This window comes from Rhipicephalus microplus, chromosome 1 (genome assembly GCF_043290135.1).
Source record: "Rhipicephalus microplus isolate Deutch F79 chromosome 1, USDA_Rmic, whole genome shotgun sequence".
In the NCBI taxonomy this organism is placed as follows: Eukaryota; Metazoa; Arthropoda; class Arachnida; order Ixodida; family Ixodidae; genus Rhipicephalus; species Rhipicephalus microplus.
This window is the reverse complement of record NC_134700.1, coordinates 19,392,174-19,536,352: the sequence shown is the minus strand read 5'-3', so window position 1 is coordinate 19,536,352 and position 144,179 is coordinate 19,392,174. Positions and strand designations below refer to the sequence as shown.

The window sequence follows — 144,179 nt, the reverse complement described above, 5'->3', positions numbered from 1 at the left end:
TCGCCCTTTTCTTAAGAAGAAGAGCAGCTCGTGCAGAGAGTCGATCCCCGCATTGACTGTCGCTGTCGTGAATCATCGCTGAGTGTCCGTCAATAAACCGCTTAACACACGTCATAGGGTGCAGAGGGCTACGCGCATGAGCTGTGCGGTGCGACACCTTTCAAGGAGCCTATAAACGGACACCCGCTCGACTACTCAGTCACAGGGTATGGTGGTGCCGGAACAATGTCGATTGCTCACAACAATTTTTTTCTTGCCGTGCAGTTTCTTGACATCCGAGGTGCTACGGGCTGCTCGAACCTCGTCACGCTCAATGCTACTACGCCTGCGATGCCGGTATTTCTCAGTGACTTCTGTAATCGTGCCACCGGGAGGCAGGTCTCACCACCGTTCAGCAGACGGCCGGGTTATTCGACGTCATAGGGTGCAGAGGGCTACGCGCATGAGCTCTGTGGGGCGACACCTTTCAAGGAGCCTACCAAGCGACACACGTTCGACTTCTCAGTCACAGGGTATGGTGGCGCCGGAACAATGTCGATCGCTCACAACAATTTTGTTTTTGCCGTGCAGTTTCTTGACATCCTAGGTACTGCGGGCTGCTCGAACCTCGTCACGCTCAATGCTACTACGCCTGCGACGCCGGTATTTCTCCGTGACTTCTGTAATCATGCCACCGAGAGGCAGGTCTCACCACCGTTCAGCAAACGGCTGGGTTATTCGACGTCATAGGGTGCAGAGGGCTACGCGCATGAGCTCTGTGGGGCGACACCTTTCAAGGAGCCTACCAAGCGACACACGTTCGACTTCTCAGTCACAGGGTATGGTGGCGCCGGAACAATGTCGATCGCTCACAACAATTTTGTTTTTGCCGTGCAGTTTCTTGACATCCTAGGTACTGCGGGCTGCTCGAACCTCGTCACGCTCAATGCTACTACGCCTGCGATGCCGGTATTTCTCAGTGACTTCTGTAATCGTGCCACCGGGAGGCAGGTCTCACCACCGTTCAGCAGACGGCCGGGTTATTCGACGTCATAGGGCGCAGAGGGCTACGCGCATGAGCTGTGTGGGGCGACACCTTTCAAGGAGCCTATAAAGGGACACCCGCTCGACTACTCAGTCAGAGGGTATGGTGGCGCCGGAACAATGTCGATCGCTCACAACAATTTTGTTCTTGCCGTGCAGTTTCTTGACATCCTAGGTACTGCGGGCTGCTCGAACCTCGTCACGCTCAATGCTACTACGCCTGCGACGCCGGTATTTCTCCGTGACTTCTTTAATCGTGCCACTGAGAGCCAGGTCTCACAACCGTTCAGCAGACTGCCAGGTTATTCGACGTCACAGGGCGCAGAGGGCTACGCGCATGAGCTGTGCGGGGCGACACCTTTCAAGGAGCCTACAAAGCGACACCCGTTCTACTTGTCAGTCACAGGGTATGGTGGCGCCGTAACAATGTCGATCGCTCACAACAATTTTGTTCTTGCCGTGCAGTTTCTTGACATCGTAGGTACTGCCGGCTGCTCGAATCTCGTCATGCTCAATGCTACTACGCCTGCGACGCTGGTATTTCTCCGTGACTTCAGTAATCGTGCCACCGAGAGCCAGGTCTCACCACCGTTCCACAGACTGCCAGGTTATTCGACGTCATAGGGCGCAGAGGGCTACGCGCATGAGCTGTGCGGGGCGACACCTTTTAAGGAGCCTACAAAGCGACACCCGTTCGACTTCTCAGTCACAGTGTATGGTGGCGCCGGAACAATGTCGATCGCTCTCAACTATTTTGTTTTTGCCGTTCAGTTTCTTTACATCCTAAGTACTGCGGGCTGCTCGAACCTCGTCACGCTCAATGCTACTACGCCTGCGACGCCGGTATTTCTCCGTGACTTCTGTAATCGTGCCACCGAGAGCCAGGTCTCACCACCGTTCAGCAGACTGCCAGGTTATTCGACGTCATAGGGCGCAGAGGGCTACGCGCATGAGCTGTGCGGGGCGACACCTTTCAAGGAGCCTACAAAGCGACACCCGTTCGACTTCTCAGTCACAGGGTATGGTGGCGCCGGAACAATGTCGATCGCTCACAACCATTTTGTTCTTGCCGTGCAGTTTCTTGACATCCTAGGTACAGCGGGCTGCTCGAACCTCGTCACGCTCAATGCTACTACGCCTGCGACGCCGGTATTTCTCCGTGACTTCTGTAATCGTGCCACCGAGAGCCAGGTCTCACCACCGTTCAGCAGACTGCCATGTTATTCGACGTCATAGGGCGCAGAGGACTACGCGCATGAGCTGTGTGGGGCGACACCTTTCAAGGAGCCTACAAAGCGACACCCGTTCGACTTCTCAGTCACAGGGTATGGTGGCGCCGGAACAATGTCGATCGCTCACAACAATTTTGTTCTTGCCGTGCAGTTTCTTGACATCCTAGGTACTGCGGGCTGCTCAAACCTCGTCACGCTCAATGCTACTACGCCTGCGATGCCGGTATTTCTCCGTGACTTCAGTAGTCGTGCCACAGAGAGGCAGGTCTCACCCCCGTTCAGCAGACGGCCGGGTTATTCGACGTCATAGGGCGCAGAGGGCTACGCGCATGAGCTGTGTGGGGCGACACCTTTCAAGGAGCCTACAAAGCGACACCCGTTCGACTTCTCAGTCACAGGGTAAGGTGGCGCCGGAACAATGTCGATCGCTCACAACAATTTTGTTCTTGCCGTGCAGTTTCTTGACATCCTAGGTACTGCGGGCTGCTCGAACCTCGTCACGCTCAGTGCTACTACGCCTGCGACGCCGCTATTTCTCCGTGACTTCTTTAATCGTGCTACCGAGAGCCAGGTCTCACCACCGTTCAGCAGACTGCCAGGTTATTCGACGTCATAGGGAGCAGAGGGCTACGCGAATGAGCTGTGTGGGGCGACACGTTTCAAGGAGCCTATAAAGGGACACCCGCTCGACTACTCAGTCACAGGGTATGGTGGCGCCGGAACAATGTCAATCGCTCACAACAATTTTGTTCTTGCAGTGCAGTTTCTTGACATCCTAGGTACTGCGGGCTGCTCGAACCTCGTCACGCTCAATGCTACTACGCCTGCGACGCCGGTATTTCTCCGTGACTTCTGTAGTCGTGCCACAGAGAGGCAGGTCTCACCCCCGTTCAGCAGACGGCCGGGTTATTCGACGTCATAGGGCGCAGAGGGCTACGCGCATGAGCTGTGTGGGGCGACACCTTTCAAGGAGCCTACAAAGCGACACCCGTTCGACTTCTCAGTCACAGGGTAAGGTGGCGCCGGAACAATGTCGATCGCTCACAACAATTTTGTTCTTGCCGTGCAGTTTCTTGACATCCTAGGTACTGCGGGCTGCTCGAACCTCGTCACGCTCAGTGCTACTACGCCTGCGACGCCGCTATTTCTCCGTGACTTCTTTAATCGTGCTACCGAGAGCCAGGTCTCACCACCGTTCAGCAGACTGCCAGGTTATTCGACGTCATAGGGAGCAGAGGGCTACGCGAATGAGCTGTGTGGGGCGACACGTTTCAAGGAGCCTATAAAGGGACACCCGCTCGACTACTCAGTCACAGGGTATGGTGGCGCCGGAACAATGTCAATCGCTCACAACAATTTTGTTCTTGCAGTGCAGTTTCTTGACATCCTAGGTACAGCGGGCTGCTCGAACCTCGTCACGCTCAATGCTACTATGCCTGCGACGCCGGTATTTCTCCGTGACTTCTGTAATCGTGCCACCGAGAGCCAGGTCTCACACCGTTCAACAGACTGCCAGGTTATTCCACGTCATAGGGTGCAGAGGGCTACGCGCATGAGCTGTGCGGTGCGACACCTTTCAAGGAGCCTATAAACGGACACCCGCTCGACTACTCAGTCACAGGGTATGGTGGTGCCGGAACAATGTCGATCGCTCACAACAATTTTTTTCTTGCCGTGCAGTTTCTTGACATCCGAGGTGCTACGGGCTGCTCGAACCTCGTCACGCTCAATGCTACTACGCCTGCGATGCCGGTATTTCTCAGTGACTTCTGTAATCGTGCCACCGGGAGGCAGGTCTCACCACCGTTCAGCAGACGGCCGGGTTATTCGACGTCATAGGGCGCAGAGGGCTACGCGAATGAGCTGGGCGGGGCGACACCTTTCAAGGAGCCTACAAAGCGACACCCGTTCGACTTCTCAGTCACAGGGTATGGTGGCACCGGAACAATGTCGATCGCTCACAACAATTTTGTTCTTGCCGTGCAGTTTCTTGACATTCTAGGTACTGCGGGCTGCTCGAACCTCGTCACGCTCAATGCTACTACGCCTGCGACGCCGGTATTTCTCCGTGACTTCTGTAATCATGCCACCGAGAGGCAGGTCTCACCACCGTTCAGCAGACGGCTGGGTTATTCGACGTCATAGGGTGCAGAGGGCTACGCGCATGAGCTCTGTGGGCGACACCTTTCAAGGAGCCTACCAAGCGACACACGTTCGACTTCTCAGTCACAGGGTATGGTGGCTCCGGAACAATGTCGATCGCTCACAACAATTTTGTTTTTGCCGTGCAGTTTCTTGACATCCTAGGTACTGCGGGCTGCTCGAACTTTGTCACGCTCAATGCTACTACGCCTACGATGCCGGTATTTCTCAGTGACTTCTGTAATCGTGCCACCGGGAGGCAGGTCTCACCACCGTTCAGCAGACGGCCGGGTTATTCGACGTCATAGGGCGCAGAGGGCTACGCGCATGAGCTGTGTGGGGCGACACCTTTCAAGGAGCCTATAAAGGGACACCCGCTCGACTACTCAGTCACAGGGTATGGTGGCGCCGGAACAATGTCGATCGCTCACAACAATTTTGTTCTTGCCGTGCAGTTTCTTGTCATCCTAGGTACTGCGGGCTGCTCGAACCTCGTCACGCTCAATGCTACTACGCCTGCGACGCCGGTATTTTTCCGTGACTTCTGTAATCGTGCCACCGAGAGCCAGGTCTCACCACCGTTCAGCAGACTGCCAGGTTATTCGACGTCATAGGGCGCAGAGGGCTACGCGAATGAGCTGGGCGGGGCGACACCTTTCAAGGAGCCTACAAAGCGACACCCGTTCGACTTCTCAGTCACAGGGTATGGTGGCGCCGGAACAATGTCGATCGCTCACAACAATTTTGTTCTTGCCGTGCAGTTTCTTGACATCCTAGGTACTGCGGGCTGCTCGAACCTCGTCACGCTCAATGCTACTACGCCTGCGACGCCGGTATTTCTCCGTGACTTCTGTAATCGTGCCACCGAGAGGCAGGTCTCACCACCGTTCAGCAGACGGCTGGGTTATTCGACGTCATATGGCGCAGAGGGCTACGCGCATGAGCTCTGTGGGGCGAAACCTTTCAAGGAGCCTACCAAGCGACATCCGTTCGACTTCTCAGTCACAGGGTATGGTGGCGCCGGAACAATGTCGATCGCTCACAACAATTTTGTTTTTGCCGTGCAGTTTCTTGACATCCTAGGTACAGCGGGCTTCTCGAACCTCGTCACGCTCAATGCTACTACGCCTGCGACGCCGGTATTTCTCCGTGACTTCTGTAATCGTGCCACCGAGAGCCAGGTCTCACCACCGTTCAGCAGACTGCCATGTTATTCGACGTCATAGGGCGCAGAGGACTACGCGCATGAGCTGTGTGGGGCGACACCTTTCAAGGAGCCTACAAAGCGACACCCGTTCGACTTCTCAGTCACAGGGTATGGTGGCGCCGGAACAATGTCGATCGCTCACAACAATTTTGTTCTTGCCGTGCAGTTTCTTGACATCCTAGGTACTGCGGGCTGCTCGAACTTCGTCACGCTCAATGCTACTATGTCTGCGATGCCGGTATTTCTCCGTGACTTCTGTAGTCGTGCCACAGAGAGGCAGGTGTCACCCCCGTTCAGCAGACGGCCGGGTTATTCGACGTCATAGGGCGCAGAGGGCTACGCGCATGAGCTGTGTGGGGCGACACCTTTCAAGGAGCCTACAAAGCGACACCCGTTCGACTTCTCAGTCACAGGGTATGGTGGCGCCGGAACAATGTCGATCGCTCTCAACAATTTTGTTTTTGCCGTTCAGTTTCTTTACATCCTAAGTACTGCGGGCTGCTCGAACCTCGTCACGCTCAAGGCTACTACGCCTGCGACGCCGGTATTTCTCCGTGACTTCTGTAATCGTGCCACCGAGAGCCAGGTCTCACCACCGTTCAGCAGACTGCCAGGTTATTCGACGTCATAGGGCGCAGAGGGCTACGCGCATGAGCTGTGCGGGGCGACACCTTTCAAGGAGCCTACAAAGCGACACCCGTTCGACTTCTCAGTCACAGGGTATGGTGGCGCCGGAACAATGTCGATCGCTCACAACCATTTTGTTCTTGCCGTGCAGTTTCTTGACATCCTAGGTACTGCGGGCTGCTCGAACCTCGTCACGCTCAATGCTACTACGCCTGCGATGCCGGTATTTCTCCGTGACTTCTGTAGTCGTGCCACAGAGAGGCAGGTCTCACCCCCGTTCAGCAGACGGCCGGGTTATTCGACGTCATAGGGCGCAGAGGGCTACGCGCATGAGCTGTGTGGGGCGACACCTTTCAAGGAGCCTACAAAGCGACACCCGTTCGACTTCTCAGTCACAGGGTATGGTGGCGCCGGAACAATGTCGATCGCTCACAACAATTTTGTTCTTGCCGTGCAGTCTCTTGACATCCTAGGTACTGCGGGCTGCTCGAACCTCGTCACGCTCAGTTCTACTACGCCTGCGACGCCGCTATTTCTCCGTGACTTCTTTAATCGTGCTACCGAGAGCCAGGTCTCACCACCGTTCAGCAGACTGCCAGGTTATTCGACGTCATAGGGAGCAGAGGGCTACGCGAATGAGCTGTGTGGGGCGACACGTTTCAAGGAGCCTATAAAGGGACACCCGCTCGACTACTCAGTCACAGGGTATGGTGGCGCCGGAACAATGTCAATCGCTCACAACAATTTTGTTCTTGCAGTGCAGTTTCTTGACATCCTAGGTACAGCGGGCTGCTCGAACCTCGTCACGCTCAATGCTACTAGGCCTGCGACGCCGGTATTTCTCCGTGACTTCTGTAATCGTGCCACCGAGAGCCAGGTCTCACACCGTTCAACAGACTGCCAGGTTATTCCACGTCATAGGGTGCAGAGGGCTACGCGCATGAGCTGTGCGGTGCGACACCTTTCAAGGAGCCTATAAACGGACACCCGCTCGACTACTCAGTCACTGGGTATGGTGGTGCCGGAACAATGTCGATCGCTCACAACAATTTTGTTCTTGCCGTGCAGTTTCTTGACATCCGAGGTGCTACGGGCTGCTCGAACCTCGTCACGCTCAATGCTACTACGCCTGCGATGCCGGTATTTCTCAGTGACTTCTGTAATCGTGCCACCGGGAGGCAGGTCTCACCACCGTTCAGCAGACGGCCGGGTTATTCGACGTCATAGGGCGCAGAGGGCTACGCGAATGAGCTGGGCGGGGCGACACCTTTCAAGGAGCCTACAAAGCGAAACCCATTCGACTTCTCAGTCACAGGGTATGGTGGCACCGGAACAATGTCGATCGCTCACAACAATTTTGTTCTTGCCGTGCAGTTTCTTGACATCCTAGGTACTGCGGGCTGCTCGAACCTCGTCACGCTCAATGCTACTACGCCTGCGACGCCGGTATTTCTCCGTGACTTCTGTAATCGTGCCACCGAGAGGCCGGTCTCACCACCATTCAGCAGACGGCTGGGTTATTCGACGTCATAGGGCGCAGAGGGCTACGCGCATGAGCTGTGTGGGGCGACACCTTTCAAGGAGCCTATAAAGGGACACCCGCTCAACTACTCAGTCACAGGGTATGGTGGCGCCGGAACAATGTCGATCGCTCACAACAATTTTGTTCTTGCCGTGCAGTTTCTTGACATCCTAGGTACTGCGGGCTGCTCGAACCTCGTCACGCTCAATGCTACTACGCCTGCGACGCCGGTATTTTTCCGTGACTTCTGTAATCGTGCCACCGAGAGCCAGGTCTCACCACCGTTCAGCAGACTGCCAGGTTATTCGACGTCATAGGGCGCAGAGGGCTACGCGAATGAGCTGGGCGGGGCGACACCTTTAAAGGAGCCTACAAAGCGACACCCGTTCGACTTCTCAGTCACAGGGTATGGTGGCGCCGGAACAATGTCGATCGCTCACAACAATTTTGTTCTTGCCGTGCAGTTTCTTGACATCCTAGGTACTGCGGGCTGCTCGAACCTCGTCACGCTCAATGCTACTATGCCTGCGACGCCGGTATTTCTCCGTGACTTCTGTAATCGTGCCACCGAGAGCCAGGTCTCACACCGTTCAACAGACTGCCAGGTTATTCCACGTCATAGGGTGCAGAGGGCTACGCGCATGAGCTGTGCGGTGCGACACCTTTCAAGGAGCCTATAAACGGACACCCGCTCACCTCGTCACGCTCAATGCTACTACGCCTGCGACGCCGGTATTTTTCCGTGGCTTCTGTAATCGTGCCACCGAGAGCCAGGTCTCACCACCGTTCAGCAGACTGCCAGGTTATTCGACGTCATAGGGCGCAGAGGGCTACGCGAATGAGCTGGGCGGGGCGACACCTTTCAAGGAGCCTACAAAGCGACACCCGTTCGACTTCTCAGTCACAGGGTATGGTGGCGCCGGAACAATGTCGATCGCTCACAATTTTGTTCTTGCCGTGCAGTTTCTTGACATCCTAGGTACTGCGGGCTGCTCGAACCTCGTCACGTTCAATGCTACTACGCCTGCGACGCCGGTATTTCTCCGTGACATCTGTTATCGTGCCACCGAGAGGCAGGTGTCACCACCGTTCAGCAGACTGCCAGGTTATTCGACGTCATAGGGAGCAGAGGGCTACGCGAATAAGCTGTGTGTGGCGACACCTTTCAAGGAGCCTATAGAGGGACACCCGCTCGACTACTCAGTCACAGGGTATGGTGGCGCCGGAACAATGTCAATCGCTCACAACAATTTTGTTTTTGCCGTGCAGTTTCTTGACATCCTAGGTACTGCGGGCTGCTCGAACCTCGTCACGCTCAATGCTACTATGCCTGCGACGCCGGTATTTCTCCGTGACTTCTGTAATCGTGCCACCGAGAGCCAGGTCTCACACCGTTCAACAGACTGCCAGGTTATTCGACGTCATAGGGTGCAGAGGGCTACGCGCATGAGCTGTGCGGTGCGACACCTTCAAGGAGCCTACAAAGCGACACTTGTTTGACTTCTCAGTCACAGGGTATGGTGGCGCCGGAACAATGTCGATCGCTCACAACGATTTTGTTCTTGCCGTGCAGTTTCTTGACATCCTAGGTACTGCGGGCTGCTCGAACCTCGTCACGCTCAATGCTACTACGCCTGCGACGCCGGTATTTCTCCGTGACTTCTGTAATCGTGCCACCGAGAGGCAGGTCTCACCACCGTTCAGCAGACGGCTGGGTTATTCGACGTCATAGGGCGCAGAGGGCTACGTGCATGAGCTCTGTGGGGCGACACCTTTCAAGGAGCCTACCAAGCGACACCCGTTCGACTTCTCCGTCACAGGGTATGGTGGCGCCGGAACAATGTCGATCGCTCACAACAATTTCGTTTTTGCCGTGCAGTTTCTTGACATCCTAGGTACAGCGGGCTGCTCGAACCTCGTCACGCTCAATGCTACTACGCCTGCGACGCCGGTATTTCTCCGTGACTTCTGTAATCGTGCCACCGAGAGCCAGGTCTCACCACCGTTCAGCAGACTGTCATGTTATTCGACGTCATAGGGCGCAGAGGACTACGCGCATGAGCTGTGTGGGGCGACACCTTTCAAGGAGCCTACAAAGCGACACCCGTTCGACTTCTCAGTCACAGGGTATAGTGGCGCCGGAACAATGTCGATCGCTCACAACAATTTTGTTCTTGCCGTGCAGTTTCTTGACATCCTAGGTACTGCGGGCTGCTCGAACCTCGTCACGCTCAATGCTACTACGCCTGCGATGCCGGTATTTCTCCGTGACTTCTGTAGTCGTGCCACAGAGAGGCAGGTCTCACCCCCGTTCAGCAGACGGCCGGGTTATTCGACGTCATAGGGAGCAGAGGGCTACGCGAATGAGCTGTGTGGGGCGACACGTTTCAAGGAGCCTATAAAGGGACACACGCTCGACTACTCAGTCACAGGGTATGGTGGCGCCGGAACAATGTCAATCGCTCACAACAATTTTGTTCTTGCAGTGCAGTTTCTTGACATCCTAGGTACAGCGGGCTGCTCGAACCTCGTCACGCTCAATGCTACTATGCCTGCGACGCCGGTATTTCTCCGTGACTTCTGTAATCGTGCCACCGAGAGCCAGGTCTCACACCGTTCAACAGACTGCCAGGTTATTCCACGTCATAGGGTGCAGAGGGCTACGCGCATGAGCTGTGCGGTGCGACACCTTTCAAGGAGCCTATAAACGGACACCCGCTCACCTCGTCACGCTCAATGCTACTACGCCTGCGACGCCGGTATTTTTCCGTGGCTTCTGTAATCGTGCCACCGAGAGCCAGGTCTCACCACCGTTCAGCAGACTGCCAGGTTATTCGACGTCATAGGGCGCAGAGGGCTACGCGAATGAGCTGGGCGGGGCGACACCTTTCAAGGAGCCTACAAAGCGACACCCGTTCGACTTCTCAGTCACAGGGTATGGTGGCGCCGGAACAATGTCGATCGCTCACAACAATTTTGTTCTTGCCGTGCAGTTTCTTGACATCCTAGGTACTGCGGGCTGCTCGAACCTCGTCACGTTCAATGCTACTACGCCTGCGACGCCGGTATTTCTCCGTGACTTCTGTTATCGTGCCACCGAGAGGCAGGTCTCACCACCGTTCAGCAGACTGCCAGGTTATTCGACGTCATAGGGTGCAGAGGGCTACGCGCATGAGCTGTGCGGTGCGACACCTTCAAGGAGCCTACAAAGCGACACTTGTTCGACTTCTCAGTCACAGGGTATGGTGGCGCCGGAACAATGTCGATCGCTCACAACGATTTTGTTCTTGCCGTGCAGTTTCTTGACATCCTAGGTACTGTGGGCTGCTCGAACATCGTCACGCTCAATGCTACTACGCCTACGACGCCGGTATTTCTCCGTGGCTTCTGTAATCGTGCCACCAAGAGCCAGGTCTCACCACCGTTCAGTAGACTGCCAGGTTATTCGACGTCACAGGGCGCAGAGGGCTTCGCGCATGAGCTGTGCGGGGCGACAGCTTTCAAGGAGCCTACAAAGCGACACCCGTTCGACTTCTCAGTCACAGGGTATGGTGGCGCCGGAACAATGTCGATCGCTCACAACAATTTTGTTCTTGCCGTGCAGTTTCTTGACATCCTAGGTACTGCGGGCTGCTCGAACCTCGTCACGCTCAGTGCTACTACGCCTGCGACGCCGCTATTTCTCCGTGACTTCTTTAATCGTGCTACCGAGAGCCAGGTCTCACCACCGTTCAGCAGACTGCCAGGTTATTCGACGTCATAGGGAGCAGAGGGCTACGCGAATGAGCTGTGTGGGGCGACACCTTTCAAGGAGCCTATAAAGGGACACCCGCTCGACTACTCGCTCACAGGGTATGGTGGCGCCAGAACAATGTCAATCGCTCACAACAATTTTGTTCTTGCAGTGCAGTTTCTCGACATCCTAGGTAATGCGGGCTGCTCGAACCTCGTCACGCTCAATGCTACTATGCCTGCGACGCCGGTATTTCTCCGTGACTTCTGTAATCGTGCCACCGAGAGCCAGGTCTCACACCTTTCAACAGACTGCCAGGTTATTCCACGTCATAGGGTGCAGAGGGCTACGCGCATGAGCTGTGCGGTGCGACACCTTTCAAGGAGCCTACAAAGCGACACCCGTTCGACTTCTCAGTCACAGGGTATAGTGGCGCCGGAACAATGTCGATCGCTCACAACAATTTTGTTCTTGCCGTGCAGTTTCTTGACATCCTAGGTACTGCGGGCTGCTCGAACCTCGTCACGCTCAATGCTACTATGCCTGCGACGCCGGTATTTCTCCGTGACTTCTGTAATCGTGCCACCGAGAGCCAGGTCTCACACCGTTCAACAGACTGCCAGGTTATTCGACGTCATAGGGTGCAGAGGGCTACGCGCATGAGCTGTGCGGTGCGACACCTTCAAGGAGCCTACAAAGCGACACTTGTTTGACTTCTCAGTCACAGGGTATGGTGGCGCCAGAACAATGTCAATCGCTCACAACAATTTTGTTCTTGCAGTGCAGTTTCTCGACATCCTAGGTAATGCGGGCTGCTCGAACCTCGTCACGCTCAATGCTACTACGCCTGCGACGCCGGTATTTCTCCGTGACTTCTGTAATCGTGCCACCGAGAGCCAGGTCTCACCACCGTTCAGCAGACTGTCATGTTATTCGACGTCATAGGGCGCAGAGGACTACGCGCATGAGCTGTGTGGGGCGACACCTTTCAAGGAGCCTACAAAGCGACACCCGTTCGACTTCTCAGTCACAGGGTATAGTGGCGCCGGAACAATGTCGATCGCTCACAACAATTTTGTTCTTGCCGTGCAGTTTCTTGACATCCTAGGTACTGCGGGCTGCTCGAACCTCGTCACGTTCAATGCTACTACGCCTGCGACGCCGGTATTTCTCCGTGACTTCTGTTATCGTGCCACCGAGAGGCAGGTCTCACCACCGTTCAGCAGACTGCCAGGTTATTCGACGTCATAGGGTGCAGAGGGCTACGCGCATGAGCTGTGCGGTGCGACACCTTCAAGGAGCCTACAAAGCGACACTTGTTCGACTTCTCAGTCACAGGGTATGGTGGCGCCGGAACAATGTCGATCGCTCACAACGATTTTGTTCTTGCCGTGCAGTTTCTTGACATCCTAGGTACTGTGGGCTGCTCGAACATCGTCACGCTCAATGCTACTACGCCTACGACGCCGGTATTTCTCCGTGGCTTCTGTAATCGTGCCACCAAGAGCCAGGTCTCACCACCGTTCAGTAGACTGCCAGGTTATTCGACGTCACAGGGCGCAGAGGGCTTCGCGCATGAGCTGTGCGGGGCGACAGCTTTCAAGGAGCCTACAAAGCGACACCCGTTCGACTTCTCAGTCACAGGGTATGGTGGCGCCGGAACAATGTCGATCGCTCACAACAATTTTGTTCTTGCCGTGCAGTTTCTTGACATCCTAGGTACTGCGGGCTGCTCGAACCTCGTCACGCTCAGTGCTACTACGCCTGCGACGCCGCTATTTCTCCGTGACTTCTTTAATCGTGCTACCGAGAGCCAGGTCTCACCACCGTTCAGCAGACTGCCAGGTTATTCGACGTCATAGGGAGCAGAGGGCTACGCGAATGAGCTGTGTGGGGCGACACCTTTCAAGGAGCCTATAAAGGGACACCCGCTCGACTACTCGCTCACAGGGTATGGTGGCGCCAGAACAATGTCAATCGCTCACAACAATTTTGTTCTTGCAGTGCAGTTTCTCGACATCCTAGGTAATGCGGGCTGCTCGAACCTCGTCACGCTCAATGCTACTATGCCTGCGACGCCGGTATTTCTCCGTGACTTCTGTAATCGTGCCACCGAGAGCCAGGTCTCACACCTTTCAACAGACTGCCAGGTTATTCCACGTCATAGGGTGCAGAGGGCTACGCGCATGAGCTGTGCGGTGCGACACCTTTCAAGGAGCCTACAAAGCGACACCCGTTCGACTTCTCAGTCACAGAGTATGGTTGGCGCCGGAACAATGTCAATCGCTCACAACGATTTTGTTCTTGCCGTGCAGTTTCTTGACATCCTAGGTACTGTGGGCTGCTCGAACATCGTCACGCTCAATGCTACTACGCCTACGACGCCGGTATTTCTCCGTGACTTCTGTAATCGTGCCACCAAGAGCCAGGTCTCACCACCGTTCAGCAGACTGCCAGGTTATTCGACGTCACAGGGCGCAGAGGGCTACGCGAATGAGCTGGGCGGGGCGACACCTTTCAAGGAGCCTACAAAGCGACATCCGTTCTACTTCTCAGTCACAGGGTATGGTGGCGCCGGAACAATGTCGATCGCTCACAACAATTTTGTTCTTGCCGTGCAGTTTCTTGACATCCTAGGTACTGCGGGCTGCTCGAAGCTCGAACGCTCAATGCTACTACGCCTGCGATGCCGGTATTTCTCCGTCACTTCTGTAATCGTGCCACCGAGAGGCAGGTCTCACCCCCGTTCAGACACCGGCCGGGTTATTCGACGTCATAGGGCGCAGAGGGCTACGCGCATGAGCTGTGTGGGGGGACACCTTTCAAGGAGCCTACAAAGCGACACCCGTTCGACTTCTCAGTCACAGGGTATGGTGGCGCCGGAACAATGTTGATCGCTCACAACAATTTTGTTCTTGCCGTGCAGTTTCTTGACATCCTAGGTACTGCGGGCTGCTCGAACCTCGTCACGCTCAATGCTACTACGCCTGCGATGCCGGTATTTCTCCGTCACTTCTGTAATCGTGCCACCGAGAGCCAGGTCTCACCACCGTTCAGCAGACTGCCAGGTTATTCGACGTCATAGGGCGCAGAGGGCTACGCGAATGAGCTGGGCGGGGCGACACCTTTCAAGGAGCCTACAAAGCGACACCCGTTCGACTTCTCAGTCACAGGGTATGGTGGCGCCGGAACAATGTCGATCGCTCACAACAGTTTTGTTCTTGCCGTGCAGTTTCTTGACATCCTAGGTACTGCGGGCTGCTCGAACCTCGTCACGCTCAATGCTACTACGCCTGCGACGCCGGTATTTCTCCGTGACTTCTGTAATCGTGCCACCGAGAGGCAGGTCTCACCACCGTTCAGCAGACGGCCGGGTTATTCGACGTCATAGGGCGCAGAGGGCTACGCGCATGAGCTGTGTGGGGCGACACCTTTCAAGGAGCCTACAAAGCGACACCCGTTCGACTTCTCAGTCACAGGGTATGGTGGCGCCGGAACAATGTTGATCGCTCACAACAATTTTGTTCTTGCCGTGCAGTTTCTTGACATCCTAGGTACTGCGGGCTGCTCGAACCTCGTCACGCTCAGTGCTACTATGCCTGCGACGCCGCTATTTCTCCGTGACTTCTTTAATCGTGCTACCGAGAGCCAGGTCTCACCACCGTTCAGCAGACTGCCAGGTTATTCGACGTCATAGGGAGCAGAGGGCTACGCGAATGAGTTGTGTGGGGCGACACGTTTCAAGGAGCCTATAAAGGGACACCCGCTCGACTACTCAGTCACAGGGTATGGTAGCGCCGGAACAATGTCAATCGCTCACAACAATTTTGTTCTTGCAGTGCAGTTTCTTGACATCCTAGGTACAGCGGGCTGCTCGAACCTCGTCACGCTCAATGCTACTATGCCTGCGACGCCGGTATTTCTCCGTGACTTCTGTAATCGTGCCACCGAGAGCCAGGTCTCACACCGTTCAACAGACTGCCAGGTTATTCCACGTCATAGGGTGCAGAGGGCTACGCGCATGAGCTGTGCGGTGCGACACCTTTCAAGGAGCCTATAAACGGACACCCGCTCACCTCGTCACGCTCAATGCTACTACGCCTGCGACGCCGGTATTTTTCCGTGGCTTCTGTAATCGTGCCACCGAGAGCCAGGTCTCACCACCGTTCAGCAGACTGCCAGGTTATTCGACGTCATAGGGCGCAGAGGGCTACGCGAATGAGCTGGGCGGGGCGACACCTTTCAAGGAGCCTACAAAGCGACACCCGTTCGACTTCTCAGTCACAGGGTATGGTGGCGCCGGAACAATGTCGATCGCTCACAATTTGTTCTTGCCGTGCAGTTTCTTGACATCCTAGGTACTGCGGGCTGCTCGAACCTCGTCACGTTCAATGCTACTACGCCTGCGACGCCGGTATTTCTCCGTGACTTCTGTTATCGTGCCACCGAGAGGCAGGTGTCACCACCGTTCAGCAGACTGCCAGGTTATTCGACGTCATAGGGAGCAGAGGGCTACGCGAATAAGCTGTGTGTGGCGACACCTTTCAAGGAGCCTATAGAGGGACACCCGCTCGACTACTCAGTCACAGGGTATGGTGGCGCCGGAACAATGTCAATCGCTCACAACAATTTTGTTTTTGCCGTGCAGTTTCTTGACATCCTAGGTACTGCGGGCTGCTCGAACCTCGTCACGCTCAATGCTACTATGCCTGCGACGCCGGTATTTCTCCGTGACTTCTGTAATCGTGCCACCGAGAGCCAGGTCTCACACCGTTCAACAGACTGCCAGGTTATTCGACGTCATAGGGTGCAGAGGGCTACGCGCATGAGCTGTGCGGTGCGACACCTTCAAGGAGCCTACAAAGCGACACTTGTTCGACTTCTCAGTCACAGGGTATGGTGGCGCCGGAACAATGTCGATCGCTCACAACGATTTTGTTCTTGCCGTGCAGTTTCTTGACATCCTAGGTACTGCGGGCTGCTCGAACCTCGTCACGCTCAATGCTACTACGCCTGCGACGCCGGTATTTCTCCGTGACTTCTGTAATCGTGCCACCGAGAGGCAGGTCTCACCACCGTTCAGCAGACGGCTGGGTTATTCGACGTCATAGGGCGCAGAGGGCTACGTGCATGAGCTCTGTGGGGCGACACCTTTCAAGGAGCCTACCAAGCGACACCCGTTCGACTTCTCCGTCACAGGGTATGGTGGCGCCGGAACAATGTCGATCGCTCACAACAATTTCGTTTTTGCCGTGCAGTTTCTTGACATCCTAGGTACAGCGGGCTGCTCGAACCTCGTCACGCTCAATGCTACTACGCCTGCGACGCCGGTATTTCTCCGTGACTTCTGTAATCGTGCCACCGAGAGCCAGGTCTCACCACCGTTCAGCAGACTGTCATGTTATTCGATGTCATAGGGCGCAGAGGACTACGCGCATGAGCTGTGTGGGGCGACACCTTTCAAGGAGCCTACAAAGCGACACCCGTTCGACTTCTCAGTCACAGGGTATAGTGGCGCCGGAACAATGTCGATCGCTCACAACAATTTTGTTCTTGCCGTGCAGTTTCTTGACATCCTAGGTACTGCGGGCTGCTCGAACCTCGTCACGCTCAATGCTACTACGCCTGCGATGCCGGTATTTCTCCGTGACTTCTGTAGTCGTGCCACAGAGAGGCAGGTCTCACCCCCGTTCAGCAGACGGCCGGGTTATTCGACGTCATAGGGAGCAGAGGGCTACGCGAATGAGCTGTGTGGGGCGACACGTTTCAAGGAGCCTATAAAGGGACACACGCTCGACTACTCAGTCACAGGGTATGGTGGCGCCGGAACAATGTCAATCGCTCACAACAATTTTGTTCTTGCAGTGCACTTTCTTGACATCCTAGGTACAGCGGGCTGCTCGAACCTCGTCACGCTCAATGCTACTATGCCTGCGACGCCGGTATTTCTCCGTGACTTCTGTAATCGTGCCACCGAGAGCCAGGTCTCACACCGTTCAACAGACTGCCAGGTTATTCCACGTCATAGGGTGCAGAGGGCTACGCGCATGAGCTGTGCGGTGCGACACCTTTCAAGGAGCCTATAAACGGACACCCGCTCACCTCGTCACGCTCAATGCTACTACGCCTGCGACGCCGGTATTTTTCCGTGGCTTCTGTAATCGTGCCACCGAGAGCCAGGTCTCACCACCGTTCAGCAGACTGCCAGGTTATTCGACGTCATAGGGCGCAGAGGGCTACGCGAATGAGCTGGGCGGGGCGACACCTTTCAAGGAGCCTACAAAGCGACACCCGTTCGACTTCTCAGTCACAGGGTATGGTGGCGCCGGAACAATGTCGATCGCTCACAACAATTTTGTTCTTGCCGTGCAGTTTCTTGACATCCTAGGTACTGCGGGCTGCTCGAACCTCGTCACGTTCAATGCTACTACGCCTGCGACGCCGGTATTTCTCCGTGACTTCTGTTATCGTGCCACCGAGAGGCAGGTCTCACCACCGTTCAGCAGACTGCCAGGTTATTCGACGTCATAGGGTGCAGAGGGCTACGCGCATGAGCTGTGCGGTGCGACACCTTCAAGGAGCCTACAAAGCGACACTTGTTCGACTTCTCAGTCACAGGGTATGGTGGCGCCGGAACAATGTCGATCGCTCACAACGATTTTGTTCTTGCCGTGCAGTTTCTTGACATCCTAGGTACTGTGGGCTGCTCGAACATCGTCACGCTCAATGCTACTACGCCTACGACGCCGGTATTTCTCCGTGGCTTCTGTAATCGTGCCACCAAGAGCCAGGTCTCACCACCGTTCAGTAGACTGCCAGGTTATTCGACGTCACAGGGCGCAGAGGGCTTCGCGCATGAGCTGTGCGGGGCGACAGCTTTCAAGGAGCCTACAAAGCGACACCCGTTCGACTTCTCAGTCACAGGGTATGGTGGCGCCGGAACAATGTCGATCGCTCACAACAATTTTGTTCTTGCCGTGCAGTTTCTTGACATCCTAGGTACTGCGGGCTGCTCGAACCTCGTCACGCTCAGTGCTACTACGCCTGCGACGCCGCTATTTCTCCGTGACTTCTTTAATCGTGCTACCGAGAGCCAGGTCTCACCACCGTTCAGCAGACTGCCAGGTTATTCGACGTCATAGGGAGCAGAGGGCTACGCGAATGAGCTGTGTGGGGCGACACCTTTTAAGGAGCCTATAAAGGGACACCCGCTCGACTACTCAGTCACAGGGTATGGTGGCGCCAGAACAATGTCAATCGCTCGCAACAATTTTGTTCTTGCAGTGCAGTTTCTCGACATCCTAGGTACTGCGGGCTGCTCGAACCTCGTCACGCTCAATGCTACTATGCCTGCGACGCCGGTATTTCTCCGTGACTTCTGTAATCGTGCCACCGAGAGCCAGGTCTCACACCTTTCAACAGACTGCCAGGTTATTCCACGTCATAGGGTGCAGAGGGCTACGCGCATGAGCTGTGCGGTGCGACACCTTTCAAGGAGCCTACAAAGCGACACCCGTTCGACTTCTCAGTCACAGAGTATGGTTGGCGCCGGAACAATGTCAATCGCTCACAACGATTTTGTTCTTGCCGTGCAGTTTCTTGACATCCTAGGTACTGTGGGCTGCTCGAACATCGTCACGCTCAATGCTACTACGCCTACGACGCCGGTATTTCTCCGTGACTTCTGTAATCGTGCCACCAAGAGCCAGGTCTCACCACCGTTCAGCAGACTGCCAGGTTATTCGACGTCACAGGGCGCAGAGGGCTACGCGAATGAGCTGGGCGGGGCGACACCTTTCAAGGAGCCTACAAAGCGACATCCGTTCGACTTCTCAGTCACAGGGTATGGTGGCGCCGGAACAATGTCGATCGCTCACAACAATTTTGTTCTTGCCGTGCAGTTTCTTGACATCCTAGGTACTGCGGGCTGCTCGAACCTCGAACGCTCAATGCTACTACGCCTGCGATGCCGGTATTTCTCCGTCACTTCTGTAATCGTGCCACCGAGAGGCAGGTCTCACCCCCGTTCAGACACCGGCCGGGTTATTCGACGTCATAGGGCGCAGAGGGCTACGCGCATGAGCTGTGTGGGGGGACACCTTTCAAGGAGCCTACAAAGCGACACCCGTTCGACTTCTCAGTCACAGGGTATGGTGGCGCCGGAACAATGTTGATCGCTCACAACAATTTTGTTCTTGCCGTGCAGTTTCTTGACATCCTAGGTACTGCGGGCTGCTCGAACCTCGTCACGCTCAATGCTACTACGCCTGCGATGCCGGTATTTCTCCGTCACTTCTGTAATCGTGCCACCGAGAGGCAGGTCTCACCCCGGTCAGACACCGGCCGGGTTATTCGACGTCATAGGGCGCAGAGGGCTACGCGCATGGGCTGTGTGGGGGGCACCTTTCAAGGAGCCTACAAAGCGACACCCGTTTGACTTCTCAGTCACAGGGTATGGTTGCGCCGGAACAATGTCGATCGCTCACAACAATTTTGTTCTTGCCGTGCAGTTTCTTGACATCCTAGGTACTTCAGGCTGCTCGAACCTCGTCAGGCTCAATGCTACTACGCCTGCGACGCCGGTATTTCTCCGTGACTTCTGTAATCGTGCCACCGAGAGGCAGGTCTCACCACCGTTCAGCAGACGGCCGGGTTATTCGACGTCATAGGGCGCAGAGGGCTACGCGCATGAGCTGTGTGGGGCGACACCTTTCAAGGAGCCTACAAAGCGACACCCGTTCGACTTCTCAGTCACAGGGTATGGTGGCCCCGGAACAATGTCGATCGCTCACAACAATTTTGTTTTCGCCATGCAGTTTCTTTACATCCTAGGTACTGCGGGCTGCTCGAACCTCGTCACGCTCAATGGTACTACGCCTGCGACGCCGGTATTTCTCCGTGACTTCTGTAATCGTGCCACCGAGAGCCAGGTCTCACCACCATTCAGCAGACTGCCAGGTTATTCGACGTCATAGGGCGCAGAGATTACGCGAATGAGCTGGGCGGGGCGACACCTTTCAAGGAGCCTACAAAGCGACATCCGTTCGACTTCTCGGTCACAGGGTATGGTGGCGCCGGAACAATGTCGATCGCTGACAACAATTTTGTTCTTGCCGTGCAGTTTCTTCACATCCTAGGTACTGCGGGCTGCTCAAACCTCGTCACGCTCAAAGCTACTACGCCTGCGATGCCGGTATTTCTCCGTGACTTCTGTAATCGTGCCACCAAGATCCAGGTCTCACCACCGTTCAGCAGACTGCCAGGTTATTCGACGCATAGGGCGCAGAAGACTACGCGCATGAGCTGTGCGGGGCGACACCTTTCGAGGAGCCTATAAACGGACACCCGCTCGACTACTCAGTCACAAGGTATGGTGGCGCCGGAACAATGTCGATCGCTCACAACAATTTTGTTCTTGCCGTGCAGTTTCTTGACATCCTAGGTACTGCGGGCTGTTCGAACCTCGCCACGCTCAATGCTACTACGCCTGCGACGCCGGTATTTCTCCGTGACTTCTGTAATCGTGCCACCGAGAGCCAGGTCTCACCACCGTTCAGCAGACTTCCAGGTAATTCGACGCCATAGGGCGCAGAGGGCTACGCGAATGAGCTGGGCGGGGCGACACCTTTCAAGGAGCCTACAAAGCGACATCCGTTCAACTTCTCAGTCACAGGGTATGGTGGCGCCGGAACAATGTCGATCGCTCACAACAATTTTGTTCTTGCCGTGCAGTTTCTTGACATCCTTGGTACTGCGGGCTGCTCGAACCTCGTCACGCTCAATGCTACTACGCCTGCGATGACGGTATTTCTCCGTGACTTCTGTAATCGTGCCACCGAGAGCCAGGTCTCACCACCGTTCAGCAGACTTCCAGGTAATTCGACGTCATAGGGCGCAGAGGGCTACGCGAAGGAGCTGGGCGGGGCGACACCTTTCAAGGAGCCTACAAAGCGACATCCGTTCGACTTCTCAGTCACAGGGTATGGCGGCGCCGGAACAATGTCGATCGCTCACAACAATTTTGTTCTTGCCGTGCAGTTTCTTGACATCCTAGGTACTGCGGGCTGCTCGAACCTCGTCACGCTCAATGCTACTACGCCTGCGATGCCGGTATTTCTCCGTGACATCTGTAATCGTGCCACCGGGAGGCAGGTCTCACCACCGTTCAGCAGACTGCCAGGTTATTCGACGTCATAGGGCGCAGAGGGCTACGCGCATGGGCTGTGTGGGGCGACACCTTTCAAGGAGCCTACAAAGCGACATCCGTTCGACTTCTCAGTCACAGGGTATGGTGGCGCCGGAACAATGTCGATCGCTCACAACAATTTTGTTCTTGCCGTGCAGTTTCTTGACATCCTAGGTACTGCGGGCTGCTCGAACCTCGAACGCTCAATGCTACTACGCCTGCGATGCCGGTATTTCTCCGTCACTTCTGTAATCGTGCCACCGAGAGGCAGGTCTCACCCCCGTTCAGACACCGGCCGGGTTATTCGACGTCTTAGGGCGCAGAGGGCTACGTGCATGAGCTGTGTGGGGGGGACACCTTTCAAGGAGCCTACAAAGCGACACCCGTTTGACTTCTCAGTCACAGGGTATGGTTGCGCCGGAACAATGTCGATCGCTCACAACAATTTTGTTCTTGCCGTGCAGTTTCTTGACATCCTAGGTACTTCGGGCTGCTCGAACCTCGTCAGGCTCAATGCTACTACGCCTGCGACGCCGGTATTTCTCCGTGACTTCTGTAATCGTGCCACCGAGAGGCAGGTCTCACCACCGTTCAGCAGACGGCCGGGTTATTCGACGTCATAGGGCGCAGAGGGCTACGCGCATGAGCTGTGTGGGGCGACACCTTTCAAGGAGCCTACAAAGCGACACCCATTCGACTTCTCAGTCACAGGGTATGGTGGCGCCGGAACAATGTCGATCGCTCACAACAATTTTGTTTTCGCCATGCAGTTTCTTTACATCCTAGGTACTGCGGGCTGCTCGAACCTCGTCACGCTCAATGCTACTACGCCTGCGACGCCGGTATTTCTCCGTGACTTCTGTAATCGTGCCACCGAGAGCCAGGTCTCACCACCATTCAGCAGACTGCCAGGTTATTCGACGTCATAGGGCGCAGAGGGCTACGCGAATGAGCTGGGCGGGGCGACACCTTTCAAGGAGCCTACAAAGCGACATCCGTTCGACTTCTCGGTCACAGGGTATGGTGGCGCCGGAACAATGTCGATCGCTGACAACAATTTTGTTCTTGCCGTGCAGTTTCTTGACATCCTAGGTACTGCGGGCTGCTCGAACCTCGTCACGCTCAATGCTACTACGCCTGCGATGCCGGTATTTCTCCGTGACTTCTGTAATCGTGCCACCGAGAGGCAGGTCTCACCACCGTTCAGCAGACGGCCGGGTTATTCGACGTCATAGGGCGCAGAGGGCTACGCGCATGAGCTGTGTGGGGCGGCACCTTTCAAGGAGCCTACAAAGCGACACCCGTTCGACTTCTCAGTCACAGGGTATGGTGGCGCCGGAACAATGTCGATCGCTCACAACAATTTTGTTTTTGCCATGCAGTTTCTTTACATCCTAGGTACTGCGGGCTGCTCGAACCTCGTCACGCTCAATGCTACTACGCCTGCGACGCCGGTATTTCTCCGTGACTTCTGTAATCGTGCCACCGAGAGCCAGGTCTCACCACCATTCAGCAGACTGCCAGGTTATTCGACGTCATAGGGCGCAGAGGGCTACGCGAATGAGCTGGGCGGGGCGACACCTTTCAAGGAGCCTACAAAGCGACATCCGTTCGACTTCTCGGTCACAGGGTATGGTGGCGCCGGAACAATGTCGATCGCTCACAACAATTTTGTTCTTGCCGTGCAGTTTCTTGACATCCTAGGTACTGCGGGCTGCTCGAACCTCGTCACGCTCAATGCTACTACGCCTGCGACGCCGGTATTTCTCCGTGACTTCTGTAATCGTGCCACCAAGAGCCAGGTCTCACCACCGTTCAGCAGACTGCCAGGTTATTCGACGTCATAGGGCGCAGAGGGCTACGCGAATGAGCTGGGCGGGGCGACACCTTTCAAGGAGCCTACAAAGCGACACCCGTTCGACTTCTCAGTAACAGGGTATGGTGGCGCCGGAACAATGTCGATCGCTGACAACAATTTTGTTCTTGCCGTGCAGTTTCTTCACATCCTAGGTACTGCGGGCTGCTCAAACCTCGTCACGCTCAAAGCTACTACGCCTGCGATGCCGGTATTTCTCCGTGACTTCTGTAATCGTGCCACCAAGAGCCAGGTCTCACCACCGTTCAGCAGACTGCCAGGTTATTCGACGTCATAGGGCGCAGAGGGCTACGCGAATGAGCTGGGCGGGGCGACACCTTTCAAGGAGCCTAAAAAGCGACATCCGTTCGACTTCTCAGTCACGGGGTATGGTGGTGCCGGAACAATGTCAATTGCTCACAACAATTTTGTTCTTGCCGTGCAGTTTCTTGACATCCTAGGTACTGCGGGCTGCTCGAACCTCGTCACGCTCAATGCTACTACGCCTGCGACGCCGGTATTTCTCCGTGACTTCTGTAATCGTGCCACCCAGAGCCAGGTCTCACCACCGTTCAGCAGACTGCCAGGTTATTCGATGTCATAGGGCGCAGAGGGCTACGCGAATGAGTTGGGCGGGGTGACACCTTTCAAGGAGCCTACAAAGCGACACCCGTTCGACTTCTCAGTCACAGGGTATGGTGGCGTAGGAACAATGTCGATCGCTCACAACAATTTTGTTCTTGCCGTGCAGTTTCTTGACATCCTAGGTACTGCGGGCTGCTCGAACCTCGTCACGCTCAATGCTACTACGCCTGCGTTGCCGGTATTTCTCCGTGACTTCTGTAATCGTGCCACCGAGAGGCAGGTCTCACCCCCGTTCAGCAGACGGCCGGGTTATTCGACGTCATAGGGCGCAGAGGGCTACGCGCATGAGCTGTGTGGGGCGACACCTTTCAAGGAGCCTACAAAGCGACACCCGTTCGACTTCTCAGTCACAGAGATGGTGGCGCCGGAACAATGTTGATCGCTCACAACAATTTTGTTCTTGCAGTGCAGTTTCATGACATCTTAGGTACTGCGGGCTGCTCGAACCTCGTCACGCTCAATGCTACTACGCCTGCGGCGTCGGTATTTCTCCGTGACTCCTGTAATCGTGCCACCGAGAGCCAGGTCCCACCACTGTTCAGCAGACTGCCAGCTTATTCGACGTCATAGGGCGCAGAAGGCTACGCGCATGAGCTGTGCGGGGCGACACCTTTCAAGGAGCCTACAAAGCGACACCCGTTCGACTTCTCAGTCACAGGGTATGGTGGCGCCGGAACAATGTCGATCGCTCACAACAATTTTGTTCTTGCCGTGCAGTTTCTTGACATCCTAGGTACTGCGGGCTGCTCGAACCTCGTCACGCTCAATGCTACTACGCCTGCGTTGCCGGTATTTCTCCGTGACTTCTGTAATCGTGCCACCGAGAGGCAGGTCTCACCCCCGTTCAGCAGACGGCCGGGTTATTCGACGTCATAGGGCGCAGAGGGCTACGCGCATGAGCTGTGTGGGGCGACACCTTTCAAGGAGCCTACAAAGCGACACCCGTTCGACTTCTCAGTCACAGAGATGATGGCGCCGGAACAATGTTGATCGCTCACAAAAATTTTGTTCTTGCAGTGCAGTTTCATGACATCTTAAGTACTGCGGGCTGCTCGAACCTCGTCACGCTCAATGCTACTACGCCTGCGGCGTCGGTATTTCTCCGTGACTCCTGTAATCGTGCCACCGAGAGCCAGGTCCCACCACTGTTCAGCAGACTGCCAGCTTATTCGACGTCATAGGGCGCAGAAGGCTACGCGCATGAGCTGTGCGGGGCGACAACTTTCAAGGAGCCTACAAAGCGACACCCGTTCGACTTCTCAGTCACAGGGTATGGTGGCGCCGGAACAATGTCGATCGCTCACAACAATTTTGTTTTTGCCGTGAAGTTTCTTGACATCCTAGGTACTGTGGGCTGCTCGAACCTCGTCACGCTCAATGCTACTACGCCTGCGACGCCGGTATTTCTCCGTGACTCCTGTAATCGTGCCACCGAGAGCCAGGTCTCACCACCGTTCAGCAGACTGCCAGGTTATTCGACGTCATTGGGCGCAGAGGGCTACGCGAATGAGCTGGGCGGGGCGATACCTTTCTAGGAGCCTACAAAGCGACATCCGTTCGACTTCTCGGTCACAGGGTATGGTGGCGCCGGAACAATGTCGATCGCTCACAACAATTTTGTTCTTGCCGTGCAGTTTCTTGACATCCTAGGTACTGCGGGCTGCTAGAAACTCGTCACGCTATATGCTACTACGCCTGCGACGCCGGTATTTCTCCGTGACTTCTGTAATCGTGCCACCGAGAGCCAGGTCGCACCACCGTTCAGCAGACTGCCAGGTTATTCGACGTCATAGAAGCAGAGGACTACGCGCATGAGCTGTGTGGGGCGACACCTTTCGAGGAGCCTATAAACGGACACCCGCTAGACTACTCAGTCACAGGGTATGGTGGAGCCGGAACAATGTCGATCGCTCACAACAATTTTGTTTTTGCCGTGCAGTTTCTTGACATCCTAGGTACTGCGGGCTGCTCGAACCTCATCACGCTCAATGCTACTACGCCTGCGACGCCGGTATTTCTCCGTGACTTCTGTAATCGTGCCACCAAGAGCCAGGTCTCACCACCGTTCAGCAGACTGCCAGGTTATTCGACGTCATAGGGCGCAGAGGGCTACGCGAATGAGCTGGGCGGGTCGACACCTTTCAAGGAGCCTACAAAGCGAAACCCGTTCGACTTCTCAGTCACAGAGATGGTGGCGCCGGAACAATGTTGATCGCTCACAACAATTTTGTTCTTGCAGTGCAGTTTCATGACATCTTAGGTACTGCGGGCTGCTCGAACCTCGCCACGCTCAATGCTACTACGCCTGCGACGTCGGTATTTCTCCGTGACTCCTGTAATCGTGCCACCGAGAGCCAGGTCGCACCACTGTTCAGCAGACTGCCAGGTTATTCGACGTCATAGGGCGCAGAAGGCTACGCGCATGAGGTGTGCGGGGCGACACCTTTCAAGGAGCCTACAAAGCGACACCCGTTCGACTTCTCAGTCACAGGGCATGGTGGCGCCGGAACAATGTCGATCGCTCACACTCATTTTGTTCTTGCCGTGCAGTTTCTTGACATCCTAGGTGCAGCGGGCTGCTCGAACCTCGTCACGCTCAATGCTACTACGCCTGCGACGCCGGTATTTCTCCGTGACTTCTGTAATCGTGCCACCGAGAGCCAGGTCTCACCACCGTTCAGCAGACTGCCAGTTTATTCGACGTCATAGTGCGCAGAGGGCTACGCGCATGAGCTGTGCGGGGCGACACCTTTCAAGGAGCCTACAAAGCGACACCCGTTCGACTTCTCAGTCACAGGGTATGGTGGCGCCAGAACAATGTCGATCGCTCACAACAATTTTGTTCTTGCCGTGCAGTTTCTTGACATCCTAGGTACTGCGGGCTGCTCGAACCTCGTCACGCTCAATGCTACTACGCCTGCTACACCGGTATTTCTCCGTGACTTCTGTAATCGTGCCACCAAGAGCCAGGTCTCACCACCGTTCAGCAGACTGCCAGTTTATTCGACGTCATAGGGCGCAGAGGGCTACGCGAATGAGCTGGGCGGGGCGACACCTTTCAAGGAGCCTACAAAGCGAGACCCGTTCGACTTCTCAGTCACAGGGTATGGTGGCGCCGGAACAATGTCGATCGCTCACAACAATTTTGTTCTTGCCGTGCAGTTTCTTGACATCCTAGGTACTGCGGACTGCTCGAACCTCGTCACGCTCAATGCTACTACGCCTGCGATGCCGGTATTTCTCCGTGACTTCTGTAATCGTGCCACCGAGAGGCAGGTCTCACACCCGTTCAGAAGACGGCCGGGTTATTCAACGTCATAGGGCGCAGAGGGCTACGCGCATGAGCTGTGTGGGGCGACACCTTTCAAGGAGCCTACAAAGCGACACCCGTTCTACTTGTCAGTCACAGGGTATGGTGGCGCCGGAACAATGTTGATCGCTCACAACAATTTAGTTTTGCAGTGCAGTTTCATGACATCTTAGGTACTGCGGGCTGCTCGAACCTCGTCACGCTCAATGCTACTACGCCTGCGACACCGGTATTTCTCCGTGACTTCTGTAATCGTGCCACCAAGAGCCAGGTCTCACCACCGTTCAGCAGACTGCCAGTTTATTCGACGTCATAGGGCGCAGAGGGCTACGCGAATGAGCTGGGCGGGGCGACACCTTTCAAGGAGCCTACAAAGCGAGACCCGTTCGACTTCTCAGTCACAGAGATGGTGGCGCCGGAACAATGTTGATCGCTCACAACAATTTAGTTTTGCAGTGCAGATTCATGACATCTTAGGTACTGCGGGCTGCTCGAACCTCGTCACGCTCAATGCTACTACGCCTGCGACGTCGGTATTTCTCCGTGACTTCTGTAATCGTGCCACCGAGAGCCAGGTCGCACCACCGTTCAGCAGACTGCCAGGTTATTCGACGTCACAGGGCGCAGAGGGCTACGCACATGAGCTGTGCGGGGCGACACCTTCCAAGGAGCCTACAAAGCGACACCCGTTCTACTTGTCAGTCACAGGGTATGGTGGCGCCGGAACAATGTCGATCGCTCACAACAATTTTGTTCTTGCCGTGCAGTTTCATGACATCCTAGGTACTGCGGGCTGCTCGAACCTCGTCATGCTCAATGCTACTACACCTGCGACGCTGGTATTACTCCGTGACTTCAGTAATCGTGCCACCGAGAGCCAGGTCTCACCACCGTTCTGCAGACTGCCAGGTTATTCCACGTCATAGGGTCAGAGGGCTACGCGCATGAGCTGTGCGGTGCGACACCTTTCAAGGAGCCTACAAAGCGACACCCGTTCGACTTCTCAGTCACAGGGTATGGTTGCGCCGGAACAATGTCGATCGCTCACAACAATTTTGTTCTTGCCGTGCAGTTTCTTGACATCCTAGGTACTGTGGGCTGCTCGAACATCGTCACGCTCAATGCTACTACGCCTACGACGCCGGTATTTCTCCGTGACTTCTGTAATCGTGCCACCAAGAGCCAGGTCTCACCACCATTCAGCAGACTGCCAGGTTATTCGACGTCACAGGGCGCAGAGGGCTACGCGAACTAGCTGGGCGGGGCGACACCTTTCAAGGAGCCTACAAAGCGACATCCGTTCGACTTCTCAGTCACAGGTTATGGTGGCGCCGGAACAATGTCGATCGCTCACATCAATTTTCTTCTTGCAGGGCAGTTTCTTGACATCCTAGGTACTGCGGGCTGTTCGAACCTCGTCACGCTCAATGCTACTACGCCTGCGACGCCGGTATTTCTCCGTGACTTCTGTAATCGTGCCACCGAAAACCAGGTCTCACCACCGTTCAGCAGACTGCCAGGTTATTCGACGTCGTAGGGCGCAGAGGGCTACGCGCATCAGCTGTGCGGGGCGACACCTTTCAAGGAGCCTACAAAGCGACACCTGTTCGACTTCTCAGTCACGGGGTATGGTGGCGCCGGGACAATGTCGATCGCTCACAACAATTTTGTTTTTGCCGTGCAGTTTCTTGACATCCTAGGTACTGCGGGCTGCTCGAACCTCGTCACGCTCAATGCTACTACGCCTGCGACGCCGGTATTTCTCCGTGACTTCTGTAATCGTGCCACCGAGAGCCAGGTCTCACCACCGTTCAGCAGACTGCCATGTTATTCGACGTCATAGGGCGCAGAGGGCTACGCGCATGAGCTGTGCGGGGCGACACCTTTCAAGGAGCCTACAAAGCGACACCCGTTCGACTTCTCAGTCACAGGGCATGGTGGCGCCGGAACAATGTCGATCGCTCACACTAATTTTGTCTTTGCCGTGCAGTTTCTTGACATCCTAGGTACAGCGGGCTGCTCGAACCTCGTCACGCTCAATGCTACTACGCCTGCGACGCCGGTATTTAATAATAATAATAATAATAATTTTTATTTCCATCAGCGATGGAGGAGACTGCGGGTAAAAGTTGCTTGAAGGCACAAGCAACTTGACAGAGGCCCGCAGCCACCCCTACAGTGCAGGCAGCGATGGCAAAACATTCACATAGCAAAAATCACAAGAAACACATATTCGGAATACAGATATGTCTAAAAAAAACACATCAGTAAGGAAGAATGAAAAAAAGCAATATTTTACACTATTTACTATGTTAGCATGAATTGATGAAATGCTCGCGCAGTGTTCGTGCAGAGGTTATTTTCAATTCAATGTGTAATTTATGAAATGAATTTAAAAGGGTTGGCAGCGTGTATGATAGCTTCTGCATAGAATAGCTTGTCCGCGCAGTGACCATCTTCCACTGTTCTATGTAACGAGTGCCGTATGAATGGGTGTTTTTGGCAAGATGAGATAACTCGTGGAAAAACTTTAGGTTTTCTTTTATCTCTCGTTTGAACGCTATACTTAACTTGTAATTGTATAGGGTAAACACGCGGATGACATTTCCCTTCAAGAATAAATCTGAAGTATGGGAATTGTAGGGTACATTGAAAAGCGCCCGTAGAAATTTTTTCTGCAGTACATGAAGTCTTTCAAGATTTGTATATGTCGTCGTACCCCATACCAAAAAACAATAATACAAGGAAGAAAAAAAGAGCGCATTGTAAACAAGAAGCTTTATTTTAAAAGGTAATATCAATCTGTGACGCGCCATTATACCAACCACACGAGATAGCTTGCCTAAAACTGATTCGATGTGTAAATCCCAAAGCATATTTTGTGTGAAGGTAACTCCCAGTATTTTCACACTACTCACTATTTCTATTGCTTCATTTGTGTAAAGAAGGGTGATGTGTTCGCAGGTTATCTGCTTAGATTTTGGTCTGAAAATCACGGCTTTTGTCTTTTTAGTATTAATTTGCAAAACGTTTGCTGCTGACCATTCTTGGAGCGCCCTTAGAGCAGTGTTGGTGTTATTCTGAAGGCTACCAAGTTCAGGTGACGAAAAAAATAGGCTAGCGTCGTCAGCGTACATAACGTATTTCGCATCACTGTAGATATTTACTAGGTCATTGATGTAAACTATAAAAAGAAATGGGCCGAGAATACTACCTTGAGGAACGCCTCTGCTGATGTGTTTTAAGTCTGAACGGTAATGCTCAATCTGGACGTACTGATGGCGATGATCTAGATACGACTTCACGAGGTTTAAGCAGTGCCCGCGAATACCATAGGTTTCAAGTTTTTTAAGTAGTATGGAATGATGGATACAATCAAATGCTTTACTGAAATCAATGTAAAGGCCGAGCACAAGATTCTTGCTTTCAAATTGTGTTAAAATGAATTCTTTTTGTTGTAGCAAGGCTAACTCAGTAGAAAGGTGTTTTCTAAATCCAAATTGGGCTGTAGATATAAGATTGTGCTTATCGAAAAAATTAGACATTTGCACGTGTATAAGTTTCTCCAGCCCTTTGGATAATACTGGTAATATCGAAATAGGTCTATAATTTTTGATATCGTTTATGTCACCTTTCTTAAAAAGCACAGAAACTCTTGCGATCTGCATCCTCCTGGGAAAGATAGCGCTCGCCAAAGACAGATTAAAGATGTAGGTAAGATATGGACAAATTAAATCAAGCACATACTTGATTGGACGAACCTGCATGCCCTCAACGTCACAACTTGAGCTATTTTTAAGCGAAAGAAAAACTGACAGTACTTCAGACTCTGTAAATGGGCGAAGGAAAAAGGAAGATGGATTGCTATCAGGCATAAATTTTGTAATATCAGCAGATGCACAAGAATTAGAATTGCTCACAAAATAATCATTAAATGTATTCGCCAAATCATCGCCCCATATTTCGTGGCCACCAAGAAATAGCTTTTCTACACGTGGAGACGATTTACGGCGATTTAAGACAGTATTAAGCTTTTTCCATAACATATCGGGTTTTTTCGAGCAGCTATCAAACTCAGCTTGAAAATAGCATTTCCTGTGTGACCTTAGTTCTTTGTTTAGTTTGTTTCTAAGCGACTTGTATTCTTTCAATATGCTTGGTTCCTTACTTTTAATGAACTTGTGATAAAGCGCATTTTTACACTTAATTTTTTGTAACAATTCAGGGGTTATCCATGGTTTTCTTATTTTTTTACCCAATTTAAACTTTTTTTGTGGGAAGTGACGCTTATACACACGAGAAATTTCATCAATAAGTTTACTGTATGCAATGTCAACGTCGTCTATTTTCAGAATTTGCGGAATATCGCTAAGTAGCAATTCAGCTCTAAAATTATCCAAACCTGTTTGTGTAATATTTTGAAAAGAAATGTACTGATGCTTTTCATTTATCGTGAAATTTTGCTTTCTTAGTAGAGCAAATATCGGGAGGTGGTCACTAAGGTCCCACGTTATTACACCACTGTTGGCTTTTGTAGAATCGATATTAGTAATAAATAAATCTAACAGTGTTTCGCTTTCAGTAGTTACCCTTGTCGGTACATAGATTAAATTTTCGCATCCGTTTGAAGTCAGCATGGTTAACATGGCCTTTTGTGGTGCAGAAATGGTCAACAGGTCGATATTAAAATCACCAGCAGACACCAAATAATCGCCAGTTTCTGAAACAAATGATAACAGCTGTTCATAGAAACAAAAGAAACTAGGAAGATTTCCACTTGGTGGTCTATAGCAAACGGAAAACATACAGTCATTCACACGAGCTGTTATTATTTCAAAATCATCACAACAGATACAAAAGTTGGAAAGCAGCTCGCAGTTTACGTGCTCTCTTAGCAACAGCATAACGCCACCGCCTCGGCGATTAGTTCTGTTTACACAATACGATTGATAAGACGGAAATTTGAACAAATCACGATCATCCCTGCACCAAGTTTCACTAAGCATTACTGCATCAAACAGAAAATGAAAACCATTGATGAAGTCATTTATATCTTCTTCCTTGTTATAGAGTGAACGAACGTTTAGATGAAGGCACTTCAAGGAATGTGCGTGATGACTTGTCACAAAAGCGTCTAGCTCGTGTGGAAGAAAGGGACTTTGACTAGCCATTTTGAGGAATGAAATAATCTAGATACAGTCAGCAACTAGCAGGCTTAGACGGGAAAGTCGGTCCTGTGACGCACTACTAACACGGAATCGCCGTCAGATTTGCGCAGTAGGATTTTCCCGTTCTTGTGCCAGGCGTATTTGTACCGATTTTCCCTCGCCCATTCCTTAGCCTCTCGAAGCAGTTGCCGACTTTGGCTGGTCAAGTTCTCTTGGATGAACAGGCTTGATTTCTTTTCTCTCAGTTTTGACCGGTTATGCAGCCATTCGTCTCTAACAGATTGTCTGACATACCGAACGATTATACCTGGTGTTTTGCCAAATTTGCATGGGAGGCGGTGAATGGCAGCGACGTCTGCTGCGTCCAGTGCACAAACGTCAATCATGCTGGCAACAGAATTTACCTTTGCAAGCAAATTTTCACCTTCAGAGACGCTTACACCATGTATTTCCAAGTTAAACTTGCGGCTTCTCCACTCGAGCTCATTTAAATCGGCCTCAAGTTTTTTTGAAGCATCATCACTAGCGCAGGTGTCCTGTTCAAGGCGTTCAAGTCTTTTCCGTATTTCTTTCGTATCTTTTTCTTGTGCGGCAAGCCTTGTCAACATCTCATCGTACTTGTCCGACATGAGCTGTATCGACCGCTCGATGTTTGGCACTGTTTCCCTGAGCGGCAACAACTCGTCTAACTTCTGACTTATGCCACTGAGAATAGATCTGATGTCAACTTCAGCTTCCGGCCTCCCTTCAGTGATCTCGACACTTTTTCCACTATCTTTGCACGTAGAGCAAACCCACTTTTGCCTAGCCGATTCGGACTTCTTTTTATACTGTTTTTCTGATATGCCTGCACATGTTCCAATGTGAAAACAGTGGCTACACTCGCCACATGCCACCGACAATTCATCGGATTTAATGGCATCGTTACATGTAGGGCATGCATTTAGTGTCGACATAGTACCAGGAAATGTAGCACACAGAACAAATACAATTCACTTGGCAGCAGCGGCAGCACAGAAAACTCGCTAAGAACAACAAAGCAAATTTGAACCGGGCGTGAACTAACCTGCGCAAACAGACGAAAATCAGTAGATCTGCCGGTTCTGCCACCGCTGCTGCCAAAGAGCCGCTGTCCTCAGGGTCGGTGACTTTTATAGTGAAGCTCGGTGATGGTGGTGGCCCCCAGCGGTAAGATCGTCGGTAGCTTCAGTTGGAGATATCAGTTGATCCGAAGAAATCGCGGCGTGAAAATGGCACACGATGCGATGAAACTTGATAGCAGGGAGATGGTTTCCACACAGGCCACCGACAGGAAGGCAGTGGTCGACGAAAAAAAATCTGCGCAAACAGACGAAAATCAGTACATCTGCCGGTTCTGCCACCGCTGCTGCCAAAGAGCCGCTGTCCTCAGGGTCGGTGACTTTTATAGTGAAGCTCGGTGATGGTGGTGGCCCCCAGCGGTAAGATCGTCGGTAGCTTCAGTTGGAGATATCAGTTGATCCGAAGAAATCGCGGCGTGAAAATGGCACACGATGCGATGAAACTTGATCGCAGGGAGATGGTTTCCACACAGGCCACCGACAGGAAGGCAGTGGTCGACGAAAAAAAATCTGCGCAAACAGACGAAAATCAGTAGATCTGCCGGTTCTGCCACCGCTGCTGCCAAAGAGCAGCAGCGGTGTTTCTCCGTGACTTCTGTAATCGTGCCACCGAGAGCCAGGTCTCACCACCGTTCAGCAGACTGCCATGTTATTCGACGTCATAGGGCGCAGAGGGCTACGCGAATGAGCTGTGCGGGGCGACACCTTTCAAGGAGCCTACAAAGCGACACCCGTTCGACTTCTCAGTCACAGGGTATGTTGGCGCCGAAACAATGTCGATCGCTCACAACAATTTTGTTCTTGCCGTGCAGTTTCTTGACATCTTAGGTACTGCGGGCTGTTCGAACCCCGTCACGCTCAATGCTACTACGCCTGCGACGCCGGTATTTCTCTGTGACTTCTGTAATCGTGCCACCGAGAGCCAGGTCTCACCACCGTTCAGCAGACTGCCATGTTATTCGACGTCATAGGGCGCAGAGGACTACGCGCATGAGCTGTGTGGGGCGACACCTTTCAAGGAGCCTATAAAGGGACACCCGCTTGACTACTCAGTCACAGGGTATGGTGGCGCCGGAACAATGTGGATCGCTCACAACAATTTTGTTCTTGCCGTGCAGTTTCTTGACATCCTAGGTACTGCGGGCTGCTCGAACCTCGTCACGCTCAATGCTACTACGCCTGTGATGCCGGTATTTCTCCGTGACTTCTGTAATCGTGCCACCGAGAGGCAGGTCTCACCCCCGTTCAGAAGACGGCCGGGTTATTCGACGTCATAGGGCGCAGAGGGCTACGCGCATGAGCTGTGTGGGGCGACACCTTTCAAGGAGCCTACAAAGCGACACCCGTTCGACTTCTCAGTCACAGAGATGGTGGCGCCGGAACAATGTTGATCGCTCACAACAATTTTGTTTTGCAGTGCAGTTTCATGACATCTTAGGTACTGCGGGCTGCTCGAACCTTGTCACGCTCAATGCTACTACGCCTGCGACGTCGGTATTTCTCCGTGACTTCTGTAATCGTGCCACCGAGAGCCAGGTCGCACCACTGTTCAGCAGACTGCCAGGTTATTCGACGTCATAGGGCGCAGAGGACTACGCGCATGAGCTGTGCGGGGCGACACCTTTCGAGGAGCCTATAAACGGACACCCGCTCGACTACTCAGTCACAGGGTATGGTGGCGCCGGAACAATGTCGATCGCTCACAACAATTTTGTTCTTGCCGTGCAGTTTCTTGACATCCTAGGTACTGCGGGCTGCTCGAACCTCGTCACGCTCAATGCTACTACGCCTGCGATGCCGGTATTTCTCCGTGACTTCTGTAATCGTGCCACCGAGAGGCAGGTCTCACCCCCGTTCAGAAGACGGCCGGGTTATTCGACGTCATAGGGCGCAGAGGGCTACGCGCATGAGCTGTGTGGGGCGACACCTTTCAAGGAGCCTACAAAGCGACACCCGTTCGACTTCTCAGTCACAGAGATGGTGGCGCCGGAACAATGTTGATCGCTCACAACAATTTTGTTTTGCAGTGCAGTTTCATGACATCTTAGGTACTGCGGGCTGCTCGAACCTTGTCACGCTCAATGCTACTACGCCTGCGACGTCGGTATTTCTCCGTGACTTCTGTAATCGTGCCACCGAGAGCCAGGTCTCACCACCGTTCAGCAGACTGCCATGTTATTCGACGTCATAGGGCGCAGAGGACTACGCGCATGAGCTGTGTGGGGCGACACCTTTCAAGGAGCCTATAAAGGGACACCCGCTTGACTACTCAGTCACAGGGTATGGTGGCGCCGGAACAATGTGGATCGCTCACAACAATTTTGTTCTTGCCGTGCAGTTTCTTGACATCCTAGGTACTGCGGGCTGCTCGAACCTCGTCACGCTCAATGCTACTACGCCTGCGATGCCGGTATTTCTCCGTGACTTCTGTAATCGTGCCACCGAGAGGCAGGTCTCACACCCGTTCAGAAGACGGCCGGGTTATTCGACGTCATAGGGCGCAGAGGGCTACGCGCATGAGCTGTGTGGGGCGACACCTTTCAAGGAGCCTACAAAGCGACACCCGTTCTACTTGTCAGTCACAGGGTATGGTGGCGCCGGAACAATGTTGATCGCTCACAACAATTTAGTTTTGCAGTGCAGTTTCATGACATCTTAGGTACTGCGGGCTGCTCGAACCTCGTCACGCTCAATGCTACTACGCCTGCGACACCGGTATTTCTCCGTGACTTCTGTAATCGTGCCACCGAGAGCCAGGTCGCACCACCGTTCAGCAGACTGCCAGGTTATTCGACGTCACAGGGCGCAGAGGGCTACGCACATGAGCTGTGCGGGGCGACACCTTTCAAGGAGCCTACAAAGCGACACCCGTTCTACTTGTCAGTCACAGGGTATGGTGGCGCCGGAACAATGTCGATCGCTCACAACAATTTTGTTCTTGCCGTGCAGTTTCATGACATCCTAGGTACTGCGGGCTGCTCGAACCTCGTCATGCTCAATGCTACTACACCTGCGACGCTGGTATTTCTCCGTGACTTCAGTAATCGTGCCACCGAGAGCCAGGTCTCACCACCGTTCTGCAGACTGCCAGGTTATTCGACGTCATAGGGCGCAGAGGGCTACGCGCATGGGCGGTGTGGGGCGACACCTTTCAAGGAGCCTACAAAGCGACACCCGTTCGACTTCTCAGTCACAGGGCATGGTGGCGCCGGAACAATGTCGATTGCTCACAACAATTCTGTTCTTGCCGTGCAGTTTCATGACATCTTAGGTACTGCGGGCTGCTCGAACCTCGCCACGCTCAATGCTACTACGCCTGCGACGTCGGTATTTCTCCGTGACTCCTGTAATCGTGCCACCGAGAGCCAGGTCGCACCACTGTTCAGCAGACTGCCAGGTTATTCGACGTCATAGGGCGCAGAAGGCTACGCGCATGAGGTGTGCGGGGCGACACCTTTCAAGGAGCCTACAAAGCGACACCCGTTCGACTTCTCAGTCACAGGGCATGGTGGCGCCGGAACAATGTCGATCGCTCACACTCATTTTGTTCTTGCCGTGCAGTTTCTTGACATCCTAGGTGCAGCGGGCTGCTCGAACCTCGTCACGCTCAATGCTACTACGCCTGCGACGCCGGTATTTCTCCGTGACTTCTGTAATCGTGCCACCGAGAGCCAGGTCTCACCACCGTTCAGCAGACTGCCAGTTTATTCGACGTCATAGTGCGCAGAGGGCTACGCGCATGAGCTGTGCGGGGCGACACCTTTCAAGGAGCCTACAAAGCGACACCCGTTCGACTTCTCAGTCACGGGGTATGGTGGCGCCGGGACAATGTCGATCGCTCACAACAATTTTGTTTTTGCCGTGCAGTTTCTTGACATCCTAGGTACTGCGGGCTGCTCGAACCTCGTCACGCTCAATGCTACTACGCCTGCGACGCTGGTATTTCTCCGTGACTTCTGTAATCGTGCCACCGAGAGCCAGGTCTCAACACCGTTCAGCAGACTGCCATGTTATTCGACGTCATAGGGCGCAGAGGGCTACGCGCATGAGCTGTGCGGGGCGACACCTTTTAAGGAGCCTACAAAGCGACACCCGTTCGACTTCTCAGTCACAGGGTATGGTGGCGCCGGAACAATGTCGATCGCTCTCAACAATTTTGTTTTTGCCGTTCAGTTTCTTGACATCCTAAGTACTGCGGGCTGCTCGAACCTCGTCACGCTCAATGCTACTACACCTGCGACGCCGGTATTTCTCCGTGACTTCTGTAATCGTGCCACCGAGAGCCAGGTCTCACCACCGTTCAGCAGACTGCCAGGTTATTCGACGTCATAAGCGCAGAGGGCTACGCGCATGAGCTGTGCGGGGCGACACCTTTCAAGGAGCCTACAAAGCGACACCCGTTCGACTTCTCAGTCATAGGGCATGGTGGCGCCGGAACAATGTCGATCGCTCACAACCATTTTGTTCTTGCCGTGCAGTTTCTTGACATCCTAGGTACAGTGGGCTGCTCGAACCTCGTCACGCTCAATGCTACTACGCCTGCGACACCGGTATTTCTCCGTGACTTCTGTAATCGTGCCACCGAGAGCCAGGTCTGACCACCGTTCAGCAGACTGCCATGTTATTCGACGTCATAGGGCGCAGAGGACTACGCGCATGAGCTGTGTGGGGCGACACCTTTCAAGGAGCCTATAAAGGGACACCCGCTTGACTACTCAGTCACAGGGTATGGTGGCGCCGGAACAATGTGGATCGCTCACAACAATTTTGTTCTTGCCATGCAGTTTCTTGACATCCTAGGTACTGCGGGCTGCTCGAACCTCGTCACGCTCAATGCTACTACGCCTGCGATACCGGTATTTCTCTGTGACTTCTGTAATCGTGCCACCGAGAGGCGGGTCTCACCCCCGTTCAGAAGACGGCCGGGTTATTCGACGTCATAGGGCGCAGAGGGCTACGCGCATGAGCTGTGTGGGGCGACACCTTTCAAGGAGCCTACAAAGCGACACCCGTTCGACTTCTCAGTCACAGAGATGGTGGCGCCGGAACAATGTTGATCGCTCACAACAATTTTGTTTTGCAGTGCAGTTTCATGACATCTTAGGTACTGCGGGCTGCTCGAACCTTGTCACGCTCAATGCTACTACGCCTGCGACGTCGGTATTTCTCCGTGACTTCTGTAATCGTGCCACCGAGAGGCAGGTCTCACCCCCGTTCAGCAGACGGCCGGGTTATTCGACGTCATAAGGCGCAGAGGGCTACGCGCATGAGCTGTGTGGGGCGACACCTTTCAAGGAGCCTACAAAGCGACACCCGTTCGACTTCTCAGTCACAGAGATGGTGGCGCCGGAACAATGTTGATCGCTCACAACAATTTTGTTCTTGCAGTGCAGTTTCATGACATCTTAGGTACTGCGGGCTGCTCGAACCTCGTCACGCTCAATGCTACTACGCCTGCGGCGTCGGTATTTCTCCATGACTCCTGTAATCGTGCCACCGAGAGCCAGGTCCCACCACTGTTCAGCAGACTGCCAGCTTATTCGACGTCATAGGGCGCAGAAGGCTACGCGCATGAGCTGTGCGGGGCGACACCTTTCAAGGAGCCTACAAAGCGACACCCGTTCGACTTCTCAGTCACAGGGTATGGTGGCGCCGGAACAATGTCGATCGCTCACAACAATTTTGTTCTTGCCGTGCAGTTTCTTGACATCCTAGGTACTGCGGGCTGTTCGAACTTCGTCACGCTCAATGCTACTACGCCTGCGTTGCCGGTATTTCTCCGTGACTTCTGTAATCGTGCCACCGAGAGGCAGGTCTCACCCCCGTTCAGCAGACGGCCGGGTTATTTGACGTCATAGGGCGCAGAGGGCTACGCGCATGAGCTGTGTGGGGCGACACCTTTCAAGGAGCCTACAAAGCGACACCCGTTCGACTTCTCAGTCATAGGGTATGGTTGCGCCGGAACAATGTCAATCGCTCACAACAATTTTGTTTTTGCCGTGCAGTTTCTTGACATCCTAGGTACTGTGGGCTGCTCGAACATCGTCACGCTCAATGCTACTACGCCTACGACGCCGGTATTTCTCCGTGACTTCTGTAATCGTGCCACCAAGAGCCAGGTCTCACCACCATTCAGCAGACTGCCAGGTTATTCGACGTCACAGGGCGCAGAGGGCTACGCGAACTAGCTGGGCGGGGCGACATCTTTCAAGGAGCCTACAAAGCGACATCCGTTCGACTTCTCAGTCACAGGTTATGGTGGCGCCGGAACAATGTCGATCGCTCACATCAATTTTCTTCTTGCAGGGCAGTTTCTTGACATCCTAGGTACTGCGGGCTGTTCGAACCTCGTCACGCTCAATGCTACTACGCCTGCGACGCCGGTATTTCTCCGTGACTTCTGTAATCGTGCCACCGAAAAGCAGGTCTCACCACCGTTCAGCAGACTGCCAGGTTATTCGACGTCGTAGGGCGCAGAGGGCTACGCGCATCAGCTGTGCGGGGCGACACCTTTCAAGGAGCCTACAAAGCGACACCTGTTCGACTTCTCAGTCACGGGGTATGGTGGCGCCGGGACAATGTCGATCGCTCACAACAATTTTGTTTTTGCCGTGCAGTTTCTTGACATCCTAGGTACTGCGGGCTGCTCGAACCTCGTCACGCTCAATGCTACTACGCCTGCGACGCCGGTATTTCTCCGTGACTTCTGTAATCGTGCCACCGAGAGCCAGGTCTCAACACCGTTCAGCAGACTGCCATGTTATTCGACGTCATAGGGCGCAGAGGGCTACGCGCATGAGCTGTGCGGGGCGACACCTTTCAAGGAGCCTACAAAGCGACACCCGTTCGACTTCTCAGTCACAGGGCATGGTGGCGCCGGAACAATGTCGATCGCTCACACTCATTTTGTCTTTGCCGTGCAGTTTCTTGACATCCTAGGTACAGCGGGCTGCTCGAACCTCGTCACGCTCAATGCTACTACGCCTGCGACGCCGGTATTTCTCCGTGACTTCTGTAATCGTGCCACCGAGAGCCAGGTCTCACCACCGTTCAGCAGACTGCCATGTTATTCGACGTCATAGGGCGCAGAGGGCTACGCGCATGAGCTGTGCGGGGCGACACCTTTCAAGGAGCCTATAAAGGGACACCCGCTTGACTACTCAGTCACAGGGTATGGTGGCGCCGGAACAATGTGGATCGCTCACAACAATTTTGTTCTTGCCATGCAGTTTCTTGACATCCTAGGTACTGCGGGCTGCTCGAACCTCGTCACGCTCAATGCTACTACGCCTGCGATGCCGGTATTTCTCTGTGACTTCTGTAATCGTGCCACCGAGAGGCGGGTCTCACCCCCGTTCAGAAGACGGCCGGGTTATTCGACGTCATAGGGCGCAGAGGGCTACGCGCATGAGCTGTGTGGGGCGACACCTTTCAAGGAGCCTACAAAGCGACACCCGTTCGACTTCTCAGTCACAGAGATGGTGGCGCCGGAACAATGTTGATCGCTCACAACAATTTTGTTTTGCAGTGCAGTTTCATGACATCTTAGGTACTGCGGGCTGCTCGAACCTTGTCACGCTCAATGCTACTACGCCTGCGACGTCGGTATTTCTCCGTGACTTCTGTAATCGTGCCACCGAGAGCCAGGTCGCACCACTGTTCAGCAGACTGCCAGGTTATTCGACGTCATAGGGCGCAGAGGACTACGCGCATGAGCTGTGCGGGGCGACACCTTTCGAGGAGCCTATAAACGGACACCCGCTCGACTACTCAGTCACAAGGTATGGTGGCGCCGGAACAATGTCGATCGCTCACAACAATTTTGTTCTTGCCGTGCAGTTTCTTGACATCCTAGGTACTGCGGGCTGCTCTAACCTCGTCCCGCTCAATGCTACTACGCCTGCGACGCCGGTATTTCTCCGTGACTTCTGTAATCGTGCCACCGAGAGCAAGGTCTCACCACCGTTCAGCAGACTGCCAGGTTATTCGACGTCACAGGGCGCAGAGGGCTACGCGCATGAGCTGTGCGGGGCGACACCTTTCAAGGAGCCTACAAAGCGACACCCGTTCGACTTCTCAGTAACAGGGTATGGTGGCGCCGGAACAATGTCGATCGCTGACAACAATTTTGTTCTTGCCGTGCAGTTTCTTCGCATCCTAGGTACTGCGGGCTGCTCAAACCTCGTCACGCTCAAAGCTACTACGCCTGCGATGCCGGTATTTCTCCGTGACTTCTGTAATCGTGCCACCAAGAGCCAGGTCTCACCACCGTTCAGCAGACTGCCAGGTTATTCGACGTCATAGGGCGCAGAGGGCTACGCGAATGAGCTGGGCGGGGCGACACCTTTCAAGGAGCCTAAAAAGCGACATCCGTTCGACTTCTCAGTCACAGGGTATGGTGGCGCCGAAACAATGTCAATTGCTCACAACAATTTTGTTCTTGCCGTGCAGTTTCTTGACATCCTAGGTACTGCGGGCTGCTCGAACCTCGTCACGCTCAATGCTACTACGCCTGCGACGCCGGTATTTCTCCGTGACTTCTGTAATCGTGCCGCCAAGAGCCAGGTCTCACCACCGTTCAGCAGACTGCCAGGTTATTCGACGTCATAGGGCGCAGAGGGCTACGCGAATGAGCTGGGCGGGGCGACACCTTTCAAGGAGCCTACAAAGCGACACCCGTTCGACTTCTCAGTCACAGGGTATGGTGGCGCCGGAACAATGTCGATCGCTCACAACAATTTTGTTCTTGCCGTGCAGTTTCTTGACATCCTAGGTACTGCGGGCTGCTCGAACCTCGTCACGCTCAATGCTACTACGCCTGCGTTGCCGGTATTTCTCCGTGACTTCTGTAATCGTGCCACCGAGAGGCAGGTCTCACCCCCGTTCAGCAGACGGCCGGGTTATTCGACGTCATAAGGCGCAGAGGGCTACGCGCATGAGCTGTGTGGGGCGACACCTTTCAAGGAGCCTACAAAGCGACACCCGTTCGACTTCTCAGTCACAGGGTATGGTGGCGCCGGAACAATGTCGATCGCTCACAACAATTTTGTTCTTCCCGTGCAGTTTCTTGACATCCTAGGTACTGCGGGCTGTTCGAACCTCGTCACGCTCAATGCTACTACGCCTGCGTTGCCGGTATTTCTCCGTGACTTCTGTAATCGTGCCACCGAGAGGCAGGTCTCACCCCCGTTCAGCAGACGGCCGGGTTATTCGACGTCATAGGGCGCAGAGGGCTACGCGCATGAGCTGTGTGGGGCGACACCTTTCAAGGAGCCTACAAAGCGACACCCGTTCGACTTCTCAGTCACAGGGTATGGTTGCGCCGGAACAATGTCAATCGCTCACAACAATTTTGTTTTTGCCGTGCAGTTTCTTGACATCCTAGGTACTGTGGGCTGCTCGAACATCGTCACGCTCAATGCTACTACGCCTACGACGCCGGTATTTCTCCGTGACTTCTGTAATCGTGCCACCAAGAGCCAGGTCTCACCACCATTCAGCAGACTGCCAGGTTATTCGACGTCACAGGGCGCAGAGGGCTACGCGAACTAGCTGGGCGGGGCGACACCTTTCAAGGAGCCTACAAAGCGACATCCGTTCGACTTCTCAGTCACAGGTTATGGTGGCGCCGGAACAATGTCGATCGCTCACATCAATTTTCTTCTTGCAGGGCAGTTTCTTGACATCCTAGGTACTGCGGGCTGTTCGAACCTCGTCACGCTCAATGCTACTACGCCTGCGACGCCGGTATTTCTCCGTGACTTCTGTAATCGTGCCACCGAAAAGCAGGTCTCACCACCGTTCAGCAGACTGCCAGGTTATTCGACGTCGTAGGGCGCAGAGGGCTACGCGCATCAGCTGTGCGGGGCGACACCTTTCAAGGAGCCTACAAAGCGACACCTGTTCGACTTCTCAGTCACGGGGTATGGTGGCGCCGGGACAATGTCGATCGCTCACAACAATTTTGTTTTTGCCGTGCAGTTTCTTGACATCCTAGGTACTGCGGGCTGCTCGAACCTCGTCACGCTCAATGCTACTACGCCTGCGACGCCGGTATTTCTCCGTGACTTCTGTAATCGTGCCACCGAGAGCCAGGTCTCAACACCGTTCAGCAGACTGCCATGTTATTCGACGTCATAGGGCGCAGAGGGCTACGCGCATGAGCTGTGCGGGGCGACACCTTTCAAGGAGCCTACAAAGCGACACCCGTTCGACTTCTCAGTCACAGGGCATGGTGGCGCCGGAACAATGTCGATCGCTCACACTCATTTTGTCTTTGCCGTGCAGTTTCTTGACATCCTAGGTACAGCGGGCTGCTCGAACCTCGTCACGCTCAATGCTACTACGCCTGCGACGCCGGTATTTCTCCGTGACTTCTGTAATCGTGCCACCGAGAGCCAGGTCTCACCACCGTTCAGCAGACTGCCATGTTATTCGACGTCATAGGGCGCAGAGGGCTACGCGCATGAGCTGTGCGGGGCGACACCTTTCAAGGAGCCTATAAAGGGACACCCGCTTGACTACTCAGTCACAGGGTATGGTGGCGCCGGAACAATGTGGATCGCTCACAACAATTTTGTTCTTGCCATGCAGTTTCTTGACATCCTAGGTACTGCGGGCTGCTCGAACCTCGTCACGCTCAATGCTACTACGCCTGCGATGCCGGTATTTCTCTGTGACTTCTGTAATCGTGCCACCGAGAGGCGGGTCTCACCCCCGTTCAGAAGACGGCCGGGTTATTCGACGTCATAGGGCGCAGAGGGCTACGCGCATGAGCTGTGTGGGGCGACACCTTTCAAGGAGCCTACAAAGCGACACCCGTTCGACTTCTCAGTCACAGAGATGGTGGCGCCGGAACAATGTTGATCGCTCACAACAATTTTGTTTTGCAGTGCAGTTTCATGACATCTTAGGTACTGCGGGCTGCTCGAACCTTGTCACGCTCAATGCTACTACGCCTGCGACGTCGGTATTTCTCCGTGACTTCTGTAATCGTGCCACCGAGAGCCAGGTCGCACCACTGTTCAGCAGACTGCCAGGTTATTCGACGTCATAGGGCGCAGAGGACTACGCGCATGAGCTGTGCGGGGCGACACCTTTCGAGGAGCCTATAAACGGACACCCGCTCGACTACTCAGTCACAAGGTATGGTGGCGCCGGAACAATGTCGATCGCTCACAACAATTTGGTTCTTGCCGTGCAGTTTCTTGACATCCTAGGTACTGCGGGCTGCTCTAACCTCGTCCCGCTCAATGCTACTACGCCTGCGACGCCGGTATTTCTCCGTGACTTCTGTAATCGTGCCACCGAGAGCAAGGTCTCACCACCGTTCAGCAGACTGCCAGGTTATTCGACGTCACAGGGCGCAGAGGGCTACGCGCATGAGCTGTGCGGGGCGACACCTTTCAAGGAGCCTACAAAGCGACACCCGTTCGACTTCTCAGTAACAGGGTATGGTGGCGCCGGAACAATGTCGATCGCTGACAACAATTTTGTTCTTGCCGTGCAGTTTCTTCGCATCCTAGGTACTGCGGGCTGCTCAAACCTCGTCACGCTCAAAGCTACTACGCCTGCGATGCCGGTATTTCTCCGTGACTTCTGTAATCGTGCCACCAAGAGCCAGGTCTCACCACCGTTCAGCAGACTGCCAGGTTATTCGACGTCATAGGGCGCAGAGGGCTACGCGAATGAGCTGGGCGGGGCGACACCTTTCAAGGAGCCTAAAAAGCGACATCCGTTCGACTTCTCAGTCACAGGGTATGGTGGCGCCGAAACAATGTCAATTGCTCACAACAATTTTGTTCTTGCCGTGCAGTTTCTTGACATCCTAGGTACTGCGGGCTGCTCGAACCTCGTCACGCTCAATGCTACTACGCCTGCGACGCCGGTATTTCTCCGTGACTTCTGTAATCGTGCCACCAAGAGCCAGGTCTCACCAACGTTCAGCAGACTGCCAGGTTATTCGACGTCATAGGGCGCAGAGGGCTACGCGAATGAGCTGGGCGGGGCGACACCTTTCAAGGAGCCTACAAAGCGACACCCGTTCGACTTCTCAGTCACAGGGTATGGTGGCGCCGGAACAATGTCGATCGCTCACAACAATTTTGTTCTTGCCGTGCAGTTTCTTGACATCCTAGGTACTGCGGGCTGCTCGAACCTCGTCACGCTCAATGCTACTACGCCTGCGTTGCCGGTATTTCTCCGTGACTTCTGTAATCGTGCCACCGAGAGGCAGGTCTCACCCCCGTTCAGCAGACGGCCGGGTTATTCGACGTCATAAGGCGCAGAGGGCTACGCGCATGAGCTGTGTGGGGCGACACCTTTCAAGGAGCCTACAAAGCGACACCCGTTCGACTTCTCAGTCACAGAGATGGTGGCGCCGGAACAATGTTGATCGCTCACAACAATTTTGTTCTTGCAGTGCAGTTTCATGACATCTTAGGTACTGCGGGCTGCTCGAACCTCGTCACGCTCAATGCTACTACGCCTGCGGCGTCGGTATTTCTCCATGACTCCTGTAATCGTGCCACCGAGAGCCAGGTCCCACCACTGTTCAGCAGACTGCCAGCTTATTCGACGTCATAGGGCGCAGAAGGCTACGCGCATGAGCTGTGCGGGGCGACACCTTTCAAGGAGCCTACAAAGCGACACCCGTTCGACTTCTCAGTCACAGGGTATGGTGGCGCCGGAACAATGTCGATCGCTCACAACAATTTTGTTCTTGCCGTGCAGTTTCTTGTCATCCTAGGTACTGCGGGCTGTTCGAACCTCGTCACGCTCAATGCTACTACGCCTGCGTTGCCGGTATTTCTCCGTGACTTCTGTAATCGTGCCACCGAGAGGCAGGTCTCACCCCCGTTCAGCAGACGGCCAGGTTATTCGACGTCATAGGGCGCAGAGGGCTACGCGCATGAGCTGTGTGGGGCGACACCTTTCAAGGAGCCTACAAAGCGACACCCGTTCGACTTCTCAGTCACAGAGATGGTGGCGCCGGAACAATGTTGATCGCTCACAACAATATTGTTCTTGCAGTGCAGTTTCATGACATCTTAGGTACTGCGGGCTGCTCGAACCTCGTCACGCTCAATGCTACTACGCCTGCGGCGTCGGTATTTCTCCGTGACTCCTGTAATCGTGCCACCAAGAGCCAGGTCCCACCACTGTTCAGCAGACTGCCAGCTTATTCGACGTCATAGGGCGCAGAAGGCTACGCGCATGAGCTGTGCGGGGCGACAACTTTCAAGAAGCCTACAAAGCGACACCCGTTCGACTTCTCAGTCACAGGGTATGGTGGCGCCGGAACAATGTCGATCGCTCACAACAATTTTGTTTTTGCCGTGAAGTTTCTTGACATCCTAGGTACTGCGGGCTGCTCGAACCTCGTCACGCTCAATGCTACTACGCCTGCGACGCCGGTATTTCTCCGTGACTCCTGTAATCGTGCCACCGAGAGCCAGGTCTCACCACCGTTCAGCAGACTGCCAGGTTATTCGACGTCATGGGGCGCAGAGGGCTACGCGAATGAGCTGGGCGGGGCGATACCTTTCAAGGAGCCTACAAAGCGACATCCGTTCGACTTCTCGGTCACAGGGTATGGTGGCGCCGGAACAATGTCGATCGCTCACAACAATTTTGTTCTTGCCGTGCAGTTTCTTGACATCCTAGGTACTGCGGGCTGCTCGAACCTCGTCACGCTATATGCTACTACGCCTGCGACGCCGGTATTTCTCCGTGACTTCTGTAATCGTGCCACCGAGAGCCAGGTCGCACCACCGTTCAGCAGACTGCCAGGTTATTCGACGTCATAGAAGCAGAGGACTACGCGCATGAGCTGTGTGGGGCGACACCTTTCGAGGAGCCTATAAACGGACACCCGCTAGACTACTCAGTCACAGGGTATGGTGGAGCCGGAACAATGTCGATCGCTCACAACAATTTTGTTTTTGCCGTGCAGTTTCTTGACATCCTAGGTACTGCGGGCTGCTCGAACCTCATCACGCTCAATGCTACTACGCCTGCGACGCCGGTATTTCTCCGTGACTTCTGTAATCGTGCCACCAAGAGCCAGGTCTCACCACCGTTCAGCAGACTGCCAGGTTATTCGACGTCATAGGGCGCAGAGGGCTACGCGAATGAGCTGGGCGGGTCGACACCTTTCAAGGTGCCTACAAAGCGAAACCCGTTCGACTTCTCAGTCACAGGGTATGGTGGCGCCGGAACAATGTCGATCGCTCACAACAATTTTGTTCTTGCCGTGAAGTTTCTTGACATCCTAGGTACTGCGGGCTGCTCGAACCTCGTCACGCTCAATGCTACTACGCCTGCGATGCCGGTATTTCTCCGTGACTTCTGTAATCGTGCCACCGAGAGGCAGGTCTCACCCCCGTTCAGCAGACGGCCGGGTTATTCGACGTCATAGGGCGCAGAGGGCTACGCGCATGGGCGGTGTGGGGCGACACCTTTCAAGGAGCCTACAAAGCGACACCCGTTCGACTTCTCAGTCACAGGGCATGGTGGCGCCGGAACAATGTCGATCGCTCACAACAATTCTGTTCTTGCCGTGCAGTTTCTTGACATCCTAGGTACTGCGGGCTGTTCGAACCTCGTCACGCTCAGTGCTACTACGCCTGCGACGCCGGTATTTCTCCGTGACTTCTGTAATCGTGCCACCGAGAGCCAGGTCTCACACCATTCAAAAGACTGCCAGGTTATTCCACGTCATAGGGTGCAGAGGGCTACGCGCATGAGCTGTGCGGTGCGACACCTTTCAAGGAGCCTACAAAGCGACACCCGTTCGACTTCTCAGTCACAGGGTATGGTTGAGCCGGAACAATGTCGATCGCTCACAACAATTTTGTTCTTGCCGTGCAGTTTCTTGACATCCTAGGTACTGTGGGCTGCTCGAACATCGTCACGCTCAATGCTACTACGCCTACGACGCCGGTATTTCTCCGTGACTTCTGTAATCGTGCCACCAGGAGCCAGGTCTCACCACCATTCAGCAGACTGCCAGGTTATTCGACGTCACAGGGCGCAGAGGGCTACGCGAACTAGCTGGGCGGGGCGACACCTTTCAAGGAGCCTACAAAGCGACATCCGTTCGACTTCTCAGTCACAGGTTATGGTGGCGCCGGAACAATGTCGATCGCTCACATCAATTTTCTTCTTGCAGTGCAGTTTCTTGACATCTTAGGTACTGCGGGCTGTTCGAACCTCGTCACGCTCAATGCTACTACGCCTGCGACGCCGGTATTTCTCCGTGACTTCTGTAATCGTGCCACCGAGAACCAGGTCTCACCACCGTTCAGCAGACTGCCAGGTTATTGGACGTCGTAGGGCGCAGAGGGCTACGCGCATCAGCTGTGCCGGGCGACACCTTTCAAGGAGCCTACAAAGCGACACCTGTTCGACTTCTCAGTCACAGGGTATGGTGGCACCGGGACAATGTCGATCGCTCACAACAATTTTGTTTTTGCCGTGCAGTTTCTTGACATCCGAGGTACTGCGGGCTGCTCGAACCTCGTCACGCTCAATGCTACTACGCCTGCGACGCCGGTATTTCTCCGTGACTTCTGTAATCGTGCCACCGAGAGCCAGGTCTCACCACCGTTCAGCAGACTGCCATGTTATTCGACGTCATAGGGCGCAGAGGGCTACGCGCATGAGCTGTGCGGGGCGACACCTTTCAAGGAGCCTACAAAGCGACACCCGTTCGACTTCTCAGTCACAGGGCATGGTGGCGCCGGAACAATGTCGATCGCTCACACTCATTTTGTTCTTGCCGTGCAGTTTCTTGACATCCTAGGTACAGCGGGCTGCTCGAACCTCGTCACGCTCAATGCTACTACGCCTGCGACGCCGGTATTTCTCCGTGACTTCTGTAATCGTGCCACCGAGAGCCAGGTCTCACCACCGTTCAGCAGACTGCCATGTTATTCGACGTCATAGGGCGCAGAGGGCTACGCGCATGAGCTGTGCGGGGCGACACCTTTCAAGGAGCCTACAAAGCGACACCCGTTCGACTTCTCAGTCACAGGGTATGTTGGCGCCGAAACAATGTCGATCGCTCACAACAATTTTGTTCTTGCCGTGCAGTTTCTTGACATCTTAGGTACTGCGGGCTGTTCGAACCCCGTCACGCTCAATGCTACTACGCCTGCGACGCCGGTATTTCTCTGTGACTTCTGTAATCGTGCCACCGAGAGCCAGGTCTCACCACCGTTCCGCAGACTGCCAGGTTATTCGACGTCATAGGGCGCAGAGGGCTACGCGCATGAGCTGTGCGGGGCGACACCTTTTAAGGAGCCTACAAAGCGACACCCGTTCGACTTCTCAGTCACAGGGTATGGTGGCGCCGGAAAAATGTCGATCGCTCTCAACAATTTTGTTTTTGCCGTTCAGTTTCTTGACATCCTAAGTACTGCGGGCTGCTCGAACCTCGTCACGCTCGATGCTACTACGCCTGCGACGCCGGTATTTCTCCGTGACTTCTGTAATCGTGCCACCGAGAGCCAGGTCTCACCACCGTTCAGCAGACTGCCAGGTTATTCGACGTCATAAGCGCAGAGGGCTACGCGCATGAGCTGTGCGGGGCGACACCTTTCAAGGAGCCTACAAAGCGACACCCGTTCGACTTCTCAGTCATAGGGCATGGTGGCGCCGGAACAATGTCGATCGCTCACAACCATTTTGTTCTTGCCGTGCAGTTTCTTGACATCCTAGGTACAGCGGGCTGCTCGAACCTCGTCACGCTCAATGCTACTACGCCTGCGACACCGGTATTTCTCCGTGACTTCTGTAATCGTGCCACCGAGAGCCAGGTCTCACCACCGTTCAGCAGACTGCCATGTTATTCGACGTCATAGGGCGCAGAGGACTACGCGCATGAGCTGTGTGGGGCGACACCTTTCAAGGAGCCTATAAAGGGACACCCGCTTGACTACTCAGTCACAGGGTATGGTGGCGCCGGAACAATGTGGATCGCTCACAACAATTTTGTTCTTGCCGTGCAGTTTCTTGACATCCTAGGTACTGCGGGCTGCTCGAACCTCGTCACGCTCAATGCTACTACGCCTGCGATGCCGGTATTTCTCCGTGACTTCTGTAATCGTGCCACCGAGAGGCAGGTCTCACCCCCGTTCAGAAGACGGCCGGGTTATTCGACGTCATAGGGCGCAGAGGGCGACGCGCATGAGCTGTGTGGGGCGACACCTTTCAAGGAGCCTACAAAGCGACACCCGTTCGACTTCTCAGTCACAGAGATGGTGGCGCCGGAACAATGTTGATCGCTCACAACAATTTTGTTTTGCAGTGCAGTTTCATGACATCTTAGGTACTGCGGGCTGCTCGAACCTCGTCACGCTCAATACTACTACGCCTGCGACGTCGGTATTTCTCCGTGACTTCTGTAATCGTGCCACCGAGAGCCAGGTCGCACCACTGTTCAGCAGACTGCCAGGTTATTCGACGTCATAGGGCGCAGAGGACTACGCGCATGAGCTGTGCGGGGCGACACCTTTCGAGGAGCCTATAAACGGACACCCGCTCGACTACTCAGTCACAGGGTATGGTGGCGCCGGAACAATGTCGATCGCTCACAACAATTTTGTTCTTGCCATGCAGTTTCTTGACATCCTAGGTACTGCGGGCTGCTCTAACCTCGTCCCGCTCAATGCTACTACGCCTGCGACGCCGGTATTTCTCCGTGACTTCTGTAATCGTGCCACCGAGAGCAAGGTCTCACCACCGTTCAGCAGACTGCCAGGTTATTCGACGTCACAGGGCGCAGAGGGCTACGCGCATGAGCTGTGCGGGGCGACACCTTTCAAGGAGCCTACAAAGCGACACCCGTTCTACTTGTCAGTCACAGGGTATGGTGGCGCCGGAACAATGTCGATCGCTCACAAGAATTTTGTTCTTGCCGTGCAGTTTCATGACATCCTAGGTACTGCGGGCTGCTCGAACCTCGTCATGCTCAATGCTACTACGCCTGCGACGCTGGTATTTCTCCGTGACTTCAGTAATCGTGCCACCGAGAGCCAGGTCTCACCACCGTTCTGCAGACTGCCAGGTTATTCGACGTCATAGGGCGCAGAGGGCTACGCGCATGGGCGGTGTGTGGCGACACCTTTCAAGGAGCCTACAAAGCGACACCCGTTCGACTTCTCAGTCACAGGGTATGGTGGCGCCAGAACAATGTCGATCGCTCACAACAATTCTGTTCTTGCCGTTCAGTTTCTTGACATCCTATGTACTGCGGGCTGCTCGAACCTCATCACGCTCAATGCTACTACGCCTGCGACGCCGGTGTTTCTCCGTCACTTTTGTAATCGTGCCACCGAGAGCCAGGTCTCACCACCGTTTAGCAGACTGCCAGGTTATTTGACGTCATAGGGCGCAGAAGGCTACGCGCATGAGGTGTGCGGGGCGACACCTTTCAAGGAGCCTACAAAGCGACGCCCGTTCGACTTCTCAGTCACAGGGTATGTTGGCGCCGGAACAATGTCGATCGCTCACAACAATTTTGTTCTTGCCGTGCAGTTTCTTGACATCCTAGGTACTGCGGGCTACTTGATCCTCGTGACGCTCAATGCTACTACGCCTGCGACGCCGGTATTTCTCCGTGACTTCTGTCATCGTGCCACCGAGAGCCAGGTCTCACCACCGTTCAGCAGACTGCCAGTTTATTCGACGTCATAGTGCGCAGAGGGCTACGCGCATGAGCTGTGCGGGGCGACACCTTTCAAGGAGCCTACAAAGCGACACCCGTTCGACTTCTCAGTCACAGGGTATGGTGGCGCCAGAACAATGTCGATCGCTCACAACAATTTTGTTTTTGCCGTACAGTTTCTTGACATCCTAGGTACTGCGGGCTGTTCGAACCTCGTCACGCTCAGTGCTACTACGCCTGCGACGCCGGTATTTCTCCGTGACTTCTGTAATCGTGCTACCGAGAGCCAGGTCTCACCACCGTTCAGCAGACTGCCAGGTTATTCGACGTCATAGGGAGCAGAGGGCTACGCGAATGAGCTGTGTGGGGCGACACCTTTCAAGGAGCCTATAAAGGGACACCCGCTCGACTACTCAGTCACAGGGTATGGTGGCGCCGGAACAATGTCAATCGCTCACAACAATTTTGTTCTTGCCGTCCAGTTTCTTGACATCCTAGGTACTGCGGGCTGCTCGAACCTCGTCACGCTCAATGCTACTATGCCTGCGACGCCGGTATTTCTCCGTGACTTCTGTAATCGTGCCACCGAGAGCCAGGTCTCATACCGTTCAAAAGACTGCCAGGTTATTCCACGTCATAGGGTGCAGAGGGCTACGCGCATGAGCTGTGCGGTGCGACACCTTTCAAGGAGCCTACAAAGCGACACCCGTTCGACCTGTCAGTCACAGGGTATGGTGGCGCCGGAACAATGTCGATCGCTCACAACAATTTTGTTCTTGCCGTGCAGTTTCTTGACATCCTAGGTACTGTGGGCTGCTCGAACATCGTCACGCTCAATGCTACTTCGCCTACGACGCCGGTATTTCTCCGTGACTTCTGTAATCGTGCCACCAAGAGCCAGGTCTCACCACCGTTCAGCAGACTGCCAGGTTATTCGACGTCGTAGGGCGCAGAGGGCTACGCGCATCAGCTCTGCGGGGCGACACCTTTCAAGGAGCCTACAAAGCGACACCTGTTCGACTTCTCAGTCACAGGGTATGGTGGCGCCGGAACAATGTCGATCGCTCACAACAATTTTGTTTTTGCCGTGCAGTTTCTTGACATCCTAGATACTGCGGGCTGCTCGAACCTCGTCACGCTCAATGCTACTACGCCTGCGACGCCGGTATTTCTCCGTGACTTCTGTAATCGTGCCACCGAGAGCCAGGTCTCACCACCGTTCAGCAGACTGCCAGGTTATTCGACGTCATAGGGCGCAGAGGGCTACGCGCATGAGCTGTGCGGGGCGACACCTTTCAAGGAGCCTACAAAGCGACACCCGTTCGACTTATCAGTCACAGGGCATGGTGGCGCCGGAACAATGTCGATCGCTCACAACAATTTTGTTCTTGCCGTGCAGTTTCTTGACATCTTAGGTACTGCGGGCTGTTCGAACCCCGTCACGCTCAATGCTACTACGCCTGCGACGCCGGTATTTCTCTGTGACTTCTGTAATCGTGCCACCGAGAGCCAGGTCTCACCACCGTTCAGCAGACTGCCAGGTTATTCGACGTCGTAGGGCGCAGAGGACTACGCGCATGAGCTGTGTGGGGCGACACCTTTCAAGGAGCCTATAAAGGGACACCCGCTTGACTACTCAGTCACAGGGTATGGTGGCGCCAGAACAATGTCGATCGCCCACAACATTTTTGTTCTTGCCGTGCAGTTTTTTGACATCCTAGGTACTGCGGGCTGCTCGAACCTCGTCACGCTCAATGCTACTACGCCTGCGACGCCGGTATTTCTCCGTGACTTATGTAATCGTGCCACCGAGAGCCAGGTCTCACCACCGTTAAGCAGACTGCCAGGTTATTCGACGTCATAGGGCGCAGAGGACTACGCGCATGAGCTGTGCGGGGCGACACCTTTCGAGGAGCCTATAAACGGACACCCGCTCGACTACTCAGTCACAGGGTATGGTGGCGCCGGAACAATGTCGATCGCTCACAACAATTTTGTTCTTGCCGTGCAGTTTCTTGACATCCTAGGTACTGCGGGCTGCTCTAACCTCGTCCCGCTCAATGCTACTACGCCTGCGACGCCGGTATTTCTCCGTGACTTCTGTAATCGTGCCACCGAGAGCAAGGTCTCACCACCGTTCAGCAGACTGCCAGGTTATTCGACGTCACAGGGCGCAGAGGGCTACGCGCATGAGCTGTGCGGGGCGACACCTTTCAAGGAGCCTACAAAGCGACACCCGTTCTACTTGTCAGTCACAGGGTATGGTGGCGCCGGAACAATGTCGATCGCTCACAACAATTTTGTTCTTGCCGTGCAGTTTCATGACATCCTAGGTACTGCGGGCTGCTCGAACCTCGTCATGCTCAATGCTACTACGGCTGCGACGCTGGTATTTCTCCGTGACTTCAGTAATCGTGCCACCGAGAGCCAGGTCTCACCACCGTTCAGCAGACTGCCAGGTTATTCGACGTCATAGGGCGCAGAGGGCTACGCGCATGAGCTGTGCGGGGCGACACCTTTCAAGGAGCCTACAAAGCGACACCCGTTCGACTTATCAGTCACAGGGCATGGTGGCGCCGGAACAATGTCGATCGCTCACAACAATTTTGTTCTTGCCGTGCAGTTTCTTGACATCTTAGGTACTGCGGGCTGTTCGAACCCCGTCACGCTCAATGCTACTACGCCTGCGACGCCGGTATTTCTCTGTGACTTCTGTAATCGTGCCACCGAGAGCCAGGTCTCACCACCGTTCAGCAGACTGCCAGGTTATTCGACGTCGTAGGGCGCAGAGGGCTACGCGCATCAGCTGTGCGGGGCGACACCTTTCAAGGAGCCTACAAAGCGACACCCGTTCGACTTCTCAGTCACAGGGTATGGTGGCGCCGGAACAATGTCGATCGCTCTCAACAATTTTGTTTTTGCCGTTCAGTTTCTTGACATCCTAAGTACTGCGGGCTGCTCGAACCTCGTCACGCTCAATGCTACTACGCCTGCGACGCCGGTATTTCTCCGTGACTTCTGTAATCGCGCCACCGAGAGCCAGGTCTCACCACCGTTCAGCAGACTGCCAGGTTATTCGACGTCATAAGCGCAGAGGGCTACGCGCATGAGCTGTGCGGGGCGACACCTTTCAAGGAGCCTACAAAGCGATACCCGTTCGACTTCTCAGTCACAGGGCATGGTGGCGCCGGAACAATGTCGATCGCTCACAACCATTTTGTTCTTGCCGTGCAGTTTCTTGACATCCTAGGTACAGCGGGCTGCTCGAACCTCGTCACGCTCAATGCTACTACGCCTGCGACGCCGGTATTTTTCCGTGACTTCTGTAATCGTGCCACCGAGAGCCAGGTCTCACCACCGTTCAGCAGACTGCCATGTTATTCGACGTCATAGGGCGCAGAGGACTACGCGCATGAGCTGTGTGGGGCGACACCTTTCAAGGAGCCTATAAAGGGACACCCGCTTGACTACTCAGTCACAGGGTATGGTGGCGCCAGAACAATGTCGATCGCTCACAACATTTTTGTTCTTGCCGTGCAGTTTTTTGACATCCTAGGTACTGCGGGCTGCTCGAACCTCGTCACGCTCAATGCTACTACGCCTGCGACGCCGGTATTTCTCCGTGACTTCTGTAATCATGCCACCGAGAGCCAGGTCTCACCACCGTTCAGCAGACTGCCATGTTATTCGACGTCATAGGGCGCAGAGGACTACGCGCATGAGCTGTGTGGGGCGACACCTTTCAAGGAGCCTATAAAGGGACACCCGCTTGACTACTCAGTCACAGGGTATGGTGGCGCCAGAACAATGTCGATCGCTCACAACATTTTTGTTCTTGCCGTGCAGTTTTTTGACATCCTAGGTACTGCGGGCTGCTCGAACCTCGTCACGCTCAATGCTACTACGCCTGCAACGCCGGTATTTCTCCGTGACTTATGTAATCGTGCCACCGAGAGCCAGGTCTCACCACCGTTAAGCAGACTGCCAGGTTATTCGACGTCATAGGGCGCAGAGGACTACGCGCATGAGCTGTGCGGGGCGACACCTTTCGAGGAGCCTATAAACGGACACCCGCTCGACTACTCAGTCACAGGGTATGGTGGCGCCGGAACAATGTCGATCGCTCACAACAATTTTGTTCTTGCCGTGCAGTTTCTTGACATCCTAGGTACTGCGGGCTGCTCTAACCTCGTCCCGCTCAATGCTACTACGCCTGCGACGCCGGTATTTCTCCGTGACTTCTGTAATCGTGCCACCGAGAGCAAGGTCTCACCACCGTTCAGCAGACTGCCAGGTTATTCGACGTCACAGGGCGCTGGGGGCTACGCGCATGAGCTGTGCGGGGCGACACCTTTCAAGGAGCCTACAAAGCGACACCCGTTCTACTTGTCAGTCACAGGGTATGGTGGCGCCGGAACAATGTCGATCGCTCACAACAATTTTGTTCTTGCCGTGCAGTTTCATGACATCCTAGGTACTGCGGGCTGCTCGAACCTCGTCATGCTCAATGCTACTACGCCTGCGACGCTGGTATTTCTCCGTGACTTCATTAATCGTGCCACCGAGAGCCAGGTCTCACCACCGTTCTGCAGACTGCCAGGTTATTCGACGTCATAGGGCGCAGAGGGCTACGCGCATGGGCGGTGTGTGGCGACACCTTTCAAGGAGCCTACAAAGCGACACCCGTTCGACTTCTCAGTCACAGGGTATGGTGGCGCCACAACAATGTCGATCGCTCACAACAATTCTGTTCTTGCCGTTCAGTTTCTTGACATCCTATGTACTGCGGGCTGCTCGAACCTCATCACGCTCAATGCTACTACGCCTGCGACGCCGGTGTTTCTCCGTCACTTTTGTAATCGTGCCACCGAGAGCCAGGTCTCACCACCGTTTAGCAGACTGCCAGGTTATTCGACGTCATAGGGCGCAGAAGGCTACGCGCATGAGGTGTGCGGGGCGACACCTTTCAAGGAGCCTACAAAGCGACGCCCGTTCGACTTCTCAGTCACAGGGTATCTTGGCGCCGGAACAATGTCGATCGCTCACAACAATTTTGTTCTTGCCGTGCAGTTTCTTGACATCCTAGGTACTGCGGGCTACTTGATCCTCGTGACGCTCAATGCTACTACGCCTGCGACGCCGGTATTTCTCCGTGACTTCTCTAATCGTGCCACCGAGAGCCAGGTCTCACCACCGTTCAGCAGACTGCCAGTTTATTCGACGTCATAGTGCGCAGAGGGCTACGCGCATGAGCTGTGCGGGGCGACACCTTTCAAGGAGCCTACAAAGCGACACCCGTTCGACTTCTCAGTCACAGGGTATGGTGGCGCCAGAACAATGTCGATCGCTCACAACAATTTTGTTTTTGCCGTACAGTTTCTTGACATCCTAGGTACTGCGGGCTGTTCGAACCTCGTCACGCTCAGTGCTACTACGCCTGCGACGCCGGTATTTCTCCGTGACTTCTGTAATCGTGCTACCGAGAGCCAGGTCTCACCACCGTTCAGCAGACTGCCAGGTTATTCGACGTCATAGGGAGCAGAGGGCTACGCGAATGAGCTGTGTGGGGCGACACCTTTCAAGGAGCCTATAAAGGGACACCCGCTCGACTACTCAGTCAAAGGGTATGGTGGCGCCGGAACAATGTCAATCGCTCACAACAATTTTGTTCTTGCCGTGCAGTTTCTTGACATCCTAGGTACTGCGGGCTGCTCGAACCTCGTCACGCTCAATGCTACTATGCCTGCGACGCCGGTATTTCTCCGTGACTTCTGTAATCGTGCCACCAAGAGCCAGGTCTCACCACCGTTCAGCAGACTGCCAGGTTATTCGACGTCGTAGGGCGCAGAGGGCTACGCGCATAAGCTCTGCGGGGCGACACCTTTCAAGGAGCCTACAAAGCGACACCTGTTCGACTTCTCAGTCACAGGGTATGGTGGCGCCGGAACAATGTCGATCGCTCACAACAATTTTGTTTTTGCCGTGCAGTTTCTTGATATCCTAGGTACTGCGGGCTGCTCGAACCTCGTCACGCTCAATGCTACTACGCCTGCGACGCCGGTATTTCTCCGTGTCTTCTGTAATCGTGCCACCGAGAGCCAGGTCTCACCACCGTTCAGCAGACTGCCAGGTTATTCGACGTCATAGGGCGCAGAGGGCTACGCGCATGAGCTGTGCGGGGCGACACCTTTCAAGGAGCCTACAAAGCGACACCCGTTCGACTTATCAGTCACAGGGCATGGTGGCGCCGGAACAATGTCGATCGCTCACAACAATTTTGTTCTTGCCGTGCAGTTTCTTGACATCTTAGGTACTGCGGGCTGTTCGAACCCCGTCACGCTCAATGCTACTACGCCTGCGACGCCGGTATTTCTCCGTGACTTCTGTAATCGTGCTACCGAGAGCCAGGTCTCACCACCGTTCAGCAGACTGCCAGGTTATTCGACGTCATAGGGAGCAGAGGGCTACGCGAATGAGCTGTGTGGGGCGACACCTTTCAAGGAGCCTATAAAGGGACACCCGTTCGACTTCTCAGTCACAGGGTATGGTGGCGCCAGAACAATGTCGATCGCTCACAACAATTCTGTTCTTGCCGTTCAGTTTCTTGACATCCTATGTACTGCGGGCTGCTCGAACCTCATCACGCTCAATGCTACTACGCCTGCGACGCCGGTGTTTCTCCGTCACTTTTGTAATCGTGCCACCGAGAGCCAGGTCTCACCACCGTTTAGCAGACTGCCAGGTTATTCGACGTCATAGGGCGCAGAAGGCTACGCGCATGAGGTGTGCGGGGCGACACCTTTCAAGGAGCCTACAAAGCGACGCCCGTTCGACTTCTCAGTCACAGGGTATCTTGGCGCCGGAACAATGTCGATCGCTCACAACAATTTTGTTCTTGCCGTGCAGTTTCTTGACATCCTAGGTACTGCGGGCTACTTGATCCTCGTGACGCTCAATGCTACTACGCCTGCGACGCCGGTATTTCTCCGTGACTTCTGTAATCGTGCCACCGAGAGCCAGGTCTCACCACCGTTCAGCAGACTGCCAGGTTATTCGACGTCATAGGGCGCAGAGGGCTACGCGCATGAGCTGTGCGGGGCGACACCTTTCAAGGAGCCTACAAAGCGACACCCGTTCGACTTATCAGTCACAGGGCATGGTGGCGCCGGAACAATGTCGATCGCTCACAACAATTTTGTTCTTGCCGTGCAGTTTCTTGACATCTTAGGTACTGCGGGCTGTTCGAACCCCGTCACGCTCAATGCTACTACGCCTGCGACGCCGGTATTTCTCTGTGACTTCTGTAATCGTGCCACCGAGAGCCAGGTCTCACCACCGTTCAGCAGACTGCCAGGTTATTCGACGTCGTAGGGCGCAGAGGGCTACGCGCATCAGCTGTGCGGGGCGACACCTTTCAAGGAGCCTACAAAGCGACACCCGTTCGACTTCTCAGTCACAGGGTATGGTGGCGCCGGAACAATGTCGATCGCTCTCAACAATTTTGTTTTTGCCGTTCAGTTTCTTGACATCCTAAGTACTGCGGGCTGCTCGAACCTCGTCACGCTCAATGCTACTACGCCTGCGACGCCGGTATTTCTCCGTGACTTCTGTAATCGTGCCACCGAGAGCCAGGTCTCACCACCGTTCAGCAGACTGCCAGGTTATTCGACGTCATAAGCGCAGAGGGCTACGCGCATGAGCTGTGCGGGGCGACACCTTTCAAGGAGCCTACAAAGCGACACCCGTTCGACTTCTCAGTCACAGGGCATGGTGGCGCCGGAACAATGTCGATCGCTCACAACCATTTTGTTCTTGCCGTGCAGTTTCTTGACATCCTAGGTACAGCGGGCTGCTCGAACCTCGTCACGCTCAATGCTACTACGCCTGCGACGCCGGTATTTTTCCGTGACTTCTGTAATCGTGCCACCGAGAGCCAGGTCTCACCACCGTTCAGCAGACTGCCATGTTATTCGACGTCATAGGGCGCAGAGGACTACGCGCACGAGCTGTGTGGGGCGACACCTTTCAAGGAGCCTATAAAGGGACACCCGCTTGACTACTCAGTCACAGGGTATGGTGGCGCCAGAACAATGTCGATCGCTCACAACATTTTTGTTCTTGCCGTGCAGTTTTTTGACATCCTAGGTACTGCGGGCTGCTCGAACCTCGTCACGCTCAATGCTACTACGCCTGCGACGCCGGTATTTCTCCGTGACTTCTGTAATCATGCCACCGAGAGCCAGGTCTCACCACCGTTCAGCAGACTGCCATGTTATTCGACGTCATAGGGCGCAGAGGACTACGCGCATGAGCTGTGTGGGGCGACACCTTTCAAGGAGCCTATAAAGGGACACCCGCTTGACTACTCAGTCACAGGGTATGGTGGCGCCAGAACAATGTCGATCGCTCAAAACATTTTTGTTCTTGCCGTGCAGTTTTTTGACATCCTAGGTACTGCGGGCTGCTCGAACCTCGTCACGCTCAATGCTACTACGCCTGCGACGCCGGTATTTCTCCGTGACTTATGTAATCGTGCCACCGAGAGCCAGGTCTCACCACCGTTAAGCAGACTGCCAGGTTATTTGACGTCATAGGGCGCAGAGGACTACGCGCATGAGCTGTGTGGGGCGACACCTTTCAAGGAGCCTATAAAGGGACACCCGCTCGACTACTCAGTACAGGGAACGGCGGCACCGGAACGATGTGGATCACTCACTACCGTTTTCTTCTTGCCACGCAGGTGAGAAAATACTATGGCAAATGCTTTCGTTCAAGCGATTCCTTTTTGTTGTGGCTGCTGCGCCCGTAGCCAAGTTGTTTACTGCACGCCGTCACTTTTTCTCTCTGAGAGTTTTTACTTCTGGAAGGGGACATTCAATCTAACCCTGGTCCTAATTTTACTTAAACTTCAAAGCAGCTGTAGGAAATGGCGAGTGATATTAGGTATATTAAAGAGAAGCGGCTGGTTGAAATCGAAAAAAAAAGCAGACGCTCTTTCGAACCTGTACGAAATAGTTAAATTCTTGTCGGGAAGAACTGCAACGCATTACCAGTGTAGTTGGGTTACTTGATGAAAAGTAGATGAACTAGAAAATCACATCTGGTGATCCAACCTAATAATTTGGGAACTAGCTGAGACAAAGAGGGAAAGTATTGAAACATTGGAAATGACTGTGAGCAAAGACGTTTTCCATAGTATTCTTGAATTAGAGAACGTACCTACGAACGAATTCATAGATTAGGCAAACAGGCAACGTACCTACGAACGAATTCATAGATTAGGCAAACAGGCAACGAGCGAAATATTCGACAGCTCCCACTTACCCGGGAAATGACGTTATGCGAAGCATGTGGAGGGAACGTGACCGCGTTGCACCTTTTTTTTTATTGACCGACACGTTAATAAATGACGCTAAATACAAGTACAAATGTTGCACGCACTGATATATGATTCAGTTGTTTATGAGTTTCAGGCGTTCAGATGTTAAGAGTTTCAGATGTTTATGTAACCAGTTGTTTGCACATGCGCAACGATGCCAACTGGAACATGCGTATTTTCAACACCGGAAGCTGATATGAAGCGCTGATGCTCGCGAGGATGCTGGCCCTGGAGACTACTACATGAATATACTTCAGTGCAAGGCAACTACCCACAATTGACGTTAACCCGAGGTGACGGCTGTATCAAAGGAGTACATATGTAATGTTTTTTTTAATTGGGTAGGCAGCACTGCAACCACTACTGACGTTTCAAGAAGAATAGCGTCTATTGAAAACGTAGTTATGATACCTGGCGTAGCTCTGTGGTAGAATGGCCCATCGACAAGAATTCCTGGGTTAGGTTCCAACTGGCAACCTGACATTTATTCTTTGCATTTGTTAGGCCGACGCTACCGATGTCAAATATTTCTTAGCGCTCGCACGTTAAAATTGCCCATGTGTGTTCTCGTCGTTCATGTGTAGATACTGTCAACCACCTGTGCCACATACCCGCATACCAGCGGCACATACCCGCCCTAGGGTATGCGCCACTCTCTGGCAGAAAGTATTTGACAATGTACGTGGCGGAATTGTGGCATAATTATTGTCTAAACCAGCACGCCATATTCGGCAAACCATCTTACCTTCCCATATAGCTATAGCTAATGTAGCATTAGCTAATGTATAACTATAGCTAATGTAGGTGAATTAAACTAGAAACCTTTACACAAGATGCCGGATGTATAACACAGTGGCCAAATGTGCACTGGAGAGTTGCATGCAATGACTTATAACGTCGTTGCTCATGTTAAATTTATTTCTCATGGTCACACAAAGCAGAAATCTTATTTCACCATCAACCCTCTACAAAAAGAATCATCACCGACTTGAAAAAAAAAACATTGCAGTAGTTCTGGCAGCTTGCATCTACAAGAGGATCATAAGCGCAGGTATTCGCAGTGTAAATAATATTTGCCCTTTTATCCTACACAGGGCCCGCGAGAATTGCAACTGTTTATACAAACGTGAGCCCTGCTTTGCCAGGTTCTGCAACCTTAATGCTCCGTGACCCAAACTATAAGCAGAAAAAAAATTTATATTGCAAACAAAACTAAGAAAGAGTGCTACCGTGTTGCAGGAACAAATTTCTGACAACTACAGCTTGCCAATTTAAGCAACAGCTCTATTTCTACGTGGTAACAAGTGCGTTAAATACTAATTATCGAAGTAACGTGCTATACTAAAACGGTGTCACTTATAACGCGTCACCGCCAATACTGGAAACAAGACGGGCGTTCTTGCACTCGACCATCACGAGTATTACGAAGTACCAGATTTCTCGCACCAAAGCTTGCCACATAATATACAAGACGACCATTCGCCGCTCAGGCGGCGTACGATTCATGAGCAACAGGCATTGCTAGTGCATCAGATGGAAGTCTTTCGTAGTCTTCCTCTTCTTATTTCATCTCACGCAGATTTTTTTCTGCAGACAGAATAGGCTAAGTCACTAAGTGATCCACGTTGCCACCCTTGGGACTCTTCAAGAGGCTGAGCTGAAGCATCAAGTTTTGCGGACAAGCATAATGCAGTGAACCTGGGGCTTGTTACTCCTGAGTTGTCAGACCGAACGTCACTGCCTCTGCAAAGGCATTCTGTGTCAAGGCCAGTGATTGAGTCCGCCTGACGCCATCAACGACATCATCAAGCGGCGACGCCGGTATGTCTTACGCAACGCAAGGCGAGCTCCCTCAGCCCACGCGCCCGATAGCATCCCGACGAAGCAATCGGCGCCATTCAGTCTGGCGAGTCTTACGAAATGTGTGGCAATATCACTCGTCCTTGGGTGCCACCCAGTGCAGCGGCTCTGGATGGATGGATGGATGGATGGATGGATGGATGGATTGGTGGATGGATGGATGGATGGATGGATGGATGGATGGATATGGCTGTACCCTTTAGATCGGGCGGTGGCTAGCGCCACCAAGCCGTAATACCTAATGAACCAAAAACTATATTTATTTTTTTCCCTTAAAAAGTGAGTTTGAGGATTCGTACTTTGCAGTGAAGAGTTTAATTTTCACTCGTGCCTTGACTTTAGCCACCAATCAGATAACCTCCTCCTAGTTAAGTCTACCCGCTTAAAGTTTATTTTGCCCTCCCGGTCCCTCAACCCCAGTGCTTTGAAAAACTCTGCGCCATCATCCTGAACTATAGGGTGAAGCCCTTTGCAGAACATTATCAAGTGTTCGGCAGTTTCTTCTTCCTCTCCACACGCACTGCATACTCTGTCCACCCCTTCGTATTTGGCCCGATATGTCTTGGTTCGCAGTACTCCCGTCCTGGCCTCAAACAGTAGAGAACTACCCCGAGTATAATCATAGATCCTTTCCTTGGCAATTTCCTGCTTAAAAGTCCGATAGATCTCTAGTGCTGACTTCTTAATCTTGCCCATTCTCCACACGTCAGTCTCCGTTTCCTTCACTTTCTTTTTAACCGATAGTTCTTTTTGGTTTGGCCACCTGCTGTTTTCTAAGTATTTACCAGTCCACTTCCTGGTTCGCTTCCTCCATTTTGTATCGACATTCTTCATGTACAAGTAGCTGAAAACCTTCCTAGCCCAACGCTCTTCCCCCATTTCTCTAAATCGCTTCTCAAATTTTATCTTGGTGCTAGCTTCCCTGCCCTCAAATGATGTCCATCCCATATCACCTTGTACTCCCTGATTTGGTGTATTCCCGTGAGCTCCTAAAGCAAGCCTACCTATTCCACGTTGCTTAATTTCTAATCTTGCTTGAACTTCTGATCTCATGCACAAGACGGCATTGCCGAACGTCAGCCCAGGAACCACTACCCCTTTTCCATATTCCTCTCACAACATCAGACCTATTGTAATTCCACAGTGCCCTATTTTTCATGACTGCTGCATTCCTGTTACCTTTAGTCGTCACGTATATTTCGTGTTCCCTCAGATACTCGGTCCCATGGCTTATCCATACGCCCAGATATTTGTATTTATCTCTTATCTCTAGCGTGACCTCCTGTATTCTAAGCTCACTACCTTCGTTGTCATTGAAAATCATGACTGCTGATTTTTCCTTACTGAATCTAAAATCTAACCTATCTCCCTCATTACCGCAGATGCCCATCAATCTCTGCAAATCTTCCTTGTTGTTTGCCATTAGCACTATATCATCTGCGTACATTAAGGATGGTAGTGCCTGATCAATAAGTTTTCCTTGTTTGACTAAAGAGAGGTTGAAGCCCAGTCCACTTCCCTCTAATTTTGCCTCTAATCCTTGTAGGTACATCATGAATAATAAGGGTGACAAGGGGCACCCCTGCCTAAGCCCCCGTTTTAGCTCTGTAGCCTTGGATACCTGTTTTTCCCACTTTATAACTACCTTGTTACCTTTATATTTTTTTATAACTACCTGTTACCTTGTTACCCTTTAAAAGATTGGTGACTACATGTTCCACGCCTAGTGTGTCCAGTATTCCCCACAATTCCTCTTGAACCACGCTATCGTACGCTCCCTTGATATCCAAAAATGCTAGCCACAGGGGCCTGTGTTCCTTTTCTGCTATTTCGATGCACTGCGTCAGTGAGAACAGATTGTCTTCCAACCTCCTGTGTTTCCGAAACCCATTCTGCAGTTCCCCCAGCACCCCCTCATCCTCTATCCACGCCTGCAGTCTTTCCTTTATAATCTGCATCGCCAGCCTGTAGACCACTGATGTCACTGTTATAGGACGGTTGTCGTTTATGTCAGCTTTGTCCCCCTTTCCTTTATAGATCATGCTCATCCTGCAAAGTTTCCATCCATCGGGAAGTTCACCGTCGATTATTATTGTGCTCACTGCCTCTCTCAAAGCCTGCTTAGACTTCTGACCTAATGTCTTTATCAGCCTAATTGGAATGCCATCTGGGCCTGTTGATGTACTACTAGGAACCCTTTTCTCAGCCCTTTCCCACTCTTGTTGTGAAAATGGAGCCATTGCACCACTTGATTCGTCCTTGTCTACTGTGGCGCATAAAGTACTTCTTTGTTGAAATTTTTCTGTCACCCTTGTTCTTATATATTCAATAGCTGCGTCCCCTTTTAGCCTAGCACCTTGGGCTGTAGTTATAAAACTCTGCTCTAGGCTCGTCTCATTTCTTAGGGAGTTAAGATGGTTCCAAAATTTCGCAGCTGCCTTTCTATCTTTTTTATGTACTTCTGCCAGCTACTGAGCTCCCTTCCTTCTAATCTTTTCATTGATCAGAAGGGATGCATCCCTTCTACAGCTTAGAAAGGTTGCCCATTTTCTTTCAACATCATCTGTCGGTTCACCCCGCTGCTTAGCATGTCTGTGTTCCCTAGAGGCTTCCTGACGTTGTGCTATGGCTCTCTTAACTTCCTCATCCCACCAACTTTTGGGTTTGTGTCTTCTTTTCCGGGGTGACTTGTCACGATGCTTAGCAAGCTCTAGCTCAAAGAGTCTAATTAGATTCGTGTATGTCCACACTGTCTTATTATCCTCCGTGATTATTTTATCAATTTGTTTAGTGGCTATTTTAATTTGCCTTTCTGGATAAGAATTTTCCTGTAGTTGCTCATCTTGTCTCCTTCCCACTTTCACTGCTCTTCCAAAACTTAGCTTGATACGTTTGTGATCGCTACCCAGACTTCTGGAGCCACCTTCATCTATGTGCATTCCCCTGAGCTTATCATACATCCTATGTGACATCAGTGCATAATCTATCGTCGACTGAAGCCTTCCTACCTCCCAAGTTATTTGTCCTTCACACTTCTCGGTACTGTTGCAAATGGTCGAATCAAGCCTTTCACACATATCCATGATCATTTTGCCTGTCGGGTCGGTAAACCCATCTATATCTTCTATGTGCGCGTTCATGTCTCCTAGTATAATTATCTCGCACTCTCTTCCTAACTCCTGAATGTCATTTGAAATACACTCTACCATTGCCTGGTTTTCCTCTCTGGCCTTTGCTCCCGTCCACAAGTACACGAAACCAAGGAGTGTCATTTGACCTTCCACTTTCCCTTTTAGCCATATATGTTCCTTGCACTCCTGCTTGACCCTTTGCCGGTCTATATTTTTATGAATGAATGCCCCAATACCACCTCTCTTTCTGCTGCCTTCTGTTCCATTACAATATTCCCACGCGTAGTCCGGATTGTTCGGAGGTTGTTGCATGTCCTTGAGATGTGTTTCTACAAAACCGTATACCATCGGCCTCTCTTCCCTTAGCTGTTCTTCTATCTCTTCCCACTTCAGCCTGTTCCTACCACCCTGCATGTTAATATACCCTATGTCTGAATTGGCTAGGCGCTCGTGGCTACGTCTATTTATGCCCCGGACTCTACCTATCTTAGATATTGGTGCCACTTTGGAATCGTATCTGTCCATACCACCTGTCGAAGAGTCTCCCTGGTTTTTTTCCTCGTTACTAGCTATCCTGCACCCCGAAGGGCTCGCTTGCCCCCCAAAAAAGCTACTGCGCGTCCTGCAAGTCGCCAACCCACCTCATGACCTAGCCGCCCATCGAAGTGAATTCTGTCTCGTTGAAAACCCCCCCACCTATGCACCTCTCTGTTTATTTCCACCATCTCAATGCCTTTCTCTCGACTCATCCGCCATATCTCTTGGCTTGCGTTGACCACTGCTCTTTGCAGGTTGCTATCACGCACCGGTACCTCCGGTATTATGCATATCACTACCTGTACCTTAGGGGAAGTAGCGCGCATGTCTTCGATGCCTTTCATCAGTGTGGCTGCTAGTGTTGCTGCATCTTCATTTAGGACATCGTTTAAACCGCCTGAAATTATCACGAGGTTTCGTCTATCAGCTGTCATTTTGAGATTTGCGCTCGTTTGCCTCATGACTGCTTCCAGCTTGCGTCCTGGGAACGACCCTACTACAACCCTCTTGTCACCTCTTACCCTCTCTTTGATGGCTTCTGTGCATCGATTTAAATTCAAGTCCCCGGCGATTATCACATGCTGTGACTTTTCAGCTGGAGCGTTCTGCACCTGGGGGTTACTTGCACCTGTGACGCCAGCTGCTTTGTTCCCTCCCTGCCCCCCCACTACCTCGCTGAAGCTGGGCCTTGCGACAGTTGAACCGGCTAAACCTGTTTTTTTCCAAACTTGCTTGCTTTTCCTTCTTCACCATTCTGGTTGCCGGTTCCCTACTGTTCTCTCGGTAGGTCGCTTTTTTGTTCAGCTTCGTTAGCGCTTCCTCGGCGGATTTCAGTCTTTCTCCCATTGCCCTCGTTTTCTCTTGCTCCGTCGCCAACGCAGTCTCGAGCTCGGCGATTCTCACCAGCAGTTCACTCTGGGCAACCATCATTTTCTCCATTTTTTCCTCGACCTCAAATTGCCTACACTTCGCGTCAGCCTCCTCTCCATCCGCTTCTATGCTTGGGTCCACTTTCAAACCCACTCCACATCCTGAACACTTTACAGTCTTTTTAACCATGCTTTCTGACCCCAATTGTCCCTATACTCGATAATTACTAAACTCGAGCCCTGCACTACGAGAGAAAAAAAAAGAAAGTCTAAGTTCTACTACAAAAATTTGCGTGTTCAATGTACGTGCACCTCCCCCCCCCCCCGGGGTGGCAAAAGAAAAAAAAACCAACAACAACTAAAAAATTCAAACACACACACTCGCACTAGCTAATAAATACCTGGTGACTGGCCCCCGAAAAAGCCGTACCATAAAATAAGTGCTACGAAGATTTCAACCGCTGCCTTATAATTATACAGACAAGCTCAAAACATGCAAAAACACTTATCTGCGCAGTCGATCCGGAGCGCTCAAAAAACACGTCCATCCACCTTGACAGCCCGAACTGGATTGGAGGATCATGGCGCCACCCAGCGGAGGGTCTCGATTTGACGTTGGTGGCGTAAAGGATAACACGGGCCTACAAAAAAAAGCCAAGCTGCGCGTCGACAAGCAGCCGACATATGCGTCAGAGAGAAGACATGTCGGCTCTTTGAGTCCCTAGGCTGTCAGCCCCTATTTCTTGCCTCTATTTCTATGATGTATATAAATCTTGACTTAACTCACCGTCGTCTTGTCCGCTCGACTATCAGCTCTTCGCAGAAGCAGTCGTGAGCTGAGAAACACACGCTACCAAACGGCTGGTGTCACTGGCGGCCCATGACCTCGGCGCACTACGCAACAGTGTCGGTGGCGGTGCGAGTCTTAAAAGTGGTGGCAGCGGTGGGATCGGGCGGCGTCAGCGACATCGATGCTGTGAGTGCCTGTTGTTTTCCTCTCAGTTCACCAGACTACTCTAGCCCAGGCTATAGTAGTTTAGAGAAAGGCTGTATGAAGCATTAGTGAGGGAGTTTGACCATTTCAAGCCAAGTCGGAGCGCTTTGAAACCAAGGCTAATGCGGAGGCTGTAAACACGGTGGCGCTAGAAATTGGTTGCGCGTCTTGCTAGTTGACCTATAGTGAGTGCGGCAAGTAGATTCTTAACAGGGGCAAACAACCAGAGGCTAGTGTGAAGAATGAAGAACCTTAAAGTGAATGAACTCATCAAAATTTGTGAGGAACTTAGTTATTTATTTATTTATTTATTAGAATACCCTCAGGGCCCGTAGGGCATTTCAGAGGGGGTGGGTACAACATTTATAACACACAAGAAAAAAAGACAAAATTAAGAAACATGTGTCAGATGCGCAAATCAGGAAGGCAACATAAGTCAACTAAAAATGTATAAGAATTCAAGCACATACAAGACAAAGATAGATAATGGAAACTGCGTATAGTTACAAGCATTGCTGAGAAATTGCAGTCTTGAATAACAAAGGGTCTGTTATTGTTACAACGGAAGAGGGAAGGTGGTTCCAATCGGCGGCTGTTTTCGGTAAGAAGGCTGCTGAAAAGAATTTGGTGCGGCAAAACGGAATGGCAACCTTATGCTGATGATCAATGCGCGATGAGTGGTATGACGGTTGTGAAATGAGGTCTCGCTTCATTGATGGATTGTGAAAAAATATCTTATGAAAAAAATGCAGTCGCGCCAGTTTCCTCCGGACAGTTAAATTGGGTAGGTCAAGGTTAGATTTCATTTCTGATATGCTAGCAGTACGGGAATAATTAGAACAAATGAACCGAACTGAGCGGTTCTGAACAGATTCTAACGCGTTAATTAAATTTTCCTGCACGGGATCCCATATAGCGGACGCGTACTCAAGCTTTGGGCGAATTAGTGATCGGTATAATAGAATTTTGAGGGACAGCGGAGCGCGAGAAAAGTTGCGGCGTAAGTATTCTAGCGTTCGGTTAGCGTTGTTACAGATGTAGGTAACATGCGTGTGCCAAGATAAATTGTTGGTAATGTAAACGCCGAGGTACTTATATGAAGAGACTTGCTGGAGGGGAACGGCGTTGATTCTGTAGGTACAGGGGGGAGAAATAGATCGCCGGGTTATTGACATGCATTTAGATTTGTTAGAGTTGAGAGTCATAAGCCATTTATTGCACCAGGTTGAGACAGTGTCAAGGTCTGACTGTAGAAATTGGTTATCATATTCATTGTTTCTTTCGCGGTAAATTACACAATCATCTGCAAATAACCTTATAGCGGAGTTAATGCTGTCTAGGAGATCATTATTACATATAAGAAAAAAGTAAAGGGCCTAATACGGAACCTTGGGGTACGCCGGATGTTCCTTTAGAAAGAGGTGAGCTATAGCCATTAGTTGTTACAAACTGAGTGCGATTAGTCAGAAAGCATTCAATCCATTTAAGAATGTTCGGGTCAATGTTTAAGGCACTAATTTTCAGGAGGAGTAATTGGTGAGGTACTTTATCGAAAGCTTTTTGAAAGTCAAGAAAAAACGCAATGCACAAGTGAGCCGCGATCTAAAGCCGATGCTATGTCATTAGTAAAATAAAGAAGTTGGGTTTCACATGAGTAACTTTTTCGGAATCCGTGCTGATAGGGAGTAAAAAAAGAATTTGATTCTAGGAATGAGACAAGGTTGGAGTAAATTATATGTTCTAACATTTTACAAGGAACACTGGTTAGGGAAATTGGTCTGTAATTGAGAGGAGACTGTGTGTTACCAGATTTGTGCAGAGGGACCACCTTCCCCACTTTCCAGTCAAGCGGCAAAGTGGAGGTCTGAATAAATTGCGAAAAGATTAAGGACAAGTAAATTGATGAATACAATGCAGTGTTTTTTAGAAACTTTGAGTTGATTTCATCTACGCCACAAGAAGAGGATAACTTAAGCTTGTGAATTAAATTTTGCACTCCAACGGTATCAACGGTAACAGGATACATGGGTAAAAAAATCAGGACTAGGCATTTGCGGCAACGCAGAAGCAGAACAACTTGAAAAAAAAAAGTAACAAAAAAAAATCATTTAATGCAATGCAACACTCTTCACAGCGAACTGGCTGCCCGTCTGAGTTCGTAAGCGAAATGTTTTCCTTTTCCCTAGGTTTAACAGTTTTCCAAAACTTAGAAGGGTTGGTTACAAGAATTGAGGGAAGGGTATTATTAAGAAAAACGCGCTTGGCTTCCTTGATAGCTGCTCTGTATTCGGAAAGGACAGATTTGTACACGTGCCAACGGGCTAACGAATTAGTCTGGTTTGCCTGACGGAACAACCGTTTCTTTTTATTCCGCAATTTTTTTAAGTCAGTTGAGAACCAAGGGGGGCGTTGACGACCCTTGATAACGTATGTGGGAATGTATCGCGTGATTAAAGATTCAACTTTCATTTTGAACAAGTTCCAGTTTTGTTGAACGCTGCGATCAAAGAAGCCATTAGCAAAGCTCTCAAAATTCGATTCGAGTTCACTGTTGATTGAGTCATAATCGCCGCGTGAGTAGTCTCTTATTGTTTTCCAATTGTTTGACCGACGCCGTAAAGAACCTGTTAGATTGAAGTGCACGAAACAATGGTCACTTATGCCTGGGATATATGAAATAGAATGGACAAGGTCAGGTACAGTGGTGAGAATCAGATCAAGAACATTTGATGAAGTGGGGCCCATTCTTGTTGGTTGCGTTACGAGTTGGGTAAGGTTAAAGTCTTCGCACAGTTCCACGAAATGTAAACTGTCGGCTGAAAGTGAGCTTAATGAACAGGAAGGAAGTGACCAGTTTATTTTCGGGTAGTTAAAATCGCCTAGAATAAAAACAGGTGTATGCGGGTGCCTTTTGACAATATCATTCAAAGCATCATGCAGTTGCTCGCAAAACACTGGCGTCGCACTCGGAGGGCGGTAACAGCCACAAAATATGACATTTTGATAGTTGACATGGAGGGAAACACAGACAAATTCTAAAGGTGATGCTACTACTATATGGCTAGAAACTATATAATCAGCTACGGCTATAAGTACACCACCTCCTGGCGATTCTTCTCTATCACATCTGTAAATGGTATAATTATTTTCACAATCGAACAGCTTGACCTTAGTTTGGGCCATGCGAAACGAAAGCAAGCGATCCTTGAGATCATGAAAGATGGAGTGACGACTGAGGAAGTCGATGAGGCCAGGGTGGATATCAAAGCACGCCATGAGGAGGCTGAAAGGCGAAAAGCTTGCGAACGTGAAGAAGCTGAAAGGCGCGAACGCAGCGAGCGTGAGGAGGCTGAGAGACAGGAACGCCTCGAATGTAAACGAATAGAATTGGCAATCCTACAGTTTTCGCAGGCGCCTGCGTAGCTTCTGTTACGGTTCAGGTCAGTGGTCATAGAATTTGGGACCAACTGTCACCATTCATAGCAGGCGAGGACATGGCGAAGTATCTCGTCAGGTTTGAACACGTTTGTGAGTGAAGTGCTTAAGAGCAGTCTCTTTGGGCGCAGAACCTGTTAGCTCTACTTCCCAGCGAAGTGTCCGACGTGATAGCGTGCTTGTCGAAGGAAGCGTTTGAAAGCTATGATGAGGTTAAGGAAGTGCTCTTGAGACGTTATAAGTTGTCACCCGAGGCTTTGCGGCAAAGGTTCTCGTATGCAAAAAAGGGCAGTGAGTGACTCGTTGACTTCGCGTTTCGTCTTAAGCAGATTTATTTGAATAGGAGATTATTTGAATAGGACGATGATGTTAAAGAGGATCGCGATAAGGCGGTAAAATACATCGCATCGGAGCAATATACCGCTGCATTGAGGATGACGTCAAGGTTTGGCTGCAAGACAAACTTGGCGAAGTGCAGCTAAACGAGGCAGCAGAGTTAGCTGAGGAGTGTGTTACTCGCCAAAAATTGCATAGCAGGACAGTGCGTGTTGAAAAGGGTGAACAGAAAGAGAGCCTTTCACGAAAGCCTGACGAACGGAACACACTCAGCCCCATAATTTCAGAAAGGACCGGTCTTTTACGAAGGACACTGTAGGAGAATGGCAAACGGAAGTGGAGAAATCGAGTGAGCTTCCTAAGCAGCGCACTGATACCACACGGGCGTTTCAGTCACGGAAGCCACTAATCTGCTACAACTGCAAAAAGGAAGGGCACATTGAAGTATACTGTAAACAAAAGTTTGCTTCAACAATCCGAAAATCGGAAAAGAACATGCGGTTGTTAGAGCCGTATTTCCATGAAATTAGTGTGTATGGGAAAACTTGTCGAGCACTTCGAGACTCTGCGGCAACAATGGATGTTGTCCATACTTCGTTTGTGTCTCTGGGCGATCTTACAGGAGAATTCGCGTGGGTCCGGAAAGTTGCCGTGGAGCAGAGTGCTTGTTTATCAATCGCTACGGTTGTCATTGAGGGCCCGTTCGGTAAGCTTCGCACCGAAGCGGCTGTGTCTGCCGCGCTTCCCAACCGTTTTTCTTATCTATTTTCTAATAACTCAGAGCAGCTTCTCAAAGAGCAGGGTAAATTGTTCTTTTCCAACTTAGCGTACATGGCCCTCACGTGACCGCAAGCGCGGAAGCTTTCGCAGAAACTTCATCTTGTTCAATGTAGTGAAACACCGTCTGCAAAAGCGGCTGATCTGCGTGACCTTGGCGGCGAGTTGGCAAAACCTCGGACAGGAAATCACCCGGGTGAGTCACTCAAGCAGTCACTCAAGCGGCCCGTCGCCGAAATGAATGGCGCTGTCTTCGTCGGCGGAGGCGATGACATGGCGCCATTGTGCGCTTTTTTTCGCCCCCTTTATGTGAAAATAACTAAAAAGATGGGCAAGCCTATACCACCAGGAGGTATAATGGACTCAAGCCAATCTAACATAAATAATGAGGGAAAATTTCTAAGTTCTTTATTTAAGAAAGCCAATCAGTTAAAGAAACAATGACAAGGGTAAAACCTAATGAGTGTGGCATGAAAATGCAAAAATAAACCAGTTAGCTTCTCAGGCATGAGCAGGTCGACGTGCAGCAGCAGTGTATTTCCCTAACTTTACTGTTTGGGGTTCCTGTTTGTGTGTGTGCGTGTGTGTGTGTGTGTGTGTGTGTGCTTGTGCGTGTGCGTGTGTGTGTGTGTGTGTGTTTATTTAAAATGCGTTGTCATTGAATGCGGAAAGTCCTAACAAAATGACAAAGTGGGATGCGAGCCAGTGGTCTTAAGGATGGGCTGAAGTAGATACGCACAAGATTTTTTATTGGTCAATAGCCCGCAATAATGCGCGGGTAGTGTTGTATGACCGTTGTGCACACGTAAATGGGTCACAATGTGTTGCGTGTTTCGGTATTCATTAAAGTAGTGGTGTTCGCTCAAACAAGGTGCACCACACATAGACCTGTCCGAAAAAGTTATAATAAATTGATGAAGAAAATACTGGAAGTGTCCGTGACCAGACAATAAGTGCGTTAGGCTTTTAGAAAAGGGGATTGATTGATTGATATGTAGGGTCTAACGTCCCAAAACCACCATATGATTATGAGAGATGCCGTAGTGGAGGGCTCCGGAAATTTTGATCACCTGGGGTTCTTTACCTTGCGCCCAAATCTGTGCACACGGGCCTACAACATTTCTGCCTCCATCGGAAATGCAGCCACCGCAGCCGGGGTTTGATCCTGCGACCTGCGGGTCAGCAGCCGAGTACCTTAGCCACTAGACCACCGCGGTGGGGCTTTAGAAAAGAGGAAACATTCAGGAATTTTGTACGCACTTGCGATGCAATGAAATAGCGTTGTCTCAGGTCCCTCAGTCTGCCAATGGGTGTGTCAATGTGAATTCAAGATTTCATGAAACTGAGTTCGTATTGACCGAATTAATATTTTGGCGTAAAGCACGAAGCCTGATCTCCCTCCTGATGAAGCTGCTGCGTCAGCTAGTTCATTTCCCAAAATTCCCATGTTGCCAGGTACATAATATAGTTTTATAATTTTGCCTGACGAGATTATACAATTAAGAAGCAGCTTGATGTCCCAAATTCTTTCATCGCTATAAGTTAGACTTGGACGTTTCATTAGAAGTGATTGACATTCTGTGTAAATGTGGGCTGGCGTGGTAAAGTTAGTTGTAAAAAACGATATGTAGTGCTTCTTGGAATTCAAATAATTCCGTGTCATATGCGCTTGAAGCGTTACGGATCTAAAATTTCCTGACAGTTATGATTTTTTCATCTTTTCTCAAAACAACATATGCCGCGTTTGACGTGTATGAGCCGTCAATGTGTACGTGAATGGCTTTCGTTTTGAAAAAAACTGCTTCTTCTGATGGTGAGAGTTTAGTGAAACTAAATTTATAATTTTTACTAAAGTTATGAGCCCATGTAGTGCATGAATATAGTATGTCAGCTGGTTTCAATGTTTTTACACCATAGTAAGTTACGTTCTGAAGTATGAATAAGGAAAATTCTGCAGATAATTTGTCCGACTCTAATTCGCGCGTTAGTGAGAATCTGTAGGGATGACGTGCGTGTGGTGTAATATGCACCTGTTAAAGAAATTAAGACGGGTCGCTGAGCTGATAAAACTGGCGTCCCAATGAATATCGATGGGAACATAGGCCACCATACTGGAGATGCATATGAGAGAGAGAGGGCAGTATCACTTGACGGTAGAGTCGTCTAATGAGTGTACTGTTTAGTGTACGGTGCGATTCAACAAATGCGAGGAGCTGGGACGTGGACACTTCAGCTTTTGCTTTAATGTAATCAATGTGGGCATGCAAATGTAAAGGAGGGCTAAATAATACGTCTAGAATAAAATTTTTCTGTGTGTTTGAGAAAAAAAAACGCCATCCATGTGGATAGATGAACGGCATTTTGATGCACCCGTGTGTCCGTGTTTAAAGAACACGAAGAAGGACTTCTCGGCGCTTACCGTAACTTTTTGTTCTCGTGCCCACCGGAATACTAAAGCCAGAAAAAGCTCAGCCTTTGCTTGTAACCGGAGTCTTGACGTATCTGTGATGACAATGATGGTATCGTCCACGTACGCCTGTATGTGTACGCCAGGGGGCACAAGAAGATCGAGTAATCCGTGTATTATTATGTTCCACAGTAGCGGACTGATAGGACATCGATCCCTGCGGGCTGCCAATGGCTGTACTGTCTTTTGTGCGACGTTGGTTGAAAAAGTTACAGTGTGGTTCGGTAAAAAGGATTTGAGTAGGCAGTACAAGTTTTGTGGACACCTGTGCTTGAGTAAGAAGTTTAAGACTGCAGGATGCCAAACGCTATCGAATGCTGCTACAAAATTAAGAGATATAAGTATGGTGGGATGTTTGGATGCCTTGTACGCAGCTAATTTGCTTCAGAGTGTGTACAAGTGCTAAAGTAGCACTTTTATAATGCGTAAAACGGTATTGATTATTGTTCAGGAAATAATACAAACGAGCATTTAGGAGTCTTTCTCATACTTTACTGAAAACAGAGTTCATTACTATTGGTCTATATGCCTTAGGTGAATTGAGCGGATGACCTGGCTTCAGTATGAATATTAATTTTCCTCTTTTCCTAGCCTGCGGGAAGAATCCGGGCGGAGACATTGAGACGAACCCAGGCCCTGACATCAGCCAGCAATTAAAAGATATCGCGGCAGATATCAAAGAGATAAAGGAAAGCCGCCTACCTAAAATCGACAAGAAACTAGACTCGCTCGCGAGGCTAAAAGAAAAAGTGGATTCATGTCAAGAACAAATAGCAAATATAAAAATGTTAATACAATCTATGCAAGAAAAAATTGATGATCTAGAGAATCGCGGCAGGCGAGCTAACCTGATAATATATGGCTTTCCCAAGGTAGAAGGCGAGACTCCCTTGACACTTGAATCTGCAGTGAACAAAAACATAATTGAAGACACCCTAGAATTAAAACCTGCAGCAATTGAACGCATACATCGCATCGGTAGAGCCCAACCAAACAAAACTAGGCCCGTGATTCTCAAGCTGCTAGACTCAAGAGAGAAATTTTCAATATTAAAACGGGGACATAAACTTCGTGGCACAAGCCTATCTATCGGAGAAGACTTTTCGAAACGAGTACGTGAAAATCGGAGAAAACTTTGGAACAGTGCGAAGGCAAATCTAGAAAATAACAAAAAGGTTTCCTTAGTTTTTGACAAGCTGTATAATAATAATCATGCATATGTCTGGAGCAACGAAAAGGATGACAAGGTTCCGCTTAAGAAAAAACACGCGGAAGCTGCCTCAGAAACAGCCCGTGTAACGAGAACGACGAACGTACCCGGCGACCAAACAAAAAACGGAGCCACTACTCGTCGTGCTGCAAAATAGGCGAACTAACACTTCTCACAGTGAATGCTAGAAGCGTAACTAATAAGCCTGAACCTCTTGAAAATTTGATCATCGATTATGAGCCTCACTTAGCAGCCGTCACAGAAACGTGGCTCACGCCTGATGTTTTAGATCACGAATTTACACCACCCAACTATTTCGTGATCCGAAAAGATCGCCCCACACGTGGTGGTGGGGTGAAAATATTGATAAGAAAAGGCCTCTCTTTCGTGGCCCTTCCAGAGGAACAAAATGCTGAAGCGGTTTTTTGTAAACTACTTTGTGACGGTACCAGCATATTGTTAGGTTGTGTCTATCGAAGCCCAAACTCGGGTGACGATTCTATCAGTGCAATTCATTATTACATGCAACGTCATGCTTACGGTTCACGTGTTGTACTCATGGGTGATTTTAATCTTCCAGACATTAACTGGGATAGTATGTGCTATACGTCATCAGCTTCGGATGTGTTATTTGACCTCATGCTAACCTTCAGTCTTCATCAGGTCGTTTCGCAGCCTACTCGCTCGCAGGGAGTAACTGAGAACATACTTGATCTAATATTTTTCAGCGACAATTTCGACATAAACCGCATAAGAATTGATGTAACCCGCGGAATATCTGACCACGACGTACCAGTGTGCGTAGTTCCTCTTGGTGGCACCATGACCACTCATTCTTCTGTATCCGTTGTAACAAGCTTGGAAAACGCTGATGACGATAGCATACTAACTCATCTCGCTCATGAATTCCTGTATTTCTCAGAAATTGGGTTGAATACATCAGTAGATGTCGATTCCCTTTGGCTTCACTTCAAATCTGTCGTACGTTTTTGTATCGCTCACCACATACCTACAAAAGTCAAACGCCCGCCAAAAAATAATCCATGGATCACGCGCGAAGGTATTCAGGCGAAGCGACGTTTGAAAAGGTTACGTAGAGCAATAAAAAAAAAAGGCGGGGGAGAATCCAGAACTCGAAAGCTACCGGATGCCATCGCGGAATTTAAGCACAAAGCTAAACTTGCTAAACAACGCTATTTTGACGAGACGCTACCTACGTTCCTTCCAAATAATCCCTGCAGGTTCTGGGATCACTTTCGCGCCTTTAAAACAGCAGCATCGCATCTCCTTCCAGAAGAAAAAACTGTTAAGGCCAATGCATATAACGATTTTTTTCGATCGGTGTTTACCGTTGATGATAACGTTATTCCGCCAATAGAAGAGCAACATCGTACGAAAGTCGACCAATTAGACATCGCTGATGCTGGGATTTTCAGCCTGCTACTTAAGCTCGACCCCCAAAAAAGTAGTGGACCAGACGATATACCGAACAGTTTCCTGAAAAGATATGCAGAATGGTGTAGCAAATATCTTGGTCTCATTTTCTGAAAATCACTCACGACTTCACAACTACCTAACGATTGGAAGATCGCAAAGGTGATACCGATCCATAAAGGAGGAGACGCAGCACAATTTTCAAATTTCATACCTATTTCATTGACCAGCACATCATGTACTACTCGAACACATAATCTTAAAGCACATGACAGTATTTCTAGAGCACATGAATTTTTTCTCCCCTAAACAACATGGTTTTCGAAGTGGTTTATCGACGGTAACTCAACTTACTGAACTAGTTCACGACCTTGCCATTACAGTTAATAACCGTGGTCAAACTGACTTAATTCTACTTGACCTATCTAAGGCTTTTGACTGTGTATGCCACAGCAAACTAATAGCTAAAGTAGAAACTGTTTTCGGAATAAGAGAACTTTCCGCTTGGATAAAAGCTTTCTTATTTAACAGGCCACAATTTGTACTCTATGAACAGATGTCTTCTAACACAGTAGCAGTAGAATCCGGCGTTCCCCAAGGCTCGGTACTTGGGCCATTGCTTTTCTTGCTCTATATTAATGATATCACTGCTAACATCACTTGCAACATCAAGCTATTTGCGGACGACTGCGTGATATATAGAAAAGTTAATCATTACAACGATCACATTATGCTTAATGATTCTCTAGCTGTCGTGGCTAATTGGTGCTCTAAATGGCAGATGAAAATAAACACACAAAAATCAGGGATAATGCCCGTAAGCAGAAAAACAAAACCATCCAACTTCCCATACATTATTAATAGCACACTTCTTAATAAAGTTGAGGAACATAAATATCTAGGAGTTACACTGACTGCTGATCTCAAATGAGACAAACACATCGCTAATATAACTTCGAAGGCGCTACGCAAACTATTCTTCTTAAAACTAACTCTAGCGCTCTCAACAACGCCAACGAAGCTGCTAGCTTACACATCATTCGTAAGACCAGTTTTAGAATATGCAAACACTGTCTGGTTTCCGTATTCGCTGACTAATATAACCAAACTAGAAGAAATACAAAGGAAAGCTGTAAGATTTATTTACAACAAATATAGACGCACAGATTCCCCAACACATCTTTTAACTCAGTCAGGTTTACAAACGCTGCCCACAAGAGCGAAACACGCTCGCTTAAAATTGTTTTTCCAGCTAGTAAAAAATAACTACAAGATAGATTCATCCAAATACCTTTCATTTTCACAGGCTCGGCGAACTCGCAATAAACATGCGCGCACGTTGTCAGAATACGCATGTAGGAACGACACGTTTAAGTACTCATTCTTCCCGCGCGCAATAGCGGAATGGAACCAACTTGATGCCACTATCGCAAACTCCCAATCGCTATCAGAATTTATTGCACAGATAGAAAAAAACTGGGCGCGCATAACAGTTTATACGCATGCAGGCGCACCGGTTCAGATCTGCTGTTCGTTAGTTAAAGCAACACCTTTTTCAATGTTCCTTTCACAGTAGTATAGCTATTTTTGAAGTATGCTTTCAGTGCTTGCTGTTCCTGTCACAACTGTTCTATTTATGTTTTCCCTCACGATACCAATGCTAACGTAAGTTCCTTTCTTTAATCATGTATTTTATTTTTATCTCCTTTCGGCATGGTTTCAGCTCTGTATAATGGCTATAACTTGCTTTGTATCTTGTGATTATTGCATACATTGTGTATTAATAGCATAATTAACGTTTAACTGCTGCACTGCTCAATGGTTATATGATCCTCATGTCCTGTTATTATGCTTGCATGTTTTTACATCTACATCCTTTTTTTGTGTAAAAAATTACTGTATTGCCCAACTGCCACGCTCTCGAAGGAGAGTAGCAGTATTGTAAATAAATAAATAAATAAATAAATAAATAAATTTCTAAGGCGGTATTGAATATAACATAGAAAAATTAGGGATGGTATTCAAATAATCTTTTAATGAACGGGTAGGTTAATCCATCGTGTCCAGGAGCAGAGTGTGAATTGCCCTGTTTCATCGCACTCTCTTTTTCAGATATTGTAAAAGGAGGGTCAGAAGTGTGCCATGGGCAAGGACTAGCCATTACGTCATGCATGATAGTGCGGTGCATGTTGTCTTCCGAACAGCTGTCCACTACTACCAATGTATCGAGTAGAAGCCGGGCGGATTCCATTACAGAAGTTGTGCGAATGCCGTTAGGTAAATCTAGAGGAGGAAGAAAGTTACTTGGTGGTGTTTTCGAAATGCTGTTTTGAAAACATCACCATATAAGCATTTCTTCGTAAGAAGGTTATTAAACGATCATTTTCCTTTCCAGATTTTATCCTTGTAGGTGGACAATGCGTCAACGTACAATTTGCGATATACGTCTCGAAGGAGGGGGTCGGCTGTTCGCTGATATCGTCATCGCACAGCCCGAACACGCTTACGTTCGATAGCCAATTTTGGTGTCAACCAACCACTACCTAATTTACTACGTGATGCTATGCGTCGTGAGTAACGTTGGATTAAAGCGGAGTATATGGCATAAAACTTGTCTATAACCATGTTTAAGGCTTCAGGTGACCCAATGTTGCAGCCGAGAATCTTTGTGAACCAAGTATCGTCTTTTAGTTTGTTAAGACTTTTCACTCTTCCTAGATTAGTTGATCGTTTATCACTGCTGCTATGTGCTTGCGAGAACGAGAATTCAATGTAGTTGTGGTCTGAGAGGGTAGGAATTTGGAGAACCTTCCAATGGTAAGCATCGCGAATGAGGTCATGCGAAATCATAGTCAAATCTATCCATGAATCTGCATACGGAGTTGTGAAATTTGGAACGGAGGTGGGGTTGTTCAATATGACTGAGTCATTCGTCGTCACCAATTGAACTGCTTGACAGCCGCGAGCATCTCCTATAGCCGGCCCCCACATTCTATGCTAAGGGTTGAATCTCCGGCTATGATGATAGTACAACCTGTGAATAATGAAACTACACATTATGGCTCATTCAGAACTGAATCAATAGGTCTTTGTGGTGGGGCATACACGGCTATCAATAATAATGTTTGGTCACGGCTTTCACACTTTGCTGCAACAACAAAATCTGTTACGTGTAATGGGCGTAAGACAAAATTAGGGTTGTGTACTAGAAGCATGACGTGAGGATTGTTTGGTGCGTGGAACTTTGTTATGGAGTGCGATATGCCTTTAACAGTGCTTGCGCGGATGTGCGGGTCACACACGAAGGTGAAATTGCAGTGTTGTTTTGTCATGTATTCTATTAATATTTTGTGGCATCACGTGTATGGTCCGCATTAGCCTGTAAGAATTTTAAGTTATTGCTGTGAGTCATGATAGTTCTGATCAGTTTTAAATGACAAGCGCCACGCCATCTCTGAAACGCGAATGCGAAAAGCTGTGACGAGCCTTTTCTCAATTATTCGAGTGTGACCCGCGTAACCAGCAATTATCTTGAGGAAGGAAATATCATGTATTGTTGTGGGATGTGTAGTTACTTGTAAGTGTGTGCCATCTGGTGCAATTTTGTGTATGAATATGCCATGATTAGAAGAATAGCGGCAAAAGCAGCGACCTCCATGTGATCCATAAAAATGAGTCGAAAAAGATGCGTGCACTAATGTAGGAAACCGTGATTAACACTGCACGGTATAGAGGCCACTGCGTCCCTCTTTGAAGTGAGAGCAAGAGGGGTGCAACGCTGTCGCCTGTAGCGGAAAGTTGCAGTGGGCTGTCGAGGGTTGATTGAGAAACGCTCTATCAAGAGCAGCAAGCGCTAATGGAAAGCGTCAAATTGTAAACAAAGAAAAAGAATGTTTTTTTAGAAGCCAGCGCTCCTGTATCGGAGCTACACAAATCTGCAAGGTCGCAAGTATGAGCAGCTCTTGGTGCTCCAAAAGTATTGTCGCTAACTATTGGAACTGGCGCATGAAAACGGCTGGGCAAGGCATCTCGGCACAATTAAGACCAAGGCTAGAGCTTCCCTTGAGTTTTATTGGCCGAAATGCTCGAAGGTTATCGAAGACTTTGAACGCTCTTGCGACACTTGTCAGAAAGCGAGGAAATCCACGGACAAGTGGAAGGCACCCATGAAGCTTTTGCCAATTATTCCGAACCATTTCGGCGCTTAGTAATTGATATCGTCGGGCCATTGCCAGAGTCAAGGCAATGTTGTAAGTACATCATGACGGCCCTCTGGGTAGCCACAAAATTTCCAGAACTGATACTACTTGAGGAACTCAACTCTTCTCATGTCGTGGATGCTCTGCTCTCTATATTCCCACGCGTGGGATTTCCATCTGAAATCTAATGCAACCATGGTAGTGTCTTCACCAGTTGCTTCACCTGTACCTTTTTGGATAAATGTGGAATAAAAATAGTGCACAGCGCGATCCATCACCCGCAATCTAATCTGGTAGAGCGTGTGCATTCTGTTCAAAACGGATACAGAGAGCTCTTTGTTATGAGCACAAATGTGACTGGGAAGCATGTATTCCTCCCGCAATGTTCGCTTTGAGATCAGCTCCTCATGAGAGCACAGTCTTTAGCCCTGCAGAGCTTCGGTACAGCAGGTGTTTGAGAACACCATTGCGAATGCTACGCGAGCCTTGGGAGGGATTTGACGAGGACCTTAATGTAGTTGCGTATTATCTAGACCTCCTTCAGAGGCTTGGAAAAACGAAAGGTCTTGTGAAAAGCTAAATGAAAACTGCACAAATGTTGTCGAAGGAGTACTACGACAAATCGGTGAAGAAACGCACCTTTGAAGTGCGTAGTCGGGTCATGCTGCTGCGGCCATCCAAAAAGAACAAGCTTGAGGTTCATTGAGAAGGGCCCGCCAAAGTAACATCGAAGCTTTCTGATACCAATTATGAAGTGAAATTAGAAAGGCGGCCAAACGAAATTTACCATAGTAACCTAATGAAACAATACGTTCAACGTCAAGTGGTATTAAATCTGCTTTTTAATGCTTCAGAGGAACAAGGGGCAGAAATTTTCACTTCTAGTGATGTAATAGAAAGGCCAGTTTTGTATTGAAGTCAAAAACTGAGCTCCAGGGAAGAGGCATACAGTAATTCTGAAAAGAAATGCGCTTGCCTCGTACGGGCCGTTCAAAAGCTGGCCTGTTATGTCTGCGGTTCGAGTTTTGTGGTCGAAACAAACCACTGTTTTCTAACCTGCTTCAATACTATTTCGCCTAAATGTGGCTGGTTACTCAGGTGGAGCATGATTCTTCAACAGCACAGCATTAGAAGTTTGCTACAAAAAAGTAAAGCTGGACGTTAATGCAGACGCACTTGGCTGTGCGTTTTAGTTAGTACATTTTCCTCCTTTTAGACTTTCGTTGGTTAGTCAGGGCAAAATTTTGTCCTCATCACAGCCTTAACCGAGTGCTATCGTCCAGATTGATCTCAAAAGGCGAAATTTATGTTATGTTTATTTCATTACGCTGTTGTACATGTAAACATTTGAGTTCTCATTTTAAGAGTCTTGTGTCCCACATGTGCCTCTTGATGTAGAGGGAACGAAATTCCGATAGACACGTAGCTAGGTATATGTTGTACTAAACTTTGTCTGGTCTTCTGTCGGATGACCAAGGGCACTTGCTTGTGTCGCGTGTTGTCTATTGTCGAATCATTCTTGACAAGTTGCAGAACCATCGACAAGTGCTGAAACTGAAAATCGTCAGAAGAGACGAGTGAAGCTTGGCCGACAAGTTGTGGCGACAAGCCAGTGGAGCTGGGATCCGTCCTCAAGGAATGGATGTGTTCACGGAACCGAGCTTAGATCTACAACCTCCCCTATAGTCCTGGAGGTGAACCTGGAGAAAACTGGCGAACTGGCGTGCCCGACATCCGAGCCACGTGGAGGCAGCTCGTCTTTCCGGCGCATTGTCTGGCGGCGTGGGTGATGTTACGTCTGAGTGTCCAGACCGAACGGCATTGCTTCTGCAAAGGCAATCTGTGTCAAGGCCAGTGATCGAGCCCACCTGACGCCATACACTCAACAACGTCATCAAGTGGTGGCGCCGGTTTGTCTTACGCCACGCACGGCAAGCTCTCTCAGCCCACGGTCGCGATGAAGCAATTGGTGCCATCCAGTCTGGCAAGTCTTACGAAATGCATGGCAAAATCACTCGTCCTTGGGTGCCACCCAGTGCAGCGGCTCCGGATTGTAGGATCATGGCGCCACCCAGCGGAGGGCCCCGATTTGACGTTGGTGGCGTAAGGGATAACCCGGGCCTATAAAAAATCCAAGCGGCACGTCGACAAGTAGCCGACGTATGCATCGGAGAGAAGACATCTCGGCTCTTAGAGTCCCTACCCTACTGAAAATTCCTACATGTACAGGACCTGCACATACGATGTTATTGGATACGGGGCATACAGGTGTCACGGGTCATACGGGTGGTACGGGGTCATGCGGGTGGTACGGGGTCATGCAGGTGGTACGGGTCATGCGGGTGGTACGGGTCATATGGGTGGTGCGGGTCATACAGGTGGTAGGGCTCATATAGGTGGTATAAGTGTAACGAATGTATGGGTATTACAGGTTATGCAGGTGATATGGGTTGGATCAGCTATTTGGGTCAAAATTAACATGCAGTAAAAGAATGTATTAAGAAAGGCATGCTAGTTCATGAAGCACACAGTAAAATAAACAATGTAATGTAGGTATGCTGCAATGATATCAAATAAACACGATCAGGCTAGAGTAATGTTTTGACGACTCATTTATTTAGGTCGTTCAACATTTCAGCAATGAATCAGTTCATTTTTCTTAGCCTCTCAATTGGTGCCACTTCGCTTGGTCTCCCAGCAATGTACTTGCTGAAGGCATCTGTAAAAATGAGCAGGAATATGTAGCAATTAGGGACTTACTGGTTCATATAGTTGATAACTTTTATTGTCCCTAAATTCAGCAAAATATACTAAGCATGAAACACTTACTTCCGACTGCCTCCAATTTCTTAGGCGTGAGTGCCCTCCTGGGTGGTGCCTGATTTTCCGAGCGCACGTAGCGCCGACAAGGGGCTCCTGTGATGCTCCTGTTGTGGAGGGCACTCACACCCCACAGAAGCTTGGTCGCCTCCTTACAAAACGAGCTGTCTCTCGGACGCAAAAGCAGCCATGCCCATTTTTCCTGCTCCAGCAATATGCCGTTTCCTAGGTGAATCTGCGCAAAAAAATGTGGAATCATAATAAAAGACTCAAGAGATATCTTGTTTTTGAAAAAGTTAGTTGCGCTCTTTGGTCGTGCGACTATAGTTTTGCTCGTATGTATTCAAATAGTTCTGATGAATCTTACAATTCACTTCTGCAACTGCATGCCATCTTGTATAACACTGGCATAATAAACGTTATCCAAATATTCTTTTTCTAAAGCAAGTACAGTTCACAGAATGTATATAAGCCTACAGGTGCATATAGTGCTCATTCATGGCAATGCTACACCAGCCTTCACAAGGAGAATTATTAATTTTTAGATAATAAAAGACTGGGCAAAAAGTGGGGTGCCATAGTAAGTTAGAAAAACATCAACATAATCCCTATTTAGAAATTTTACACTAATGTGGCTCCAGCAAAACAAAAAAGCATTCGTTTCAATGATCAATGAAAAGCAAATCACATACATCATTGCTGTCTTTAAGTCTCACCTGAACAGTTTGTGAGAAGCTGTAAGACATTTTAAAAAGAAGCATATTTACAATTTTGAGTGCTCTAGATATGTGTGAAAGTTAAATTAACAATTATGTAACATATCTTACAGTGTGTTACAGTTGTTAGTAATGTTGAGTCCATAATATTCTACTAAAGTATAAGAGACCACCAGACACCCTAAAAGGCACTTAGAGCTGGCACTGACAAAAAGTGCTCTGGCACATTGCAGATAAAAATTTCTTTTGTCAAGTCCGATAATGAGGAACTCGGGAATCAAAAAGACAGAGCCTCAATTCATTCCCCTTTTTCCTGACATTAAGACTTGTCACAAACATATTTATGAAGCTTGTACTGAATGCCGTGACATTCCAAAAAAGAGTAATGCAGAAGATTGCACTGGTCATTCGTGAAATAACCTCCTGAACCTTTAAATTCACCAGTTCATAATTTACAAAATTAACCGTAGTAGATGAATAAACTAAGCATAAACATACAAAGAAGTGAAAGTGCAATGCAAGTTGCATAACTATGTATTCAACCCAGTAGTGAAAGTATTGCACTGAATAAACATAAATTTACAAAAAGTAGAGCTACTTCATCGTTTAACTGAATAAGGGCATGCACAGAGAGACGGACACTAGAAGAAGAAAATGCACACAACATAAGCGGTGTTCAAGTGTCTGTACGTGCCCTTATTCAGTTAAAAGATGAACGAATACCAACTAGCCTAACTTTTCAAGCTACTGTAAAGCTACTTACTTGATTGTCCACCGGGGAAAACAGCGGCAGTTCATCACTGGCACCCAAACCCTAAAAGGCACAACAAAGGAAAAGTCAATCAGCTATAAAAAATATTAGGCACACATATGCCAGCATGGCTTCCAGCTATGAAAGTTAAGCATCATTTCCAAAACTTTTTTTTCTTTTCAGACACAACATAACTATCAGCCCTCATTTGTGCTTTGTTCAGCCCAATAACAGCTGCTGAAACTTTTATCCCTATTGTTTTTCCGGCTTATGCTCCATAAATTGCTAAAAGCCCAATCACTGAGCTGCACAACGAACTGATCAGTGTTCTACATTGTGTTATTAAAACAACCTAATTTTAATCCCACTTAAAACTAAGTTCATGGTTTATACAGTTTCCAAAACAAAGCTCCCTTTTAATTGACTACGATAATTTAATTCCTGCAATTTGGTGTGTTTTCTAGGCCAAAAACTTGATCCTAACGTGAAGTTTACCCATCATATTGCTTATGCTAAAAAAAAAACTGCCTTCGGTGTACGAGCCCTCATTAAATCTTCTTTATTTAGCTCCTGTGATGCCTTATTGTTGCCCTGCTTTCATAAACAGTCAAATCACCTATGGCATTATTACATGGACAAATACGCATAACAATAATTTTTTGCCAATAGAGAACATTCAGAATCGAGACATACACGTAATTACCAACAGTTCTTTTTACTCTAATGCTGCTTACCTTGTCTAGGCTAACTTCATACTACTTGCATATGACTTGTTATCACTTAATCATAACGGTATTCAAACTAGCTTTTGTGTGAACTGAGTTATATAAAGTGTTCAAAAATAATAATTGTGCAAAGTTTGCCCATAATTACAACTTCCTTACACCTAAACATACATTAACTATGGCAGAATGACATCCTACTTTACAGTGATTAAATTATAGAACTTACTCCACACACTTGAAGAATTTCCTCTCCTAAAACTAGCTTGTCAAGAATGTTTGTTAATGCAAAAAGCATATGCAATTAGCTTAAAAATCTTTGTAAATTTACATTTAGGTTTTATGGTGAGTAAAGCTACGTGTACAACTATTATTATGTTGAATTCGACTGAGAGATCCGGAACAGCCGCCCAAGTCTTGAAGCGAGCACACGGCTTACACCGTTTTTAGATACTGTCAGTTGGGAAAGCCCGCTATGGAGGCGGCACCGGCTCGTACATACTCAGAGGGGCGCGGTGCTAACGTAGCTTTGAGAACGAGCTACCGCTGGCTTCCCGCGGCAGCGTTGAATTTGTTTTTTCCTTTTAGTTTGCTTTCTCGGATTACAGAGGCGGGAGCTTGAAGGTTAGATATCTGTCACGCGAATCGTATTTAACATGGTACACAACAATCAAGCAAGCTTGAGTGAATTAGCTGTTTAACACAGTAAACATGCTGACCTTCAGTGCGCCAGGCTGTCTAAGTGGCTATGCCTATGAGGAAAACACTTCTGATCAGCAGTACTTCTTCAAACCCCCCAATTACCCTGCAGTTCTCAAGGACTGAACAGCTGCTATTCCATGAAAAGTCTTGCAGGTAATGGTCAAAACATACATAAATAATCATACATTTCTTAGGTACAGGCCTAAACCTTATTTATCACTAAGTAGTACAGTCGAGCCCACATATAACGGCCCCACTTAAAACAAACTTTCGCTTCAAACAAACAATATCCGCGTGACCAAGAAAATATATATTGGTTCAATGGCACAAAATCGCACTTACAACGAACGTCTCCGAGCGCCGCTGATCGGTTACAGCGAACAGTCAGCGGTCTCCCGACTTCCCGGGAAACCAATTTCGACCACCGATCAGGCATCGGCGAGGTGCCCATACATTCTTATTGTAAACGCTGACCCTGCCTCCGCGACCCTCTAGTTGCTGCTCCCCAACCCATGAACAAAGGAATGTGCCGACTCCTTTTTGTTATGCACCCCTGTGTCCTTTGTCCCCCGCTACTCTGAGCGAGACGAGGACCGCGTTTTCACACTGCCACGACCGGTCGGCCATCTACCCTGTTTTTAATCGCTGGTACTGTCGTTGGCATCGCCGGCCTGAAGTGACCAGACCATTTGCCAACATCGTCGGCCACCGACTGTATCCAATAGTCTGCGTCTAGTGCACGGGCGTACGCTACCCCACCGACTCTGATAATTTGCGATTCGTTTCGTGTTAAGGACTTGTTTTCGCTCGCTTCCCACTCGACTCGGCATGCCTTCCACTCACGTGCGGAAGCACGAAAACGGCTGTTAATTTGCGCGGGACGAATAGAGAAATATCGAAGTTTGTGAGGCCACGCAAACTCGCCGGCACAACAAAAAGATTTTTTGACCACGGCCGCCGATTGTTCGAACACCCCCGCGCACTGATCCAGGCGGCCATGCTTTGACTTCTGCGCGCGCAGGCACTCTTTCCAAGTTTTTCTACGTGCGAGTTTCGCGGACCTATCAAGCAAGCTACCCAACCTGCCTCCTTCCCATGCGTTTTGGTTTTAAGGTCGCCCTTCTGCCGCATCCTCTTCTCTCTTGTCGCAATTTGGAAACTAATTTCCTGCTGTTTCACATGCAGAGGTAGCAGACGACGCTCCTTCACCAATCTCAAAGCGACAGCAGCGCCGCCTCCGCGGGATACGAAAGGGGGCAGTCCTCGCGGCTGCGACAGTGCGTGCTTACCCAACTGACAGTATCTAAAAACGTCTTACACCAAGCCAAATCTGCGACTGGAGCACATGAATGCTGTGCATAAGGTGTCCAGAAGCTGTTTATGCATACGACACTTAAACTGGCTCCTGAACTTTTTCGACGTAGCCGATGATCTTCGGGCATCTGCACAGCCGGTCGGGCAACTTTTTTTTTTAAATCACTTCCACACACGGTTTGTGGTCGCTGCTGCTACAACTGTCAAAACTTAACCGCCAGTTCATTCAGCAAAGTCAAACGATGCCATTTTTAGAATGTAAAGAAATCCATAGGGTGATGAGACACCATCTAAAAAAACGTTGAAGACAACCTCATTTCCCGATCGTATATAAAATGACAGCCCTGCATTGCCGAAGTTTCAGAAAAATCTACCTTTGCCAGATGAAACAACATGGAAGCCCCATTGCGGAGTGGTTTGCTTCGAATTTACCAGTATAAAGCGGGAAATCGCTCCGAATTGACCAGGAGAACCCGGCGAGAAAATTTTTATCCTGCTCAACCAGTGCGATTCGACATTGACCGATGGTCACACTGCATTTGCTCAACTTTAAAATACTTGTCTGCATACCACTAACAATGACTAGACGTATATTGATTAAATAAACAAACTGAAAAGGTACAGGAGGCTAGTCTGACAATATAACCCCTAAATCGGATTGAAAAACAACAACAACAAAGAAACAGCCATTTCAATTATAAAGTACACACCTGGCTGGTAGGTTCTTGAAAACCACTTGAAGTGGTTCCAGGGTGTGGTACCGGTGGCATCAATGGGCATGGCTGCATCCGTGGCTGCTCTGAAGAAGGCGACGGAGGCTCTGGTAGCAGTAAGTGCTGCGGCGGTGGCAAAGGCAGCGTTGCTGACCACCCTTGTGGAGATAATGGCGAGCACGGCCATAGTGGTGGTGGCGACGGTAGTGGTGGCGATGGTGGTGGTGGCGAAGATGGCGATGGCTGCATGAACTGCAACGGCCTTGCCTGAAAATGCAAAAAAAATCTATATTACACTTTTGAAGCATACAGCGTTCTTTTTGCAAGTTGAATCGAATTTGTTTTTGTCAGTTTTATAATTGTATCTAACTTGTCTAAACTCACTCCATTATGCTTTTGTCCCTTTGTGTTTGGTGCAATACAGTGAAATCTCATTAACTCAAACACGCTTAATTAACAAATAACAATTCACGGGATAGTGAAAGCTCAATGTATGTCATCTAAAACGACAGTAGTATCAACAGCAGTGCCCTACTTACCGAGAAATTGAGGTAAATGCACGGGAACAGATGCGCCGCAGTAGGACGTTCGCGAAATGATCCTTATGACGTCAGAGAAACTGCCTACAATTAATCACTGGTAATCAAACTAGCTCACTAAATAAAGAACCTTCAAAGTATCAAAGGACGTAAAAAAATGCTGCTTGTTGAGTTGTTTCTCATGAAAAAAGAACCGCCGGGAGTTACAATGGAGAATAGCACAAGTGGTTAGAAAATTCAACTTTTTCCTGGTTAAACTAGACAGGCCGTGCCATCTAGCGGGGCCCAATTGAGCTAAAACATGTCTGCCATTTCGGAGCCTATTGTAGGAAATGAATCGATGGCCGCTGTTGCTGATGCGGCTCCTGGTGCTTTAGTTTCGCTAGTAGTGTCGGCGACCGTACAGTAAAAAGCCGGGCAACGTTGTGCACGGCAACAGTGACGTGAGACTTTCCGCTTCTTGAGGCGGGTAAATTAAAGTGCGCTACCTGATACAGACCACTAAAACATGATTTTATTTCAAAATAAGCACTTCCTTGGCACAAAAGGCTTCTGGACCGGTAATCCAACAATAAAGGTCGACAACTTTGATTCTCCAGCTCGCACATTTGCCTCAACTGTACTGCTGACATCACTTCAAGTCGACCTATGAGAAGTCTCCGTTAACAAAACATGGCAGCGCAGCCATGTTTGCCAAGCCATAGTTGAGTGAGGTTTGTAGTACCATACTGGTTCGATTGTGCCACCATAAAGATATTTCCTCTTTCATAAGTTGTGCAGCAATGTGTGATGATGCACACGGTTGACTGAATATTGCATCGAAATGTTTTGAAATCGGCATGTCTAATCATTACTGCAGCAGGAAAATAACAACTGGGCACAGCTTCATTCTCCTTCACGGCTGAATTAAAACAACAGATAACGAAAATTTTCCTTTTTCTTTAAGTCGATTGTATTGACCCGCCACGACTCCCAACAGCTTTCTGCATCCCAGTTGTTTCGCAAATGCCTCCGGGATAGGCAACCTTAGAACAAGCAATGACATCATGTGACGTCGTGATGACACTACCAATTTCGGAAACTTATTTCTGATGCCACGATGATGGCATCACAAGTTAATATTTGTCACTTTTGTTGGTGTTGACGGCCACTTTTCGCACTTGATGAAACATCTTAATGCGTTGTCATATGCTCTTACCTTCTCTTGAATGCTCCTGTGGGTGGCCTCATGTTCGTAGGCGCCATGGTTAGTAGATGTGCTGCATTGGTGGCCGCAACAGGAACGGCTGGCCAATGTTTCTGTAAGAGAGCAAATGTGAAAAATAAAGAGCGCACATTTCTTCATTGCATCCTGAACGAAGCATTACTTTTTCAGAACTTCAATATATTACAACCTGATTATTACAAACATAATTATGTTGTATTTGCTCAAAGCTACACCAGCACGTCAGGCTGATATTTATCCCGATTTTACCGGAGTGCTTTTTGCTAAAATCCTCGGGTGCCATAAAACTCTTTCATACTCTGAAGTGCTCCAACCAAGTTGCCTTACCAATTTACTCTCTAGAAAACGTGTTATAAACAAAAGGAAATTAATCACATGCATAGTGTAGTATACATTCCACTCAAAAAGATGGGTGAAGTTGAGATATTGACTGAAGCCTGTTAGGGTGAGAACATGATAAATTAATGACACCAACCACGAAAAGGAATACAAATAAGACATTTCAGCTCTCATGATGGGAGTCTTGTTCAGAGTGACAACTAGACGGAGTGAAAATATGCTTATGAGGACTTCAAAAGCGACCCAAAACTGCGAGTGTAGATAAGAATGAAGGTTCCATGTGTTATCAATGGTTCCATGTGTTATGTGTATCCATTGTTTAAATCAGCATTGATTGCAAGTGGTGTCCTGAAGAGTATTTTTTCTAAGCTTATGCCGTTATGCTAATCTATTTTATTGCTCAAATTTTCAGGGTGTTTTGCCATTGATTGATATATGGGGTTTAACGTCCCAAAACCACTATATGATTATGAGAGACCCCGTAGTGGAGGGCTCCGAAAATTTAGACCACCTGGGGTTCTTTAACGTGCACCAAAATCTGAGCACACGGGCCTACAACATTTCCGCCTCCATCGGAAATGCAGCTGCCGCAGCCGGGATTCAAACCCGCGCCCTGCGAGTCAGCAGCCGAGTACCTTAGCCACTAGACCACCGTGGCGGGGCAGGGTGTTTTGCCAAAGCATTGGAAGACACCTTTACCTCGTTGACATCATTGACATGCTGTCTGACCTGATGTTCGAAATTTCCAGTCTCACTGATATATACAAAATCACAGTCTACAAGGTATCCAATAAGCATCAAGATATCTTTCTTTTTTGTCCTTCATCTTTACCAGCCGATAATGCAATTTGTAGGAACGGAACTACTTGGACATCGTAATGGTTTTTGAACTAGTGCCTGACTCGCACGCATCAGACACGTACAGTATAGCGGCACGTTATCTTGGGAACACAAGATCAGATCTTTGCGGCTGAAAGAGCTGGCCTTTAACCAGAGTTCGAGTAGCCGGATGCCAAGAGATCTCTGTGCACTTGCCGTAGGTCAGCAGCCCTGCTAGTCTGCATTGTGCAGATGCTATTGGTTCTAGCGACAAGTGAGACAACCACCGATATGTTCTGGTTTGTCAGTTGCACCAAGTCAATGCCGGTACCTGATGTTGTGTGTTTCTTTCTGTAGACGGGAAACTTCATACTGCGCTGGTCACATTTGACTAGGACTAGCTAGCGTGTGGCCGCACTTGCTGTCTTTCAGAAATGCTTTGGAGAAAGAAGTATCGTTGATGGCACACGGCACCACGCACCAAATTTTTTGGGTGGTTTGTGGCTTCCTCGATAAGTTCCGCTTTTTCAAATAGATGCCGCAAAAAAACAAGAAAAAACGAGAAAAAAGAAGCACTACTCGTTAAATTGGCATGAGGGAACACATTTTAAAAACGACGCTGTTGGTTGGCGCCCAGTGTGCCATATTGAATGCTCCTCACTGCTGGAATTCAAAATGGCAGCATAACATTATTGGCAAGCTCCCAAGCATTCAAACACATTCCAGTTCTGCGTGCACAATGAAATGCGGGTAGAAAAGCAACTAGCTCACTATCAAGAAGGTAGGAGTCAGTTACCCCCTGAGAATAAATGTAGAAATGGTGGGTGCATATCTCGCCACACAATGCTAAGGTCACAGCATATGTTTTTTTTTGCCTTTGTAAACACGTCTCAGCTCATTTCCGAAAAAAAAGTAACCACATACCCATGCCCTGGATAGTATTGCGATACATCGTAAAAGTATTTCACTACTGAGATACAAATACATTTTTAAGAAGTATCTCGATACAGCAATACAGACACTCAAAAGTATCTCTGAAATACTATCGCGATACTGGCCAGCCCTGCTCTTGAGACAGTTGTACACTAACAACTCCTCTAAGTGTCAGACAATTCAAACTGTTCCTTATAGCTTTCAAAGGCAGTTCTCTCTAACAGTCGATTCATACTAAAGAGATTCATTTTTGTTACAGAATTTGTTTGAAGAAAACTAATAGTTCCAGCACGGTGGGTCGTGACGTTATATGCTCCTCCTCTGCTAAGCCGCCTGAACCCCCCCCCCCGGTACATATGAATATAATGAGAAAGAATGCACTTTGATGGGTGGTGTCTGATGGCATCGTGGCTGAAGCCACAATTTTTTCTGTTACCTTGCTGGAGCCGTCTAGAGTTTGGTGAAAAAGGGTAGGAGGAGCGGAGTCCATTCATACAGAACATATGCTTTGCTGGCTGCTGTTTCCTGCTAGTGCTGCTGTAACCACTGCACTGTTGCAGAAGGAAACACCATTCAGCAACTATCACAGCTGTTTCTATACTAAGTGGCCACTGTTTCACACAAATCTTATTCTATAAAGGGCTGCATTGTTTTGATTTTCTTAACTCTGATCATACAGTTAACGTCCGATTTCTCGGACTGCCGAAATCCTGGACATGCCTGATTTCCCGGACTGATCTGTGGCACCATCAAGTTCCCCATACAGTCAATGTATTAAAAAGTCCAAAATTTCGGACATTTATAGCTTTCACCGTCCGATTTTCCTGCTAACTTTTTACTGCTAACAGCGGAATTGAAGTCACAATCAGCACCACTATTTTGGTTCTTTTCGTACCCTCGAACCCACTGTGATGTGGCTGCCGTACCCTTGACACCACAAATGCCGGAATCCAGCGCACGCCAATTTGTAGCCAGCCGTGGCTTAGACAAACCTGTGGCCTAAACTGCATGGTGCTGTTACTAATGTTTTTATAAGGCTGTGATCCGGCGGGAAAGCTACGCTGTTGACCTATAGTCTGCCGTCGGCATGCTTCCCGACTCATAGAAGGCGGTAATGCAACAGACTCCCAGGAACTGTTTTTGCCACACCAGCTTTAAAATGTACGCCGAGACGGCAGTCTCACCTAGAGAGGAGGGCAGCTTGTCTAAAGAACTTCCAAATGCGGTCGTTGCTTCAACGACCCACACGGTGCTGGTGTTTTGATTTCAGCCGGGATAACCTTGGAGGGCTTTGTCGACGCTAGCGAAAATCTTGAGCTGTGTGCGGAATTTACCAGTGATGAAATCATTCAAGTTACTAAAGGTTTCGACAACTCCGAAACATAGATCAAAGAGGCAGAGCCTACACGGGCAACAAGTTCGGTGTTGACGCGAACATGACATCGTCATAGGTATACAGTGACAGCATGACATCAGCTGATATTGAGGCAAACATAATCGGCGCAAGTGGAACTCCGTGCAAACGAAAATAAGAGAGTCCTTTTAGCACTTAATTTTTACAAATGCAGTAGCGTAGGTCACATCAAATTTTTTTTCTTTTCGCTTTTTTTATTACAAACGGCTCTTTTCGAGGCCACCTAAATAATGCACTTGCTGAATCGCAACGAGAATCCAGTACTCCTACCGTGACCTTTTCCGTCAGTGAGAAATACCTATTCAAAAAGTGTATTTTTACTTGCATTCGTTTTTCCTGACTGCCTGATTTTCCGGACATTTCGCCATCCCTTGAGTGTCCGCGAAATCGGATGTCGACTGTACAACATTAATCCAAAGGGCTATTTCAGGTACTACATCCATATTGTGGAACAAAAAGCATCGAAATAACATGAAGATGCCAAAGTAAATGTGTTAGGGTACACATAACCACAGCACTCACTGACTGCATGAAAAATTTTTTAAAAAATTCTAAAAGGCAGCATGGAATAAATATAACTTACTCAGTTCGTTTTGCAGCATATCTTGCAGCTTGTCATTTCTTTTCTCAAGTATTTCGACTGTTTCCTCTAGTCTTTTGTTTTTTTTTTTTTTTCTTGAGCTGCCTCGTAATGTTCCTCTCTTTTTCGAGCCGACTCAGTTGGACGAGCTCTTCTTCGGAGCTCGCACTGCCTCGGCGCCTCTTTAATCTTGGTTGGTGATTTTTTTTCTTTTTTCTTTTTTGAATGCTAGCAAATAAACACATCAACCCAAAGCCAACATCACTGATTAGAAGCCGAAAACGAGCAAATATGCCAGGAAACATACACGCTCCATTGATACAAACACAATTCAGGTTGTAGCAACTACCTAGCATATGAAGTTCAGTAGGGTTGAAAGCTGGGCTAGTTGGTGAGATATCATTTCAACATATGGTATAGTAGCGCAACCTCGACGAGGACCTGAGGACAAGAAAACACGCCACTGTTTGTGAGACTAGTGAGTGCAGTGTTTTCTTGTCCTCAGTGTCCCCATCAAATTTGCGCTACTACACCATATGTTAAAATTATATGTAGCATATTCCAGCCATGACTAGTGAGCATTCTAACACCCTGTCACACAGCAAATCTAATGTCCTTCGTTTGCGATGTCCTTTTTTTGCTGTCACAGGGGGAAACTAATGCCATTTGATGAAAACACCTTTTCTGTGGAACGAGTTCCTGCAACACAATCGCATTCGATTTCTAACTGAGTAGTCTCAATGTCAGAGACTTTTGGGGAAATGGCTATAACTTCAGTATATATACATTTTATAATTTATGAAGATCTTGTTCCTTACTATCTCAACTTATTACTGGTTTGATGACATGATAGCAGGTGCAAAAGTTAAAAAAAACAAATTAAGGGACCCTAAAGCTTTGTTTTTAGGAGTTGAAGGCGATAAGGATATCCTGTTGCTACTACGTGCATCGAACACTTGGTGCATGAAACCTTTTCGAACTTCTTACGCACCCACTACGTGGCCTTAAGGGAATAGGCACAGTAGCGCATGTGCCTTTGGTAGTGGGTGACCAGTTTTAAACCTCCAAGCCATTATAATAATGACATGTTAGGACGCCTGCTAGAAATGGCAGGTTGTACCACGCATTATTACTGCAATATTTCATGTTGCATTGTAAAGCATGTATACAGGATGTGTGTGTTTATTAGGTATGAAAGGTAATTTCACTGCATTTCCAAGCAGAGGAAGTTCGTTCATTGTATTACCAAACAGATGCGTGGCCGTGTGGTAGAACATTCGCTTGCCATGCGAAAGAACTGCGTCTCAAGAATTTTTATTGTTTATTTTATTTGCATCATTCTCAGTTTTTCAGTAGCGCATAAGATGATTTTTCGCTCACAACCAATAATGCCTACGCCGGAATTTCTGCAATTCGAGCTCTCTAATGCCATAGCGTTAAAAAAAACCTACTCTCCATGACAGCAGCAGAACGCAGGGCATGTTTCGTTTGTGCCCTGTTGTCATTATTGCCTGTATTGTGGATATTAATCATGTGGTGACCAAGGTGGTGACTACACGAAATCGTTGCTGCCGTCTCATTTCTGCAGCGGGGGAGTAGGTTGTGCACCTTGCTTCAGCTGACTGTACTCATGCCCGGTCATACCATCGGCCAACGGTATTCGAGTGTGTCGTGCAGCTGTGGCAAGTTTTTATTTAAAACTGCAACTTTTTTTATTATAGGTGCACCTTTCCACCCATAAAAATTATTTTTGTGTATACACGCATGTTACGTACAAGTTTTACTATATGTTTATTTTTCCCAAAGCCATGGGTCAGGAGGGCTGAGGTCATCGTCAACATTTCAAAATGACATTTTTCTTTGTCATGGGACAGCACGCAGGTAAAATGAAATTAGGTCCGCTTAATGTAATTTGTTGTGATTGGCATTCAATTTGCCATGTGACAAGGGTATAATATCTCTCACATTGCAAGGCGTCCCTATAACCACCACAGCCACCACAGTTGCAGTGATATTCGATTTCAAACAGTGCAATTTCCACACCCCCCAGGTAGGTAGGTAGGTAGGTAGGTAGGTAGGTAGGTAGGTAGGTAGGTAGGTAGGTAGGTAGGTAGGTAGGTAGGTAGGTAGGTAGGTAGGTAGGTAGGTAGGTAGGTAGGTAGGTAGGTAGGTAGGTAGGTAGGTAGGTAGGTAGGTAGGTAGGTAGGTAGGTAGGTAGGTAGGTAGGTAGGTAGGTAGGTAGGTAGGTAGGTAGGTAGGTAGGTAGGTAGGTAGGTAGGTAGGTAGGTAGGTAGGTAGGTAGGTAGGTAGGTAGGTAGGTAGGTAGGTAGGTAGGTAGGTAGGTAGGTAGGTAGGTAGGTAGGTAGGTAGGTAGGTAGGTAGGTAGGTAGGTAGGTAGGTAGGTAGGTAGGTAGGTAGGTAGGTAGGTAGGTAGGTAGGTAGGTAGGTAGGTAGGTAGGTAGGTAGGTAGGTAGGTAGGTAGGTAGGTAGGTAGGTAGGTAGGTAGGTAGGTAGGTAGGTAGGTAGGTAGGTAGGTAGGTAGGTAGGTAGGTAGGTAGGTAGGTAGGTAGGTAGGTAGGTAGGTAGGTAGGTAGGTAGGTAGGTAGGTAGGTAGGTAGGTAGGTAGGTAGGTAGGTAGGTAGGTAGGTAGGTAGGTAGGTAGGTAGGTAGGTAGGTAGGTAGGTAGGTAGGTAGGTAGGTAGGTAGGTAGGTAGGTAGGTAGGTAGGTAGGTAGGTAGGTAGGTAGGTAGGTAGGTAGGTAGGTAGGTAGGTAGGTAGGTAGGTAGGTAGGTAGGTAGGTAGGTAGGTAGGTAGGTAGGTAGGTAGGTAGGTAGGTAGGTAGGTAGGTAGGTAGGTAGGTAGGTAGGTAGGTAGGTAGGTAGGTAGGTAGGTAGGTAGGTAGGTAGGTAGGTAGGTAGGTAGGTAGGTAGGTAGGTAGGTAGGTAGGTAGGTAGGTAGGTAGGTAGGTAGGTAGGTAGGTAGGTAGGTAGGTAGGTAGGTAGGTAGGTAGGTAGGTAGGTAGGTAGGTAGGTAGGTAGGTAGGTAGGTAGGTAGGTAGGTAGGTAGGTAGGTAGGTAGGTAGGTAGGTAGGTAGGTAGGTAGGTAGGTAGGTAGGTAGGTAGGTAGGTAGGTAGGTAGGTAGGTAATCAACTTTATTGATTCACGAAGGAATCATTTGAGGGGGGGTGTGGTTGGGGAAGTGGAATCAGGATGACGACGAGCCCTCGGGCCGCTCTAGGTGGCCGGACACTGCTGTGCTTCGGCGACCCTTCTGGCCCAGCTCACTGTCCGGAGCTGTAAACCCGGTTGCGAGCTGCGCAGAGCAGCCTCCCATCGCTCCTGGTGTTCTGACCCTTGCCACGGAGGCTTGGGTTTGTTTGGACAATTCATAAATATGTGCTGGAAGTCGGCTCTGGTGCTAGGACATAAGTTGCAATGAGGCGAGGTTTCACCATGTGTAAAAAGAGAGAGAAGAAAAGGAGTCGTTACTGTGGCCGTTTGAAGTCTGCGCCACAAAGCCTGGTCACTTCTGGAGAGAGATTTATGTGGCGGGGGATACGTTAGGCGGGAATTTCGGTAAAATAGCGTGATATCGTGATAGCTGAGGAGTCGATCCCTGGCACTTCGAAGCGAAGGCAGGTCGCTGTGAGCCCAGTTGGCGAGTGCTCGGGCTTGGGTGTGAGCGGCCGTGTTGCCTGGGTGTCCACAGTGCGCAGGGACCCAGAGGAGGGTGATGAGGCGATCAGGCGGAAGAGATGATTCAAGAATTTTAGCAGCCGGAGAATGAATTTGGAAAGTGGCGAAATTACGAATTGCAGTTTTTGAATCAGAAAAAATATACTCAGCGGAGGAGTGAACAATGGCTAAAGCAATTGCCGCCTCCTCTGCTTCCAGGGATTCTGTCGAATTTTGAAGGGACGCACTAGCGACCAGTTTTTGAAATCCATCTACGACGGCTACCGTGAAATCTCGAATATCTACATATTCGGCCGCGTCTACATAGACTGCGGGAGAATTAGGAGGGAAGCGCTTCTGAAGGGACTTGGCTCTGGCTTCCCGTCGCGCCCGATTATGTTCTGGGTGAGTATTTTTGGGGAGTGGCGGAATTAATAGGTTGCTGCTAACAGTGACGGGAACTGCGTGCGTGGCCGTGGTGTGACCAGGAACGTTGATTCCAAGTCGGTGCAGGAGTACCTGTCCTGTTTCTGAGAGTGATAGTCTTTGATATTGGCTGAAAAGATGCGCCTCTACAAGCTCTCCCAGAGTGTTGTGCACCCCAAGTTGAAGTAGTTTATCCGTGGCTGTTGATTTAGGGAGATGGAGCGCAGTTTTATAGGCATTACGAATGAGTATGTTAAGTTGCTCGGTCTCCGTAAGTGAGAGATAGAGGTAGGGGATAGAATAGGTAATTCTGAAGGCAAAAGACCTGTATGAGGCGGCGTGTGTCTGCTTCCCTCATGCCGCGATGACGATTGGATATGCGCTTAATGAGGGAAGCTGTATTTTGAACTGAGGAGCGGATTAACTTTATTGTGTCAGCGTTCGAGCCATTTTCGGAAATACTAAGGCCTAAAATATTCATTTTATTTACCCTGCGAATAGGGGTGTCATCAAGCATGACTTGAATGTGACATGTATCTTGCTTTTTAAAGTCAATTACTAGGAGTTCCGATTTAGCCGCCGAGCAGGTGAGCCCAATATTGTTGGCGTGTTTAACAACAATGTCAGCGGCCAACTGAAGCTTCGATTCGATTTCGCCATGGTTGCCAGTATTGACCCAGATGGTGATGTCATCCGCGTACAAGGAGTGATTGATAGAAGACAGTTTGGCAAGTTCCCGCGCTAGCGGTATGAGAGTAACGTTAAAAAAGAACGGGGACAAAACCAATCCCTGGGGCGTTCCCTTGCTACCTAGCATGAAGGGATCGGTTTTGAAAGTGCCCAACTGTAGGCAGACGGACCTATTGCTGAGAAAGGCAGAGACATACCAGTGCGTGCGAGAGCCTACGTTTAGTTCACTAAGAGATTGTAAAATCGAGGAGTGAGGAACATTATCAAAAGCTTTAGTCAGGTCCAATGCAAGGATGGCTCTGGTGATGTGTGGAAAAGTAGGATTTAGCACGTCCTCCTTAAGCTGCAGCATGACATCCTGAGTGGAGAGTCCCGCTCGGAAGCCGTACATGGTGGAGGGAAACAGTTTTTCTTGTTCCGTGTAGCGATTAAGATGATTGAGAATTACATGCTCCATCAGTTTTCCAGTACATGAGGTAAGAGAAATCGGTCTCAAATTATTAAGGTCTAACGGCTTATTATGTTTGGGTATGAAAGTCACCTTAGCTGACTTCCATTCCTGGGGCAGCGTGCCCTGCTCCCATTGTTGATTCATGTAATCGGTAAAAGCTGCCACTGACTTGGAGTCTAAATTTCGGAGTGTTTTGTTAGTAATTCCATCTAGTCCTGGAGCAGATGTGGTGCGAAGTTTGCTTAGGGCAGCCCACACTTCCGCCTCTGCAATTGGTGCATCCAAGTCTGCATTGGGAGCTCCATTGTAGGAAGGTAACGATTCTCGCCTTGGGCCAGGGAAATACGTTGTTTTAAGAGCAGTTTCAACGTCTTGCCGTTGTTTTTCTACTTCAAACAAGAGTTTCGTAATTCGCTTATTACTTTCACATCGCGAGGAGCATGGATCTAACATATGGCGGAGCAGGGACCAAGAGTTCTTCATATGTAGAGTACCGTCGAGCCGGTTACATATCTGGTTCCATTGCTACGATGAAAGTTCGGCCGCGTGTTCCGTTACAAGCTGGAGTGTTTGTGACATTTTGCGTTTTAGTTTACGATTATATTTTTGCTTGAGCCATCGTTTCTCCAAGCTCTGATAGGCCTCCCATAGGTTGAGTAGCCTGCTGTCTACTGGATCACCGATATGTGCTGCGGGGGCTACTTTTTCGCTAAGAGCTACATCCTGTTTAAGCTGAGACGCCCAGTCTTTGTAGTCTTGAATTTCTTTTTTCGAGTTTCGGTCTCGGATTTCACGAAATTTATCCCAGTCAACAATATGTTTTAAATGAAACTGTGGACGAAAATTGGCATGGGGCAGTGTAATTGTTAGGATGTAATGATCACTGCCGAGGTTGACCCCACTGTGTGTCCAGTTAGCTTGTCGCACATTTTTAGTGAAAGTAAGGTCAGGGGTGGTATCTCTGCTCACACTGTTGCCAATTCGTGTTGGTAGCATGCAGTCAGTGTCTAGAGTGCACCTGTTTTGCTGAATGTATTGAAGAAGGCTGGTGCCCTTCCGAGTGTTTCTCCCGTAACCCCAATCTACGTGCGGGGCATTAAAGTCACCCGTTACAACTACCCAGGCAGCACAGAAGGGTGGCCCAATATTGGGGATAGATCGGCATTGCCTGGCCCATGAACGGCCCAGTTTTCACAACGTACCGCCAAGATTGGCTATGCCAGCCAAATAGAACGGCGACGTTGGACCAGCGTTGACAACGTACCCCCAATATTGGTTCTGCCAGCCGAATAGAACGGCTATGTTGGACCAGCATTAACAACATTCCGCCAATGATGGCTGTGCCAGTCTATTAGATTGGTTATATTGGGCCAGCTTTCAGAGCTTTCCGCCCATATAGGCTGTGCCGGCCTATTAGAACGGACACATCGGGCCAGGTTGTACAAGTAGCTGCCAATATGGGCGGAGCCATCCAATAAGACCGGCATTATTGGCCCGCCGTTTGAACGTTATTGCCGGCGTTAGCTGAAAAGTCAACATCACGATGTCATAATATTAGAATATGAGCCAATTTCTGCGTGTGCTGCTTTTTGTCGCTGTTCTGGCCCCAATTCACGCGCCGATTTTTCAAGTTAGAGAGAGAGTAATATATGTGCCGGGCACAATATTAGAACTATCTTTTCGTCATTAAACCATGCCCCGCCGCGGCGGTCTAGTGGCTAAGGTACTCGGCTGCTGACCCGCAGGTCGCGGGTTCGAATCCCGGCTGCGGCGGCTGCATTTCCGATGGAGGCGGAAATGTTGTAGGCCCGTGTGCTCAGATTTGGGTGCACGTTAAAGAACCCCAGGTGGTCGAAATTTCCGGAGCCTTCCACTACGGCGTCTCTCATAATCATATGGTGGTTTTGGGACGTTAAACCCCACATATCAATCAATCAATAATTAAACCATGCACAGCTCGTTGAAATGCATAATCGTTGGTTGAAGTTGTACAAGGTAGACTTTTTAAGTGAGAAAAAATTACCGATCAAGTTTCTCTGTCAGACGTGACGTCCGATGCGGTGCTATCCGTACGTATGACGAAGCTGCTGCGGATACCGCTGTCTTACGCGTGCATGTAGACGTCGAATATCTGACGCAAATCTTATCGTATCATGTGTCGGGCTAGCTATCTACGCGACCTATTCGAATCTGTTTTGCGTTCACAGCAAAACAGTACTGTTAACGGCAGTACTGTTAACAGTACTGTTAACACAGTACTGTTAACGGCACTTGCTGCTGCTTGACGTGTGGGAAGAACGGGGGTCGTCAGTTGCGTTATGGTGACTGAATCATACAACATATGCAGTTGCCGTGATCTAACACACAGACGCGCGTGCACACGCACGCACGCGCTATATTCATGCAACGACCACACGAATTCCCAACAACATCGCAGCGAACGGTTGGTAAGGTGTTGCGGAGTGTGTGGGCGTCGTAGGGCACCCTGTCGGTGCCCAGCTCGTTGCGAACGCGAATTTCGGCGTGGAACGCTTCTTTTTTATGTACTTTTTTTACGTGTGCCCAAAACGGTAGGCTGCGCGATACGAGCAGTACGACACACAAAAAAAGAAGAAACGTGAATGCATAGGGCAAATCGTTAATAACAAAAAAAAAAACACGCACGCTCACGCCACTGCAGTGGCGTGAGCGTGCGTGTTTTTTTGTTATCAACGAAGCACATGTGCTTCCATAAAACATGACAGCCAAGAATGATGAAGTATTCATTTACATACAAATTACTATGAGTTGCTGAAACTCACGCAAAAGAACATAATTTTCTTCCTTGGATATTGATCGAGTGCCTTGGAATTATGCTATGTGAATTTGACACATCAACAGTGCATTATGATTCCCACCATAAGGGGCCACAATCTTGGCAAGTAATAGAAGTACTCTTCCCACCTGATGTGCACCTAACGTAAAGAGGCCTTGTTTCTCAAGTTAACAATATATATATATATATATATATATATATATATATATATATATATATATATATATATATATATATATATATATATATATATATAACCACTGGAAAAATATACCAGATACCAGGTGTAACCAGAAAAAGGCGCGCCTGCAGTTTTAAAGTTTAAAAGAAGCAATGACATGCCAACCATCCAAAATAGAACGCCCGAGAAAGGAGCATCAGTCAGTATTACAGCAGCTAAAAGCCTGCTAACAGCTGAAGGTAGTCATGCTGCTCTTCCATTCAAGTATAGTGTACACTGAGAAAAGATACTGAAGATACACCATCAGCAAATGACAAAAGCAATACAGACAGAGCTTTCTCTTATAATACAAAAAGTCTTTAGCTGAGGAGGCAAATAAGTCATTGGCACACAATAAGTGCACAAAAAAAAAAAGCTGTCGCACGAGGCTGTCAGCGCTTAGACAACACAGGCAAAAATACAGTAGACTGAAGAAGGGAAAACCCATAGCAAAAGTTACCATACTCCTGAGTTCTTGCTTTGCGTACAAATGAAGCTAGCGTGAAGTTGAACACTAGATTAAAGCACCACAATCAATATCTGGAAGTCAATGCTTTAGGAATAATTCAAAGTACTGAAGAAGCATGCAAAGAGCATTCCTGTGAAGGCAAATATAAGAAAAGACTGAAAGCTCTGTGGCCCTGAACAAGACAACACCACAACCAATCGAAGAGCCGTTCGGACACACCAGCAGTTCTGGCCAACACAAAAAAGTCACAAAAACATACCTTTAATGCCTTTTTTGCAAGAGAACTTCAAAAGAAATGTGCAAACACCAATGCCAGAAGTATCGATGGAAGCTATTACTCATATTCAGCTCTTCATTGAAACACTGACAGAAGATACTTGTACCTGGATGCTTAATTACTTTGGTACAACTCAAGAGCGTCGACGCCAAGTGGCAAAAAAATTATGATGGAAGACTACAATGTGATCAAATGCACACGTCAACCACCAACCAAGGTCCTATGCTAGAGTGAATATCGCAAAAAGTCTTGAACGCCTAATGTCACTGGCTCATACTCAGCGTTCTCAATCAAAATCTTGACCTCCCACACAGCATATTATTTCAACAACCTGCCACCTCTCACCATGTCATGAAACAAGCTCGAGTATACACAAACCCTCCTCACCGTTAGGTAGTTAGATAGCTCCACTAGTGCTTCACTCTCGGAACACATAGACCAGGGCCGTAACTAGACGGGTAGTGAGGAGGTTCTGAGCCCCTGAAGTATTTTCATGCTCTGACTTTTCGTCAACAATAGCTTAATCTGGGCAAGTTGGTTCATCGTGGTTGTGTTCTAGTAACAGTGAGAGAAGTTCAGGAAGAGACAAAAAGGACAGGAAAGAGCGCTGACTGCCAACTAAATTTTATTGAAGGTACTACGCCCACTTTTTTACAGAGTACAAGAACAGTGCTCATGCACAACGACACATGTGAGACCATGATAATATAATCGTAACTGAGAAAAGAATACTCTCTCTCCGAATGGATGAGTGAAGGTATACTGATGCACTGATCCATGGCCTTCCTGACAAGAAAATGCTTTCACAGTCTCTCTTTCATTTCTTGTTCCTGCTTTTTTCAAAAACAGTGTTTTATGAAACATAGAACTGCACTTACATTCTTTACAGTGTATGGCCATGCGACTACCATAGCCATTCTTAACATTTTAAGCATGCTGTCTTGCTCAAACATTGGGGCATTGCCCAGTTTGTCTTATGTTTACGTTTCCACGTGTCAATAGTATCTCATACACAACATTATATTGGCATTCAGTATACCTATTCCTGTGACGAATGGTGAAATAATGGCTATTCCTGTTGCTTTTTAGTACACACACTTTTGAAAACTTGCAAGGGATGGCAAATAACAAGATAAAATCATATCGGCTCGCTATTTTCTTTATATTGTGAAACACCTTATGTACGTACGGTATAGCATGCAAAGATCTTTGGTCATTCTGTTTTTATTTTGGTCCTGTTTTGTTTAACTTGACTTTCTGCAGGAGGGTTTAGCACATGGGTGTGATGGTGCTGTTGGGATATCCAGCATCCTTTAGTCTTTTAATCTGGTTTTTAAGGCTTACCTCATCCTTGTGCTCACATGACTTCTGAAGGGTGGCCTCAATGCACGTGGTGGCAATTTCTCTGTGTAAATTGTGTAAATGTGTAATTATGTGTTATGATGTACTAAAAAAGATATCCCAAGAATCAGAATAAGTGACAGTAGTCAAAGTTTTTGTCATTGCCTTTATACAAATACCAGTTTATTTGTTGCCTCTTGCAGTATTTTAGGGCCTCTTATATAGATAAGATGTTTTCTCACTTTTATTACATTTTTGTATTGATGATGCCATATGCTCAGGAGGTAGAATGTCGTTATGTTCTTTCTGATAACTTCTAGCTTCTGAGCAAAGATAATGTTTCAGAAAAATGAAAAAAGGCTAGCATAATATTAAGACATGGGAAGAAAGCAGAGTTTATCAAAAATGAATGCATTAGTTGGGAATGAGAAAAAAAGATGGATGACAGGTCAGTAATGTCAATTAATTTATATTAGGACACATGAAATGTAGCAGAGGGTGGCAGGTGATTAGTTCCAATGAGATCGAGAAATTATCAGCCATAATATAAAATTGGCTCATACAGGACAGGGAACATTGATTGGGCTTCCACCCTGCAGTGGACATAATATAGGCTTAACGCCAACAATGAGCAAAGCCTGTGAAATTAATGCTCCATGAAATGAGCAGTACTGCACAGATTGCTGTGCTAGACTTCCCATTTTGCATGTTTTTACCAGCTTATCCTGCTCGCTGTTCAGACACAAAGCTTCACCAGAAAAACAATGTTATACTTGGTGAGGATAATGCCAGTGAATCCAATGTTTTATCTACACCTTTCCTTGCTTAAGACCTCCTCCAAACTATACGATTTTTCTTGGAAATGTTCTGCTTAGAGCACACCAACTGATCAAGTGAAACAACTTTATTGGGGTCCTGCAGGACGCGCCCTAGTATGCAATCACCATTTCACTTCACGTTACAACATACTGGTGGTAAAAATATTCTCTGGCAGGGTACAGAAGTGCATGCACTGAGCTAGCTTGTGCAGCGCGGTCTATTCCAGAAAGCTGAACCTATGTTTGGTACAGAATTTTGTAACCACACGATGCTTGCACAGATTAAATGTGGCCACACATAGCAACTTCTGAGCTTTTTTATGAAATGATCTCGCAGTATCTGAAAACATTTGTTTTTTTGTTTACTTCATAGTTCCCAGTGAAATATTTCTCTTTTTCCTCTCATTGAATAATGGCATTTGGTGTGACTAAGGTGTTCCTAATGCCTCACTATGAGATCAGAAAAACGATTCTCCTTGAAATTGCTTCACAAGCATTTCCTAAGATATTGAATGACACTGCTTGCACATGCACAAACATTTGCTAGTTTTATTGAGGGTTGATGATAAAAGGAATCAGTTGGTGCATCCAAGCCGGACAGAGATTGACTGGCCCTGAAAAGGGCCGTTTAGTTATATATCTTGCAGCTTGTTCCAGGTAGACAGGGCTTCATTCTGTAGAAATGGTAACTCATCACACTGGTTCCCCAGCATGAAGAACATAACTTGATGCTAACACTGACTCAGATGTTCTGAAATGTCATAGAGGGTACATGAAGGCTGGGTACATGAAGGTTGCAGTTATACTAACTGTACAGTCAGCATGCTTGTGTGATATGTGCATAGCTGCATCAAAGCCACGTGTGAGAATTGCGTGAACAGCTGAAAATCTCAATGGCAGCATAGCTTAAGAAGTCTGTCATCCCTTTTTTGCCAGTTTCCAATATCATCCTTCCCTTTTCATGCATCTTCTTTCAATATATCTGGGGTTTTAATTCCCAAAACCACGATATATTAATGAGAAGCAAATTTTGAACATCTGGTGTTCTTTAACATCTTCACTTGTTTGCAGCGCAACACCAGAAACACAGGACAGGGAAGGAGCAAAAGAGAAAGAAAAGACGGCGCCGACTCTGAAAAAGACGGCACTGACATCATGACACGCACATGTCGTGATGTAAGCTGCCCAAAGAGTGGCCTCCCATGAGAATAGTGAAGAATTGGGAATAGGATCTACCAGTAAGGGCTTTGTGTGCAATTCACAAACAGTGAAAAAGATCCACCAGGGGTGAACCACAGGTACATGGTGCACTCTGGTTGAGAGAGAGCAGAGTAAAACAGATGTGCCAGACAGGAGATTATAAATGGTTTTGTCTGGAGCTGGTGCGAGACCGAGCTCTGATTAAGCGTAAGGGAGTATTGAGTGCCAGGCCAATCTGATCCCATTCCTGTGATGGGGTGCAATGTGATGACAGGTGCGAATTTCATTTTCTTTTTTTTCCATGGGTTTAGAGAAATAATTTTCAGGGATCAGATGAAAATACCTCCGACATACATAATAACATGCTTATTCTTGGGCGTAGTCATGCCTAGCCACCAGATTGGGAGAAAAAGGAATGTTTCCTGAAATGTGCGATAAAGTGTTTGGTGCTACGCCTTGACGGAAGTATATAGGTGCTTTGGAAATCGGTACGCCATTTCTGTAATCGTTAAATATGCAACTGCATGTGCCACTGCTAGGGATAGCGTGACACTCCCAGCCATTTCGGGGTAAGCTGTTTTAATCTACATGAAGATGTTAATGAGCCCGTTCTCCATCACAGCAGTAGCTGTGGCCATTCCTTCAACTAGGCCTACTGCAGGGTTAACTAAACGTCTGCATGAATTTAGCGCTAGTACCGTACATAATAATCAGCACGTGCCTTGGGTTCACTTCGATGGTGTGAATTCATCTTGCGTGACAATGGTTTAAGTTGCATGCGTGCCTTAACCATTACTGCAATAGGAGACCATGATTTATCGTCACGCATGGTGTTGCTTAGCTCGGTCCTCAGTGATCGAAGCAGGTACCGCCTTGTGAGTGCATGAGAGAGGCACAAGAGTTGATTTCTGCTCTGTGTTTTTATAATTCCCTAGCCTGTATTATACAGGAAGCGGATAGTGCTGGTGTGCGTCAGCTGCCTCGGTGCGCTCTCAACCGCCTGCCTGGTAATACTGATAGCTCATTCTATCAGCGCCTTGTCGTACTCCCTCCTCACACTGCGACATGTCCTCTACTTGGAGGACATGATGACGGAACAAGATGATACGAAGCCCAAAACTGCAATGTTTGCAAGCCACAACCCGAGCAAACAATTCAACGGTGAGGCCAGAAAATCTACCTGACTAGGCCTGGAGCAACAAGCCAGAGAGCATATTCTTGGCTGGATAGATGGATGGATGTGGCTGTACCCTTTAGATCGGGCGGCGGCTAACGTCACCTAGCCGTAATGCTTAGTGAACTAACCACTAGATTTTTTTTTTCCCCTTTAAATAGTAAAGTTGGACGGGTACTTTGAAGTGAAGGGTTTAATTTTCAATCGTGCCTTGACTTTAGGCACCAATCAGATAACCTCCTTCTAGTTAAGTCTACCCGCTTAAAGTCTATTTTGCCCTCCCTGTCCCTAAACACCAGTGCTTTGAAAAACTCTGCGCCATCACCTTGAACTATAAGGTGAAGCCCTTTACAGAGCATTGTCAAGTGTTCGGCAGTTTTTTCTTTCTCTTCGCACGCACTGCATATTGTGTCTACCTCTTCATATTTGGCCCGATATGTCTTGGTTCGCAATACTCCCGTCCTGGCCTCAAACAGTAGAGAACTACCCTGAGTATTATCATAGATTCTTTCTTTGGCAATTTCCTGCTTAAAAGTTCGATAGATCTCTAGTGCGGGCTTCTTAATCATGCCAATTCTCGACATGTCAGTCTCCGTTTTCTGCAGTTCCTTTTTAACCGATAGTTCTTTCTGGTTTGGCCACCTGCTGTTTTCTAAGTATTTACCAGTCAACTTCCTGGTTCGCTTCCTCTATTTTGTATCGACGTTCTTCATGTACAAGTAGCTGAAAACCTTCCTAGCCCAACGCTCTTCCCCCATTTCTCTCAATCGTTTCTCAAATTTTATCTTGCTGCTAGCTTCCCTGCCCTCAAATGATGTCCATCCCATATCACCTTGTACTCCCTGATTTGGTGTATTCCCGTGAGCTCCTAAAGCAAGCCTGCCTATTCCACGTTGCTTAATTTCTAATCGTGCTTGAAATTCTGATCTCATGCACAAGACCGCATTGCCGAACGTCAGCCCAGGAACCATGACCCCTTTCCATATTCCTCTCACAACATCATACCTATTGTAATTCCACAGTGCCCTATTTTTCATCACTGCTGCATTCCTGTTATCTTTAGTCGTCACGCATATTTCGTGTTCCCTCAGGTACTCGGTCCCATTGCTTATCCATACGCCCAGTTATTTGTATTTATCTGTTATCTCTAGCGTGACTTCCTGTATTCTAAGCTCACTACCTTTGTTATCATTAAAAATGATGACTACTGATTTTTCCTAACTGAATCTAAAATCTAACCCATCTCCCTCATTACCGCAGATGTCCATCAACCTCTGCAAATCTTCCTTGTTGTTGGCCATTAGCACTATCTCATCTGCGTAGATTAATGCTGGTAGTGCCTGATCAATGAGTTTTCCTTGTTTGACTAAAGAGAGGTTGAAGCCAAGTCCCCTTGCCTCTAATTTGGCCTCTAATCCTTGTAGGTACATCATGAATAAGAAGGGTGACAGTGGGCACGCCTGCCTAAGTCCACGTTTCACCATTGTGGGCTTGGATATCTGTTTTTCCCACTTTTTAACTACCTTGTTAGTTTTATAGATTTCCTTTAAACGATCAGTGACTCCATCTTTTACTCCCAGTGTGTCTAGTATTCCCCACAAGTCCTCTTGAACCACGCTATCGTACGCTCCCTTGAATTTCTGCAGGCCGGTAGGAAGCTTCACAGCGCAGAGCCTGATCTTGTGAAACGGCGCAGCCATGCAGGCAGGGCATTCAATTTCCTCCCTATTTTTTGTATACTACTGCTCTTGTGTACATCGTAGAACACATAACAGTAATGATAGCAAACAGATCATTGATTCAGGTAGGCTTGGTGTTTTTATTTAAAATGGAACAACGAGGAAGCTGCTGAAGCTCGTGCCTGTATACAGCTGCTTTATATGGAGATGAAACTTTAACGAAAAAAAAAATGTAATGATAAACAGTAGGCTCATAACAAACAACATTTCTCTGAGGGTGCATGGAATATATGTCCCATGCAAGGCTATGCATTGCAGTCCTTACTGCATTAATTATGTACACGTACTGCAAGGCATGCAGTACGTGTACTGCATGCAGTACACGTACTGTACTGCATGAAGTGTACTGTAGCCATGTAGTGTATGCAGACACACGCTGACGAAATGACATTTTTTGCTACATACAAACGTGCACCGCACCAAATAAGACGCACGTGTTTGTATAGTCAGGGAACACTCGTGAATATTTATGAAATCACACAGCTGGCTTACAGTATAAAACAAACAAAATTGCGAACAATAAAATGCGACGCTGTTTAAAGAGGCGGACCCAGGTTACGAGGAGAATCATCAGTATGGCATACACACCACGTGTCAAGCTTTTGCAACATCTAAAGAGACTAAATATGGAAAGTTGCCTTTGTAAGTTAACATGACAGTACCAAATGGAGAATCCACACGAGAGAACAATTCATCGTGGGCTAAAGAATGTGTTTTAAATATTATACACAGCTTTGCAAGATAATATCGACGAGTTTTACTCGTCTAGGTGTGGGAGGTGTAGGCCTGATAAAATGCGATGTTGCTTCAGAGCCTTCCTTTCGTAATATTGCAATTTTATTCAACTCTTTCAAACGCGGCACCGTAAATTTCTACCGGGTGCTCGAACACGACAAGCAGGTCGCGGGGCAAAATCTTTGTAACATTTTATTACCGAAACAGCGATACTAGCAATGCTTGAGCTGCACTTGCTGTTTTCTAAATTGTAACCTCCTCAATCTCATCACTGTGATCAGGAAACAGAGAGGAAAAGTACAGCAGTAGTACGTAGAGAAATATTCAATTTCAAGCCCTTTAGCAATATCATCTAAACAAATTGCCAGTTCACTGTTGAATTCTCGATAGAAACAAACAGCTGATCAGGGACGCAAGCTTGGCTTGGCACTGGCTTGGCTGTTCATACAGAGCCAAAAGCCGCTGCAGGAAACTGGATTGCAGATCGTATTGAGACAAAATATTTTATACATTTTTGTTTTCTTTGTTTCATTTCTCTAATTGCTCTTGTGATGGCGTGGACCGCGCTTCGTGATCTCATGTACCGGCGCACTGTTTTTAAGTTTAGTATGGCGCACGATAATACATGATTGCGTGCTTTAATTTAAAAAGGTTCGCGAGTATGGCAGCAACACTGCAATATCGGGAAGAGGATAGTAGTAGAACCAGTAGCAGCTGCATGCCCGGGTGGAGCGACTGATGCCCAGATGGAGGAATGTCAACCCGATGCCTTTTGTGTTGGCCGTTCTGGCAGTTCTGCCGACTTTATAGAAAGAGACGACCCCGTCGCTTGTCCTCTTCTCTTTTCCTTCGGGCATCAGCGACAACATTGACAAACGACGTGTTCGACTTCACCGTGCACGTGAGTATAGGTTGGTTTTTCATTCGAGTGAATTCTTGTTCAGATTTGCAACTTGTCGACTTCATCCTGATCACCTGTCACAGGCAATAAGTCACATACGTGTGATATTTAGGTGAAATAAATGATAATGCACATTTTCTGCTCCATTTGCGTGACTTAGCTACACCAGGACATGAGGTAAAGCCTTTGTCGCCTAGCCACTAGCAGGCAAGATCGATCACTCGCATCCTTCAGTTCACGAATCCACGCGCCTGCCTTAAAATTAGTAAGCTGCTCGAAAAGAAATCTTACCGAGGCAATTTTGTTTTCTGTGAACAATGCACCGTAGATTTGTATTGAATAACAAAAAAAAAACGTGAAAAATAAATGTCGCGACCTTTTAGAAAACGCCGTGTCTAAGAGCTAGACGCGGCATTTTGTAAAAGGCTCATTAAATTCAGTATTTTTTCGTAGTTTCTGCTTGAAATTATTATTGTCTATGAATTTCATGGCCCAATCTTTTGCTTTGGCTGAAAATCTCGGCGGCAAAAACTTTGTTCAGTGTCCCTTTAAGGGCAGGTGTAGATGCCATCATTTCAGTCGCACGAGTGTTGAAGATTGGGCGAGTTGGTTCGTCGTACTTGAACTTGTATAGCGCATTACGGGGAAGAAGAAACGGCCGAGCAGACCGACACAAGAGGACAGAGCGCTAACTTCCAACTGAGCTTTATTGTCAAATTTCATCAAATAAGTAGACCGGCGCAAGCATACAAAACCACCCTAACGCAACGACAAGATAACACACAACATCACACCATCACATATCACACATTCATAGGCGGTTACTCTGATTAAGGAAGGCCACTTCATGTTCAGATAAACCCAAAGAAGGGGCGCTAATACACGTGCTGCCAGCTCTTGCTATACAATGCGCTTCTATAATTTCCCGAGTTAATTGCGACGGGTGCTTTTTTATCACTTCACACTAGTCCAACATGGGGGTACATCCACAATCGCGACAGTGAATTCCAATGTGGCCCTGGATTGCTTTGTGAGCATTATAATGGTGCTCTTTTAGCCTTTCATTAAGGCATCGCCCCGTTTGGCCGAAATACCACATACCACATGAGAAAGGAATCGCGTAAACAACCCCCACTACACATGGCACAAACCGAGTTTTGTGCTTAGTTGCGCAACCAGTGGTGTGTGATTTGAGAGGGTTGACAGCTTTGCAAAGCCGCTGTAACTTATCCGGCGCTGAAAACACCACTTTGACGCTGCATTTCTCCCCTATCTTTTTTAGCCGGTGGGAAATGTCATGCACGTAGGGTAAAACTACGGGTCTTTTTCGGTCGTTGGATTCCGGCTGGGCCTCGGAGTTGCATCCTTTCTTTATCTGTTTTAATAGCTTTTCAGCTATAGACACCAGTAGGATAGCTGGGTACCCAGCACTCAAAAGCCTTTCAACTTGAGCAGCAAAGCTGCGATGCATGACATGATCACACGATTTCCTAAGAGGATTGGTGAGACAAAGATTAGCGATGCTTCGCTTAACTAACTTGGAATGGGAAGAGTCATAGGGTAAAAGGGGTTTTCCATTTCTAGGGTCAAATAGCCAGCACACATGGTCAGGTGAAAGAATTAAATTCAAATCTAAAAAGCGTAAGCTATTGTCAACTGGCAACTCATGAGTCAATAAAAGCGGTTTAAAACATTCCTTAAAAGTCATTACAATACCGTCGGTTAGGTGCTGGCAAGCAGCGTCGCTGCAGTCAATGAAAATTAAAAAGTTGTCTACGTAACGACATATTTTGGTGACAAAGTTTTTATTGACTCATGAGTTGCCAGTTGACAATAGCTTACGCTTTTTAGATTTGAATTTAATTCTTTCACCTGACCATGTGTGCTGGCTATTTGACCCTAGAAATGGAAAACCCCTTTTACCCTATGACTCTTCCCATTCCAAGTTAGTTAAGCGAAGCATCGCTAATCTTTGTCTCACCAATCCTCTTAGGAAATCGTGTGATCATGTCATGCATCGCAGCTTTGCTGCTCAAGTTGAAAGGCTTTTGAGTGCTGGGTACCCAGCTATCCTACTGGTGTCTATAGCTGAAAAGCTATTAAAACAGATAAAGAAAGGATGCAACTCCGAGGCCCAGCCGGAATCCAACGACCGAAAAAGACCCGTAGTTTTACCCTACGTGCATGATATTTCACACCGGCTAAAAAAGATAGGGGAGAAATGCAGCGTCAAAGTGGTGTTTTCAGCGCCGGATAAGTTACAGCGGCTTTGCAAAGCTGTCAACCCTCTCAAATCACACACCACTGGTTGCGCAACTAAGCACAAAACTCGGTTTGTGCCATGTGTAGTGGGGGTTGTTTACGCGATTCCTTTCTCATGTGGTATGTGGTATTTCGGCCAAACGGGGCGATGCCTTAATGAAAGGCTAAAAGAGCACCATTATAATGCTCACAAAGCAATCCAGGGCCACATTGGAATTCACTGTCGCGTTTGTGGATGTACCCCCATGTTTGACCAGTGTGAAGTGATAAAAAAGCACCCGTCGCAATTAACTCGGTAAATTATAGAAGCGCATTGTATAGCAAGAGCTGGCAGCACGTGTATTAGCGCCCCTTCTTTGGGTTTATCTGAACATGAAGTGGCCTTCCTTAATCAGAGTAACCGCCTATGAATGTGTGATATGTGATGGTGTGATGTTGTGTGTTATCTTGTCGTTGCGTTAGGGTGGTTTTGTATGCTTGCGCCGGTCTACTTATTTGATGAAATTTGACAATAAAGCTCAGTTGGAAGTTAGCGCTCTGTCCTCTTGTGTCGGTCTGCTCGGCCGTTTCTTCTTCCCCGTAATGCGCTATACAAGTTCAAGTATTTCAGTCGCAAATATTTTTGCTAGTCGGTCGGCTGGTTAACAATAAGGGTACTAACTAGAGTTCCAGATTTCATCAGCAACACATCGTCATGGCTTCATCAGATGCTGCATTATATACATTCTATCCTCGTTTTTAAATAGGTGTACCGTATGGTCCACTGTTACAGGAAACAAGCGAGCTCATGGACAGTGAGCCATGTGGTGCTAACTGGCAGCGAGGCTTGTGAATGGTACGCATGCGCATAGAATCGGGGTGCGCCCAGTTTTGTCTGCCATTTCTCCGCCTGTACGCATGACAGCATTGGAAAGCGCATCCGTATTTTAGCTGCGCAATTTATCTAGCCCAGTGCCTCCTGCTTCAGGGATTTCCTGTGAGCACAAAAAATGCATGATTTTAATCGTTGCTGCAGTGTTTTGCAAGTTGTCACCGTAAAGCACATCATATTTTTCGCATAATGCTCACTGCAACTAGCAAGTTTCGATGACTCAAAATGCGGTTCAGGTCTGATGTAGCAAACATTTTAAGCTCATCCTCGTGACCATGAAATATTGGTTTATTAAATAATGGAAGGCAGAGTTGGTATCAGTTGATTTACAGTGTGAAAATGAAAAGTGCGAAGGACCGTGCCTCGCAAGTAAGCCCCGAGAGCATGAGCAGAGAAGTAGCAGATGAGGATGCTCATGCGCTGCATTTCCAAATCTCACCAGCACTAATGCTTGACGGACTGCTGGCCACGCACTAGCGTGTTCTTTCTGAAACAGGACTTTGGCCCTGTAAGCAAGTTCTTGAAGGGCATAAGTAAAACGTAGAATGGGCCCCTTAAATGCACCCATCCTTGAACCATTGGGCTTATGAATTAGTGCCCTTTTCAAAATACAACTATTCTGAGCTATAAATTGTGACAGAACAGTGCACGAAGTTTAAAAATGGGAAAAAAGTCTTTAAATGTCCCCTTTATACATAGTGTTCTTGTGATGTCACTTCTACCGTTGTCGCCCTCTCCCGCCATGCCCGGGTAACTCCCTGGGTACCTACGGCAGTTCACGTGCTGCAGTGCGGTTTGTTGGGGGCTCGTCATCTGTTGCTGTGAACGATGTGGAAGCATTGTGGTTTTTTGTTGTCTTACTTTAACGAGCTCATTGGATTAGGAAGGCCTCGCTCGTTCACTCGATACAAGACCAGATAATCAAGATGTGCGACACATACACCAGCCACGGCGTACACCGGCTGCCCGCCACAACCTATGAGGGCCTATTATCTTGCTTTCACTACAAATTGCCTGGCCCAAAAACAAGTGAAAGCTCAAAATCTCTCGAGCCGCAATTTTAAAAGTGGATGTGCGAAGCGCAGCTGCTCCCATCGAAAACTAGTCGTGCAGAGCTAGGCAAGTTTACAAGAGATATAATATTATGAATATATTGTCACGGCCTACGCCACCAAAGTAGCAAGCCCCCCTCCCCCAAGTGTTTTAAACAGTGCTGATGTTGAGCTTGAGCCTCTTTGATTGCAATTTGTGGAAATAGTCGAGGAAAATATTATACAAGGCAGATAGCGACTTTGCGTGGTGTGTGCTGCGGTAATGCCAGTCATCACTTTATTTTTCGCGTATGCTTTAACACACTTTTCACTTTGTATTTTGCTTTTGTTGTACGCTAATGTACAGTGGAGTCACTGAACATGATAGAGACTGTGTATAGAATTGATTGACTAATTAAAAAAAATTCTGACGCCCAACTTGAACCGATTGGCTATACTTCAAAGTGAACTAATATTGTTTCCCATTCTTTATAGTTTGTTTCAATGCAATACCAAATCTCCGCGATCGCCATCACGATTTTAACCGCCTTCCTCGCCATCATGATTTTAACTGCGGACAAGTTTGTATGTACAGTATCTTGGTAAGCTATATCTGTTTGCAGGTAAATACTTGGCTATGGCACTTACCCGTAATGAAGTTGCACCTGAAGATGCAAATATTGCAAAGTTTCTTCAAGTAGCTTTTGTTAATCTGCACCAGCCAAATACGCTGGTACTTTTAGGAAAATCGGAATGTGCGTTCTCAATTTTAGGTTATAACTTTCAGCGAAGAAACACCCTAAGCTCTGCTCCCTCTGCGTGGACTACTAAATCAACTTGCCTCACTAGCAGCTCATAATTTCTCAAACTTGCATCGTGAGGCAAAACTAAACGGGTGCAAGCACGAGGAGACAACATGGCAGTTGTAGGCGATAGATTCGGTTGGTGCCCGGGCATGTTGGTGGCGCATTTCGGAAGTGACGAAAAGGCGCTGCGAGATGCACGTGCACACTTTGTATAGTTGCTGTATTGGACAGCAAACTTTTTTTCTTATCTGAGCAGTTTTACCAAAGGAAGCTTCATCATATGGCGTGATAAATGAAGCGAATCCACAGGTTGAACCACATCATAGCCTCGCTGTGCTTTTGTACTTTTTTTAGCTCGCAAAATTTATTTGTACATATAAGTGACAACTTGCCAGTAATAAGGCAGCACTTGTTTCTTTACCATATGATCATCTCCGGTGTGCTGCTGCCTCAATATTTCAAATTCTAAGCATTTACACCATTGTATGCTAACTTTTTCTTCAAAGTGAGACAAGCCACATGTGTATCGTAGATCAAGAAGCATGCCAGTTTTACGTACTTGCAAGGTAAACATCAGAAATGCACAGTTGATCAAAAATACTAGTTTAATGGTGCATCTACATAGCAGAGCACCTGTGGCACCTCGGGAACAAGATAATGCCACATATGTTACAAGAGATAATTAAAAAAGATAGGGGACGTTCCGTGAACAAATAGAAACAAAAATAAAATGGCACGTGGCAGCGAGCGAAGGCGGCAAGGGGGGGGGGGGGGGGGGAGCCCAAGGGATTTCAGCGGATGAACGTAAGGTGTGTGTTTAATATGTGGAAGAAAAAAAAAATTCAAAATTTTGGCGACTGAAATGAGGGTGACTTAGTGAGTGCGCTCATGACGAGAGTAAACACGGTTATTATTTTTTTTCAAATCTCTTTTGAAAGCCACAAAAAATCTGTATGTGGTGCAGCCTAACAGAAGGTCCGTGAAGGCAAATTATGAATTCGTTGTTGTACAAAGGCCTTTTTTTTTTTTTCATGCGCACCATTCCCGCCGCGGTGGTCTAGTGGCTAAGGTACTCGGCTGCTGACCCGCAGGGCGCGGGTTCGAATCTCGGCTGCGGCGGCTGCATTTCCGATGGAGGCGGGAATGTTGTAGGCCCGTGTGCTCAGATTTAGGTGCACGTTAAAGAACCCCAGGTGGTCTAAATTTCCGGAGCCCTCCACTACGGCGTCTATCATAATCATATAGTGGTTTTGGGACGTTAAACCCCACATATCAATCAATCAATCATGCGCACCATAAATAGTGCTCAAAATTTAATTGCATATGTTGTTTTCATCCTCCCTGTATTCCGTGCTGTTTATGACGTAAAAAAAAAAGTAGCCCACTGAAGTGGTGCTGCTTTTGGGCAACAGTTGAAAATGGCGGGGTGCATGAATGCGGAATACTGCCGCTTACACTCAAATCACTCTTGTGGTCACCTCCCACTGTTTGCAGCATGTGTTGTGTATACACAGCTGCATATTTCCTAGCTAGAAAAATTTGATTTTAGGTGTTTCACGCCATTTTCCATGTAACTATTCCACAATTGCACACACTGATCAGCAGGCTTTCAATTGCGCTGAAGGACACAGGTGCCATAAAATTCATAGTCGATTCTTTCAAGAAACCGTATGTAAAGGCTGAAGCTTCATGCGTACATACACACACACATACCATATTGTTTTTTGTACTTTATGAAAGCTGCGAAGGTCTCATGTGCCTCCAAGCGTAACCTGTCTTATTTATTCTCCATCACCGCAAAAGTTTTGTGAGTTTCAAATAAAAGTACTTTGCGCATGGCCACTTTTGGGTAATTTTTTTGTGTAGGTGTTTTTTGAGCAGCCTACAGTGTTTACTTTATAAGCCTGTATGTATATGTTGCATTATAAGGATGCAGAATGTGTGTAGCTGTACAATATAGATGAAGTGTAAAAATTAAGTGTGTCTATTGTAGTGTTCTTGCAACCAATCTTACCCCCGTATTCTAGAACGTCCCTCCACTCAACGCTTCACTTTCACTTGAGATGGCTGATGGGAGCGCCGTCTCTAAGCAGAGAAAATTGCTGCATGTCAGCAATAATCTGCTGTGATTCTCGAGTAGCGCAGCGTCGCTTTCAAACGAGCAGCGGCACAGTGCTCAACTCTGTCAAGTGAAGGGTGAAAGTCGAGTTGGGGAGCATTTATGAATATGGGGGTTAGTTTTGTTGTCTTGTTAACCTGCCATTAACACTGGATTGATGCTACTTTGCTCTAGCTGTACAGTGCTCTCCAAGGCTCAAGGAGGCACCGCACGGGGAAGGCTCGGAGCAAACCATGCGTGAGTTTCCTTTCATTGTTACACTATGCACGTATTAAGTGATAGACTTTAATGTATGCTATTTGTATTGTGCAAGTTTTTGGGGACATACAACTTCCAACACTTATATGTTCTGACGAAAATCACGCAAGAATGAGAGAAGCTTGTGCAAAAATTATGCAAGAGTGTAAGAAGCTTTTGCAGAAGTCTGTGAAACGAAGTTTTGAAATTTTGTGGCAATGTGTCATTGTACAGTGGTCAACAGTCTTGCTCAGCATGCTTGACTGCAGGGCTCCCGGCTGCACAGGCACATCTACGGAGTGCCTGATGCATGATGGGCCAAATGTCAGCCTGCACACTGGTGCCTCTTATCCCCGTTTGTCTGTTACATCAGTGTCTCTTGTAAAGGGGATCAACTGTGCTACCTTTTTTTTTTTAATGTAATGAGCTCTTTTTCCAGATTATTGTTGTTTTAAGGTAGAGCCTCACATTTCTATCAAATACTGAAGATTCTATTTTTCCTTCTAGATGCAATGAAGTCACTCCTTGTGTTACAATAGAGTGAACACTGTTATGAGAAAAGCTACTTTATGGAATTAACTCACTCCATATTGACTTAACACACAGAATTGGTGAAAACTACACTCCATTCCAGCTGCATTAGGAATAATATTCATTTGCATACTTCTGTTTCTTTTGTTTGTTTGTTGGCTGGAGGTTTGGAGTATAGGGTGGCCAGAGGGCACTGTGTAGTCTTTCTTCATCTTCCCAATTTTGTGAACATCAATTGATAGCCGTATGGGAAGCAGCCAGCATGCTGAAACAGCGGTGCAAGCATGCAAGATGTTCACCATTGCATGCAGTCAGTTGCTGTGAGCAACCTACTGCATACAATTAACTGCGAGTGGTGAACTAACGCTGCACTATGTGTGCCTCCTGGAAAGCTGCAATGGTAAAGTGCCACAATCGTATAGTAAGATGGATAACATCGCAATTTGTTTGTTGAATAATTTTGCTACAGAATCAATGGAGTTTTGGATAAATTTGTGTGTCTGCCTGGTTCATTAAAGCTACAGAGTCAAATGCGGTATATACTCGCGTATTATGTGTACTTTTTTGTCAATCCGGTCATGTGCGAAGCTAGTAGGAATCGCTGGCCTAAAAGCTCAACTGGGAATATATGTTGCAGGTGCTGTCACAGCTGTCTCAAAGCGGATTGTCATTTGTTTGCTAAGCCTGTTCAAATGCCCCCATTTTCTTGAAGTTCTTTCGAACAGTGCTCACGAAAACCAGTTCCCACGACAGGGTTATACCAGAGAACATAAGTACTCTCCAATAATTGTCGGGAACCCAACGTAAAGTAAGATGCAGACAAGGAAGCGCGATGCCTACACAGTGCTATGTGTGTCGCCCTTCATGTGTGTGTGTGTCCATTCCTTGTCCCAGTCTTCTATTGCGTTGTGTTCCCTCCGATATCTAACCAACACACCCAAGCTTCTATGCTAAGTCTTATTCAACGCACTCTTCTGCTGGCTCCCATACTGAATATTGCATGTCGAAGAACTCCACGCTGATGTGCTTAGCGGTAGCACGGTTTCAGTTTTCTTCGGTAAGCTTTATAACAGCAATCTGCCTCGTATATAATTATTGTAGCCTATCACAAGGAACGGTAAAAACGCAATGGCCAGATGGCGAAACCGAAAAAAAAAAAAAAATGAGTGCGAAAACCTGCCTCATCTAGTTGATGTGACAGGTCCTTGCACGCGTTCAACATCTGTGCTGTGTCTCAGGAATACATTCTTGCCGTGGAAGAGGTGGGAAGATAGGAGGCAAACCTTTAGGCATTTCGGACTACACATAAACAGGTTTCAGTTTTCAAATTCAATATTCTAGGGAAAGCATAAAAGTTCATGGAAGAAGGGACCTTGCACTCAGTCCATTTTGCGTAAGACTGCACTCGCCTGCTCGACAAGAGATGTGCCTGACCAGAGCATCATGAAGTCAAATGTGTCTGTGTGTGTGCTGGCAAGGTGGCTCGGGCTGGTTGGGGAGGGCAAAGTATGCGAGCAAAAAGTTTCTTGTAGTAAAGCAGGCTGGCTAATTATACTGGTGAGCAAATTATGTGAGGATGCAAATTGTGCGAGTAAATATGGTATGTACTCTTGTATGTTTCAGCTCTATTGCTACGGATCCTGCGGATCCAACTTGGCATCCGGCAGCAACAAAGAGAGGTTCTGCAGGAGGTGCGACAGCTGAAGCACAAGGTACGGCTCTTGTCCGTGCCTCAGCACGCCCAGCCAGCACAGCGCCCCTCTGACCTTCCCCGGCTGCCTGCTGGTATGATTGGAGAAGTGGAGGCAGCAGAGGCAGCTGTGCAGAGTAAAGCTGTGGCTGCGGCTTTGGTGTATATTTCTTGATTTTTAATATGCCTATGTAACATGCAGAAATTTAGTACTGCTTTAAGATACTGTGTTTCGGGAAACAAACTAGTCAGGTTATCTTATGAGCCACTGTACTACAGTCGAATATGAATAATTCGTACTCAAAGAGGCCAGAAAATTTGTTCAAATTAAAAGAAGTTCAAAATAATGAAAGTTACCGTAATTACTTGAATCTAACATGCACCTTTTTTCCGGCTAAGAGAGTTCATAAATCGCATGTGCGTTAGAATCGAGTGCGAAAAAAAAATGAATATGGTCATTCTATTGCCATCGCCACTTACAAAATGGCCGCCCCCTACGTGCGTCAGCATGGCGCGTCGGTCATTTCTGCCTATGTGTTTCCCATGCGCGGCACTTCATACGTGTGCTGAGGAGTTCGTCATCTTGTAGTACATTAGCATCGACGGCATGGTAGGGCCGACTCCAAAAACTCGACGAGTGCACCACAATGCTGCTTCTAAAAGAAAAGTCGTCGCGTGTGCCGGAACGGACAGAAATCGGGCCGCATCGCGGTCATTCGGAGTTCTCGAAACGTGCGTGCGGGACTGGCGTAAACAAAAGCAGAATATTGTCGACAGCAAAGATTCACGCAAAGGCTTCAGTGGACCACAGCAGGGTCGGTTTCCACAAATTGAAGAGCTGCTCGGCGAGTATGTGATAAAGCAGTGAGCGACACAGCGGCCCGTGACGACAGAACTGCTCCAAGTGCAGGCTATGCAGTTAGCCTTAGAAAAAGGGCTAATGCAGAGCCACTTTAAAGCAAGCAGGTGCTGGCTAACGAACTTTATGAAGAGAAAAGGCTTTTCCCTCCGAAGGCGAACGGGCATATGCCGGAAGTTGCCGGAGGAATACGAAGAAAAGCTTCAGAGTCTTCAGAGGTTCCTCCTAAACTTGCGGCACAACAACGGCTACCTGCTTGGGCAAATCGGGAATGCCGATCACACGCCTCTTTACTTCGACATGCCTGGCACCACAACCGAGTAGGAGAAGGGGGCGAAGCAAGTTTGTGTACTGACATCGGGCCACGGTAAAACTAGAGTGACAGCAATGCTCTGTTGCACGTCAGATAGGCATAAGCTTCCCCCGTACTTCATATTTAAACGGAAGACGCTCTCAAAAAGAGTCGTTTTCGCGAGTGGTGTGATCAAGCGGGCCAACGAGAAAAAAGGGTGCGCGTTGCAACCGATGTCTTAGTTTTTTTTTTTTTTTTTTTTTTTTTTTTTTTTTTTTTTGTCGTGGAAACCGGGCGCGTGTTACAATCGAGGGCGTGGTAGAATAGAGTAAATACGGTAAACGAGCGGAGGGCTCACCATGCAGTGATGCATGTGCATGGAGAAGTGTTATTCACAAATTACAGGACATCCGTCATTAATTAAACTAGTCAATACATGTCTGTACACGTTGGCCTTGCAACGAGTCAACAAGTTTTGCGTGCAGTTTGCAAAGCATTTGTACTTCGGCTTCAGTATTCTCCTGGCAAAAGAAGTTGCGCGCGGCAATGTCCAGTGCTGACACTCTTCGAAGACAACTGTGTTTCCACTGTTACCATCTGCGCTGCAGCCGGAGCGTGGCCAGCACATGATGAGAATGGAGGAGCGTCTCCACCTGGAGAAAAGCAGATCGGCATTCGAGAGAGAAACACTCCGCGGCAGCTTTTTTTTTTTTCTCTCTTCATGCGCGGTGTTGAAAGGAGAAGAGTCTCTACATAGCAGGAACGAAAAACAGGGAAGCGTGACACCGGCGCGTTGCAGATCGGCATGAGAGAGCCAACTCTCTGCGACAGCTTTTTTTCCCCTCTTTCTCTTCATGCGCAGTGTTAAGAGGAGAAGGGTCTGTACGTGGCAGGGACGGAAAAAGCCGAAGCGGGGCACAGGAATGTCCCAGATTGGCATTTGGCAAACATTCCACCGCAGTCTTTTCTTTCCTTTTCTTCATTTTCTTCTTCAAGCACAGCGATGAGCTGTCTGAAGTGCCACCGCAGGATTGGGCGGGGTGCTGAGAGCATTTTCGGAGCGCGGTACAGCTTTGATAGGACCACAGCGTCAGTTCGAATTAAGTGTGTTGGAATTAATGAGATTCGACTGTATTTACTATAGTCTGTGAAGTCCGAGTGAACTGTCCTAAGCTAGCAGACGATGTAGGCGGCATCGTGTGTTTGATGGGCAGTGACTAGCAATAGCCTGCTTAAAACAGACATTCAGTAATTTTGTTCATTTATCACCCTATTTCGTGTCCGCTGCGGCTCTCTCTACTTTGAGCTACAGTTCACCCTGCCTTGTGTTAGCCGATTTCTTACTTTTTTAAAAATCTAACATGCACCCAATTTCGCAGTGTGAAGAAAAATGCACCTTTGTTTATTGTGATGAGATTTCTATAGCGACATGCCTCTTTGTTGGCTATCACAGAAAAATATAAACAGCAAATGGTGCGACCATCTAGTGCGACCTTTATTTTTCTATCAGTTTCATCTATGACCAAGATTTGGGCGCTCTAAGGTTGCCTCTTAGTACGCCTTGATCATGTTCATTTATCTTGTTGTGCTCTGCTTACAATGCATTGATTAAAAACATGTCCAAGCTTCTTTTTGAATTCCACATATTTTATCGTTTTTCACCTGTAGGAGCTACTCCTGGTCAACATTCAGGCAAAGACATTGTAACCTCGAAGAAACGTGTATTGGAATTTGAGCACTGTACAAAGTAATTATACTATTTCATAGCTAGAATCAATACTTATTAAGGGTTATAACAGTGTTATATTTGATTTCATAACAGCGAAACTGCATTCAGAGAAGGACTCTGAAAGGTTCTCACACTGAGTGTGAGAGGGCTGATGTGGAAACCATTTTAGGTCAAGTGAGTTGAAGTTAGCGTAAAAAAACAATGAAATGTTGTGATGCCCGAAAATTCAAGTTGTTGTTTTCAGTGTCCTCTTCTTGCAGATTTTTATCATGAAAACATTTCGATGTGCTGTTGCGTTTACCCCATCTATGCTTCTTGCATTTTTTTACAGCGCAAGCACCTCCTGCAGATTGGGGGACGTGGCCTCCGAGAAATTGGTGTGAATGCCATGAAGGCTGTATTGGCACATGATGTGCAAGTGCTGTACAGCCTTCATGGCAGAAAAGGGAAAAGGGCCTTTGTGAACCTGAGGCTCTGTAGATTAGTGACAGGTTAGACTTGTTCATTGTTTTATGTGTGTGTACCCTTGTGTATTCTCTGTACTGCAGTGCTTCATGTGTACTATGGTATTTCTGTTCTTGTATGCAGATGTCATCTGCCAAAAAGCAGGGTGCTACCAGGCGGAGGCCCTCAACTTTATTAAGAGGTGGCTGCCAGGGTCTGGTGATTGCTGTGGGGGCAGGAAGCGGCGCTTCAGAGAAGCATTTGTTGTGGAGCAGCCCGATGATCCCCACTCTCAGAGTGCAGATTATCGGCTGCTCGCGGCAGCTGGCTTCCTGCCCAGCCACAGCAGCCAGGGCCTTGACAGCACCACTGTCACTGTGCCCCCAACGCAACCTGGCCTGCAGTAGAGCGGGCCTTTTTTAGTTGTGTATATATATTTTTCAATGTATACATTTTTGTTGTACCAAATAAATAAAAAAAAAAAAAAAGAATAAATAGTCTGCAGACTGTCGGTGGTGCACTGTTCGGCTAGCTTATGCTGATTCGGAAGCACCATCACCATGTTTTAGTTACAAAAAAATGCTCTAAACTATTAATATTCTCGATTACCATGTGGGGGACATATGTGGGGATTGCAAGTGGGGGACATACGCTTTCAACATTTACTTCCTAACGACTTTTTTCGATCTGCTGTACCAAATACCAGTACCAAATAAAGCACTCGCTATTGCAAAAGATAAATTGGTAAAAAAATAAACTACACTTCTAGTGTTAGCAAAGGGAATGAGGTATAAAAGATGAAATAGATCGAGTAACTGCTTTCAGTTCTCAGCATTCAATTTTCTGTTGCCCCAAGTATACAGGGCTGCAAAGCTACAAGAGCGGGTCATCGAGGCATATTGTTTAAATCTTCCGGTAAGAAAAATTCCCTACTAATAATGGTTACATAATGGCAAGCCAATCAGTAGCCAATATTCCTCGTGCAGGAAACATCGGTGTAATAACGGCATTTGATTGGCTGCAATGTGGCCCTGGATTGGTCCAATGTCGGTCGTACATCCGTAGCCAATATTCGTCGTGCAGCAAACATCGGCGTAAAAATGGCATGTGATTGGCTGAAATATGGCCCAATGTTGGCCGAACATTGGCAGCTTTGTCGGTAATACGATGGGCCTTCGTCGGCCCAATGTTGGTTGCATACTGGCTAAAACATCGGCAAAACGTCGGCCCATCATTGGCTTGAACGTCGGCCCGACATTGGAAGAAGTTGCACTTCCGACGTCGGCCCGACGTCGGTGCCGATGTTAGCCGATGTTGGTCCAAGATTGGTCCAACGGCGGCGTGCTGCCTGGGTATGGGAGCAGAGTTTGCTATTTGAATGGCCTTATCAATTGCTTCAAAAACAGCAGTGAGGCCATCTCTAGGATGAGAATAAATATTCAAAATAAAATATGTGCCTTGTCCTGTACGACGTGGGAGAAGTTCAAGAAGAAGGCAGTCACTGTAAAGATCGGAAAGATGATGCGCTATAAACGAGATATTTCTCTGTATATATGTGGTAGCCCATGGGGAGCTAGGATGCGAATGTACAGCCTGATAGCCGAGGAGTTTGCAAGCTTTTAAAGGCTCCTGTACGGAGATGACATCAGGAGCCCGTGTCGACCGCTGTATATAAAGTGAGAGGTTGTCTCTCTTGTTTCTTAATCCACGACAATTCCGTTGCCATATGCAGAGTGGAGAGGGTGAAGATGTTGCAAGGGTGCAGGAGGGGGTTATGGCTGCGAAGGCGCTGGAGAGGGTTGAGATTGTGGGAGAGATTCGAGCCGAGCAACTAACACGTCTAGAATCTATTGAAGCGTTCAGCAATTTGCGTAAAGCCTAAATCAACCTTTTGTTTGAGTTCGCGGTGTTCTTTCCGAATTTTTTGACTGGTGCTTTTAAAATCGTCCTCCGATGACTCCGGTTGCTCTGTCCTTTTCTTTTTTGCTGGCTGTGGAGAGGAATCTATAACGTCGGTTCCTGATTTTGCTGCCATATCAGGCTCTATGACAGAGGGGGAGATAGATAGGGGTGGAGAAGACGCGGGTGGGGCAGCTGTAAGTGTACTTAAACGTTCCAGCACCAGAGCCAACTGTTGCTTTAACTCTTGATTCTCTCGCATTAGACGTTCGATAGTCTCCTGAGTTTTAGAATTTTCTTTTGCGTCAGAGATCATACAACAGGAGCAGGAGGCTTGCTTTGCCCAGCTCACCTTTTCGGGTTTCGTGCTGAAGTCGCGGCTTTGTGATGCACTTCGTCCAGGGCTTTTGCCTTTGCTGCCACGGTTTCGTCCAGGACTCCTGCTTATGCCGCTACGGTTTCGTCCAGGACTCTTGCTTCTGCTGCTACGATTTCTATCGTCGATGCTTGGAAAAGACTCCTTCTCGAGCTGGAACTCGGGCTGCTCCTGCTGGTGCTCTTGTTGTGGCCTTTGTCGTGGCCGAGACAGACGGCTGAAGCCACGCTGAAAGCGTTGCTTGCATGCCCTGTCACCCGTCTTGTGAGCGTCCCCACAGATGACGCACTGCGGGGTGCAGGGATAGTCCTCCGGGTGTTTCTGTCCGCAGCTTGAGCACGTGAGGCGATTTGGCAAAGGACATACATCTCGTCGGTGGCCGACTTGTCTGCAGTTTAGGCACGCTTCCACCTTCAGTCGAAAGTTGAAAACGGCGTAGAGGATGCCAAACATTTTGACTGACGGAGGAAGCTCTTCAGCCATGAAGTGAATGAGCACTGAGCGTGAGGTACGTCCCATGTCTCTCTTGCTTGGACTATTGGTAGAAGGGGATTCGCCCGACGTAATTCTTGAAGCAAGTCCTGAGGTGACTCACCATTCCAAGCGCGGTAGATGATCCCTGCCCGTGCCCCGTCTGGGGGAGCTATGTGCGCGTGAAATCCCAGTTTTTTACCACGTAGCGTGAGTTCTCGTATTTTTGCATTGTTGGCAACTCGGTCGACGCAAGATGTGGACACGGTGAAAATATTTTTGGCCAGATTGGTGCACACAAGATCTTCGTCGGCAGCCACAGAGTGCAGTCCGCTTTTGGCGACTACAGCCGCTCGTAACTCTACGTCGTTGTATTGGGCCAGATCTACGCCCGCACTCGGACGAAAGACAATCTTGAAGTCATCGACTGGCAACCGTGGCAGTCGTTTTAAGCGAGGACGCGCCACAGCTGTGCTGTCGAGCTTTGAGGAAACGCTGGGCGGTGATTCCGTTTTGCGTGCTGGCGTTTCGGCAGCTGGCGCCGCTTTACTTGACTGCGTTCCTTCAGTTTCTTTTGACTGTTGTCGAGGTGAGCGTTGTCGGGCATTCAGGACTACACTCCATTCTTCTGGGTGGAATTCTGTGGCAGGTAAATCCGTGCCACTCACCATGTATGCCATTGCGTTGCCGAAAAACTTGTGCACGCGCGTCGAAGCGCGAGACCGACGCCGGTGGCGTTAGTGCTAACGAGGCGGCGTTGCCCCGCTCAGCAAGAGTTGATGTTTGCAAAGCTCCTCAAGAACAAAGAGGTTTGAGGCACTCACCAGCAGCGTCGGCAACTTGCTGAAGTTCAAGAGAGACCACTGTTGGCACCAAAAAAGCAGTCTTGGTTCGACAAAAACTTCGTAGAATACGGAGCCCATGCGAGGCACGTCAGCCTTGCCTGGCCCCCTAGCGGACTCTCTCCCCCCCCAGACTTGCGCTAAATTGTATAGAAAAATTCTTAGCTGCATCACAACATCAATAAACACATAGTTACCATGACTGCAACAAAAACAACTATGCCATACCAACTTTTGCCACATAATAGGATCAAAGCAACAACACTAACACACAATGTCATCTAAAAAGCTGACAAATGCATATCTGTGAAATTTACCATAGGTCACTATGTAAATTGTAACCAAAATGCTGGAAGTTGCTGCTCTGTGCCTGCTATTCTCTCTAATGTCACTCTGTGCAAGGCAAAGTTACCATTTGTGTAACAAGCAGCCATATTATGCCTACCTAGCTTAGTGTACACTGATCAGATTTATACACGAGTTTCAAGTAATCAATTACTTTTCCCAAACTAACATTCTGGGTAACTCAATGAGGTTTACTTGTCATTGATTACCAGTTATCATTGACTTTTTTGATAAATAATCAAGTTATAACCAGTATTCCACAGCACTTTTTGTCCTAATATCCTGTAAGGACAACCCTCCCCTCTTTGTCAGACAATGGCCACAACAGACTGCACATGCATGCTCCTTTCCTTAAGGCCTTCTCAACTGTTGCGAAAGCAATGGGAGAGTTTCTCAGTATGTTTTGCCACCTATCGGTTGTAAGAGCACTGCAACCCTGACTTTGCATCTCCTGTGTCCCGTACACCTCAGAAGACTGTTGCTCGATATAAAACCGCGAAATGGGAATTGTCCCCTGGGAGGGCGATTATTCAAGAAGCTGTAATTTGATCACCACTTCAAAATTGATGCTCAGTGTACACTAGCTGCATTAACTACACATAGTGCCCCGTAAGAAGAGCTCTCCAAGACTTTTGTCCTTTAAAAGAACTTCTGAGCAACTTCCATTGCTATAAAACTGCCAAACACAGTCACGGGGGAACATTTCGTCCTTGTTTTGCAGCTTCATGAAATTTAGAAATATGCCATTTCAATACAGTTATAAGTGTTTAAGTACCAAATCTGGCAGCATAGTATAGTATGCTATAAAACTGCCAAACACAGTCACGGGGGAACATCTCGTCCTTGTTTTGAAGCTTCATGAAATTTAGAAATATGCCATTTCAATACAGTTATAAGTGCTATAAGTACCAAATCTGGCAGCATAGTATTAGCACCTATATTTGAAAATGCAGTAGTCACTTCTTGCCCAGGTGTCTGATGCAGGTCACGGACGATTTCAAGAAAACAAAAAGTTTCATGTGTGTTACCTTTTCAGTTGTCTCTTCTTCACTTTCTACGTTATAAAAGACAGTGTCAGGAACCGACAGCCGTTTCTTGCCCATCTTCTGAATGAGGTCACTGAAGGTGGCTACAGAAATTATCAAACGAAATTAAATTTTAGCAGGCCACTAAAGCACCAATGTGGTATGAAGACCACAAATGCATGGAAAGTACAACTACATATCTGTTCTACCACAAAAGTTTGGTTCTGAAGAAAGAAAGCTGTGCTGTACATGCATTCGCTTCTAGATGATGCAAGTCAATGGCTGATGGTAAGAGTTATGCAAGTATTTAAACCTTGAGACAAACCACATGTTGCTAGTTATAGCACAATCTGAATTAATTTACCAGGTGATCACATATGAGCTATTGATCACACATCAAAACAATTAGTCAAAGCTTTTGAACGTAATTCAGTCTGTGTGAGCAACACCATTTCTAGGATTGGTTATTAACTGTCCCGCAGTAGCTTTTTGAAGTTCTATTTTATTACCATTGCAATCTATTCCAGAGAAAAAAATATCTAATTACATTAAACTCATCAAAATAATTTTGGCATTGCCATTTACTTATAGCTTCAGCATGCAGCAGTTCAAAGATCTTGTCAATTGAAATGCCTAGGTGCAAAGATTGCATCAAGTTCAAACTAGAACAAGATAATTAGAAAATATGTGTAGCTTAGCTGATCGCAAGTTGGGCATTGAGTTCAGTTTATTACCTTAAAGGCCCCCCTTTCTAGGAGGGGCATTACATAAGGGGTGGGGTTTTATTTAGGTTAACAATAAGCAGTAAGAGTTGTTTTAGCATTAGAGATGAACAATAATACGATCTTGAAAGGCAGATGATGACATTTATGGCGTTGTTACAAGGCAAAGTATATACCCGCATTACCGAACAGGCCTAACCAGCCTGAACTGCCTATATGCCGACGGACCGCACGCTTTAAATTACTCGACCAGCTGCACAATATAACATTCCACGGACATTCTAATTGATCTTTGCGTCCACCGGGATGACTGTCACTGTGAATAAGTGCACAATTTGTCTTCTGGTTTTCTACATTACCTAATGATCACTTGCTCGCTGTTTTTTCTGCTGCGCACGTGTTTTGATTAAGCACAATTGTGGTGCGTTTTTGGACTGAAAGACTGCTGAAACATTCCAATGACATTTAGAGTATACATGAAAAATGCTTTGCCTCTTTGTATAGCAGCCCGAAAGGTCATACCGTATTCCAAATCATAAATTGAGTGCCCGAGACGACCACCACGTGCACACGAAAAGAGCTACGTGGACTAATAAGCATGAACAACTTAGCAGTAGTTGCGCAACCACCACCAACGGGTCAAATAAGGCACACTGAGAACACAGAAGCAATTCCGTGCGTCTTATTTTGACTTCGCACCGAATAACACACGTGCAAGCAGCGACGCCTGCCACACATTTTTCCTGTATTATAAAACGGATTCCTAAACGCCACCAAAATTAACACCTCAAAGAAGACAGAACTCACCACCAAGGAGGACGACGTCTCCTCGATAATACCCTTCGTCGACGTGCCCTGCTTCATTGGTCTTCCAATATATTTCTTTGTGTTTTTGGCAGTCAGCCACACTCGCCGGCTTGAAGTCCTTAACGAGCTTCACGCTCACTATAGCGCGGTAGCCATCGTCGTAAACGACGTAGGCCACCTTCGGTGCTGCCGGCATAATTAAGTGGGAGCGCAAAATCAACACTCGCCTTCAAAAACAAAAAAAGAAAGACTGCAGAGACTACTGCCGTGGCACGTCTCGCAGGTCTCATCCAAAACATCCAGTACTTCGAACGTAGAGTACTGCTCTTGGATTGGCTAAACTGAACATGTTAACGACCTGATCTGTAAAACGTTTAGTGCTTGTTGCGCCACCTACTGAGTAGAATGTATACCATAATATGTGTATTTTGAAATGAATGTGCGCGTAAAATATTGTATTTTTGTCACCAGATGACAAAACATACTAGTAAGTTTTTAAAAAGAAAGGGTTGTGTTTGAGTTTTGATGATTTGGACTGTTGTAGAACAATGTAATCACAACTCATTCAACGCGAAAGGTCTGCTTAGTATTTTTAGTTTACTTACCTGTATTGCTTCTTGAGGGTGTTTTTTTACTTCTATTTTGAGAGGGGGTTGGTGGGTTTGTGGGGCGAACATGTTATAAGGTAGCGTTATGTTTAAGGAAATGAGTTACGATACCAGCTAGAACATTACAAAACTTGTAGTTCCTCGGAGCAAAAATGCGAACACACGCCACATCTACCGCTTAACAGGACACTAGAGAAATAAATAAAATGTACTTGATTGCATCTTTTTTTTTTTCTTGATTATTTTTCAAGACGTTGGTAGATGTGCGTGTTTTACACATTACCCATAATCTTATTTATGAATATACAGGCACGACAATATAATACCAATCAATTATTGAAGAATCCAGCCTATAAACCACTGCACTGCTTTTATGCGATATTCACTGAACGACACGATAAAAAAGAAAAGCGCACGGCTTGCTATAATTATCGAAACGATAGGCATTCGCATATTGGAAATGTAATTGCGGAATGATAACGCAATAACAATATAAATGTTGGTGCTTAACGTTCCAAAACGATGACAATTGAGAGATGCGCCTTAGCGGCGACCACATGGAATCCATAAACGTCCACCAAAATCTAAGTACAAGGGCCTCAAGCATATTCGCCTCTACTAGAAATCCGGATTCAAACACAGACCTTCGGGATCAGCAGTGGAGCAACGGGAAAGAATTGATGCACATGCCACACGGCATGTGAATGTCCACCTTCGGGATTGTATTAGGCTAATTTAGGGATAAGTAATGAGTCCATCTTGGTAGGACGTGCGGCCACTATTACACAGGACACACAACACAAGCGCTTGTGTTGTGTCTTCTGTGTAATAGTGGCTGCACTTCCTACCAAGATGGATTCATGCCAACTGGCCCGATACAATTGTTTATTGACTTACATTTATAGTTCGGCGGCCTCTTCATTATTAACGTCTCTTAAGCGCTTATGTTGTTTGTTCTGTTGATAGTGACTGTGCTTTCTACACAGATGGATTCATAGCAACTGGTCCGACACAATTGTTTATTAAGTAATGAGCCCATCTTGCAATATCGGCATATAATTTCGACTCGGACGCGAAGATCAGAGCCAACATTGCCTTTATAGAAACCACATTCGTCACGACATAATATTTCTATCTCGAGTACTTGCGCGTACAAGTCGTCAAAGCAAAAAAAATTATAATAATAGCACGTTTTATCCCGTGAGTATACTCATGTGAGTAACATGTACATGTACTTCAGATCGGCAAAGGAGGACCAACAGTAATGCTGCAGCGATCGATGGTGCCCTGCGGCATAACTAAAATAGAAAGAGTTGCATGTCGACATTGGCCAGCAATCACGTCTGCATCTTTACATGTTAAATTAATGCAAATATATGCATGTGCGCTCAGAGCAACTATAAGCGGCAACATTTTCTTACGTTAATCTCCAGCGTGTTCACTATCTCAGTTTATCCGAGGTGTCTACCTGTACCCAGGACCCAGGCTGCAGCCGAAGATTTCTTTTGGGGTGGGGGCAGGAGTTTGAACCCCCCCCCCCTCCTAGCTTCTGCGGTGACCTGCATGGTAGTAATGCAGGTGTGACCTGGGGTGGCTCGAGCGCGTGGAAAGTGGATATGTGGGCTTGAAGCATTGCGCTCAGAGAACTGCAAACATGGAGAAAAGACGGATATACACGATCGGTAGTGTTTAGTGATTTTACTTCGTCCTTTTTCCGGCTCTCTTAGTTGATTCAGCGGATAAACTTTGGGGTCAGGTTTCCGGGAGGTGCTGTCGAGACATGACAAACTTCGACAATCGACAGCTGCCGGTGGAAAATTCTCGTTTCGGAGCTGGCTCTTTATACAGAGGCATTCAATGATGGGCTTATGAAGGAAACTACTTTTAGGTAGCCACATCAGTGGGCAGTAATAACAGTTATGAGCAGACCATTATTTTTTGAAACTCTAACCATGGACAGACAATCTCGCGGTCCCGTCCTTTGTTAAAAAAAGTCTGTGCAGTGATAAACTTGCAGATAACAAAAATAGTGCATTCCTTGAAGCGACTTTTTTTATGACTACCTGTTACGTGCTCTACATAGCAAAAGTACACGTCAATTGCAAGAATCTAAACACCGCTGTCGACCACAGCGCCAATATTTATTTAGTGGGTTGCTGATCGTCACATGTTTTGCTTTTACATTGTCTGCATTCCGCCACTATGTTTATTTTTCATACGTTTACATTCCAGGCACTATACCGACTATATTGCTACTACGGTTAATGCTGTCATTCATCCGTCGTCATCCGTATCGTTACCTCCACCATCCTATCGTGGTCTTCAGTTGTGCTTTGCTTAGCTAGTCATGAGTCAACTAGCTGCAAAGAAACGTCGAAAGCTGTATTTAGGACCAGACACTGAATTTGTAGTACCCCGTTCGACGCGATGGTACAGCCAGCAGTCGACCAGCAGTGCTTCGGCGACCGCTACGACTCGTCTCGCGGGTGTTTTGAACTCGCCACCAGACAGTTCTCACGCGTCCCAGGCATCACCAGGAGATCGATGTCTCACGGACGGCTGTTCTGTTGACACGAGTTCTATAGGAGTACGAACAGAGGTGCCAGAAGGAAGCGACGACTTTTTCAACAGCGCGCATGGCGTAGGCGACAATGCATACCAAAGCCCCGAAGAATGCCCTGACAACGAAAGCAATCATTCAGAAAATGACAGTGAAGACGGTGACACTCGACCTTTCCGAGATACAGATCAAGACCCAAGCTCCGGAACCGAAGAAGATAGTGGTGACTATCTTTGTGGAGACGGCGCTTCTGTAAATCGAGACCAAAACCCTGGAGTCAAAGGAGACATTTCTGGCGACCGTAGTTCTGTGCCCTCGTTCGACGAATCAGAATTTCTTGCCAGATGCGTCACGGATTTTGGAACAAAAACACTTCCGGGATCAGCAACCACAATTGCAGTCGCTATCGTTCTAATAATGTCGTTCATAGCGGCTCACGGCCTTTCCTGGTCTGCTGTGGACGACTTGTGGAAGCCTTGTTCGGTTTCGAAAAGTGCGGCCTGCCGCAGTCGAAATACCTACTGAGGAAATTGTGGTCCGCGAAATGCGATTCCGTCAGCAAATACCATTATTGCTGTAGTCAGTGTGGCAAGCTGCTCGACATTTCTAGCGACAAAATTCACCTGACTTGCAATGTCTGCCGGAGCACTGTGAAGCTGTCGGACGTAAAAAGCGGGGGCACATTTTTTTTCATTCTGGATGTTGGAATGCAACTTTCCAGCACTATAGAAAGTCTCTGTGGTGTTTTGTTTGAGAACCTCAACAAGTTGAAGCAGCAGGCAGAAGTCGGCTGCCACTTGATTTGTGACATCACTAGTGGCATGATGCACCGCACTTTGCGAGAAAAGGGTGTGTTAAAATGGAGCGATTTGACTATTACACAGTAGAAATTTTTACACCCAGAAAGGTGTAAATGAGCTTGTCCCGTGGACGACACCCTAAGGGTGTTATTTCAGCACCTTCCAAAAAGGGTGCTTTACCATGCACCCTTAGAATAGGGTGTACATGTGAAAAAACTGTAGGGTGTTATAAAAACACCCTTAAGGAAGGGTGCCTTCGATGTCCATCACTTTTTTAGCACCCTCTGAGGAGGGTGCGAGAAGGGTGCACAAGGGTGTTGAGTGCCCATGGCAGGGGTGGCAGTATTCTTTTAGACTGCACTAATAGATATCAGCATGCACTGATTACACACTACTTGAAGAAGGTGGTCCTGATTATCGATGGTGCGCCACCTGTCGAGCTCCATTCATTGCGTGTGGGCAAAAATATAAACGCGTACAATCGTGTATGAACTTGTGCTGGATCTATATATACTTCACAGTATATGCATAATGCACATTACAGCAAATGAAGCCTTGCTGCCCTTGCATATAGTGTTTATTTAATAGGAAAATAAAACATGAACTTTTCTTCTGCCACACAACTTTTTCACCAGATATGCGTTCACGTATACGTACACTACACATGCAACACCTCAAATGTTTATTATATTTTTTCAGTTTCACTTTATTGACAATTCTTTGCAACATACAACTACACTGGTTTCAGTTTAGTATTCTGCTTCAAGTACATATAGACTACAAATGAAATACACGCTAATATATCCCTATAATTCATTCACGTATCTACAATCTCAGTGGTTTCCAGTTTAATACTCCTTCATGTACACAATCGGTTAATAGGAATGAAATAGAGGCAAATATATACTTATGATTCTTTCAATGATATACAATCACCATGATTTCACTATATACGCCTTCATGTACACAATCGTTCCCAAGAAGTGATGCACACAAAAATATATATGGATAGTGTTTTCAAATGTATACAATCACAGTGGTTTAAGCTTTGTATTCCTGGATGTATAACAATTGCTTATGAGAAATGATGTACATGCAAACATATACGGGTTTTCGCACATATAACTTTAGCGAATACCTAAGAAACCAATACAATGATCAGAAACACAATAAGCTAAAAACGAACACAAAACTGAGTCAGGACACACAAAAAACAAAAGAGGTAATGCATAATTATGGCTAATGACACAGCAGGGTCACTTTATGCCAAATGTCCCAGCCATTCTGGCAACCATCTCAAATGTATTCGAAAAACTCGTGCTGCATTGAAAATAGTGAACTTCTGGAATATTTAGGGGAGGAAAAATATTTGGTCACGTGGCTGCCTTCTGAACTTCCTAGAATGCCGTCTAGGTGTATGTGAAAAATTTTATTCTAAAAGCACCGCTCTTTCTTTCCATACGAAACTCGGTCTACGTGTTACGTAACAAGAGCTTAATTTTGGAGAGTTTGTTCATCGTGGTTGTGTGCTAGTCACAGCGCGACAACTTTAGGAAGAGACAGAAAGGACAGGAAAGAGCACCGACTGTCAACTGAATTTAATGAATGTGCTACGAGCGCTTTTATACGGAGTACAAGAACCGTGTTCATGCAGGACGACACGTGTGAGCACTACAAAAATAATCTTAACTGTGAAAATAATATTCGAATATTCCCTCTCGGAAAAGATAAGTGAACGTGTAGTGATGCACTGATCATTGGTTTACCTAATAAAAAATACTTCTACAAACGTTAAATTGGCTTTAAGTAAACCTATTCTCGTGTCGAATGGGGCAACATTGACTATTCCTGTTGCTGTTTAGTACACACACTTTTGAAAGCTTGCAAGGGGCGGAAAACAACACGCTAATATCATATCTGCTGGCTATTTTTTTAATTGTGAGACACGTGATGTGGTATAACATGCAAAGGTTTTGGTCATTGTTTTTTGTTGGTCCTGTCTTCTTTAACTTTACTTTCAGCAGGAGGGTTTTGCAAACGGGTGTGATGATTCTGTTGGGATATCCAGCATCTTTCAGTCTTTTAATCTGGTTTTTAAGCCTGACCTCACCCTTGTGCTAACATGACTTCTGAAGGGTGGCTGAATACATGTGGTATCAATTCCTCTTTCTACTAATTTTGAATGCCCACTATCAAAAGGCAGAACATTCTTAGCACTCCTGGGCTGATAGCACCAGCCAATGCCCCAACAGCACCATCACACTTGTTTGCGAAACCCTCCTGCAGAAAGTAAAGTTAAAGGAAACATGACCAAAAGAAAAAGAGAATTACCAATCACCTTTGCATGTCACAGGGTACTACGTACATAAGGTGTCTCACAATTTTAGGAAAAGAGCCAGCAGATATGACATACACGATTTTTGAAAAAAAGCAAGCAGAAAAATGAGAGATTTTAGAACTCTTTATCAGGAAGGCCAAGGATCAATGCATCAGTACACCTTCACATATCTTTTCCGAAAAAGAGTATTCTTTTCTCGGTTAAAATTATTTTGTCATGGTCACACATGTGTTGTTGCAGATGAGCCCTGGTATTGTGCTCTGTATAAAAACGCTCGTAGCACCTTCAATGAAATTCAGTTGACAGCGCTCTTTCCTGTCCTTTTTGCGATAAGATTTTTATTACAGAAAGAATTTCATTTTCTTACAGTTTAGGTATAATGATGAGTTTTCATTGTACCACAACATGGAGCAAATTGCATCTCAATACGGACAAAAATCACGATTTTGTGAAATTCGTGATATTTTCTCGTATATTTCAGCAGCTTGAGAGGTATAAAGATATTTTTCACTGAAAATATACCTTCTGTGAAGTAAGTATTCACTGCTCAGATATTCATACAAAGTGCAATATTGCAATCAAAAATGCAAACATAACACATTTTGGCTTTATTCTTGGAAGCGAATGTGGCAAAAAATTGCACTATTATTATTGAGCTTCAAATACCTTACAGAAGCACATTTATTTAACAGGTAGACCGAATTTGCTTTAGAAAAAATAAGCGGTAGTTTTAAAACAAAATTTTCCACAAACTGCACACAGACGGCATTATGCCAGGAAGTTATAAGCCAGCCACATGAACAAAACTTTTTTTTTCTCGCTGAAATATTCTAGGAGTTCACTGTTTTTAACGCAGTAAGTCAGCACATTTTTTTTTCAAATACAATTCAGATGGTCGCCAAAGTGGCTGGGACGTTTGGCATGGAATGGTCCAGCTATATTTAAGCAAAATAACTTACACAAATAACAATATTTGTTCATCTACCATGACCACACTAGAAAAAGTTGTTCAGACATTGTGACACTAAAATTTTCAGCGTCGTACTGCCTGAACAACTTCTTTGATAAACTCCCAACTCACGCCGAGAAAAAGCCGCTCAATCACGGCGGTTGTTAAAGGCCTTGCGGCCGTAGACAATGTTAAAAATAAAAAAAATCAACTCATCAGTGCTGTCACTCCTTCTTCGTCATTACTGACACGGAACATTTTTCGGTTATCCATGTGGAGGTTCAGGAAGTAGGCTTGCTCTAGGCTGGGGCCAGGGTAGACTACCAGGACGTCAGCGGCACCCTCTCATCCTGTAATAAGAGCAAATATGACTTCTCATAAAAGGATGTTCGTGCTGTTCTGGCAGCACCATATATAAAGAATGCGTAGTGTGTATCCTTCGAAATGGCGTGTAATTGACATTACACTGACCTCGAAGCATACAACCCATGCATTCCAATAATTTCGTATGATAAAGATGAGAGTTTTCCAGCATACAGCGAATTCCCGAAATGAGATGAAGTGTAAGACTACAGCTCAAAAATGGCACTTACGAAAGCCTGAACTCACTTAAGAATCAAATTCCTTCTAGGGTAGTGAGCCAGTGTGAAAAACAATTCTTAAAGTACAAGGTTCAGAACATGTAGCTATAATCAAAACGCACAAGAAACTTACCTCTTCATGTACAAACAGTGAAGACATCTCTGCTTTCTCTTTTACATGAGAACAAATGATCTTGGGCGTGGCACTAGCGAATAGGTCTGCAAAAAAAAAGTATAAGATTTACTGACTTTAATCACGCCTCTAACAATCTGAGGAATTGTTACAAGTCACCAATCAGTGCAATTCTAACTGCCTCTATAAGGGCATCAAAAATGAACAATTTTCTCGTTCTTTCTACCCTCACAAGACGCTCCGTCAATGGAATCTAATCCAAATTTGACGCTGTGCTTCCTATTTGCCTGCTTTCTAGACGTAGGGCATCGAACATGTGTTTTGTGCACCTAATCTAGCACAGAAATTCGTCATCTATAATTCAATCATCTCAATTCATTGTAATTTGATAAAAGATGTGATAGCTCGTCCAGTTTTTAAAGAGTTGCGGGCCTGCAATAGGCACTGCCTAGCACGTATAAAAGTATTTCTTTAAAAAATTTTTTTCAAACCTTGCTTTGAGAAAAAGCGTCTGGCATATTTCGACAACCAAGCCCATCCACTGATGGCAATCAGGGGCACGCTATTAGCGATTATTGACCACGGGATTTACAAACGTAACCCGTGCCTAAATACCCAGTTAAACACAATCAAGCAAGTAGGAGCGCTCGAACGACACCAACGCGCGCGGACGCCGTCTATGTTGCAGCAGCCATGGCTTATGCTAGAGCTACCGCACACAGCTCCTACAGTCACGTATACTCTCTCGATTCTGTTATAACGCCGAACGTTATCGCAGATGAAGGCAAAGCACGAAAACACCAAACAGAAACGAGGGAAAACAACGCACGGCGATGGCCACAACAACACGCCTTTGGAAGTCTGCTAGATCTTTCCCTGTTGCTGGTGACACTTGTCCTAAATAGCTTAAAAGACCGAGGCGCACGTGCTGGGAGCATCGCGGCATATCAGCACTTCCAACTTTACTGTCTTTAAGCAAAAAAAAAAGCCATTTCTTACAGTGCGCCTCTGTACATAATTTTTTCTTTTTCTTTCTTTTTTACGCTTACACCCACAGAAGCACGTTGCACATTTGAGTATTAATAGAAATGTTATTACGATGTAGCCCAAAGCACATCTTAAAACAATATCAATCACTTTGTGCAGTGTAGAGACAATGTGCGATCAGCAACTAATCCCGCCCTTGTTAAGGGATCACATCACTCATTGTATGAGTGATGCAGGCACTTACACAACATCGCGCATAGCAGTGTGAACTCGTTAAGTCACACGTTTAATCGGGCATCTGCAACAGTCCCGCGAACGCATGCTGTTGTAAATGGCTGGCAGCCTACTTCGGCAGAACTGCTGCAGGCGCCCAGCTAGCGCTGTATGATTACTACCTACGAAAACAGTACACTCACCGTTAACAGGCCCACGTTGTCCGTGTCCGCCACTCCATGAATATTCCTTAATCCGAGCGTCACTTCAAACACGGTGTCATGCGTGACCACCATTGAATATGCGCCTGTTCGCTAGAACACACACAGCGACCAAGACCGCAGACCAACGCAACGCATTTGAAAGACGATGAGACAGAGAGAGAAACGTTGAGAGAGAGAAGGAGGAGGCAGTCTGGCGGCGGCGCCGCAGCTGTCGACGCAGGTGTTCGGTGACGCAACTATTCGCTTATCTACGCCGCCGTTGTGGGAGCAACGCTGGCCGGGGTTAGTGGGGGGGGGGGGGGGGGAGAACGGGAAACCTGCCAGGACGGCGCCGAAAGGTGAACGCTGAGGCGTATACGGCGGACGGCCGTTGGACGCGGATCGACTCCTTGTAAACGGCAACTCTCCTTCCAGCCAGTCGCACAGCGACGCAGGTTATTTACCAGCCTCGGGTTCTTTGAGTATTTTGACGGAATGCGATTGCAGCGGGCGAAAAATAGTGAAGCAAAACTTGCGGAAAACAAAGTGCACCATGGAATGGCCAGAAACAATAATTATTTCGTCCTCGGTGGCATTAGCGGGAGAGCATCGCTACACCTTTTTCCAGAGGAATTTCTTTTCGCATTGTCTGTGTCTGGCAATTCCGCGTATGGTGCCGCAAACACTGAATGCGTAGTCGAAGCTGGAACAAATTAATCCACAGTCGCGGATGTTTAGAAGGCTTGTCACGCACCACGAAACGTGCCGAGGTTGTTATAACAAACTTTTTGCTGACCACATGATCAGCACATAATTCCTTATGGTTGCCCAATGAGCTAGCTAAGCACCTGTAGCAAAGGTAGGGCACGTTCATGTTAAACGTTGTTAATATAAACGATGGTTGTGCATAAGTGCAGTGACAGCTTTCCGTGTGAATTGGTCATAACCCACGTTTTCGAGCGTAGAAGCGCCTCAGCGGACCTAATCAGCTGCCACAGCAAGTTCGTAAGCAATGATGAGGTACGAAAATGTGCAGCTGTTTTCCATGTACTGAATAGTCCGTGTACAGTGCGTTGACCACCGCCATTTCTTAAGCCACCTCCCATATAGACTCCCAGTCTGAACAGGTGTGGGACCTTAAACACTAAGAAGCAGTGCCCCCCCCCCCCCCCCGCACACACACAAGAAATTTGAGGGCGCACGGGCTGGTACACACGCATACTCATTCACAGGCGCACACGCATACTCATTCACAGTCGCACACACATACACGTATACACACATACGGCAACACACACACGCGACCGTGAACGCACGCATGCATGGGCGTACACATGTGCACAGGCACGCTTAACACAAGCACGGACTCGCAATTACACGCGCACGCACACATGCACGGGTGTACACACAATCGCGCTTACACGCGAACACATGCGCAGGCTCACGCACACACACCCATACTCGGGCGAACATTATGTTCCTGTATATAATCCACAGCAAACATGTAGCTTATAACCAACGCTAAGGTGAGCTTTCGTAACGTGGATTGCAGTTAATTGACATTATAGAGGAAACGCGATTTGCTTCTGCTGACACTCTGCTGTATTCGGAGAGCACCTTCACACATTCTAAGTCTAGGCCGTCATTTAACGCAAGGTCCACATATTCGTGCAGTAGCTACGCTGCTCGGCCGCCAATCTGAAGGTCGCGGGTTCGATGCCGGCTTTGGCAGTCGAATTCGGATGGAGGTGAAAAGGTAGAAGTCTGTGCACTGTGCGATATCAGCGCCCATTAAAGAACACCACATGGTCAAAATCTCTTAAGCTTTCCACTACGACGACCCTCATAATCATATCGAGGTTTTCGAGACGTAAAATCCCAAA

General features: G+C 48.3%; 2 protein-coding genes across 7 annotated transcripts; one reads left to right on the top strand and one right to left on the bottom strand.

Annotated features, from left to right (window-relative positions):
• Positions 1-85,642: 85,642 nt before the first annotated feature.
• On the bottom strand, positions 85,643-133,215 carry LOC119178059 (BEN domain-containing protein 5). Of its 5 annotated transcripts, XM_075888650.1 has the most exons (8): positions 132,925-132,954; positions 131,399-131,499; positions 96,639-96,863; positions 92,524-92,624; positions 90,784-91,053; positions 87,348-87,398; positions 85,878-86,103; positions 85,643-85,767 (listed from the first exon to the last, which is right to left on the bottom strand). In XM_075888650.1, exons 3-8 carry the CDS (start codon positions 96,655-96,657, stop codon positions 85,694-85,696), a joined length of 741 nt encoding a protein of 246 aa, XP_075744765.1. In that variant the 5' UTR covers positions 96,658-96,863; positions 131,399-131,499; positions 132,925-132,954; the 3' UTR covers positions 85,643-85,693. The 5 variants fall into 5 exon arrangements, 4 of the variants coding, with proteins under 4 accessions (XP_075744765.1, XP_075744830.1, XP_075744901.1 ...); XM_075888715.1 differs by lacking the exons at positions 131,399-131,499; positions 132,925-132,954 and adding an exon at positions 95,826-95,958 and having other exon boundaries at positions 96,639-98,784; XM_075888786.1 differs by lacking the exons at positions 96,639-96,863; positions 132,925-132,954 and having other exon boundaries at positions 131,399-131,436.
• On the top strand, positions 113,221-126,887 carry LOC142803585 (uncharacterized). Of its 2 annotated transcripts, none has more exons than XM_075888854.1 (5): positions 113,221-113,566; positions 120,838-120,892; positions 123,047-123,135; positions 126,325-126,484; positions 126,582-126,887. In XM_075888854.1, exons 1-5 carry the CDS (start codon positions 113,420-113,422, stop codon positions 126,842-126,844), a joined length of 714 nt encoding a protein of 237 aa, XP_075744969.1. In that variant the 5' UTR covers positions 113,221-113,419; the 3' UTR covers positions 126,845-126,887. The 2 variants fall into 2 exon arrangements, with proteins under 2 accessions (XP_075744969.1, XP_075745007.1); XM_075888892.1 differs by having other exon boundaries at positions 113,431-113,566; positions 120,830-120,892.
• Positions 133,216-144,179: the final 10,964 nt, after the last annotated feature.

What these genes read in the sequence shown, in the direction of transcription:
- LOC119178059 (XM_075888650.1), bottom strand. An exon ending in ACAGGAGCATTCAAGAGAAG is followed by an intron (nt 91,054 to 92,523) that starts GTAAGAGCATAT and finishes TTGCATTTTCAG; the next exon opens with GCAAGGCCGTTGCAGTTCAT. An exon ending in TTCAAGAACCTACCAGCCAG is followed by an intron (nt 87,399 to 90,783) that starts GTGTGTACTTTA and finishes TGTGCCTTTTAG; the next exon opens with GGTTTGGGTGCCAGTGATGA.
- LOC142803585 (XM_075888854.1), top strand. Translation starts at nt 113,420, where the DNA reads ATGTCAACCCGATGCCTTTTGTGTTGGCCGTTCTGGCAGTTCTGCCGA. An exon ending in AGGCTCGGAGCAAACCATGC is followed by an intron (nt 120,893 to 123,046) that starts GTGAGTTTCCTT and finishes TGTATGTTTCAG; the next exon opens with CTCTATTGCTACGGATCCTG. An exon ending in GCTCTGTAGATTAGTGACAG is followed by an intron (nt 126,485 to 126,581) that starts GTTAGACTTGTT and finishes TCTTGTATGCAG; the next exon opens with ATGTCATCTGCCAAAAAGCA.